Source organism: Antechinus flavipes, chromosome 1 (genome assembly GCF_016432865.1).
Source record: "Antechinus flavipes isolate AdamAnt ecotype Samford, QLD, Australia chromosome 1, AdamAnt_v2, whole genome shotgun sequence".
NCBI classification, from domain to species: domain Eukaryota; kingdom Metazoa; phylum Chordata; class Mammalia; order Dasyuromorphia; family Dasyuridae; genus Antechinus; species Antechinus flavipes.
This window is the reverse complement of record NC_067398.1, coordinates 550209201-550353379: the sequence shown is the minus strand read 5'-3', so window position 1 is coordinate 550353379 and position 144179 is coordinate 550209201. Positions and strand designations below refer to the sequence as shown.

The window sequence follows — 144179 nt, the reverse complement described above, 5'->3', positions numbered from 1 at the left end:
TTCTAAGGCAAGCAGAGAAAAAGCTCTGCTTTAGACACACCTTAGTAATTGTCCTGTTTTTTTTTTTTTTTTTTTTTTGTCAGACCATAGAGATTTAAGAACATTAATTGGCTGAGGCTCATGTGGCTGGGTTTGTGGACAGTCTTTTTTGGACCAATAATTTTGATCCAACAATAACTTGTCTTTCAGGGCAACTTGAACTTAACCCATTCAAGATCCTCCAAAGTCTCAGATGCAGATGGCTGTTAATGACAGGTTCTCATAATTATCCCAAGGACAACACATAGCTAGTGACCTTGGGATGGTTATGTCAGGTGGACATTCTGCCCAGTTTAGGTATGAAAATTCTTCTGAGGACATTGTCGAAGAAGACACTTTTATTTCTGTGATGAAAGAAGAGGAAAATCTCCTTAATTTCTTGTAGGAGTTAGAAAAAAATAAAAAAATAGTGGAACCTTTAATATATAAATGGAGGTTACATATGCTATGCATCAAAGAAACAAGTAGCTCTTTACAAGAAACAAAAAGTGATACATTGAACTATAATTAATATACATTTTTCTTCTATTTTGGAAAGTTCTTCCCAAAGGTAACATTTGTAGTTTTAGCATACAATAATATATTTGAAAACTTAATCTATCATTTCATTTATTCTATAAACATTTATTAAATACCTAAAATGTGCCAGGCATTGTGCTAAGCACTGGGGACACAAAAAGAGTTAAAAGACAAAAAATTATTTTGATAAAATATCTCTTCAAGGAGCTTGTTGTTGTTGATGTTGTTATTGTGGATCTTCCTGAAGAAAGGTTTGGTCCAAAAGATTGGTCACCGTCGTCTTTTTTTTTTTTTAAATAGCTTTTTTATTTACAAGTTATATGCATGAGTAATTTTACAACATTGACAATTGCCAAACTTTTTGTTCCAATTTTTCCCCTCCTTCCCCCCTCCCCTCCCAAGATGGCAGGATGACCAATACATGTTAAATATGTTAAAGTATAAATTAAATACAAAATAAGTATACATATCCAAATTGTTATTTTGCTGTACAAAAAGAATCGGACTCTGAAATAGTGTAAAATTAGCCTGTGAAAAAAAATCGAAAATGTAGGCAGGCAAAAATATAGGGATTGAGAATTCTATGTAATGGTTTTTAGTCATCTCCCAGAGTTCTTTCACTGGGTATAGCTAGTTCAGTTCATTCCTGCTCCATTGGAACTGACTTGGTTCATCTCATTGCTGAGGATGACCAGGTCCATCAGAATTGATCATCATGTAGTATTGTTGTCGAAGTGTATAATGATCTCCTGATCCTGCTCATTTCACTCAGCATCAGTTCATGTAAATCTCTCCAGGGATTGGTCTTCTTCTTGAAGAGGACTAATGACATCATAATGGTGATGTCTTGATTGCTTGTGAACTGAATTTTTGAGCGAGGTAGAGTTGCATGAAGTGATTGGCCTGAATTTCTGCTCCAGAGTCCAATGCAAGACATTGGACAAGACAACTGGTGATGGCTCAGGATGTGATGGATGACTTTGGCCTTTCTAAATTAAGATCTTTTCCACGTCTCAGTTTGTCTCAAGCTATGCCCATTCAATGCCTAAGGGCTAAGTAAGAATCGAGACAAAAGACAGTATAATTTACCATCACAAAGATATTAATCTGAAAGGGGAAGACCCCCAGAATTTCTGGCTTTCAATCTAATAGAAGAGATAACATGCAAATAAATGTATACAGAGCAAGCTATAAATGGGGTACATAGGAAATAATTTAAAGAAGGAAAGTATTTTGAACTGTGAGGTGGATCACAACAGTTAAGATAATGACTGATGAAAAAAAGCATCTGGAAACTGGGACAGTAATGTATATTGTTGGTGGAGATGTGAAATGATCCAACCATTTTGGAGAGCAATTTGGAACTAAGCCTAAAAGGCTAAAAAACTTTGATTCAACAGTGTCTACTGGATCAGTATCCCAAAGAGATCATAAAAGAGGGAAAAGGACCCATGTGTGCAAAAATGTTTGTAGTGTCAATGAACTGGAAACTGAGTGGATGCCCATCAGTTGGGGAATGGCTGAATAAATGATGACATATGAATGTATGGAATATTATTGTTCTAGAAGAAATAATGAGCAGGATAGTTTTAGAAAGGCCTGGAGAGACTTACATGAACTGATGCTAAGTGAAATGAGCAGAACTAAGATAAAACATTGTATATAGCAATAAGAAGATTATGTGATAATCAATTGTGATGGATTTGGCTCTTTTCAACAATGAGGTGATTCAAGGCAATTCCAATAGAGTTGGGATGGAAAGAATTATCTGCATCCAGAGAGAGAACCATGGAAACTAAATATGGGTCACAGTATAGTATTTTCACCTTTTTGTGGTTGCTGTTGTTTGTTTGCTTCTATTTTTTGTTTTTTGTATTTTTTTCCTTTTGGTCTGATTTTCTTGTGCAGTATGACAGATATGAAAATGTTTAGAAAAATTTCTTGTGTTTAACTTATATTGGATTACTTGCTGTCTAAGGGAGGAGAGAAAGAGGAAGAGGAAGAAAAATTTGGAACATAAGGTTCTACAAAGGTGAATGTTGAGAATTATCTTTGCTGTATTTGTAAAAATAAATTTTTTTTAAAGGACCATCTTGACTTTTTTTTAAAGACCACATTTGGATTTTTTTTTTCTGAATACTTTGTACTTTGTTTATGATTTTAATATGATCTCTTTTGGATTATAGTTGTCTAGTTTCTCATCTGTAAAATGGGGATAGGGATAGCACTTACTAGATATATGTGGTGTTCTCTTCTTTTTTATAATATGAAGGTTTTCTCTGGGAGCAGGTTTCTTGGAGAGGTTTTCTGGAGGCAGCCTTAGTTTCAGTTAAAAGTAATAATCACTCCAAATACAGCCAGCTGATAAAATGCAAATGTTTATTTCTTATTTCTTTCCAAGCCCGGTTAGCTTTCTTAGAGGCCTCTCTCTCTCTCCTTGATTCTAAGATCTTTTACATCTTTGTTCTTTGCTTCCTTTGTCCAGCACAAAGGTGGAGGATGGAATGAATCTCTTGTCTCCTTGCCTGGAGCTGGGCAGCTTTCTGGAGAACCTTTCAGATCAGCCTTGGTCTCAGTGGGGGAAGTGCAGGAAGCCAGCCACCACAGTGGTATGAGATGAAGTGAATCTGGTTGGGCCTCCGAGAGAAGGCTTCTCCTGAACTGATTTGACTGGCTCACTGAAGCTCTATTTATGCTCCTTCTCCAAGAGTGGGATTGTGGGATCTGAGAGTGGGATTCTGGGTTTCCTCCCAGAGTGCTCTCTGGCCCTAAGAGCTTCTTGCTTATATGAGCTCTCTAAAGGTGTGAACACAAGCATTGTTTCTATCAGTTCTACTTAGTACCTTTTTTCAAGTTCTGGCCCATAACATCTCCTTGTAAGATCAGATCAATCATACTGAACCATGCTAAATTAGATAATTATTGTCTCTAACAACTCTAATGACTTAACACTTTGTAAGGATTCCAACAGATACATAGATATGCTATATAGCTATATAGGATGAATTCAGGCAACATAGTGAAGAGATATTATAATGCCTCAGTTTCCCAGTTATTATGTCCTGAATAAAATTATTATGGCCATCCCCTCTCCTTGCCATTAGGACTGAGATAGTTAAAACCTGGAAGCCCTGGACACTTTACATTCCATCTTATCATGAAACTCCAGGTGACTTATCTCAAATGCCTGCTGGAATAATTCCTCCTCCTAGCTGTTTCCTGCCCTCTGACCTTCTTATCTTGACCCCATCTTGTCAGAACTAAGTTATGATCTTTTCCTGGAATTATGGCTTGCCACTCACCCAATATCCTCACCTCCCTACCTTTGTTTCCCCTATAGCTGGACCCTGTAAAAGTCTCCTGAATGAATCACTCACTAATGCTTTGAGATAAGAAGCTAGCTGGCTTTGGCTAGTCTAAATTCTCCACAATTAAAATATTAAAAACCAATCTCTGTCTTGCCTTATTTTCTCTGGCATTATAATAGATAGGAAGTAAAGTAAATTCCTTATTTAAGAATTTATTTCTTCAAGCACTTTTAAGTACCTATTTATGTGCTATTGCTGTACAGTTGGTTTTTAATCATGTCTGATTTTTTGTGACTCCGTTTGGAATTTTCTTGGCAAAGACACTGAATGGTTTGCCATTTCCTTCTTTAGCTCATTTTTACAGTTGAGGAAATTGAGGCAAACAGGATTAAGTGACTCCAGGCCTGGTCCTCTACCTCACTATCTTGCTGCCCCATTTACATGCTAGGTGTTGTGCTAAATGCTTTACAAATATTATTTTATTTAAGCCTCACAATGACTTAGTGAGGAAGATGCTTTTATGATCTCCATTTTACATTTGAGCTACCTGAGGTCAAGGTTAAGTAACTTGCCCAATTAAGTATGTAAGGATGGGTCTGAATTTAGATCTTCCTGACTTTAGGTTCAAACCTCTATCCACTGAACCACTTATAGCTGCCTCTAGGATAAGGTGTTCAATTCAGAGCCTAGAATCATATCTTATTTAACTTTCTCCCTTTCCTATGGTTTAGCCTTATGCTTTGGTTATTGACTGAATAAGCTGTATGATTTTGGCCAAATCATGTTCTCTAGACCTCAATTTCCTCATCTATAAAGTGGGGTATTTAGATGAGCTATTTCTACTGTTTCTTGATTTTATAATACTACACTAAGCTAAGATACAACTTATTGTGTATCTAATTTATACTTTAATATATTTAACATCTACTGGTCATCCTGCCATTTAGGGGAGGGGGTGGGGGAAGGAAGGGAAAATTGGAACAAAAGGTTTGGCAATTGTCAATGCTGTAAAATTACCCATATATATAATTTGTAAATAAAAAGCTATTAAAAAAAATAAACTAAGATACATTAAAGATGCCAATAAAATAGCTGTTTTGCCATTGGCAAGATTTGACTCAGTAGATCATGCCGACTGTTTCAAATGTACGTGGGCTATAGTAATTCTCCTATTTTTTTCTTGGTTGCCTGTTTAACAATTAGGCTATAGTTATAAATATATTCTTTATAACTTAATATATAATATTAATATTCTTTATAACTTAAAAATCATCTTTGTGGCTGAAAGCAAAAAGGTTTAAATCTGCTTAATAAAAATAATTTCTTCTTTCTCTTTAGAATATCTTTTTGTATATATATAATTTATTATTTCTTTCCAGAGTCACCATGTTGTCTTTTCCCTTCATGACTGAAAATCTTGTGTTCAACTCTTGGAAACAATACTTATTAGTATTATAATTTGTCTAGTTCCCTTCTCATCTTAATTGCTCTCTTTTGGATTTTTTCCAACATGTTAACATCTATCTCCAATGATATTGTGCCAGGAAACATGGCCATATTTCTTCTCCTAATTTGCAACTGAAAGTGCTGCATAATTGAGGAAGAGTCTTAATCTAAAATGAAAATGCAATCATCTCAGCGATAAAAGGAAAAAAAATCAGACCCTGAGGTTTAAGAAGGAAAAATTTTCTATTAACAGAGGTGTCCTTCTAAACTTGAGGAGCAAACTCCTACCTGTAAAATATAGAACCTTTATCACAATAACTGAAATGTACTAATTGCTGAAGAAGTGGAAATGTAGCTTAGTTAATGATTGGACGTCTTGGATTGGAATTTGTGGAAAAATTTAGTATTTTAATCATTATAGTAAAGTCCTTGCAAGGACTTTCACAATATATACTTTCCCATGTGGTATATTTCTACATTCATATCTCATCTGTGGATCAAACCTAAATTTTACTCATTTGCCCTCTCCCCCTTCCTCTGCTCCCTATACTTAGCATAATGCTGTGTGTATAGTAGGTACTGACAAAGAAGGGGGAAGATGGGCCTATAACATTTCTCTTTTCCTTTTTTACTTCCCCTCTTTTCTCTCTTCTTTCCCTTAGGTTTATCTGGGACAAGCCCAGAGAAATTTTAATGATCCCATGAAGTCACTGGCCAAGTTTTTTTATTAGAGAGAAATATGAAAATTTTAAACTAATTTCTCAAGTTGATTGATGTACTGAGGTATTCAAGGAGCAAAAAAATGGGATTTGGGAGTTATTGTGTCAAAACTCATGTTTGTGACAAAATTATACTGGAACATGGAGCAGAGAGTATGTCCTTGAATCTTGGCAAATTTTTGTGAGGTCACATATTTGCAAGAGTTCTGGAAGATGTTTTATCTGAATATTATAGGTAGTTTCCACATATGAATATGTGTGTGTGTGTGTGTGTGTGTGTGTGTGTGTGTGTGTAGGAGGGTGATGGTGAGAGGGATGGAAGAAGAGCTAGCATCAATGGAACCAAGTTTGTGACGTTTTTCTGATCGTTAATATAAGTGTTTAATGTAGCAGATGGCTTGCCTACTTCCTTTGCCTGTCATACATGTTCTTGATGAATGATTATCTTATATTTCATTTCTGGAATGTCATCACTGCTAATAGGTTGCAGCCTTAGTAATCCACCATGAGTTTTTCCAATACTTTTTGGTTCACCTACAATTTTGATTCTTTTGTAATAGTTATGTTTCATAACTTATAATTGCACAGCATCTCCAAGAGAACATTGATATTAAAATATATTATTTTGGATCCAGGAGAAGCTTGGGATAATTGAAGGTCTATAATTTCCCAAATGCAATTTAGCCATCTCTTTTGCTTCTCTTCATGCCCAATCATTATTTATCTACAGTGAATGTCTAAAATATGTAGGTATCAATTCAATAGACTTCGCATCAAATGGGCATATTATGTCCTGGACAATCTCCATTGGATTTCAACTGAGTGAATCACTAGGCCAATGTCTTTTGAAAGGTTGAGAATCTCTTTATATTCTAGGTCCTAATGCAGTCAGCACAATATTTTCTGACAACAGGACTATCTGAAACAACTTTGAAAGGCTTTAGAGCTCTGATCAATACGATGATAGACCATGAATCCAAAAGACTAAAGATGACACACTTCAGAAGTGAAGAACTTAAAATGCAGAGACATACATTTCCATCTGGGAATATGTTTTTGCCAGACTATACAGCTTTGTAGTGAAGACTTTCTTTTCTTTTCTCTTTTATTTTATCTTCAGCTTTCTTCTTTCTTTTTTTTTCTCTTTCCTTCCCTGTATTGAAGAAATTCTTTTCTTTTCTTTCTTTTGCTTTTTTCTCTCTTCTCTTCCCTTCCCTTTTTTTCTTCCCTTCCTCTTCTTTCTTTTCCTCTCTTAATTTAGGAAATACTAATATCTAATATGACGCAGAACTCAAGCCTCAGCTCCATATCTAACAGTCATCATGATATTTAAATATTTCATCTCACTTGAAGTGATATTTGCATAACTCTTATTGTTTATTATTAAAGCTTTTTATTTTCAAAACATATGCATAAATGATTTTTAGCATTCATCCTTACAAAACCTTTATATTCCAAATTTTTCTCCCTCCTTTCTTCTCCTCTTCCTTATGCAGCAAGTAATTCAATATATGTTAAACATGAGCAATTCTTCTACATATGTTTCCATAATTATAATGCCGCACAAGAAAAATACTATTAAAAAGGGAAAAAATGAAGAAAACCCCCCCAAATGCACACAAACAATAACAAAAAGAATGAAAATACTATGTTGTGATCCACACTTAGTTCCCACATCTTCTCTCTGGGTGCAGATGACTCTCTCCATCACAAGACCATTGAAACTGTCCTAAATCATCTCATTGTTGAAGAGAGATCAGAATTGATTATTGTATAATCTTGCTGTTGCTGTGTACAATGATCTCCTGGTTTTATTCACTTCACTTAGCATCAGTTCATGTAAGTCTCAGCAGGTCTTTTTGAAATCATCCTGCTGATTGTTTCTTATAGAACCATAATATTCCATAACATTTATGTACCATAACTTATTCAGCCATTCTCCAATTGATGGGCATCTACTCAGTTTCTTGTCACTACAAAAATGGCTGCTACAAACATTTTTGCACATGTGGGTCTCTTTTCCTCCTTTATGGTCTCTTAGAGATATAGGCTTAGTAGAGACATGGATCACATTATGCATAGTATAACTCTTGTTTGTAAAAAAAAAAAATATTGTAAGGAAAAATCTTAGATGGAGGTACAGTCAAAATATTACTTAGCAAATTAAATTTATATTCAAATCTATTTCCTTATTTATTCATACACTATTTGGCGTCACCATGTTACTAAGAACAAGTGTGGAATTTATTTTCACATTAGACTTTTCTGCAGACTGCCTGTTGTGTTGGCTCTTTGATTAAATCCAGACATGGTACATTGCTCATTAAGAGGAAAAATAAATATTTCCCATCACATTTGTACACTTCAGTTGCTATATGTTTTGGTTTGAGTCCATATTATCTTAGGTTACTTAGGCAGCTCTTACTGTATCCAATGAATATTTGTAATGTAATAACTCAGGACATTTTTAGGAAGTAGATTAATTGATTCAACCAGAGACATTTTTTTCTTCATTATTTAAAATGTTTTCCCAAAGTTTTTGTGAAGAATTTAGGTTTCTATTTGGAGGGGAAAAAAAAACACACCCAAATCTATATGACTTGTTCAAATAAGCCATGAATTCAGACATTTTGATTAGCCAGGTCAGGACTTTTAATTATTCTATAGTCCTTTATTCATTATTTTAGTCTTCAGCTGGAAATCTACCCTTTCTTTACTCTTCCACTCCAAATTATTTACATTTTAAATTTGCTTTCTCTAAATATTTCTGGGATTTTGTCATAAAAACTCCACATACCATCAGAGCAAGAACTAAAGAGAGTGACTAGGGCTTTGTTCCAAGACTCCAAAATTTAGAGCACCTGATTCAGGGTATATTTTCTCATCTGTCCCCCCGTCTCTTTGCCTGTCCCTGGCAGCAGCCAGACCTTTAGAAATACCCAAACTCAGGGTGTTTCAGGGAAGGATTCCTCCTCTCATGCATCCTAACTGCTCTTCCTTTTTCACATTCCTTGCCTTCCCCTTTCTGCCCAGCTTTTGACCTGCCTGCCCCACAATTGCATCCTTCAATACAAGCCTGATAGTGACTGACCCATAAAAGATGAGCTTCTGGCAAGACTGTTTTTTGAAACTCCAGTTGCCTTTCCCCTCTGTTTGGAGGGCTGGAGAATGAAGCAATAAACTGCTCTCAAAGATTTTTTTTTTTTCCCCCCAGAGGTTAGAAACTTTCAGAACTTCTCCAGTAACTCATTTTCTATTAGCTGTTCTGATGATTTTCGACTGCCAATGGCACTCCCCATCACCTTACACTTTTCAGCTTCTTTTTGTGTATTGTCTTCTCCCAGCTGGTAAGCTCTTTGAGGTTGGGAACAATTTTTTCTTATTTTTATCCCCAGCACTTAGCACAGAGGTAGGAAAATAGTAGGGATGTTTATTGAATTGTTAATTGATTTATTTGGTAATTGAAATGTTTATTGGATTGAATTACCTTTCCAGATTTTTTTTGAGGGGAGTACTCATTTCTTCACCAGCTCTGGATATTCATTTTGCTCCACTATTGTGTTAATCCACCAGGAGATATTTTTTACATTTTAATTAAGAATCTCTTAGAGATATAAATATGGAACTAATGGTAAGAGAAACACTTTTTAGCCTTTGGTGTGGTCCTTGCCCAGCATTCCTCATTGTTTTTCCTTTGTTCTGAAAGAGGACCAAGACATCAGGGAGGTGATACCATGACATGTAAGTGAATTGGATTTAAGTGAGGGAAGACTATGCAAGGTCACCTGCCTCTTTCCCCTCCAGAGCCATCTGGGCCCAGTGGCCAGATATAGATCAGATTGACTGCAGATGGCCCTGGATGAATGGGAGATTTTGCTCTAAGATCTTCAACAGGTCTGAGTTTGACTGAGGCTGCACCCATTTAGGGATTAAGCATTCCTCATAGTACATCAAACAAGTAGCCCCCAGTTGTCTCAGATTGCAAGGCTGGTGCTATCTCCATAGTATTATGAAAATTGGGGACTCTTAAACAATATTAATCTGAGACACCTACAAAACCACAGGGATGGGCTATCGTTAATTGAATCAACCAAATATTTTGGCCATATGTATTTATGCCATGGTCTGGAAACACAATTCCAGTGTCATTTGGGTAAAGAATGAGGAGTGAAACCTTGGTAATAAAAGCTGCCTTTAGAAACAGATCTTGAATAGATTACTTAAACATATGCTTTGTATTACATGATTAACTAGGTCAAAGGAGGAAGAATGTATTCTATCCACTTTGCTTAAGTTTCTTACATTTGAAAAAAAGATTCTATAGTTTTTTTCTTTGATTTCATTATTTACAGAATGTGATCATTTAGTTTTTAGGAGTTAAAAGTGAATTTTATATGGACTACTCTGGGTCCCTCCATTCTTGGGTGGAACATTTTAGGGTTTTTTGTTGTTTGTTTTTTGGTATGGTCCATATATGAAGTTTAATCTTTCATTAACATTTTTACTGTCACTTTCTTTAGACAATAAACAATCAAGCCTTAATCTGTAGCATATTGATTTTTTTAATCAATATTAGTTGATAAATTTTAAAAATTCAAATTTTTGGTTACATTTTGAATCTCTCAACGCCAAACTAAAGAAGGTCAGCATTTGACATGGAATTTATGTTATGAATCTCTGTAGGAAAAAATATGTTTCTGAGGTACCAGAAGATAGAAATAGGGTAAGAGGGAGAAATTTAGAAGGAAGAGGAATTGTGAAGGTTCCATGGAACCTTCCAAGGAAGGTCAAAGAAGACCAGATGTGGAGGAGAGATAGAGACAAGAAGTTGAGGCAAGTGAAAGGAATTTCTAACTTTAATCAGAATAGAAAGTAGAAGTTTGCTAGTTATTGGATTAAAGTAGTATAATTTGTTTGGATTACTTAGTTGATTGAGAAGAGTGACAGGAAGATTGGTAACAGTACAGTTTGTATAATGAAGAAGGCTACTAATTCTGGGCTGTATGTCTTAAAGTAGGGACAGCCATTTTATTTGTAATCTCCTAAAATCATAGATCATGTTTTAGAAGAGACAAGGAGAAATTAAATGACTTGCCAAAAGACAATAATAAGTGTCAGAAGTTCGATTTGATCGATCTGATCCCTGATTCCAGAGAAAGGGCTATTTCCATTGTACCACTTTTTTTTTTTTTTTTTTTAATCAAAAATCTTGTAAAGGACTGATGCTGGTAATGGTATAATAATGGTAATGGTGATGTAGAGGAATTGTGTGGTGGAAGAAGCCATTCTTCATTGTTCACTACTGTAATCCATATAGGGCCACGATGACTGAGGCCTCTTGGACCAGGTGATAATGGAGGGCTGACTGAGTTCCTTTTCTACAAATAGTACTATCAGATAGAATATTATCTGAGGCAGAGTGAATGACATCTATAGGATGAAATGATGTCCCAAAAGACTGTAAAAAGGAAGAATACCAATGGCAAAGACCATTTGGATGCTTCATAGGGTTTCTTTTCTTTACAAATTTTTTAGTTAATCAATCAACAAATATTAAGTGCATGTTACATATTAGGCTCTGGGAAAAATCTTGGGAATTCTTGCTTAGGTATTTTCAGTTGTGTCCAACTCCTCAGGACCCTTTTAGGTATTTTTTTGACAAAGATATAAGAGTGGCTTGCCATTTCTTTTTCCAGGTCATTCTACAGATGAGGAAACTGAAACAAACAGACTTAAGTGATTTGCCCAGGGTCACACAGTTAGTAAACATCTGAAGTCAGATTTGGACTCAGGAAGATAAGTCTTCTTGATTTCTGGTCTGGTACTCTATCTTCTGTATCTGCTAGCCGCCCATGCTGTAAATACAAGTGTAAAGAATAAAACGATCCTTATTCATAAAGCTTATATTGCAGTGGGGGAGATAATATGCAATATAAAAATATATACAGCATAAATACAAAGTTAATAAGTATGTCCATACAGCAATGAACTGCGAGATAGTATGGGTGAGAGAGCTCTAAAAATTGGGGGTAAGGAAGACTTGCGTGAATTCAAAAAATGCTTCTTTTCACTTCCAACTCCCAAGTCAAGTCGTGGCGCTGATGATAATAGCTCAAAGTTGCAAAATGTTCATCATGGACAGTAGGCAGGGCAGAAAAAAATACAGAGGCAGTTCTGACAAGATCCAGCAGATTAAGATATAGCTTTAGAGCTACAACATATCCTCCATCTATATTTAAAATACAGGAGAAGCAGAGATGCAGATGACAAAAATTCAAATTGATCACTTGACTTTGTAAATAATGGATCTCATGGGAACTGGATTAAACCAAATGAAGTGACAACTCATTTCTTCCTTCAATGACAAAGGATACTTTGTTTTTCTAGAGGATTAGATGATCCTTACAATCCTTATAATCAATATTCTATCATTTTGTTTTCTGGCATTTTATTACCTGACATTGCCTTCCCCTCCCTGACAATATTTGTTAAAATGCCATTTTTTATATTCAGAGATAATATTTCTATCCAGAAAGTTAAAATAAGAAATATTAAATTTAAATAAAAATGTTTATTAAAAGGTCTTAGTGATGGATTTACAGTAATTCATCTTGATTCTTTTATGAATTCTTTGTATATTCAGCAATATATTTTTTATAAGATGGCTGGCTGGGGGTTGGAATAAAGTTTGTAATTGTGGAACAGAACAAAGCTAATTGGAGCATTATGGAGATTACACTCATGACCTCATCTTCATTACCAAAATGCTCTGAACAACTGAGTTAACCAGCTAAACATTCTAACGAATATGTCTGTCTAGAGACTAGACTAGAGACTCATAGCACTGCCCTGGGCATCCTTGTGTTTAAATAGCTGGACTGACACAGTTTTCTTTGTCCCTAGTGCCTTTCTGTGTTCCAGGTGCTACACAAACCTTTTGATTTTGATTGTCTTTTGAAAATAGTATAATATAGAAAAAGCAATGGTTTGAAAATCAGGGTCCTAACTACAGCTCTATAGCTCACTGATCAGTCTTAGTGTCTTCTTTTATAAAATAAAAATATTGTATTACATGATTTTTAAGTTTCTTGCCCAGGCTTAATGTACGATGATTACCCTCTGATTATAGTATATCATTTACTTAATTTTCCTGCGGTTAGAGTTTCTCAAATTTGCATTGATCCAGTTTCTATTTTCCATTCATCTAATTTCTGTATAATATTGATTGTGCTGGGATAAAGTGTCTAATGATAACCTCAAGTATCATTCATCTCTCAAGGGAAAATGTTCTGTGCTAATTTATAATATGGTTCTTACATTGATTACTTGAGGAGAAAATATTTAATCAAAGAAAGTTCATTCTCATCAATCTCTATCCTTGACTACTTAGTTTGATCTATTCTCCAGTTAGAATTCAAATCTATTACTAAAAATAATGGTTTGGAAAACTTGAGATAGAAAAGATTCTCAGGTTCTCATTCTAATTATGAACACATTCTTGTTTTACTCCCATTCCTTCTTTTTCTACCATCTTTATTCTCTGCAATCAGAATATCTTTTAAAAAAAGAAAAAAGACTTTGTTAGGTTAGCTGTTTTATTGAACTTTTGTTTTTTATTACAATTTCAGACTACACTAGAGGTGTCTCAAAGTAAAACAATTAAGCAAAAATAATTATCTAGTGATTTCATCTGAAAATACATGTGACATTCAACATCTGTAGCACCAGCCAATCTCTCTATTTAAAATGTTTAAAAATGAACAGAAATCTATTTTTCTTCTTTCAATCTATGCCATTAAAAAAGAAAATAAAAACAAATTCTTCATAATGAATATGTATAGTCAAGCAAAACATGCTAACTCATTGACTTTATACAAAATTGTATGTGTATGTATATATGTAATTTTGAATCCTATATCCATTGCTTATCAGGAGATAGATAGAATATTTCATCACTGGTCTTCTGGAATCAGTAACAGATATTTTATAGATTATAAATCTTATAGGTTTCAAAATTGTCTCTACACAGTGTTCCTATTACTACATAAATTCTTCTCTGATTTTGCTCACTTCATTCTCCAACAGTTTAAAAAAGTCTTCAAAATTGTATGTTAATATAACATATGATGATATATATATAAAACATTATATTATATCTATGTTGTCATATTATATCATATACAATATAAAGTAGTACTATGTTATGTCATGTTATATCATACAATTATTTTCAATTCTATTCTATTGAATGTCTTCTATGAGGGCTCTGATATCACTAATTTAAAGAGTAAAGCTAGAGCTGTAGAGAATTTATTTACTGTCTTTATGAATTTGGTTTGAAGGACAAAGATTTTTTTTTAAAAAGGATTCTAAATTCATAAGAATTTAGCTTAAGGTTGAAGAGTTTGAGTGATCTTTTTTCTGTTGGTGTGGAAAGGAACATATTGGAGAAATGGTGCTATTTTCACAATTTTTTGTTCCTAAGCAGTCTTTTGTTGCTAAAAATGAATAAACAAGTCTTTTAGATAAAGAATAAAGAATGATGATGTGTCTTTTTCCATTCCTTTTCTATTGCCTTTCTGATCTTTTGCAATGAGCCATAGTTTAAGAAGAATTTTCTTCTGTAAAAATTTGACTTCAAAAGCTACGCATGGACCAGATTACTCCTAGTGCCTATGAACATGCATTTAAAAATGTGTTATCATCAAATTAAAATGGAGTCAGTTCCAACATAGCCAGATCTATTCTCATTATTTTCTAGTAGTTCTTGCCACAAGAATGAATCTACTTATTCCAGATGGAAAATAAAGCTCTCCAATTGGAATTATATGGAATACATGGACCTTGATGGAACTGAACAGATGGGAAAACAAGACTATTTATATGGTTACGTAAGTTTGTGATTTAATGGAAAATTTCAGATAGAATCCAGGAAAAGTAAAAAGAAAAATATATGGAAACAAAGGCATAGTCAAAATTTGAATTCACTATGTTTTTTTGTTTTCTTAGTGTCAGCAAGGTTAGTATATGAATAACATTGGTATATTGTTTAGAGTTCAGAGTTTAGAAATATAAAAATCTGGGATCTGATTGGATCCTGTTAAATGATCTTGAGATATTTGTCTTCAAAATGATTTTCTTATAACTATTAAATCAAGCATAAAAATAAAAGAGTATTGAACTAGTCTAGCTTTGCACAGAGACAGGCAAAAGTATGTGGGCACTAAGAAAGGATGTTTCTATAAAAGCCCGACCAAGGAGTACAGAAAGCCTTCCAGAACACATGATGGCAATGGGAGTGAATATAGAGATAGACAGATGGGACTCTGAATCAAGGTATAGCCAAGGACATTTGGAAACCTGAAGATCTATCATTCTGTCCCAGAACAGAGATTAGAAATCTGAAGTGCTAGGACTGGAGGATGGAGCAATAATAAGGATTTGTCTTGTCAGAATTTGATTCACCAGTGTAGACCACCTTTTGTAGATGTTTTATCCCTGTACTACTTACCAATTCTGGAATAATATTTCACTATCAGTTCTTTCACCTGAAAAAAGCACTCCAGTGCAATGGATTGACTGGGGTCCTTGAAGAACATAAGATTCATTATCTGGACCCTAGAAGATAGAGATCATTACCAAAAAAGTTTCTACTATTTCTTCTGCCATTTCTTCTAGTAGTATACAGAAATTCCCCTCTACACAAGGTCCCTAATTTATTAGAGACTGGGTGAAGAAAAGAGAAGAGTATTAGAAGGAAACAGATAGTATAACATGTAGATGATTGCTGTTGAGTATACTTCTCTCTCAACACCTTTTTCCTCCTTATTTCTAAAAGAGAGGCTAAAGGGACAAAGTGAAGGTAACATATAAAGGAACGTCTCAACAGAATATGAATAGAATGAATTCACTCATAAAATGAAGGGGAGTAGCAGAATGAATTAGAAAGTAGATCTAATAATATGTTATTACAAGGCATCCTCTTAAAAGACAGATTTTCACACATTTTAAAAATAAGGTGTTGGAGCAAAATTTATAATGTTTTAGGAGGCAGCTAAATGGTATAGTGGATGCTACACTGGTCCTGGAATCAGGGAAAAATGAGTTAAAAATTACTTCATACATTTATTAGTTGTGTGGACTTGACCAAATCAGTTGACCTCTGTCTCAATTTCCTCAACTGTAAAATGTAAAAAAGCCTTCCAAGGCTGTTATGAGGATCAAATGAAATAATATTTGCAAAGTGCTTAGCATAGTGTGCATATAGGAAGCATTTTTAAATAATTATTTATTTATGTTCCAAGGTGAATTAAAAAAGATAGGCAGTAGCAATTATATCCCAGACAAGACTATAAAAATAAAGTGGATTAAAAGAGATTAAACAGGGAAATTAAATTATGCTTAGAAATAGCCCAGATAATGAATTAATAGCAATATTTAATAAATCTGTGCCAAATACCATAGCATCTAAATTTTTAAATGAAAAGTTAGAAGGAGATATAAATAATAAAACTTTAATAATAGAAAACCTCAGTATGTCCATTTCAGACATAGACAATTCTAATAAAAAGATAATCTGGTGAGAAGGTAAAGTAGAATTAGGAGAGCAACTTATGCAATGAAGACATCATAGAGAAAAAAAATTTGAAAAAATTTGGAGACATATTTTTATCAATAAAAAAGAGAAAGAACAGATTATTGAATTAGGCATACAACTAAATGAATTGGGCAAATCATTAATTCTCTACTTACAGTCACCAAGGATTAATATGTGTGTGTGTGTGTGTGTGTGTGTGTGTGTATGTGTTTGATAAAAAAGAAAGAATGTTGTTAGTCTGTGATTTCCATTTCCATGCTTGCTGATAGATAGGAAAGATGCTAAACATTTTGGAGGTGAATGTATCTATTGCTCTCCATCTACATTTTTTACATGAACCAAGTGATACATAAGTTATAGGTTAGGTTATTCTGGCACAATCTAGGAAATATTCCTATTAGCTCATCAACCCTCAGAGAAAGGGCCAATGGTAATGCTCCTTCAGACTGTATTGATACATACTCCATGCTCACTACTGTGCGTAGTGTAAATACTCATTTCTAGATAATGAAAAATTTTTATGAAACAATGCTAGATATAAGATACAATTCAGTCCCCTTCTCTGGAAAACTGGAATTTATGATCTTTTTTTCTCAACTTGAATTAAGGTTAGTCCCAACTTTTTAATCTGAAATTCAAGATCTTCTGTTTCTGGTTCTAATCTGTCTTTCCTGGGGGTTTCAACTGACAAATAGTGGGTGGACTACTCTAAACAGGATGTAATGAACAAAGTAGTAGATAGAGGAAAACATAAGAATGGGGAATGGACACATGCCCCACTTGATAAGAGATAGAATAAGTAGATTGGGACCAGACAGAAAATCCTGAAAATCTAGCTAAGCAACAAGAACTACTGACATCAGTCTCATGCAACTTCAAATCCCTTTAGATCTCTCCTCAATAGTCTCACTTTCTTTCTCTCATTTATTAAATATTTAGTAAGCGCCCACTCTGATATGCCAGGCACTGGGCTAGTTGGGATTCAAAAAGAGGAAAAAGCCAGTTCCTTCCTTTGGGGAGCTTACATTCTAATGGGGGAGACAACATGCAAACAAATACATGCAAAGCAAGGATAATAGAAAATGATTAAAAGAGGGAAGACCCTGGAATTAAGACATGCAAACAAATAAATACAAAGCTAGCTATATACAAGGTAATTAGAAAATAATTAGCATAGGGAAGGGACTGGAATTAAGACATGAAAACAAATAAATACGAAGCTAGCTATATTCAGGATAAATGGGAAATAATTAACAGAGGAAAGATGCTAGAATTAAGAGGTTTAGGGGAAGCCTTCTAGTAAAAGATGGTATTTTAGTGAGGACTTAAAGGAAACCAGTGAAGTCAGTGGGTGGAGTTGAGGAGGGGAAGCATTCAAGGCCTGGGGACAGCTAAAGATAAAGCCCAGAGCAGACAGGTAAATGTTTTAGTGTTAGTGGAGGCCAGTGTGAAATATTGAGGAAAGTGTTAGAAGATTGAAAAGGTAGTAGGGGATGAAGTTATGAAGGGCTTTGACCTTCCATAGCTCACTTTATAGATGAAGAAACTGAGGCAAACAGAGTTAAGTGACTTGCCCAAGTTTACATAGCTACTAAGTGTTTGAGGCCAGATTTTAACTCAGGAAGATGAGCTCTCCTGGCTCCTGACCTGACATACTGCTCCCTGTGACACCTCACTGCCCAGTCATAGATATAGCAGAGATTAAATTAGGGAAAAGATTTCTTCTATGAGACCCTAGAGACCAGCTCTGTTTTCCTCTCTAAATTCATGGACTCCCAGAAATAAATCCATAGATTCCAGGTTATTAACCCTTGGATTACCTGGTCTCCAAAGTCCCTTCTAATTTCAGATTGGTGGTTCTTTAAAATAAATGAAAAGTTCTTATTTTAAACAAAACTTGATAATTTTTATTTTAAACCCCAACTCTAACCCTAACTCTAACTCTACTAATTTTATCTCTGCTTCTTAGACTAATTTCCACTTTAAATATTGTTATAAGAAAACCCAAAACAATTTTTTTTCTTCAGCACAACAGTTTTTCCCTTCCCAGGAGTTGTGATACTGATTCTTCAGTTCCAAATAGTCACTCCCAAAGTCCTCACTTTTTCTTCTAATATTTTAAAATGCAGTTAGTATTTGTTGTGTTTCTTTTGGAGAAATCTTTTCCTTAGTCTAATTCAATATTCCACCAATAGATGGCAGCAGCTGATTGCTATGCTCTAGAGCTGTTCTTGGAATCCAATTCCCATGGCAAGCTCTTATCAAGCTCATCTGTTTTAAAATGCATGCTTGAATGAAGACTATTGGAAACCATAGATCATAGTAATTGGAGAAAGCTTTAGTCAGCTGTCGGGGGATTGGCAGTATGTACATGTGAGAGATCCCAGAAGGCTTGGGACAGATCCTATGGAGAAATTCATTTCTATTTTGATTGGTCAGCTGTGAAGTCAGAAAACATTTATTAAGTGCCTACTATGTGTTGGGCACCATGTGTGCTGGGAATACAAAAGATAAGCAAGTCAAAGAGCTTACAATGTAATGAAGGATTTACATACAAATATATGCAAAGCAAGCTATATACAGTGGAGGTAGGGGAAAAAGTTGACAGAGGGAAGGGTTGTAGAAACTTTCCTGTTAAAGGTGAAATTTTAAATTCAGGAAGCTCAGGTGATGTGGCAAAAGTATATGGCAGAACACCTGCAGCCCAGGCTTTAGGCCTTTGTAAAGCTCCCTTCTCTGTTTCTCCCCTTTCAGTTCTTTGTACTGAGAATTACCTGACATTTCACATTTTATCAGTCAGGTCCCCTGGAATCCTGGAGCCTCTTTTTCTCACCTTCAAAAAAACATTAGGTTGAAAATTAGAATACTTGAGATCAAAGCCTAGCTGCATCATGATACCATGGAAAGAAAGAGGATTAGATTTGAAGTCAGAGTTCATTGCTAGGTTCAAATTCTGCCTTTGCCATTCAGCTGTGTCACCTTGAGTCCATCTTTGGAAAGAAAGGTAAAGTGTAGCATTGTGAGAATTTTTTTTTTTTTTTTGGTTAATAAGTAAGCCACTTTTATCGGGCATCTCTTATGTTCATATAATTGTGCCTTACTAGACACTGGGAGAAGGGAATAAGAATTTATATAGCATCTACTATGTGCCAGGCACTATACTATATGATTTTTACAAATATTATCTCATTTGAGTCTCATAGCATCCTGAGAGGTAGGTGCTATTTTTATTCCTATTTTATGGAAACCAAGGCAAAGAGAGATTTCATTTTGCATATCTATTTTAATAGTACCTATGATAGTTGAGAAAATGTGGAAGAATCAGCACCAATAATTGCTTAATTGGAATTCATTAGTTTTATAGAATTATAGACCATTAGAATTGGAGGTGCTAAACTTTGTCCAGACTTTTTGTTTTTATACAAGAAGAAACTGGGATCAAGAGAGATGAAGTGCTTTGTCCATTGTTGCATATCTAGCTAGTGAAGAGCCATAACTAGCAATTTTAGTCACCAAGGTGGTTGAGTTGTTTAGGGGTTTAAGGAGAGATTCTAGGACCTGCTTGATAGGAGAATAGGAGAAACTGAGATCTGAGAACACTTTGTGGCTGTTTCTAAGGAGAGGAGAATATGATATCATAGATTGGGGAGGGAGGATTTCAAAGGGTACTTGGCAGAGAGGGTAGTATATCCTAGTTATATGACCCAATCTGGGTCTCAGTTTCCTTATATGTAAATCAAAGGTATTGAACTTCATAGCCTTTAAAGTATATTCAAACTCTAAATCTATTATGAACATTTGGTAGCTTCTAATTTTAACTGATTATTCTTGACATCAAGGTGCTAAACTCAGTCATTTCTATGATGCCAGAATACATGTGCTATATTAGTGCCTTCTAAATTTCTATGCCCCTGAGGAAAGTCTTAGTCATCCCACCCTTCTTACAGTTCTGGGTAAGAAAACTAGATTCCCATCAACCAATATAGAATCTTTCCACCACGTCACCTTGCCTACGCTCTACTAAATGGGATAAGAAGAAAAGAAAAACAAGTAGTTATTTATTTGAAGTCTTCCTAATAGAATTTTTGTCATATAGATATATGTTTATATGTATGTATATACATATATACACTAATACAACCCATATATATGTTTATATTGTGTACAAGTATTCATATAACAAATCCTTTGGTGAGTTTGGAGTATGTCCATCCCAAGTATTGGAAGACTGACCTCTGTGGAATGGGCAGATAAGAACAATTTGTTCCATCAGCCATGAAGGCGGCTGAAGCCTTCTAAGCGCTATAGTGCACTTAGAGCTTGGTCAGACTTCTAAGATTCCAAGGTCATCCACTGCAAAAAAGACCATCATTGCTCATCTTACTTTGTTTTGTCACTGGACTTTGATGGCTCTGGAAGAGACAGGCTGGAGACTCTGTGTAACTGTCTCACTTAAATCCAAATTTAATTAAATGCCATTGGTCCTCTTTGGAATCGAAGGACAAATCCACTGGTATAATAAGATTGATTTAGCATTAGTTCATAAAGTTAAAAATGAAATTCATACATTGAAAAAAAAGTGGAGTTTTATCAAAAAAGGGAAGAAAACAAAACAGCTCCAGAGGCAATCCTTGAGAAAAAAATTAGTAATCCTCCAAAGAATATCATTCTCTTTGTAGTCATCCTTTAATCTATGTAAAATTTCAGTAATTTGTAATTCAGAAAGGTGAACTTCTCTCTGGGATCTGTAATATTGCTTATTTAAACTCCCAGTCATTAGGCATTTTATTTCCAAGAATCCTAATGTTCTTTGTTTTCCCTAATAGATAATGTCTTACAGTAAGAGTCTATCATGGTACTGTATTGCAAGCCCTAAAATGTAGATTTCTTCTAGGTATATCAGACTTTTTGTCTTGCAAGAAATCCAGTTCTACTTGCAAAAACATTTGAGCAAGAGCTTTTCCCCCTCTATAAAGACCACTTTCTCATCCCTGCTACACTTTGTCCTCATAGAAACCTATCTCCTCCAAATTCAGGAGTCCTTGTGGCTGACTTCAACGTTATATCTGATAATTTCCTTTCCTCTTCTTAATAAAAAATACTGTCTTCCCCCTGAGAGAACATTCTTCATTTGAAGAAGGTCCAATAAAACTTCTCTTCTTTTTCTTTTCTCCTTCTCTCCCTCTCTTTCTCTATCTTTTCCCTTCTTCCTCTCCTTTCCCATCCTTGAAAATAGTCTAAGGATGGGGTTGAAAAATGAGGGACAATTTGAAGTTGACTGAAAAGGGTAAAATACCTCTCTCACCCCAACTATTATCCTAAGAGTCCTTCTATATAGGCAGATGTTTAAATTTCCCATCCTTTCCCTTCATCTTCTTTACTCAACATTCTCTTCCTTAAATCTGTCTTCCAAGTCAGAAATCCAATAACTTTTCTAACTCATCTAGCAGCTTTACAGTCAAGTCATTCAGATTGCTCCACATAGCTGAGTTTCATTTTTCCTTTAGAAACAAGGTGAATTAGCCAATAACCCACTCTCACCTAGATCTCCTGCTATTTTTCTGTAGATCAGTGCCATTTTTCTGCTACCAAGTATTTTAGCCATCATACCTGAAATTACTCAATTGTTCTGTTCATTTTCCTTGATGTCTCCTGATTGACTCAAAATGGAGCATAGACATCAAAGAGCACTGTGACATTTACAGTCTCACATCTGATTTGTCACCTGGAAGGTTTCTCTAGGGAAAATGTATATCTTCATGTGCCATGAAATATTGCAACATGCTACAGAGAGCTCTTGCAATAAAGTGTTATGGGTAAGATGTTGGAAAGGAAGGTAACCCTATGCTAAAGACTGAAGATAAATACAGGCAGATAAAAGAAAAATAAAGGAGAATAAGAAAGCATTGTTATTGTTCAGTTGTGTCTGTGTCTTTGTGATCCCATTGGTATTATCTGATAAAGGCACAGGAATTGTTTGCCTTTCCTTTCCAGTGGATTAGGGAGACAGAGATTAAGTGATTTGCCCAGGGTCACATAGCTAGTCACATAACTAGAGGCTGAATTTAAACTCGGGTCTTTTTGATTTCAGGTCCGGTGTTCCCTGGACCCTCTCACCAAAACAAAAATCAAAACAAAACAACCTCCCCAAAATCCATAATCAATTGCAGATAGGCTAACAGTGATAACATTTGAGTGATTTGGTTTGAACAACAACAAACCCCTCCCCCAAAAAACTCATGGTAGGAAATATATTGAGAAGTATTACTATGAAAAGAAAAAAAAATTCTTCTTTTCTCTGATTATTACAAAGATAGGCTTGAATTCCAGCAAGCAATGTGTAAAGAATGGACATTCAGAATTTGTCTATGTGAGATCTACCAATAAACAAAATTAAATTGAATAGTCCTTTTCTAAGAATCTCATGTTCAAAGAATAACTAAGTGGTACAACTAGAATACAGCCTTGGGCCTGGAGTGAGAAAGTTGGTGTTCTAATCCAGCCTCACACTTTTCAGCTGTGTGAATCCAGGCAAGTCAATTTGCCTCAGTTTCCTCATCTGTAATGTCAGAGAAGGAACTAGCAAACCACTCTAATATAATTGCCAAGAAAGCCCCAAATGGGGTCAAGAAGAGTTGGAGACAATTGAAATGACTGAACACCACCACCATGCTAGAAGCGCTGTTTTGGGCATTGTGTAAGATAAAAGATAAAATGAAATAGGATATGTTTTCAAGGACATTTTATTCTACTGGCAGAATGAAGCAATAAATATATTAAATAATGTGTTCATATGTGTGTGATATATACACATATACATATTATTTAATATATTCATATACATACACATTATTTAATAGGATATGTTTTCAAGGACATTTTATTCTACTGGCAGAATGAAGCAATAAATATATTAAATAATGTGTTCATATGTGTGTGATATACACATATACATATTATTTAATATATTCATATACACACATATTATTTAATATATTGCTTCACTCTGCCATTACAATAGAACATATACACATTTATTGGGGGGATATATACATATATCCCCCCAATAAATGTATGGATGTATGTATTCAGTATATATGGTATATAGTATATGTGATATATACATATCTCCCCTAAATATATATATATATGTATATGTATATATAATTTTATCATAGGGGTCCACCCATTGTATTAAAGGTCTTCCTTATGATAAGTATATTAAGGGAGCATATGGTCTACCCACTGGCTTCCTCTCCCATTTTCTATGTTATCAATTAATCTTTTTTTTCTGATCGCATAGGTCTTTGTTGAAATCCCTTTTCCCTTTATGTTTTCTTAATTCCTTTTGCACTGTATTCTGTACATACTCACTATGTACCACTCTATTGCCCTATTATTAAAAATAATTTAAAATTTATTGGCAATAATAATCTTTCATGACTCATAGAGCTGTATAACACTGGTGGAATGTTCACATATTTGAATGTATCTACAATCTTAATGATTGGAATGCAACCCATCAATGCTTACTCATACTCTGCTACCTTCTTCCTCCTCCCATTAATTTGATAAAGGAGGTCCACCCAAGGTGCTGGAAACATTGTTCAGTTTCTCTTGATATTAAGAAGATCTAGTGGAGTACAATACTAATCAGCTGTCATCCATCACTCTCACTACCAGCCCATCTTTTTCTGTCACACGTAATCCCTAATGACCTCTTTTATTCCTATTCTGCTCTGTCATGTTAGAGCTATTCACACCCATTGTGTCTCACTGTGTAATATTCATTTTCAGTTCTTTAGAAACTTTAGAGTTTTGTTCCATATTTCACAGTTATTCAACAACACTAGTAAAATGTGAGTGGTAAAATGATTGGATTTTATTTCGAAGAGAAGCCTGAGATCATTAAAGGGATGTTACCATTTCCCGAAGGCAATAAAGCCTTCTCTTCTCTTCTTATTTAATTCTATATCCAACTTTATTATTTGTACTGTTTTGTCTCAGATTTACATATTGATGGACAAGCTATTTTGATTGTCCATTATTGCATAATCTGGGTAACAGACAATTATTATTCATTTAGCTTTTTTTTTTTTTTTTTTTTTTTGGTACATGATGAAGTCAAGCCTCCTGAATGTTTATCTAAAATAGATTTTTCAATATTGGATAATTTCTTTGCACTGGGATGAGATAATCTGTCATTAAATGTTGTTTGCTAAAATATCAAACTAGATCTTTTCAACTTTTCCATTTGTTCTTGCTTGTTTTCTCTTGTCACTTTTTCCTCCTCCTCTTTCTTCCTTTTTTTCTTCTCCTCCTCCAATTTCAGAATGCCCTGCAACTTCCTGGGGCTTTATATATAACTAGCACAATATTTTCTTTAAATAGAGCATAGGGAAGATTTCATCATTAATAGGGAATTCCTCTTCAACTTGGAGTCTGTGCTGGATTTCCTCTAAGAAGTATTAAAAAAATGAGTCTTCACTTCTGAGAAAAATTTTAAGTTTTTAAACAATTTTTCTATTTCCTGAATGCGATTTAGTTTATTCTTCTTTGTGACATTTAAAAGTTCGAGAGGAATAATTTATGGATAATCATTTTATTAATAATGTCTGCATGATTATTAATAAAAGAATGGTCATGTAACCCTCTCTGTCTTAGGACCTCCTCCCCACCTCTGCTCCCCAGTGGTGGTGGGTTTATGGTTTATATGTTCTTGGAAGATCAGTTGAGCCTAAGGGTGGCAATCATCTCTCTTTGGTTAACAATTAATGAGAAAATGAATATTACAATGAGAGGCTGCACTGTATTTTAATGCTCTCTCTTTCCTTCTCTCTTTCTCTTTTTTTCCATTCTTCTCTCCTTTTCCTTTTTTCCTTCCTTCCTTCCTTCCTTCCTTCCTTCCTTCCTTCCTTCCTTCCTTCCTTCCTTCCTTCCTTCCTTCCTTCCTTCCTTCCTTCCTTCCTTCCTTCCTTTTCTTTCTTCCTCCTACTGCATTCAAGGCTATCTCCAATCATCCTGATTTGTATCTTGCCACAGGACCCAGATAGAGGAGTATAGGGATTGTTGTTTGATCTTTGTTCTAGAAGAGAACTATGATATCAGAGAAGTAATGTCATGACATGCAAGTGAATTGGATTTAAATTACAGTAGACTCCTCATTGTCTCATACATAGTCATAAAATATCTCATTTAGTAACATAATAATAATAATAATCTTTATTGCTTACTACATGTCAGGCATTATGCTAAGTGCTTTACTATCATTATCTTATTGTGTTCTCACAACAATTTTGGAAGATAGGTGTTACTATTATCCCCATTCTACAGATGAGAAAGCTGAAGTCATCAGAATTTAAGTGATTTACCTAGGATCACAAAGACTAGTAAGTGCTGAGGCCAGAATTATTCTCAAATTTTCTCGACTCCAGCTTCAGTACTCTAGCCACTGTGCTATCTAGTTGCCCCTAATAATAATAGCTAGTATTTATATAGTACCTAATGTGTGTCAGACACTGTGCTATACACTTTGCAAATATTGTCTCATTTAATTCTCACAACAACCCTAGGAAGAAGGCAGTATCATTATTCCCATTTTACAGATTTAGAAATTGAGGCAGTTAACTTCCAAAGTCACATAGCTAGTAAGTGTCAGAAGCTTGTTTTGAATTCAGATCTTCCTGACTCCACTCCTGGCTAGCTACTACCTAGATGCCATGTGATCTTCACAACTATTTTGCAAGACTGGTGCAAGTATCATTGAACCCAATTTAAAAAAAGAGGCTTGGTGAGGTTAAGTGTCTTGCCTAGGATCCTACATTTAATTAAATTTCTGAAATGATGTTGAATCCAAGTCTCTCTTGGTGCCAAATATAGTGATCTTTCTATTATTTAAGATCAATTCTGTGATTTAAGACAATATTTAATTGATCTAGAAGCTTTCCCAATCTCAGATTAAGTCTACACCACTTTCTTAAAACATTGCTCACACTTTCTACATAGTGTTTTATTTGCATGAGCCTGAGGTAAAGGGCATAGGACAGGCACCTCATTTTTCACTTATTCAATTAATACCAATTGAATGCCTATAAGGTCTTCAGTTTTATAATAGGAAGGATATTGAATTCAATCATTTCTCAGTTGTGCTTGACTCTTTGTGGCCACATTTGGGGTTTTCTTGGCAAATATACTGGAGTGATTTGCCATTTCCTACTCCAGCCTATTTTGCAGATGAAAAAACTGAGACAAAAAAACATTAAATGACTTGCCCAGGTTGACACAGCTAAGACATGTCTGAGGCTAGATTTAAACTCAGGAATATGAGTCTTCCTGACTCTAAGTCCAGTGTCCTATCCATGGTGCCACCTAGCTTCCCAGAAAGAATTAAAGACACTTTAAATTGAATATTTTATCATTCAAATTTTGGAAGCAACACACATATATATATATATATTTTTTAATTTTTATTTAATAATTACTTTATATTGACACTCATTTCTGTTCCGATTTTTTTTCCCCTCCCTCCCTCCACCCCCTCCCCTAGATGGCAAGCAGTCCTTTATATGTTGGATATGTTGCAGTATATCCTAGATACAATATATGTTTGCAGAACCGAACAGTTCTCTTGTTGCATAGGGAGAATTGCATTCAGAAGGTATAAATAACCCGGGAAGAAAAACAAAAATGCAGATAGTTCACATTCGTTTCCCAGTGTTCTTTCTTTGGGTGTAGCTGCTTTTGTCCGTCATTTATCAATTGAAACTCAGGTCTCTTTGTCAAAGAAATCCACTTCCATCAAAATATGTCCTCATACAATATCGTTGTCGAAGTGTATAATGATCTCCTGGCTCTGCTCATTTCACTTAGCATCAGTTCATGTAAGTCTCGCCAGTCCTCTCTGTATTCATCCTGCTGGTCATTTCTTACAGAACAATAATATTCCATAACATTCATATACCACAATTTACCCAGCCATTCTCCAATTGATGGACATCCATTCATTTTCCAGTTTCTAGCCACTACAAACAGGGCTGCTACAAACATTTTGGCACATACAGGTCCCTTTCCCTTCTTTAGTATTTCTTTGGGATATAAGCCCAATAGAAACACTGCTGGATCAAAGGGTATGCACAATTTGATAATTTTTTGGGCATAATTCCAGATTGCTCTCCAGAATGGTTGGATTCGTTCACAACTCCACCAACAATGCATTAGTGTCCCAGTTTTCCCGCATCCCCTCCAACATTCATCATTATTTTTTCCTGTCATCTTAGCCAATCTGACAGGTGTGTAGTGGTATCTCAGAGTTGTCTTAATTTGCATTTCTCTGATCAATAATGATTTGGAACACTCTTTCATATGAGTGGTAATAGTTTCAATTTCATCCTCTGAAAATTGTCTGTTCATATCCTTTGACCATTTATCAATTGGAGAATGGCTTGATTTCTTATAAATTTGAGTCAGTTCTCTATATATTTTGGAAATGAGGCCTTTATCAGAACCTTTAACTGTGAAAATGTTTTCCCAGTTTGTTGCTTCCCTTCTAATCTTGTTTGCATTAGTTTTATTTGTACAAAGGCTTTTTAATTTGATGTAATCAAAATTTTCTATTTTGTGATCAGTAATGGTCTCTAGTTCATCTTTGGTCACAAATTTCTTTCTCCTCCATAAGTCTGAGAGATAAACTATTCTATGTTCCTCTAATTTATTTATAATCTCGTTCTTTATGCCTAGGTCATAGACCCATTTTGATCTTATCTTGGTATATGGTGTTAAGTGTGGGTCCATGCCTAATTTCTGCCATACTAATTTCCAATTATCCCAGCAGTTTTTATCAAATAATGAATTCTTTTCCCAGAAGTTAGGGGCTTTGGGTTTGTCAAACACTAGATGGAAGCAACACATATAAGTGTGTAGGTAGTAATGTATGGTATGTAATAATCACTAGTTTAGTTTATCTTATTTACTCATTAAATGATTTCAAACACACATTGTCTAAATGAAGCATCTGGAGAAAAACCAAAACCAAATGAAAAAGTCCCTTAGGTAGGCAAACTTTCCCAGCACCATTTAGGTAAAAGGCTGACTAAACAAATGTGCCTCTAGCAATAATGTGTTTAGGACTGTAAATCAGGCAGTGGACCAAGAAAAGTGACACACAACTATAGCAAAAGAAAACATATACACAAAAAAATCGAGTCCTCCAAAGGAAACTCAGGATGCCAACTTTAACACATTGCTTTCATACCAATGAAAGGAGGCTCTTGAGTTTTGGCATCAGCTCAAGTTCCTGGCTTAGTGGCCAAAGGGCAAATTATATCCCCATCTCTCTTCTCCCCAGCCCTTGCCAAAAAAAAAAAAAAAAAAAAAAAAAGCCTTTGCTGTGCACCTGGTACCCAGTCACTGAAAGGATGGATTGTCTAAGATTATCTTTGCTCTGAATCCTGGATACAATTGTATTCATTTGTAATATGAGGAGGAGAAGGAAGAGGTACAACTATGCATTTAGGTAGTATAATGCTGGCCCCAGACTTGGGAAGCTCTTTCTTCAAATTGTGCCTAAGATAGTAGCTTGTAAACACAAATAAGTTACTTAACCTCTTAACCTCAATTTACCCATGTATAAATTGGGGATGGTAATAGCAGTGCTTACCTCATGGGGTTGTTATGAAGCTAAGACGAGAGACTGGATGTGCAGTGTTTTTTGGACCTTAAAGTGCTATATATTTAAGGTGTTAGAAATTATTATTACTACTATTATTACATGATTTGTTGCATTAAAGTTGCATTAAAGTGTTTAGTGGTATGTCTGTAGAAGAAATAACTGCAAATCTTTAACAGTTCAAGACTTCCAGAATAGATTGCTTTTGAGGGGTAATGACTGGTTGTCCCCCTTTTTCATGCAGCTGCCATTGACAGTGTTGACGATGAATGGCCACTGGTTTGGTGCTATTGGAAGCTTATCCATGGGAATCTGGACTATGACCAGCAATTCTTTTAGCATTTCAATGCACTTAATTCTTAATTGCATCTAGCTTTGCCAAGTTCCCTCCAAGTCAGTCTATTAAGTAATATGAAAGAGTATCTGAGGAAGGATGTGGAGGAGGGGAAAGAGGCAGGGATGCAGAAAAAGGAATACTGATATATATAGTCTGAGTTCAGCTCTGGGTCTCTCTGACCACAGGGAAGAGACTAAGATTAGAACTGAGCAAATGGTTTTCAAAAGAACTATTGGTTACTTCAGTACTTCATTTTTTCCTACTGGTGCCAATTGCAGCCCCTCTCCACCTCTCAATAGGATGTTTTATAAGTTGTTATGACCAAAAACAATTCATTTCCTGGTGATCTGCCCTTTAGGGATGACCCTCTGACCTTAGCTAGGGAATTTTCAGAAGACAGTCTCTTACTTGGCCTACATGAAGCCATCCCATCATGGGAAGACCTACTAGGACTTGGCTTCATTGATATAGGTTTTTAGAATCCAGGGCCACTTTTATATTTTAATCAATCTATCAATAAGTTAATCAATCAATCAACAAGAATTTATTGAATATTTGCTACATGGCCAGCACTGAGCTAGGCACTGAAAAAATAAATATAAAGAAATTTACATTCTATTCAGGGATACAACATTTAAATATACAGAATATATACATACAGAATACAAAAAAATAAATACAAGGTAGCCTAATAAAAGATAATTTGGAAAGGAGGACACTGACAGTTGCAAAGATCAGGAAAGGCTTTATTATGTAGAAGATAGTGTTTGAAATGATTTTTTTAAGGAAGAAAAGGACTCCATGAAGAAGAAGTGAATGCATTCCAGGCATGGGAGATGACCAGTCCAAAGGGAGAAAGAGTGCCATATGTGAGGAGCTGCGAGAAAGCCAGTTTGTCTGGACCATAACGTGTGGGAAGGGAAGAAATATGCAATAAGTCTGGAAAATCAGGTTAGAGCCAGCTGTGAGGAGCTTTAAAAACTAAACAGAAGTTTGTTTTATTGTAAAGACAATAGGAAGCTGGGGGCTTTACTGAGTAATGAAGTGATATGGACAGATCTCTTAAGGAAATCTTTTTGGTAGCTCTGTGAAGGGTGGATTATGATGAGTCATCAAGATAGGACTTTTGTGAAGGAACTCTTGATTATCCTAGAAAATTAGAGGGTGGTAAAAGCTTCAGGGTATTTAGTTCCACCCTACTTCTTTCCAATATGAATTTCAACCTGGCTCTTTGCCAGGAGACAGCATGCTGTAGAGAAAATAATACTATATATGTTGTCCAAAGACCTAGATTTGACATCTGGCTCTGCCATTAGCCACCAACAATATGATTTTGGACAAATCAGTTAACCTCACTGACCTTAATTTCCTCCCATGAAAAGTGAATGTTTGGACCAGATGATTCTGAGATCCCTTCTGGCCCTAATAGTTAAAGAAAATGTCTAATTCTACTCTGAAATGAATGAAGCATGTGAAACTCACTAACTCTGCAATTAGTTGTGACCTTCCTTACTACATCAGGATGGAAGTCCATGGAAAGTATACAGAAAAATAAGATGAAATGTCTCCAAAAGTTTGTTTCCTAATTATTTTTCTCTTTTAATTCTACCTGAATGAGTATCAAGGCTAAATAAAGCCCTTGAGTTGGTTTATATCCATTAATAAACAGGGAATTTATAAGCACAGTGCCAGACACTTGGTAAATCAATCTCTCTCTTTCTTTCTCTCTCTTGTTCTCTCTTTTATCTCTTTCTGTCTCTCTCTTTCTGCCTCTGTCTTTGTCTCTGTCTCTGTCTCAGTCAGTCTCTCTCTCTCTCTCTCTCGTTCTCTCTTTTATCTCTTTCTGTCTCTCTCTTTCTGCCTCTGTCTTTGTCTCTGTCTCTCTCTGTCTCAGTCAGTCTCTCTCTCTCTCTCTCTCTCTCTCTCTCTCTCTCTCTCTCTCTCTTTCTATCTCTTACTCTCTTCCTCCCTCCCTCCATCTGCCTGCCTGCCTGTCTGTCTCATCTATGTATTACAGCTAAATGGCATAATTGATAGAGTGCTGGGCCTGGAGTCAGGATCACTCATCTTCTTGAGTTAAAATCTAGCCTCAGACATTAGCTGTATGACTCTGGGCAAGTCACTTAACCCTATTTACCTCAGTTTTCCTCATCTATAATATGAACCAGAGAAGGAAATAGGAAACCACTCCAGGATCTTTGTCAAGAAAGCAGCAAAAGGGTCATGAAGAATCAGGTACAAGTAAAATAACTTCAAAAACATTTATTTATCCATCCATCCATCCATCCATCTATCAAAGCATCCAAGCTTCCATTCATCCATGTATCTATCTGTCTATCTATCTATCTATCTATCTATCTATCTATCTATCTATCTATCTATCTTGTTTTTGCTGACATTTCTGTTCTAATTTAAACCCCCCTGCAAATTATCATCTTTATTAGAGATTATCAGATACATTCAAAGTAGTAAAATTTGTACCCTTGTCCAAACTCTGCTTCTTATCAAATTAGATTACAGAAAGAGTAGATAGATGTGACATTAATGAAAGATCACTAGATTTTAAAGTCTGAAGACACATTTTTCTTTTGTTCTCTGAATGATGCTATGTAAAGCATTAAACCACTCTGTAATTTAGTTTCCTTATCTTTAAAAAGAGAGGGTTGGACTTAATAACTTCTAAGGTTCCTTTAGCTACAAATGAGTGATCATCTGAACCTTTAATACCATGTGTAGAAGCATGACTCACTTGAAGCAAATCAGTTACATGACAATTTGGGTTTATAAACCAGATGTAGTGAGAGGTCATTATTTGCTCTTTAAAATCTTTACCACATGGGAATAGGTTAGGTTCACAGGACAAAATAGTCAATAACTATAGCAATCTAGTGTTTGACAAACCCCCAAACCTTAGCTTTTGGAATAAGAATTCACTATTTGACAAAAACTGCTGGGAAAATTGGAAACTAACACCGTACACCAAGATAAGGTCAAAATGGTTTCATAATCTAGGCATAAAGAATGAGATTATAAATAAATTAGAACATAGGATAGTTTACTTCTCAGACCTGTAAAGGAAAAAGGAATTTGTGACCAAAGAAGAACTAGAAATCATTATTGATCACAAAATAGATAATTTTATATTAAGATTATATTAAGTTAAAAAGTTTTTGTACAAACAAAACAAACAAAATGAATGCAGACAAGATTAGAAGAAAAGCAATAAACTGAGAAAACATTTTTACATTCCAAGGTTCTGATAAAGGACTCATTTTCAAAATATATAAGAAATCAAGCCATTCTCCAATTGATAAATAGTCAAAGGATATGAATAGACAATTTTCAGATGAAGAACTTGAACTTTCTAATCATATGAAAAAGTGCTCCAAATCACTATTAATCAGAGAAATGCTAATTAAGACATCTCTGTGATACCACTACACACCTCTCAGATTGGCTAAGATGACAGGAAAAGATAAAGATGAAAGTTGGAGGGGATGTGGGAAAACTGGGACACTGATACATTGCTGGTGGAACTGTGAACAAATCCAACCATTCAAAAAATTATCAAACTGTGCATACCTTTTGATCCAGCAGTGTTATTACTGGGCTTATATCCCAAAGAGATCTTAAAGGAGGGAAAGGGACCCACATGTGCAAAAATCTTTGTGGCAGCCCTTTTTGTAGTGACTAGAAACTGGAAACTGACTGGATGCCCATCGATTGGAGAATGACTGAATAAATTATGGCATATGAATATTATAGAATATTATTGTTCTGTAAAAAATGACCAACAGGATGATTTTAGAGAGGCCTGGAGAGACTTACATGAACTGATGCCAAGTGAAGTGAGCAGAACCAGGAGATCATTGTACATGGCAACAACAAAATTATATGATAAACAATTCTGATAGATGTGGCTTTCTTCAACAATGAATTGATTCAGACCAGTTCCAATTGTTCAGCAATGAAGAGAGCCTTCTACTCCCAGGGAGAGAACTGTGGGAACTGAGTGAGGACTACAATATAGTATTTTCACTCTTTCTGTTGTTCTTTGCTTGCATTTTTGCTTTCCTTCTCAGGTTTTTTTCCCCCCTAGATCCAACGTTTCTTGTGCAGCAAGATCACTATATGGATATGTATACATTATTGGATTTAACATATATTTTAGCATGCATTGGAATACCTGCCATCTAGGGGAGGGGGGGGAAGGAGGAGAACATTTGGAACAGAAAATTTTTCAAGGGTCAGTGTTGAAAATTACTCATGCATATGTTTTTTTTAAATTTTATTTTATTTAATAATAACTTTGTATTGACAGAATCCATGCCAGGGTAATTTTTTTACAACATTATCCCTTGCACTCGCTTATGTTTCATTTTTTCCCCTCCCTCCCTCCACCCCCCCCAAGATGGCAAGCAGTCCTATATATGTTAAATATGTTCATGCATATGTTTTGTAAATAAAAAGCTATAATAAAAAAAATCTTTACCACATGACTCATTTACTTTTTTTTTTTTTTTGCTGAAGCATTTGGGGTTAAGTGACTTGCCCAGGGTCACACAACTAGGAAGTGTTAAGTGTCTGAGACCAGATTTGAACTCAGGTCCTCCTGACTTCAGGGCTAGTGTGCTATCTACTGTGGCACCTAGCTGCCCCGATTCATTTACTATTGACCTCCCCTATGGTATTTATAATACAGTTCTATTTATAGAAATTCAATTTATAATTAGCTATTATTCAAAACAAGGCCTCTAGCCTATCAAGGTCCTTTCTAAACACATTATTCCAAATGTGTTCTGACTGGGGCACAGTTGATTGGAGCTATAGCCTCCTTTGTCTTGGTCACCCTAATTCCTTTAGTGCAATCAGAGGTTACTTTAAAATTTTGCGTGTGTGTATGGGCTGCTTTAACAAACTATTAACTTAACAAATTTAGAGTTCATTAATTCTGCCAAATAATTTTTACATAAAACACTTTCTAGCCAAGTCTTCCATCACCCTATACAAGTATTATCAATTTTAAAAATTCAAGAATATCACTTTATAGTCATTCCTTTCAAGTTCACCTTATTAGCATCAGTTCACCATTCCAGTCTGTTGAGATATTTTTAGGTTCTAATCTTCTTATTCAACTGTTGACTACCTCTTTCAACTTTGTTATCCACAAATTTGATAAGTCTGGTATCTTTGGGAAATCAATAAATGAACAATCATTAAGCACCTACAATGTTCTAGATAAGTCATCAATCCTGAATGAACCTCAGTTTTTTTCATTTTTTTTAAAAGTGGGATAACATTTGCAATACCTACCTGGTGGGACAGAGAGGATGCTGTGCCAGGAGTCAGGAAGACCTGAATTCCAATCCAATCATAGATACTTATTAGCTGTAAGACCCTGGGTTGTTCACTTAACCACTGTTTGCCTCAGTCTCTTCAGCTGTAAAATGAGGACAATAACAATGACTATCTTAAAAGGATGTTGTGAGGATCAAATGAGATAATAATTGTAAAGCACTTAACATTATTTCTGACACAAGTGCTGCATAAATGTTAACTATTATTATTGTTATTGTTATAATTGTCATCTCATAAGGTTATTATGAGGAAAACATATTAATATGACTCCTTGTCTATTTTCCATTATTAAAATCACTGATAAAAATGAATAGAATCAGAGGACACTCTATTTAATGTTCAAGTTGACATTGACCCATGTGTAATTCATAATAAACCCAATTCTCCAGCCTCTCTCTGTCTCTCTTATCTAGCCATTTATCTATCCATCCACCCATCCACCCATCACCCATCCACCTATCTATCTACCTATCTACTTTTTATCCATTTATCATGCTTTTGATGACATTTTTGTCCCCTTCTAATGGGACACATCATAATATTTAGTACATATTTATAAAATAAAAAGAGGTAGCATAGTGTAACAGATAGCATGCTGCCATTTTAGCCACTAGGAAATCCTAAGATTTTATCAAATATTTTATGAAATGTCTGATAGACTGTGTTTATGGCATTAGGGAAGCAGGACAGTTAGGTAGAGATATAAGGTTAGAGAAAAGGGCTTGGAGTACAATTTAATCTCAGACTCTTATCCTGGATCTGTGATTCTGGGCAAGCCACTTAACCATATTTGCCTCAGTTTCCTCATCTTTAAATGAGCTGAAGAAGGAAATGGCAAATCACTCCAGTATCTTTGCCAGGAGAACCCCAAATGGGGTCACAAAGAAATGACCAAACAACAACAACCTATTCTAATCATCCAATTACCCTGTCCTACAAGGAAATGAAGTCAGGCTGGCATAACTTGTTCTTAGTAATAGCTGACATTTATCAATAGCATTTGGAACAAAACACTCTGCATAGATTATCTCACCTGATTGTCATAAATGATACCCGTCTGTGAGGCCAAATAATTGGCTTAGATATGGAAACTGAGACTCTGACAAGCTGGGACTTGTTCAGATTTCTTTTTGAGTAGCTCTAATAGTTAAGAAGTTGTTTTTTCTTTTAAAACAACAAACTGAAATCTGCTTCTCTTCTATTTCTGATCATTGAGCTTACTTTTGCCTTTGACATTAGACAAAACAAATTGAGTCTCCCTTCTATATGAGAGTCCTTTCAAATACTTGAAGATAGCTATCATGCTCCTCTTAAATATTCCTTTTCCCCTGCTAAACACTCCAGTGCATTCATATTTGTATGGCAAAGAAGAAAACTAGTTGACCTTGGAATCACAAGATCTAATAAATATGATTCTGATCACCATACTTCCCACAATGTACCATCCTGGTATGAATTGATCACAATTTCTTTTTCTAGATATTTACAAGTAACTAAATGCTTTATAGTTGGGTTGAAATTTAGCTAAGGTTATTATTATTATTATTATTAATTTTGTGGATTGAATTCTCTGCTATATATTAATAAATATTATCAAATGGCATTTCTTGATATGGAAGCTAAGGTAAGCAAGAAAGGACCTTGTGGAGACTGTTAGGAACAAGATTTAGAATCCTCTTTTACAAGTAAAAAAGTAAAAAAGACTACTACTTGCTACATATATGTAAATAATGTAAATGAGCCCATTAGCTGTAGGCAGGCATCCTAGCAACTATCTTGGAAGGAGTATATAAGTATTTGTTCTTCTCCACTAACAACGCTGATGGAACAGAACATAATATTTAGTACATATTCATAAAATAAATAGAGGTAGAGTGCTGGAACAGAAAATATGCTGGGCTTGGAGTCTGGAAGATATATGTACAAATCTTGCAACTAACAATAGTTGTTAAAACAAGTTGCTTAGCATTTGTATATCCAAGGCAGCTCCCCAGGATCCAACAACCAAATCATAGACAAGTTGCAATCTGTGTCAGTGTTTCCCCAGTTTGGCAAATTGATCCTTAGTGTATTTGTGGATGTACCTTTGGCTTCCTTTCTTAGAACTTACTTTCCTGGTATCCCTCAGTGGATTATTGGTAGAATAGGAAATAGAATGTGACTCATGAATCCCCAGTCTGCATAAATTCATTTGGTTTATTGGCTCTCATGTTCTAGGGCAGTTGTACTCTCTCAGCTGGGTTTTGCAACCATCTTTTAAAAAAAAATCCAGTGAAAAAGGTTTTAAAGAGATAGGAAAAAGAAGTATCTTCTAATTTGTTTTGAGTTTCTTGTTATCACCTCATTAAACAGTGTCAGAACGTGGCTAAGAGGCAGGGGTCGATGGAATTGTGGTTTAATGAGGTTATAATGAAAGAATGTTGCAAAGTGCAATACCAGTCTAATCCAGCACACATTGCTTAGTAGGATAAAATGCACTTGAGGAGTTGATGTTTTCAAATAAATTTCAATAGATTTCTTGGGACTGCTCCTTTTTCTTTTTCATTGCTTACAGAATTGTCCTATTCCTTTTTCTGACTGAAGAACAAATGACTGAAGAGTTTTTATTAATTTTTTCAGTTTGTTTTTGAGATAAGAAACTTCCACCTTCTGACAACCAGAAATATCTCCAACAAAGAACACCAGACAGAGGTGTGATGAAGCCAGATACAACTGGCTTTCTAGAACTATTGTGAATTGTTTTGCACATTTATATCTCTAATTGGCAAAGGCCACAGATGGGGCTTGATTTTGTTTTGTTGATTGTCTAGACTTAATAATGCAGATTAAATTTAAAAGTGTGCTATGCATACATTTCCCTGCCTCAGCAAGTTCTTAAGCATTTACTAGCACAACCCTGGGTGTACTATCACTATAGCTCGCTGAGGGGAGTGTGAACTGCCTGAGGATACACTGAGAAAACATTTTATCAAGATGTTCTGATATTGAAGATAATAGCCACAGGAATCTTTTGACTTTTTGAACAACTGCATGACATGATGGATAGCTTGCTGGATGTGGATGAGGGGAAAACCTTGGTTTAAATCCTGTCTCTGATGCTTGGTAATTGTGTTAACTATAGGTAAGCCAATTAACCATAGAGCAACAATTTACTCATCTGCAAAATAGGAATGATAACACCTATAGAACTCATCTCACAGAGATATTATAGAATTCAAAGCAGACAACATATGCAAAGTGCTTTGCAATTTTTAACATGCTACATAAATATTGTTTATTATTTATTCATTGAATTAGGTAGAATTTTTCTTTAAATTTCATAATAATTTTATATTCAGCTGAATAGTTGTAAATTTTAACTGAAGAGGGTAATATCAGACAATGGGAATAGCACCAACTCTAGAATAAAAAGTCCTGGGTTCAAATCCAGTATGTGAAACTTCCTTAATTGCATAACTTCTATTAAGTCATTTCTGAACCTCAGTTTCTCATATGTAAAACGAGGGGACTGCACTGTGTGAACTCTGAGGGTACCTTTAAGATCTGGATTTATGTTGCAATTAGCCTTGAAGATTAAAACCAAATTTATCATGTGGCAGTGAGATCACAAGGGCAATCAGTCTTGAAGACTGCATTATAAATCCAGATCACATCACAAGTCCAATCCCTATTTCCTTAATAATAACAAATACTTTCCAATTATTATCTCATTTGATCTTCACAACAATCTTGGGAAATAGGTACTATTATTGTTTCCATTTTTATAGATGAAGAGATTGAGGCAAGCAGAAGATTTGTCCAGGGTCATACATTGCTAAGTGTCTGAGGTTAGATTTGAAATCAAGTCTTTCTGATTCCAAGCCTGGTACTCTATCCATTTCATTACCAATTTGCCTTATTGCATAAAGATTACCAGCAAGATTATGGATTAACTCAATAAATTTAATGACTTAAATTGCAACTGAAACTAGCCTGGCACAATATCCAGAATCTTCATTAAATATGGAGGAACTATGTTTGTATGTTTATATGAGACAACGAAAATGTGCTTTATATATTATTAATTGATAAAACACCAAATGAGATAGGTAGGTTCTTTTGTTACAATAAAAATATTTCTATTTTGGCTTTCTTTATGCTGTTTAACACAAATACTTCCCCCTTTCCTTATATCTGTCCCTCTCTTTGCTGTGTACTTCAGTCTGGAAGTCTAAGTAATATAAAATATGCAAAAGAAAATGTGAAAAAGTGTGGGCAGTTTAACAACTCATTGCTATAGACTTTAAAGGGGAGGGTTTCTCTCACCAGAGGCTCTTCTGAATATCAACCATCTAGCTGTCTAAGGTAACTACAAAACCTGGAGACCAATCAGGAGTTTCCTTTGCCCATTCAGTAAAAATGAGGCTGGGCACCTGTCTACCTTTTTGGGAGATAGCTTTCTGATAAAGGTCAAAGTAATCTCATCAAGCTCAGATTAATCAGGGTCAACCCACAATTACACTCTATGTAAAAACTTTAAATTTTTATCAGCTAGAAGACATCACTTCAATGAGCTAATAACAGAGAGGTAGAATGGTTCTATAGAAATAGTACTGAATTAAACATCAGAAAATCTCAGTTTGTATAACTCACTCTTACAAGCTGTAAATCACTTAATTTCCCAGAAGATTTTTGGTAGAATAGGAAATTTCTTATTCTATCTTTATATTCAACCCCTATAGAGTTGTTGTGAAGATCAAATGAGATAATTGTATGTAAACTTTGGAGGTTGTTTTAAGGGTTAATCCCAGAATCCCAGAATCCCAGAGTTGGAAGTCAATTTAGAAGCCAAGCAGTCTGACTAATTCCTAAGCAAAAATCTATTCTATAACATTCTTAATCAAAAGCCATCCAGCCTCCAAATGATAACCTCCAGCAATAGGAAAATGCTTCCTGAGGAAGTTCCTTTCACTTTTGGACAGCCTCTTGTTTCAAGTTTTGATTTTAATTACTTGCTAAAGGCTTTTTCTCTCAAAACTCTGAGACAAAAAATGAAGAAATGTTAGATTTAGATTTTAAATAATTACTTTGTTGTTGTTCAGTCCTGTTTCACTCTTCATGATCCCATTTGGAGTTTTCTTGGCAAAGATAGGATACTGGAGTGCTTTGCCATTTCCTTCTCAGCTCATTTTACAGATGAGGAAACTGAAACAGTTAAATGACTTATTCAGGGTCACAAAGCTACTAAGTGTCTGAAGCCATAGTTGACCTCAGGAAGAGGTCTTTGACTTCAGGCCAAGCATTCTATCCACTGTACCCCTGTAGCTGTAGTTTTTAATAACCGTAACTGATTATTATGTTGTTTGGGGCAGCTAGGTGGCACATTAGATAGATTGTTAAGTTGGGAGGTAAAAAGGTCTGAGTTCAAATCCACCTCAGTCACATACTAGCTATGTGTTTAGGCAAGTCATTTATCCTCTGTCTACCTCAATTTCCTTGTAAAATGGAGATAATTATAGTCCCTACCTCAAAGGATTGTTGTGAAGTTCAAATGAGATAATAATTATAAAGCACTCAGCATGGGACCTGGCACATAGTAAATGCTATATAAATATTAGCTATTATTATTAGTAAAAGTTTTTTTTAGTAAATGGGGATAAAATATCAAAGATAATGAAGTGTTGGATGAGCATGGTTTCTGATCAAAATGTAAAAAATTACATAATTCTTTCTTCACCCTGACCTATTTCAGAATGAAAATATCACTATAAGTGTATGGAGGGAGCTGGAGGCAAGAAAAAGGAGAGAGGGATTATTCATATATAGTGACTGATGCTACTAACCAAAATCTGATCCATCTTTAGATAAATTATTAATTTTGTTTATTTGGACCTTTATATATTATTTTCCCTACCAGGAAGTTAAACTTTACAAATGGATGATTGTTTCATTTGAAAATAGAAAATTTGAGTCTTTATTAAGTAGAGATTATTAAAGTGCCAAATTGTAAGGTGATGATATGAATCTTCCCTAGATCTTCTCTGGATTCATTCTAATTTATGCATATGTTAATAAATCTCTTCCTCTTCAAATACTCTTTTATTTAACTGTGTGAATCTTCCTAAAAGAATGGAATCTGTATGAAAGCAAGAACTATTTTTCCATGTATTTGTGTCCACAATATTTACCACAATGCTTTTTTTCATGTTGTCATATCTGACTCTTTATGACTGTATTTGAGGTTTTTCTTGGTGAATATACTGGAGTGGTTTTTCATTTCCTTCTTCAGCTGATTTTACAGATGAGAAAACTGAGGCAAACCAAGTTAAATAGCACATCTAGTCAGTGTCTGAGATCAGTTTCGAACTCCGGAAAGTAAGTCTTACTGATTCCAAGTCCAGTGTTCTACCCACTCCGTCATCTAGCTGTTTCTTTTCTTTGTAGGCTCCCTTTTGAAGACTTGTACAAATTTACTGTTATTCAAATCTTGCACACTTCCGGCATTAAGCTAAAATCCAGGGTAAAAGATAAAGATGCACAAATATATCATTAAAACTGCATTGCAGTGGGGAAAAAATTGGTTTTAGCATCAAAAAAATCTGCATTTGGAGCTACTGAACAACTCTAAGTAAGGGACAGAACTTCTAATCCTCAGCTACTTTATCTAAAAATCTATTGTGATGAAAGTATATATATATTTTAAAATAAATGTCACTGTTTCACCTATATTGGATTATTTGCTATCTAGGAGAGAGGATTAGGGAGAAGGGAGGGAGAAAAATTTGGAACACAAGGTTTTGGAAACATGAATGTTGAAAACTATCTTTGCATATATTTTGAAAATAAAAAGCTATTATTAAAAAACAAAAATTTGAAGGTAATATAATTATAAGTTATCAAGACAGATGTGATATAGTATATTAATATATTCAAACCGGAATGGCTTTAGTTAGCAAGGCAAACTATTATGAAAATGATATCATTTCACAAATTCTCAGATGGGCAGTAAAGTATCAAAAAAAAAATCAACTCTTCTGAGAGCTTTTTGCATGTTATTAATATTCCTTACTACCACCTTAGGGTGATTCATTGATGTTAGAAAAGAAATTCCATGCCACCCAGGGTCTAAATTGGAGTGAATTGATGACACATTGTAGATTTGGATTCAGGAACTGATCTCTTTCAAGAAAATATAGTTAGCATAGAGGCTGGATGACTCATTCACCCTAGAACTGCTGTCCTCAAAAGCTGCCCTTTTAGGATTATTTTATTGAGGATCTGATAGTTGTTTTCACTTACTAAGGATTTTTGTTTTGTTTTGTTTTGATACGGACGGAAGATGTCTGGCAAGTGCGGAGAGGCTAGCTCGTCCTTCTCTTCTCCTCTGAGCACTGTAGCTTGTTGCAGTACACGGTCAGTTCTTGGCAAGAGACCAGGGCAATGCTCAAGGCTGTTACTTAGTAGTCACAAACAGTAGCATAGCTGAAATATACAATATAGTCTCAAAGTTGTATCACAGTGAATGCGGTGACATGTGTTTCCTGTGCAAAATTAGAAATAAAGCTACCTTTTCTTCCTCTCCAGTCGGGGGGAAAGGGTGCCCACATCAAGGTCATTTGTTAATAGGGCGAAGATAAGACTTGGGTGAGAGTGAGAATATAGTCAAGGAGGGAACTATCAGTCCCCAAACAAAGTGAAGGCAAAGAGGGAGGAGGTGCTTTTTGGCAGCATCCTGACTTGTGGCGGTGGAAATAGGAGCGCTAAGCCAGCTTCTTAGCGTTTCTCCCTCAACCCCCAAGGACTCTGGCTCTCCGCAGAAATCAAGTGGATTGCCATTTGTTGCAGCTGGGGCGGAGGGCGGAGCCCATTGGCCCCTGCGATCTTTAGACAAGCGCCGCTGGTTGTGGGGTTGTATCTAGTTTGGGATAGCAAGGGATGAATTTCCAGGGATACAGAGAAAGTCCAGAGCTTTGGGGAAAGACTCTTTTTACACGGCATTCGGCGTGATGTCTTCTTGCACACTGCAGGCACTTAATAAGTACATTCGATTGAATTTCCAATCCTTAATTTTGGAGTGGGAGAAATGACTCCTGGGTCCCGGATGGGGGTCTCCACGGCCCTGACTTCGCTGCAGACAGACTCTATTCCAAAGGAGGCGGAAGAAGTGTAAAGCGGCCGTGGGACCCGAGGCCACTCGGGTGGGAGAAGGGAAGCGTGCTGGGGGGCGTGAGGGAGTACGGCCGGAGAGCGGGTGACGGCCGCACAGTGGGCCGCCGCGTCCCGGGCCCTCGAAGTCCCCCGGCAGCTTCAGCCAGCCGCCGGTTGTCATGGTGACGGCTGGATCGGCGGCTGCTCGCCGGAGTAACAAAGCCGCCTGCTTCTCCTCCTCTCCAGGGCTCCGCCTCCTGCCTCCACCTCCACCCCCCCAACCCCGGATTGTCGCGGCTGGAGCAGGCACCAGGCTTGTAGGGCTTTAGCCGCGGCGTCCCCACGGCCACGGCCACGGCCACGGCCGTCTGAGCAAGGTAAGGCTAAGCGCGCCCCGCACTGAAGCTGGGTATCAGGGAAAGGGCAGGGGCTTGTTGCGGGGCCACGGAGGGAGTGTGTGTATGTGTGTGTGTGCGTTCGCGCGCTCGCGTGGGGACGTGTGTGTTTGTATGCATCGCCGCCGCTTACGGTTTCTCGGGCTTTATGACTGCACCAAAGTGTACCCCAAAAGGAGCATCCCCGGCTGGAAACACTGGGGCGCCGGCTGCTTCCTCCTCCTCCTCTTTTTCCTTCTCCTCCTTCCTTGGCTCCAACAACCAACAAGCAAACAAGCTCCTCAGACTCAGACACTCAAATCACACACCCAAGTTACACACGCACGCATGCACACGCGCGCGCGCGCACACATACACATACACACATATTCCATGAGATGAGGGAGCTGAGTTCGGGTGGTTGGAAGAGATGCTGTGCTTTCCTTCCATATATCCCGCGGTATTCCCCGAAAGAAAGGAAGAAAGGAACAGTGAAAGGGAAAACGAGTGTGCGTGGGAGAGATCCAGGGAGAGGGAGACAAGGGAGACTGCGATTGATAAAGAGAGAGACACTCAAGGTGGGGAAGGGAGGAGGAAGAAGGAGAAAAAGAAGAGAAAGGAAAGAGAAAGAAAGAATGCATGGGAGGAAGGAGGGAGAGAGGGGAGAGAGGGGAGAGGAGGGAGAGAAGGGAGAGGGAGAAAGAGAGAGAGAGAGAGAGAGAGAGAGAGAGAGAGAGAGAGAGAGAGAGAGAGAGAGAGAGAGAGAGAGAGAGAGAGAGAGAGAGAGAGAGAGTTGTGTGACTGAGCTAGTTTTAGCATGAAAACAAATCTGGTATTTTGGTGAAAGTCAAAGCTAGTAAGTGTACGTCCATGAGTATCATTTAAAGGGGCATGCAAAGTTTGTATGGATTCGTCAGGTTTGTAAGAAGATACTGCAGGGTTTAGGCTCCATCTATTGAATGGAATTAATTCTCTTCCAGACTGGCATCTCCAGCTGCTTCCCGGCTCAGCCGGTGGCTCCTCCAGACTGACAGGTTATTCTGGCATCAACTTAGATGATATTGTTGTAAGGCAAATTAGCCTCAGTTGCACCTTCTTGATCAGTCAATGCGAGGATCATTTTGTTTTTACCAGTGAGATGGTGAATATTGTATTTCATTGTGACATTCAGCCTTGTTATTAGAGACCTAGCATGGATGAATTTACTTTTGTACTTTATTCTCTTAGTAGATTGAGAGGAAAAGGAATGGAAAGAAGAAGGATTATAGGATCTAAAACTGGAAAAGGCCTTAGAGACCATTTAGTCCATTGCTTCTTCATTTTTCAGTTGAGACAAGTGAGGCCCAGGGAGCTAAAATAACATGAGGGAATATGGGAAAACATATTTCTAAAATTGTATTGGATAAACAACCAACCTGTAATTTTCAATCTTAACTTATCTTGGTATTGCTTATGAAATCAATATGAATTTTGAGTTTAGTTCTTTCAATTTAAGGACTTAAGTTAAATAGAATTATTAGCTACAAGACTTGATCCATGCGCATATTAGAGAGATAGCTAGGATTTTTCTAAGAAGTGAGCAAATTGCCTTTATCACTTTTCATTACCAGAAAGAGGTGATGTAAAGGCAAGTGTGGTAAGGCAGTTGGAAAACTTGGTAATTATTACTGTGATCATCATCACTATTGCATAAAGTACCTTTTCTTTATGCAACTAAATGCTTTAATGGATTTTTTAAAAGACCTATTTCAAATAATCTCTTTGAGGTAGAGAGCTGTGTTCTATGTATTTAAATACTTGTGAGGGATGAGTGCTAAATGATACTGAATAGGTGATTAGCACGGGTGTCCCTCCTTTTTCATTATTCGGGATTGGATATTATTAATTACAAAATTGAAACTAAAGTGTAATGTGATGACTTTTTTTTTTGCTTTGTTCATAGGAATATTGCAATTGGAATTAGTTTTAAGCTATCATCAAAGATTTATATTAACAGTAATTTAGAACTAATAATATATATCATGCAATATATGAAAACGAAAAATTGTGTCTGGTTTCAGAGACAATAGATAATCTTTCCAGTCACAGGGGCATGATAGGCTAATTAATATAAATTTTATTTGATCAAGAGAAGCTTTACTGGGATAAATTATGTGACTAGCAAAATCAGGCATGTAACTGTAGTCTAAGAAAAAAATTTGAAAGTCAGAGCAGAGCTACTGAAAGCAAAATTAAATAGAAATACGAGAAGATGTATTTTTTCCACCCAGTAACACTCGGTAAAAAGAAGCCTGTGTCATAATAATCCTGATTGACAGTTAAATTTATCAGAATTATAGGTATTGCAACTCTAGACAATTTCAGGTATGAAGCAATTGCCTGATACTTTTTTTCTCTCTTCTGGGATTTTAATACCTGTTAGCTAGCTTACTGGCAACTGGGTTTTACAGACCTGTGAGATGACTCATACTGTTGGACAATTTAAGGGATATTACTTCTTCAGAAGCGAATATTGGAGAATAAAGAAATTAAGTCACAAGCCAAGTTAAAACAGTTCAGAATTGTAGTTAGGCTTAAGAAAAACCAACTTCAATTGTAGCTAGAACAGCAATATGCATACCCACAGGTGGTGTTCTAATAGATTCCTTTCAGTGATAGCAGTGAAATACTGTGTTGATCAAAATTAGGGAGATATATTTTTAGGAAGGTAATATAGGGTGAAAAATATTTTCTCATTTAAGCTTGACAGGCAATGAAAAGTGTTAGAATATCGAGGCTACAATCTTGATAAAATAATTTGCAGATACAGAACATGTAATCATATTTTGTGTATAAAAGTATTTGTGTTTTATTTCTCAAGGGATCTGAGAATATTTCCCTGTTGAAACCTTCTTAGTGTTACATAAAATCCAACTGCATATCGGCTAGACCTGATATTAAAGTTTTCAGGCAGCTCAAGCCTATTAATTCTGATGATGACATCTATTGCCTTAAAACAGTATGTTTAGGGCTGTAGTTTATATCCTTGAAATAGAGAGATATGATATTAACTTGGCACAACAAGATCTCATGTTTTTGTCTCAACCTCTAGATCATAAATAAGATCTAATCTAGTTGGGAGGGGAGTATCAATGCTGTTTCCCTATATACTGGAGGAAAAAACTGTGTCAATAAACATTAGAAATCAGTCATTATATAGTGAGCTGACTATTTTAAGTCTGTTTTAATGTTTTATTTATATATCTACTGAAGCATGAAATGTAGCTTGTGGCTGTGAAATGAAAAGCAATCTGTGTAAATTTGTTTGTGTAAGTAGAGCTCAAAAACAAGGATATGTGCATATCCAAAGTGAAGAAAAATTACTTTTATGTTTATATTAGCCTTGTAGCCTTGTATATGCAAGTAGAAATGAGCATCCTGGCTCTTGATTAAGAGAAGCTATGGTAGCCAATAGTATTGTGTAATCTTAGGTGTGAAATACCAGTTGTCACTGACATTGCTTCATAGGAGTTTAATCCTTTCACAGCTATCAAAATACATAAGACTTCCTATTGTGGAATAAAACTCCTCTCTTCATGATTTTTTATGGAATCAGCTAGACAGACAATATGATGCTCTGATCATCATGTTTCCAGCAGACGATTTTATAATTTAATTTTTTGTTAACTGAGTACCAAAAGATACAAAACTGTCCATAAAATCTTCTTAAGTAATGATTTATAATACAATCCTGTGGTTCATTGTCAGTTGTTTGTAATCATATGGGTAAGCTTGAGCTGTAGAAGGCCACTGTTGTCTTGATCAGCTGTTTGTGGGTCATTTATTTATTTATTTATTTTTGATTTCTAAATGCACAGTGTTTAAATGATGTCTGTCTGGTTAGTAATATAGCATGTAGCTTGGTATATGCTGTACTATTTATAAAAGCACTATTTAAAAAAGTGATAGTCTTTAAATAAATCTTTATTATCAGATTGATTTGGATTAATATCTATTTGTGGTCTGGAAACATAACATACCAGTGACATAAGATACTTTGATTCCTTGAGGAAAAATGCTCTAAATACTAGGTATTGTTAATTGACCTGCTGTGCACAGTGGATATTGATAAGTACCCTGTCTAGAAAAAGGCCCATAAGACACATGGGTGGTTATGACAGACAAAAAGTGGTTGGTGCTATGCTGATCCACTGCAGTGACTTAAAGACATTGTGTGTGTGTGTGTGTGTGTGTGTGTGTGTGTGTGTGTATGTATTTGTATTTTTACTTGGGTTTGTTTGAGAAAATATACCCTATTTTATAATTTGGCCAATATTATTTTCAATTTCTTTTTAACAAGACTTAAATGAAGTGGGTTGGCCATATTTAGCCCACATATATTAAGTTCTTACTTGTGTGTTTAACATTGTGCTAAGTCCTATGGAAGATAAATCTTTTTTTTTAATATATATATATATGGCCTTTGTGCTACTGTGCTTGAGAATGAGTCAGTTTTATAACACTGGTGTACATGAATCTCTGGGATGAATTTTCAGTATTCTCAAGAGATTACTATTTCTAATATTTTATATACAGTCTACTTATATAAGAGACTTAAATATGCTTTTTACTCATCAATATTCAGTCAGCCCATTTTCTCAATGTAATAGGAGTAGACTGCCTTTAATGGAAGATCTCCAATGCCAGTTTTAGACCTATAGTTATGGAACAAGAGTGCTGCTTTTCATTGGAGAAAGTCTAGGATATTATAATCCTTGTAGGTTGGTGCCAGGATGAAAAGTGATATCAGGTAGCATGAATAAGGGGGGGAAAAGAAGAGAAGGAAGAGGTTTGGAGACAGATAGTCATTGGAGAAGCAAACTATGATTAGAATGGGGGTCACATGGGAATTCATGGATTATGGCTACTCTTCTATCCCCTGCACTTGGGAGGTCTGGCAGAATTCTGATGCTTATTGGATTCAGCTGAAATGCATTGCAGATTGTCTCGTTGAGAAACTTGTTGAAAGGAGATAGGGGCCTGATTTACAGCTTTCTCACTTACTTTGCTTATGTGATAAGTTCCAATTTCTATATTCCCTTGATTGGTTTTCCTTGGTAGCTTTCTTATCTTATTTCTCCAAACTTAGGAGATCAAGCATATTTATGTGTTAAAAAGAGAATGATTTTACTTGTTTTTTGTTTGTTTTTTTACATTATAGATAGTATGTTTTTACTATGTGATTTATATGTTTCTTGCATGGTCAGATAATAACTATAGTATACTAGGTAGTACTTGAGCCATACCATGCAAACAATCCTCTGAGTGATTACATATATTAGAACTTGTCCTATTTGAAGTTATAATCATGTAAAATACAATAATTGGTTCCATACCAAAGGAAACATGCAGTGCTAATTCGAATAATGCAGCTCCCTTCATTATTCATTATTCACACTAATCAGGACCTACTTGTACTGAAAAGAGTAAAATGGCAAAAGGGTTCAAAACCTCATTCATCAGAGACTTCAAGAGCTAGTTGTCATGTAGGGAATAGATAACGAGTAGATTATTGAACTTAAATGATTGAAAGTTTTTTTTCCCTTTATCTTCTTTATAGGTGTACATTTGGTTAGTTTAGAACGAATATCTAGAATGATGCTATTATTCCATGCTTAAACGACTCGTTTTAGCATTTGATTTTTTCAAAATGTAAAAAATAGTGTCTAGCACAATGGGTTAAACTGTGCTATTGACCATTAGAGTTCAAAATATAAGGCAAATCTCATTCAAGGGGATTCATTCTAGATATTTTGTGAATATACCAACCTGAGAATACCCCTAACTAGTTATAACTGTAATATAGTTTTGTAAAAAAAAAAAAATTAGTGTTTTTTCCCAGTTATAGTTAAAGCCATTTTTTACATTTAAAAAAAATTTTGAGTTCCAGATTCTTCCTTTTATCCCCACCTCTGATTAAAAAACCACATGTAATATAATTTCTTGGTAATATAATTTTTAAGTAAGTTGTTTTGTTGATGTCTTCTGTTTCTTAAATTAGTATAGTTATCCCAAGTATCTTTCTTCTTCCAAGAGGGCCATTCCACAAAACAAATAGTATTTTAAAATATTAAAAAAAATTGAAAAAAAAAACCAGTCACTGATTGACACATTAAACAATATTTGAAAACATATGAAATATGTAACACTTGTGGGCCTTCTGCTTCCATAAAGTAGTGGGCTGGGATGTCTTCTCATATAATTTCATTCAAGTCCTTGATGTTTATAATTTTGTCACATTCACTTTTGATTTTTTGGTGTGTAATTGTTTTTCCCATTTATATTTGTTGTAGTTATTGTGAATATTATTTTCTTAGCTCTGTGAACTTTATTCTTATAATGTAGTAAATATTCCATTATGTTCATGTTATCACAGTTTTTTTTTTAGTTATTCCCCAATCACTGGGCATCTACTTTGTTTCCAATTTTTTGCTCTCACAAAGAGTACTGCTATAAATATTTTGATGTATATGAGGATTTTCTTCTTATTGAAATGAAAGTTTTTTTCTAATATCTCTTGAATCCCGTCTTTCTTTTATGCTTGACAGGCATAAGACATCCAATGGACTAGAGAAAAGGAGGCAGAGACTATAATGAACCACAAGGTTAATTATGCTTATCAATAGACATATTTTCTTTATTGTAGGTAGAAGGGGCTAGTAAAGTTAATCTCACTTTTAAACACCATGTGGAGCTCAGATCCTTGAAACAATTAACCAAAAAAGACATTTTACTACCTTATATTGATTGGTCCTTTCAAAGACTGGTACAATCTACACAATTTCCTTTCTACCTGGTCCTTTCAAAGACTGGTACAATCTACAATCCACACAATTTCCTTTCTACCTACACAAAAATATTTGAGCCATTTGAATCATGATGATTTTAATATGCACAACTAATATTTGAAGCCACAAATCATTCTCAATTAGAAGATTTCTTCAGTGAATATATGTTTAATTTTAATATGTCAAGTATCTATAACATATTTAACATGTATAAGACTGCTTGCCATCTAGGGGAGGAGGTGGAGGGAGGGAGGGGAAAATTCAGAACAGAAGTGAGTGCAAGGGATAATGTTGTAAAAAATTACCCAGGCATAGGTTCTGTCAATAAAAAGTTATAATAAAAAAATGTCAACTATTTGTGCCTCCATTGATGGGGTATTCCCTCTGTCAATGCAGACACATTCCCTTCTAACTTTCAAATTTCTATGGGTGAAAAGTTTTATTACATGGCAGTCTATCAGGTAATCTGGTTCTTAGAGTTTAGACATACACTCCATCAGCGTCTTCATGTTCGAAATCTTTCAAACCACTTGGCATGAGTATATTAAATATTCTAAAACAGATTAATAGAAATGTTAAACAAACTAATCTGTAATAGATTTTTAAATCAACTACTTAGTTGTCAGACATATTTGAAGTGAAAATTTAATTTGGAGTTGTATTTTATCCTTTGTGTTTCTTTTTCCTGCCAATATAGCCATAATTTTTCAAAGGAAACATGTAATTTCACACAATTTAATCACTAATGTGGTGTATATAATTGGGTACAGACATGTTGAAGTATAAATGTCTTTTCAGATTTTTAAATAGTAAATTTAAAATAAAAGCCATTACTCTGTATTGGCATCATCTACTTTCTCCTGTTGTATATTTTCTTTCCATGACCTAGATTTTTACACATTTAGTCAATGGAGACTTCCTTTCCTCCCCTTTTCTTTTTTGTAATGTCACTCTTTCTAATGTATTTTTCTGATTGGCTTGTTTTAAGATTATAGAATGTGGCTAAATTGTAGAATCTCAGTTTGAAGGGACCTTTGAGACCATTAATCCAACCTTATCCCTAGCATTTAGCAAAGGCTAGCACATACTAGATTCTTAATAAATACTTGTTGAATGATTAATTGATTAAAGCCAGGCTTACCCAAGAATCTGGGCTGTAATATCCCTGAAATGTGGTCATATATTCTCTCCCTTGTAATGTAAGTTCCCTGAGGAATGGTATTATTTTTATTATTAGCTTTTCTTTGTATCCCTATCCACTGCTTGTTGTAGTACTTGGCACATGGTAAATAAGCACTTAGTAAAAGCTTCTTGATGAATTAATTCATCCACCCAGTGCTTGAAGATCTGAGTCGAGGGGGGAATCTTCACTGTCCAAAAAAGTATTATTTGTATGATATTGCTCAGTTTCTTTTAAGATTAAGTCCATATCTGCCTCTCTGGAAGGTTCACCCATTATGTCTAGTTAGTTCTATTCTCTAGGGTCAAATAGAACAAGCCTGATCTCCTCTTTCACAACTATCTAAATACTTTAGGGTTTTATTATTTCTTTCTTATAACTAATTTTAATTCAAATACAATTAATGTATAATTTGTCTTTTTACCTCTCTCCCAATTCATTTAGTAATTCATTTGTGTCATATTTTCTATTGTTTGTTGTTTTGTCTTGTTTGATTCTTTGTGATCCCATTTTGGATTTTCCTTGCAAATATACTGGAATGGCTAGCTGTTTACTTCTCTAGCTCATTTCATAATTGAGGAAACTGAGGCAAACAAGATTAAGTGATTTGCCCAGATCACACAGCTGAGATATGTCTGAGACCAGATTTGAATTCAGGAAGAAGATGAATTTTCTTGATTCTAGAACCTATCCACTGAAGCACCTAGCTATCCCATGCTTTCTAGTTTTGATTAATATTTGGGTTACCTGTTACTAGATATTTTCTATTTCATTAATCTTTCCCAAAATATTGTGACCAGAATGGAATACAATACATCTGCTTTGTTTGATCAGGGCAGAATATAATGGGATTGTCTTCTCTCTTATTGTGGATATTGTTTCTTTGTAAGGCTTTTCAATAAGACTGCATTAATTTTTATGCCCACTATATCATACATTGTGGCCTTAGATTGAGAATGTAGTAGACTTAAGAGTCTTAGATTTCATAAGAATTATTTTCTATCCACACTTTCTCCTTCCTAGACTTGTACTATTGATGTTTTTGGATGCAAATGATGCACTTTACATTTATATTTATTATATATATATATATGTCAAAGCCATCATCCTGTTATCCAGATTTTGATATTCAGTTTGGATAGATGACACATAAAACAAGTCCATTAGTATTTATACCTTGGCTAGTCAACTATATAAGGACAATGAATATTGTCCAGAATTTAATAAGAAAAGAGATGTGGCTAATTTGCATTTGGAAAATTATGCAGTACTTTTAATGACTTCAAACTTCCTCTTGAAACAAGTCTGTTTAAAAGTTCTTTAAATATTGATATTATTCTGGTGATGCTATGTGACTGTGAAAAATGGAACACTACAGTTTCTGAAAAATTCAAGTCACTCCCAGGGCAATGAAGATAGAGATTCATGGGTGGGTGTGAACAGTTTGGAATATATTATCAATGGAATATTCCTCAGGGAAAGTGGTGTAAAAGATACTGAAGAAATGTGGGACCAGAATAAGAAATAAAAATGATGTATACTTGTCAGGAAATCTGTAGGAAGACCCCTGCATATTGGGTAGACCTCTTGTTTAGGATTCATGGAAACAAATGGATCAAAGTTATCTAGAGCTTAGTTTGGCTTTTGAAAATGGACATATCTGACTTCCCATCTTTTTAAAATTTTTTTAAACAGGTGGGTACTTTAGATGTGGAACATTATATATATATAGTTAAATTTGGTTGATGTATAGATTATTTTGCTGAAATAGTTTTTTGTCCTTTTGTTTTAATTCTTTATTTTCTCTAAATAAGGGAGGAAAAAGGGATATATTTAAAAATGAAGGTGATATAAAACAAAAGATGATAAAAATTAAAACATCTCAAATAATGCATTAAAGGAATGGACAGATTTGGGTCCAAATACATTACATACAAATACATTTTATTATGTATAAAAAACTTATTTTTTATTGTTACACACCAATAGTAGTAATAATAAAACTTTTAAAATTGTTATTCCTCTTTTATCCTTTTATTTTCTTCTTCCTGTTTAAGACACACACATATCTAAATTTTACTCAAAGTTAGAAAAATTGGTTCAAGGAGAAAAAGAGAAGTATTTGCCCTGGTGTGGCTGAATGTGAAAAGCATTATGGAATAGTGGATGGAGACTCATTCAGGATGAGTTAAGTTTAAGAATCACCCCTGAAATGTACTGACTGTGTAGTTCTGGGCAAATTACTTATTTTCTAGACATCCCAGGCAATTGTGAGGATGAGAATAATGACCACAATAATTATGTGGTAGATAATGAGTTAAGCACTTTACAAATAATATCTCATTTTATCCTCATAACTACCCTTACAATTGATGCTATTATTATCCTCATTTTAGGAATGAAGACACTGTGACAAAGCTTGTGACACAAACACACAGTCACACAACAAATGTTTGAGACTGGGTTTGAACTCGTCTTCCTCACTCCAGACCCAAGACTTTAACTCTCTAAGACTCTAAGTAGCAGGAGAAATGTTGATCTGCATTGGTGGAGGGAATTTCCTCACTGAAAATTCTCATCAATAAAATCACAAGTTAAGTAAAAATAAATTAAATAGAAATAAATTTAAAAGTCAAAGTGTAAAGTAAGTAAAGTAATGTAATGCTGGAGAAACTGAGGCAAGGTAGAGATTGGAGAGTTTTTAATACTTTATTTGAAAGGGAGAGATTTACTGGGACCAAATGGATCCATGGTTTGGTCCCAGGACTGAATGAGACTATCTTCTCCAAGAATCCAGTTTCCAGCCATCATCCAGCTGCCAATTCGAGTTCTTAATGACATATTTATACATAGTAGTTAAACAAAGGCAGGGGGATGGAGTCCGTGAGCAGGAATCTCCAGGTAGGAACCATCAATTTGGCTCTGACAGGTTGGGGGTAGGACCATAAATTCTAACAAACTGGGAGTTAAAAAAAGTGTCTGACTAGAGACAGAATGTCTGGATCCCGCCTTTCTGAGTTTACACACTGAAATTTATAAGCTCTGAATTAAACCAGTCTTAATGAACCAGAGGTGGGGGTTGCAACTAAGGGGATTGAGGCAGAACAATTAAGGAAACTGAGGCAGGACCAATTAGGGAAACTGAGGCAGAACAATTAGGGAAACAGGCAGAACAATTAGGGAAACTGAGGCAGGACCATTAGGGAAACTGAGGCAGAACAATTAAAAGAGAACTGTGGCACAATAGTAAAAATAAAATTTAAAGTAAAAAATAAAAATAAAAAAAATCCCGTATACACACTCTTATTATGAGGTGTTTTGGGTGGGGGTCTTTGAGATAAGAGTAACTCCCATGGTGGCCCAATGGCATGATTGTTTCGAGTATATAGCACCTTATTGCACCATCTTCCCCAGCTCCCCCATCAACTCAAAATGACTCCCTTGGTTATAGTTTCCTTTGAGCTCCCATGAATGTGTTTACCTTTCAGTTGTTAGCCAGACACAATTAGCTCAAAACAAAGATACTTACTGGAGAGTTGTCAGCAGATTTACAAATGAACATTTTCACCCATAAACTTATAGTAGACTCTCCTGCATCCAATGGGGAGAGTAACTAAGTGCAGAGAGATTTAGGAAGCAATGGAGATAGGCAGTTTATAATGCTGCAAGACCAGAGATGTCCTCTTGAGATTTCTCTGCACTGCTTCTCAGTGGCTGAGGTATCTTGGGTAGGTTTGTGTTTTTTGCTTTTTTGCTCTGCTCACTGAGCCTGCTTTTTGCAGGGCATATTGCTCAGCTGGTTGGTTATGGTTTCTGCAGCTTCCAGCTGACTAAACTGAAATTCCCTACAAAGACATTGCTAGTCTCTTTTGGACAGCAACAGAGCCCTTGCCAGAGGATGAATTGGAAATCTTCACATCTGTTCCCTCAGTATCTTAGCTCTGGGGCTTGCCATCTTTGGAGCGTTAGGATACTCATCAGGTGCCAAGTTCTTACTCTTTAAGTATTCTCAGGCTTAATTCCTTGTTATACCACCCTCCTTGTTCTTTCCTCTACTTCCCTACCCACTTTAACTCTCTCAAAGGTTATCCACACCCAGGGGCAAATCCATCGTTTCTACTAATAAGCTCTCTTCTGACCCTTTCATATGCAAATAGATCCCTGAAAGGCTCAAGTCCTTATAATTATAACATTTAAAAAGCTGAAATGTTTGTAAGTCTATTTTCTGAGTTTTTGGACTAAATGGTGGGTGATTGGCCAAATTTCTCACTAGTTAGTTATGTGAGATATACAGTAACATTGTTCTTAGTTTCCCAATTAGGATGACCAAAAAACAATTTAAATATATTTTATTTTTGGAGTGTGATTTTTTTTTTTCCCTGTACATTTAAATTTTTTAGAGCTGAGAAATTTAGTATTTGAACTTTTTTTCATGGCTTCCCTCAAGCAAGCTGCATGGAAAAATAAGAATAAGTAGGAAAGGGACAGCTGCTAATAAATAACTAAAGTCTTGTTTGTGAAGCTGAAAGCAATATTTTCCTTGGATAATCTATAAACCCAGTTGACTGTGGTAAATGGATTTGCAGAGGATACTCTTATATGTCTGCTTTGATATAGTGGAAAGGGTGCTAGTTTTGGAGGTAGAGGGGCTGAATTTGAAGCCACTGTGCTCTTAGACCAGTTATTTCATTTTTCTGAACTATAAAATGAGAGTTGGATTAAGCCTTTTCTAGCTTTAAATCTTGTTAATGTATGTTTTTAAGGCTTTATTTTTCCATCTGAGGATTGATTTAGCTGCATTCCAGACATTTTGGCATATTATTAACTACTTCTGTGATTTGTTCTTTAACATACTCATTGTTTAAAATTTTATTATTAAGTCTCCGTGTAGGTCTGCCTCTTTTGATTATGCTTCTTGTATTGATGATTATTTTTGTTACATTATAATCCATAAAAGATTTTTAGTATTTCTGCTTTTTTTTTTTTTTTTTAACATTTAATTGCTATCTATGTCCTAATAATGCTTTAGTTTTGTAAAAATGTCATGTGGGGCTAAGATATACATCTATATTTTTATGTCTATATGTCTATATACATGTCTATATCTTTATTTCTTCCTAAGTGGTCCCATTCAAAAAAAGGTACCATAAATCTTTTAGCTTTAAATTCAATAGTTTGTTAATTGTGTATTTTCCCTTTAAAAAAACCAAACAGTTAGATTTGTTCAGCTCAAAGGCAAGAACATTACAAGTCTCCTATTCTTATTGTGTTATTTTGTATATCTTTTTGTAATTTAATTTTTTCCCCAATGAATGTAGATGCTATGCTACATAATGTATATACATTTTATATTGACATTGGTTCATTGTTGATAGTTCCTTTAAGTATAATGTAATTTCTTTGTTTATTTCTAATGATATTATACATTTTTAAAATTTAATTTGTCTGATAACATGAATTCAACTCCTGTTTCTTTTATGATTATCCCAATTTTGTGCTGGCCTTTCATTTTGATTTCATATATGTCTTTGTTTTTTAGTTATGTTATGTTTCTTGTGAGCAATAAATTGTGGAGTTTTATTAGCGAGTCTGTCACTTTTTTGATGTGTTTTCCTCTATTTTTGTTTCTGGTATTTAACATTTAATTTTGTTTCTTTTAAATCAATACTTTGTTCCTATGATTTTCTTACATTATTCTGATGTCACGAAAGTTTCTCAAATTCTCCCTCATTCTCCACTCTCATTTGTCATCTTTTCCCCTAGTTTTATAAAATTTTCTTTCACTTGTTTACCTAATTCCTACTTATTTTTCCTCTCTCATTTCTATTGTTAGTTTAAATTCACCTGGCCTTTTCAGCTTTTTACATTTGTTAGTTTTCTTTTTTTTAAATGCCATTTTATAAAAAGATTTTATTGACTATTCTCTTTATTAATTTCCTTCCCTTGTCTTTTCTGAAAGCTTATTTCTTTACTCATGTTTTATATTCTTATTTGTTCCTGCTTTAATTTTTTTTTGTTCCTCATGGGATTAAAGATTTTGAAGTACTATATTTAAGGTTTCTCTTTTAATCAATTCCTTGGTTATTTCTGATATAAATTTTGCTCTTTGTGTCTCTTTTCTGTAGTTCTTGTCTTGTTAAAAGTATCAATTCATGAAGATAGGAATGTGGTTGGAAGTTGTACTGCATTGCAGAAAATTACCTGTCTTAAAGCACATGGTCTAATTCTTTACTCTGTTCATGACTATTCTTTGTTGCATTGGCTATGCCATTTCCTTCATGTCTCCACCCATCCATCCGGATGTCAGCTAGCTGTAGGAGCTTGCACATTTATCCTTTTGGGACAGAATATTATCCAGGGAAGGACAACATTTTCTCAGAGAAGGTAGTTTCCTATTTTACCAACTATCCCACCCCTTCTCTACCCTAGATAACTTTTCCCATCTCTCCAATTAAATTCAGGTTTATATGGTTTGTCATTTTGGATTTTAACTTGAATATCTTGCTCTTTAGATATATTATTCCATTTCCTTCTGCATTTATCAATGAGTATGGAATAATCTTATATTACTTGAATTTTCCTTCCTTTATAATTAAAGATCTTTTTATAAACCATTTGCAGGATTTGTTGGGGCTGTTTTCTTGTTTTCTTATTTATTGCCTTTAGGCGTTTTATATTTTTTGATGTTTCATGTTCTTCTGGATGATCTATGACCTTAAAGTGTCTTATGTATTCTTTTGTCTAAGTATTCTTTTGAAAAATAAATTTTTATTGCTATCTTTTTAAAATTTGACCTACATTTATTTTTAATTTTTAAAAATTAACAAAGTTTTGTTTTTTTCTCCCTTCCCTTCACTCCCTTCCTCTTCCTCCTCCCCACTCCCATACTATCAGGAAAAAAAGAAAAATAAAAGCTTGTAGCAAATATGCATAATCAGACAAAACACATTTCCATATTGGCCATGTTCAAAAATTTTTATTTCATTCCTATTTAGTCCATGACCTCCTTGTCGGAAGATAGCCATGTGTTATCATGATTCTGGAATCAAGATTGATGAGGCTACTGAAGATTTCCTTTCAGATTGGCATTGAACCATTAATGACTCTTTGGATTTATTCTTCAAACCAATTCTTCAATTTCTTGAATCTTTGCTTTGATCAGGAACAACTCCAATGTAATTAAAACACTCATCAAGTCTTATAAGTTGCAAGCAGTGGAAAACCTCTGACCAGCCTTGTCTCCTGTTCAAAAGCTCACAGGAGAATGAAGATGGTGCTAGCAAGGGAGCATAGAGATTTGCTGTATCCCAGTTCTACCAGATTGTTTCTTAGACCCTCAACTTCAGGAATGTGTCTGAGAGATTTAGAGGTTAGAGATTATCTGATGCCTGAGGAATATAAGGATCATGTGAGGAAGAAGCTCAGTACTAGGGCTGGGATATTTTTATGTCCATTACTCCTGACCCTTTTAAGAGTTCTTTCTACCAAAGGTAGAAAACTTAAGCAATCACTGAAAAAAACATTTTTTGTCTATAGCATTTTTATTGGGTCTCATTATCCATAACCGTGGTAAGAAAAAAGGACTGGGAAAATTAGGATATGTGTGGATTCTTGAACCTTGAATAAAGAACTAAAGTAGATCAGTATGGAAAGCCATTATTTTAGGATAAATGAATGAAGTTATGAATTAAAAAGCAATTATTAAGTATTTACTATTTGTCAGGCACTATGTTGAGTGCTGGGGATATAGATATAAAAAAAGAGTCAGACCTCAAAAAGCTTAAATCCTAAGGTATAAAATAAAGACTCAACCTTTTTGTGTTATGGACCCCTTTGAAGAATTTATAATTTGATTGACCCTGAATTTTGTTCCACATAAAATCCATAAATTTCTCTTGTTTCAAACGTCCAAAATAATTGTGGAAGACTTTTACTAGTAAGGATGGGTTAGCTTTGGGTGAGCACCTCACAAGGGATCTTGTACTGTACAATACTATTTTCCTAACAATGGTATGACTAGCCCTGTTTGGTGATCAGATGCCTTTTTCTTGATCAGCATCACAACTTGTATGCCCTCATCCTGCATCTGGGCTCAGTGTCAGTCATTGTCTTTCAAAAAGTCTGGCAAAGGATTATAGAGTTTGCCTCCATCTTTCAACACATTCTCTTGAGGAAGACTCAAACATCTTCTACTACCTTCTGCTGACTCCCTTTGAGTTGCAGATCCCCTTTTCTGTTTTTCCTCTCCTAATGTGCCCACCTTGACAAAGAAATCACCTTGGTCTCTGCTTGGCAATACTTTCATCACTTTCTCATCCTAATGTCTCTAAAGGATACCAAAGAGGAAGTCCAGACTATTCCTTCTTTATGTTTTATTGTCTCTGAAATTTCCTTTTTGCCCTTTGATTTATAATGAAGAAGTGTGAGATATGTGTCAGGACCACATTGCCATTGGGAATTGTTTATTTAAAAATTACAAGCACTAGCAAAGCCCTGGTGTGCATACACCTTTTTTTCTGCTTCAAGTTGGAGAGAATTTGGAAGAGTGGTCAGAAGCTTACTGGTGACTGACTACTTGTGACCCAGAATGGGTAGGTCTATTCACTGTTTATTTGGTGACCATGGTGTTTTAGGCAAAATATTCCTTGTATATAGTTTCCCTTTTTTAGTATTCATTCTTTTTTTTTTAATAATTTTTTATTGATAGAACGCATGCCAGGGTAATTTTTTACAGCATTATCCCTTGCATTCATTTCTGTTCCGATTTTTCCCCTCCCTCCCTCCACCCCTTCCCCCAGATGGCAAGAGTCCTTTACATGTTGAATGGGTTGCAGTATATCCTAGATACAATATATGTGTGCAGAACCAAACAGTTTTCTTGTTGCACAGGGAGAATTGAATTCAGAAGGTATAAATAACGCAGGAGGAAAAACATAAGTGCAAGCAGTTTATATTCATTTCCAGTGTTCTTTCTCTGGGTGTAGCTGCTTCTGTCCATCTTTGATCAATTAAGGCTCTCTTTATCAAAGAGGTCCACTTCCATCAGAATACATCCTCAAACAGTATCATTGTTGAGGTATATAATGATCTCCTGGTTCTGCTCATTTCACTCAGCATCAGTTCATGTAAGTCTCGCCAGTCCTCTCTGTATTCATCCTGCTGGTCGTTCCTTACAGAACAATAATATTCCATAACGTTCATATACCACAATTTACTCAACCATTCTCCAATTGATGGACATCCTTTCATTTTCCAGCTTCTAGCCACTACAAACAGGGCTGCCACAAACATTTTGGCACAAACAGGTCCCTTTCCTTTCTTTAGTATCTCTTTGGGGTATAAGCCCAGTAGAAACACTGCTGGATCAAAGGGTATGCACAGCTTGATATTTAGTATTCATTCTTAACAGGATTGAGATCTTGAAAACAAGTTATTTAAGGAGGTTTTTGGCCTAATAGGAATTATGAAGTCTAGAATGTTGCCTTCCCTTTCCTAAGAAAATCCATAGCCAGAACATTTTAATTGGGCCCTATTTAATGTGCTAAGGATGGTCTAACTCTGAACTTTGAAATTTTGTGGTTCTGATGCTGGGACAATAGCAAAAACCTAAGTAGATCTGCTTCTAATGTGCTAAGTGCTTCTAATGCTAGTGGGAATAATATTATAGGCTTTACAGAGTTTGGATAAGAGCCCAACTACTCATTGATCTGTACTTTGGAATATCAGAGGATAGAAGTATTACAGAAATCCAGGGAGGAAGTTGGAAGTAGGTGACATTGCTACATAGGGCACCAGAGGATTTAGTTCTTGTTCTGATTGTGACTTCAGGAAACATTGCTCCTAAACCTAAACACAACCCTTTGAGAGAAAGATCCATTAAGTTTACAAATATTTGAAGTACTAACATTATCTCTGAATATTGAATTTGAAATCTGGGAAAATATTTAGCAGATAGAGGTCTATCTTTTCTCTTCTTTTTATTAATATATATCTGCTACATCCCTGGCCCCATTCCTGTATTCTCATCTTGCAATCCTTACCTGAACTTTATTTCTTTGTAACTTCGTCTTGTACTCTGCTTTGTACTGTTCACACTTTCTTTAAAGAGTTACACTTTGTCTGTAGAAGACCCATTTATTGAAATTTTATTGTACCATTCAGGAGAGCAATCTGGAACTATGCCCAAAGAGCTATTAAACTATGCATATCTTTTGATCCATCAGTATTTCTACTGAGTCTTTATCCCAAAGAGATCATAAAAAAGGGAAAAGGACCCACATATGCAAAACTGTTTGTGGCAGTTTTTTTTGTAGAGGCAAGGAAACTGCAAACAGAGTGGATGCCCCATCAGTTGGAGAATGGCTGAATAAGCTGAATAATGGTGTATGAATTTTATCAAATATTATTGTTCTATAATAAATGACCAGCAGGATGATTTCAGAAAGGCCTGGAGAGACTTACATGAACTGAGGCTAAGTGAAGTGAGTAGAACCAAGAGAACATTATACACAGCAACAATAAGATTTTGTGATGATCAATTCTGGTGAATGTGATTCTTTTCAATAGTGAAGTGATTGAGGCCAGTTTCAATGGTCTTGTGACAGAGAGAGCCATCTACACCCAGAGAGCAGACTGTGGGGACTGATTGTGGATTTTCACTTTTTTTGTTGTTGTTTGCTTAAATTTTGTTTTCTTTCTTGTTTCTTTCCTTTTTGATCTGATTTTTTTTATGGGCAGAAAATTTCTATATTGTGGAACTATGTGGAAAATTAACACATGTTTAACACATATTGGAGGGGGTGGGGAAAGGGAGGAAGAAAACAAAATTGGGAGCACAAGGTTTTGCAAGGGTGAATGTTAAAGACAATGCATGTGTTTTGAAAATAAAAAGCTTTATATATATAAAAAAAGGAAATTTGGTTGTACCTCATATATAAAAACCACGATGTCTTCCTTATTATTATACCTGGGTAGTTAATATCTAAGTCTGACCTCCATAGCTAAAGTGACATAGAAAATTTTATAATTTCCCTCTGAATATTCTTCTCAATTATTTACAAGAAATAGGAACTATTATAGCAAATTCTGGGAGAATGACAGAGTGGGGTCAGAAAACTTTTTGCTCTCCAAATTTCCTCAACAAAAAAAGACAGAGCATCAACTCAAAGGGAATATAGAGTAGTTGAAATAAACAAAAGTTAGGGAGAAGGCTCAGGAAAAATGCGATCTCCAGGGGCTGGTTTAGCCTGAGTGAAGTGTGAACATCTCCACATCTGCAGAATTAACAAATAAGTCCTGAATGCAGCTGGATTCTGAGAAAGCCTCTGCCTTAGAAACTAACATCTTATGGACAGTGTGTGGGTGTCCGGCAGCTGAGTAGGAGAATAAGAAGGACCTTCAATTACTGAGGGATGCAAAGCACAGCTGTGCTGACCAGATGCATCCCGGGATGCTTCTGTGGGGGAGAAGGAGCTAGCCAGATCTGATGAATGCAGTAGCAGTAGTTGCTGGCAACCAGCATTTGCAGGGGAGCAGAATCCCTGCTTTCAATTCTGGGGCAAAGAGGACAGTTGTAGTCCTCTAAGGGACTTTGTGGTCAAGGGCCCTAGCTGTGGCTTACAAGTGAAGAGGAGAGCCCAACATTGATCTCTGAGACACACTTCAAAAAATAATAATAATAAGGACCTGAGACTTAGGGTATCATTCCCCGTACTTTGAGACAATAACTTGATTGCACTAATAGCTGCTAAAAACAACAACAAAAAAAGAGTAAGAAAGGAGAAAGAAACAAACTATAAATAGTTACTATGAGGATAGAGAAGATCAGGATTCATATTCAAAAGATGATGGATGGAGCAAAATAAAGCTACCTTTTTTTCAGTGAGAAATGTTAAATGGTTCCAGGCACAAAAAGAGTTCTTGGAATATCTTAACAAAAAATTTTAATAATCAAGTGAGAGAGATAGAAGGAAAATTAGGAAAAAAAAATAAGAACAATCCAAGAAAATTATGAAAAAGAAAACCAGTCAATTTGAAATAGAGAATCAAAAACTTAAGGAATTAAATAATTTCTTAAAAATTAGAAATGGGTAAAAGAAAGCTAATGACAGTCTGGGCCACCCAGAAATACTAAAACAAAATCAAAGGAATGGAAAAATAGAGGAGACTGTAGTAGCTGGTAGGTTTTGTGTAATCCTTATTGTGGATCCATAATATTTAAGTTTTTTTTTCAGTTGGGTCTAATGTTTTCTTCTTAAGCTTGATGAGGTGGGGAAGTTAAGGAGAAGGAGGACAAGGTAGTGAGTAAAAGTAAAACAGAGGAATGAGGAGGGGAGGGATAGGGATAGGGTGAGAGGGATACTGAGGAATTCTGGCTTAGTATGTGAATGGGATGAATTTACCCATAAAAAAAGAAAGAGAGCAGATTAGACATTTGAATTCAATAGTATGTTGCTTTCAGAACTATATAAAAATAAAAGATATACACAAAGATAAAATAGAGCTCAGAGTAGAATTTACTATGTAAAAAAAATAGGGATAGTAATCATGACTTCAACAAAAATAAAGCTTAAATAGATTTAATCAAAAGAGAAAAATAGGGAAACAACACTTTCAGAAATGTGTTAAATATTATTTAATATTGCTTTAAATTAATTAAAATAACTAGGCAGTTCAAAATACCTGAAAATATACCTGCCAAAACAGACACAGGAATTATTTGAATGGCAACCAGCCATAAATTATTTTTAAAATTATGTTGGATTTTGTTTTCTTTCTCATTTCTTAATATAAAAACATAAACATAGTCGATTTTACCTAAGTCATCTATTTACTTAATGTCATTCCAATTAGATTACTAAAAATTATTTTACAGAGTTAGAAAAGAATATTAGAGTTCATATGGAAGAATAAAAGGTGAGGGACTTCAAAGAAACCAGGGGAAAATCTGTAAAGGAAGCAGATTCAACAGCATCTGATCTTGTATTAAATTATAAGATAAGAGCACCGCTGAAGTATAAAAATGGATAATTTCAATTACTTTAAATTAAAAAGTAATTTGCATAAATAAATGTATGCATTATAAATGCATAAATAAAATGTATGCAAGAAGAAAAAAAATTGAGGAAAAACTTTCATAGGCAGTATCTCAGATAGGATGTGATTGGGATAAGATATTCCTATGGTATAGGGTAGGATAAGCTGGTTGATTCTGAAAAACATGGAAAGACCATGAAGGGAGATGCTATTAACCTTCAGAGAAACAGATGATTAGAGGAAATAAACATAATATGGTCTTATATATGTGTGCATGAGTATGTGTGTGTGTGTGTGTGTGTGTGTGTGTGTGTGTGTGTGTATGTATAATGTTTATAGATAGTCTTCAAGGCAGGGGTAAGGTGGAAGGAGGGGAAAAATAAAATAAGTACATAGCAGAAAAGAAAACATACATGGAAGCAAAGAAAAGCTGGGCAGTTTTGAAAACAATGTGTACTATTTATTATATAGAGTTTTTAAAAGTGGAAATGTATTGTTTTATATTGAATCCTCTCATGTTTTACTGTGTAGCTGATGATTTTTTTCTTTCTCATTTTGTATTTGTTTAAAATAAATAATGAAATTTACCAAAAAACCCATCACATTTAATCCTCATTTTTTGTCCTATTTTGTGTATGTTAATGTAATTTTTTTTTAGTGTTCATTAAATTAAAAAGTAAAATTTGTTCCCCTTCCACTCCTTTCCTTCTCCCTTCATCCCCCCAAAAAAGAAATAGAAGCCATGCTGAAAGGTTAAAAGACTGGTATTATTTAGCCAGAGGCAAAATAGGATAAGGAATGATAGTAGGTTTTTTTTTTTTTTTTTTTGGTAGAAGTCTACTTAATTTTATGGAATAGATGTTTTCCTGAAAAGTTATATATCAATTAAATTTCATAAATTGAATCATATTTCAGAATCACTAGGGATATTTACTAGTTAAAAGAAAGCTCCTTGAGGTTTATTATTTTGCAATGCAAATAGTCACTCACTGAATTATATCTTTTGCAGATTTGAATTTTTGCCTAGTGAGTTTTCTTAATGTGAAGGAAATAACAGAAGATAATAGTATTTACTATTGTGGAAGATTAAACAAGATGAAAAATGGTATTTAAGCTAGATATCAGGAAGGAAAAAATTATTTTCTCACAGTATACATTTAGATGGATCATTTAAAATAGTTATAGAAGGGCCTCAAGAATCTTTAAGATTAGAATAATTTCTTATCTTATTGGTGTTGTCATATGACAGTCCCCCACTATGAATTTATGAAAATGAAATGTTCCTAGATTTTTCTTAGCCTTACCATAGCATTGAGATTTCGAGGAGTTATTCACTTGATTTGTACATTAATTTGACATTGTTCAATAGTCAAAGAAGCTGTTCTAGTTATCAGTGGGAAAATTTCAAAGCCCAAGAATCAAAGCCTCCATTCACATACTTGGCATTTGATTTGGAAGTCCCTTTGCACTTGATGCACTGCCAGCACAACTACAACAAGTCACACATTCATAAATAGAAGATGTTTCCACAGAATACTTGTTGGAACATTTAGGTATCCCATGCTGTTCTAACAGGGATAGCACATTAGGTGTGGGGGCCTTGCAGCCATATGATATCAATGAAACTGTTGAAAGCTTTTTAGTCTGTTAATGATGATGGTGATGTGGGTAGAAGGTTACTCAGTATAACTGTTTATTATGTACAAAATATGGTTTAAAATTTAAGTTTTTAAATAGTAGAGTTCTTGTAACCCATTTAAGACATGCTTCATTTATTAAAATGAGTCACCTCACCCTTTATGTTTATAAATTTTTTTTTTTTTGGCAAAGATCTGAAAAAATTATAAACAGATTTTTTTCCTGTCACCCCCTTTATATATCAAAGAAAAGTTTAAAACTTTCACAATTTTTTTCTTGAAGAGATGAAATATGTAATTTGAAAAAGATTAAAAGATTTCAGAAAAAAGAATGCATGCACAAGAAAATGTTTTTGTAGGAGGAAAAATAACACAGTCCAACTAGATTATTGCCAAAGCTTGGGGTTATACTTAAACAAAGTAAGATAAAGTGATTGCTCAAACATTTCTCTATCTACCCTGGTGAAACCCAGGTCCGCATGCTAATCAGTTATAGAGATAACTACTTGCAGTTCCATTTATTTTTATTTATTTCCCAGATTCTTCTCCTTCCTGTTTTCTCTATCATTAAGTCATCAACTCAATATTCCTTATACATCTTTTGTGAGAATTTAAGCCTAGAAAAATTATTTTCAGTCCCTCTGGCTTTGGACAATCTCAACCATTTCCATCACATAGCTAGTACTAAGTTCAGCATTAAAACACTCCCCCAGAGTAGTGTCAGTGGAGGCCGAACATTGAGAAGAGATGGTGTCTGCTTCCAGAAGATTGGCTTGATAACAGCTAGACTATTAACAGAAAGAAATAGCCTCTTTCCTACAGTTTTGCTATTTTGGGGGCTAAAATTAATTAAAATACTTAATTATTAACTCCAGATCATGATTTTTTGAAAGTTCTGTCAGCTGCAGCATATGATCTTTAAAAGTTAACAATTGTGTGCTCACATACAGAGACAGCTAATATAAAAATATTTTTTGTGTGGAAGAGGAGGTATGCTTTGAACTAATGATATTTTAAAGTTTCTACTGAGTAAATAGCATACCATTTCAAAAAGTAAATAACATCTTTACCTGATTGCTGTGTCATATTTATCATGTAAAATTTATGGTATAAAATTTGAATCATAAATTTTGTTGGCAGTAGCCTTCTTTAGTGTTTCTAACTTTATCTTGCCTAACTGGAAAAGACAAGAAAAGCCTTATAGATAGCATAAAATATTCTATTCTAAAATGTACTCTCTTCTTGATATAAATCAAGAGCTCTTTATAATTAGGATGACTATATACTCATAATTAAAAAGATGATCAGTATGTGTGATTATATTTTTAAATGTGTGTGTGGATACTTTGTGTAAGCAGGGTGACTTAATCATGAACTCTTAAAATTGTCCTGACTGAAATATTTTTCAGTCCAAAAATATCTTTAAAAGTATGATTGGCTTGTGCTAATATTAAGATAATTGAGTACTTAAACTTTTTTTACATAATTCATCATTATGAGCATAGCACATATTTATATAGAGTTATAAGGCTTACAAATTTTTTGGGGAGAGAGGGTAGATTATCTAATAGGATTAGGGGAATAGCTTGTATATTCAAGTTTTCATCACAATTATTAGGGTTAGAGAAATCATTTACACAAAAGTAATATTTATCTTTTGAGTCTTCCCAGTAGGTTTTGTTCATTTCTTATATTAGAAGTCTTTTAAAATAATCTCATTATATTTTTGTTGTATTCCTTCATTGCTTATTCTTAGAATATTTTAAAATTTGTGGCTTTATTAATGTCTTTTATAGAAGAAACAACACTTTAAAAATCATTAAATATGTAGTCATTTTCTTAAATTTATATTAAAATAGCATGGAATAATTAAGCTTTTGTACAAGTATAAAATCTTTTTAACTTAATGTAATTGAAATTATCCATTTTATACCTCAGTAACTCTCTTTTGTTTATTATAAACAATATTCAAATTCATAAACATATCCATAAGTCTGATAGGTAATGTGTTCTAGTGTTCTTGTTTAATCTTGAAAATATAGTGTTACATAACTAATGTGAAAATGTGTTTAATATAATTGTACATGTGTAACCTATATCAGATTGATTATCATCTTGGGGAGGGAGGGAAAAAATGAAAATCAAAATCTTATAAAAGTAAATGTCAGAAATTAATAAACAAATTAAAAACTAAGCTAATGATTTTAAGTAAGAAAAAAGAAAATAAGTGTCCTTAAAATTTAAAAATTATTTTATTTATTTTAAAAAAAATCATTAAACCTACTGACAATTTTGTTGATTCATTTTCATTAATCATAGCTACTGAAAAAAATTTTTTTCTTGGAAAAACAAAATCAAAGTCCTTAGTTAACATTCTTAGGATGTGTTAAATTTATAGATATCACAAGGAAGGTAAATTCCTTGTTTTTTGATTTTTAAATTCTGTCTCTAATAATTATTTTTATCCTGTCTCTAATAATTAACTACTTCTGTGACCTTGGGCAAGTTAATTACCTAGTATCTCAGGTTCCTTATCTGTGTAATCAGACAGTCTCCTATCAAGATTTATACTTCGATGATCCCATGTTTTATGACTTAAAAGTGAATCTTCAACAAGTATTAGTTTGTATAATTTGCATTGCCATTATGAAACAAGCTGAGCTCATGACTGTTGTAAGGAAGGAATTATAATACTGGAGAGATTTAATTTATAGTCTGCTAGTGGGTAAGAAAGCAAAAGGAAACTGAATAGCCGCTTCTTGGAACACATGAATGAAAACTTGTCTCGTAATTTGTTTTTGCAGGAGTGCATATTTACTAGCTAATACAAATAAACTATTTATTTAATGAATATTTAATATTTAATGAAATTAATATGTGATCCTCATACACAGATACATTTACCATGATTTCTATAGTCTTTGTAAAATGTAATAAAATTACTATCATTATGAAGAAGCATTTGTTAGTAAGTGCCTAAATGTATGTTGTATTGTTCTGGACATTGCCTATAAAGGTGATGCATCTTTGAGGTTTAAGACAGAACCATTGATGTAGGCATAAATGCAAAGGTCAGAGCAAAGGAAAAAATGTGCCACGATAAGAATTGGAGAAGAAGTGATTGATATCACATAAAAATGAAGACTAAATGTACTTCCCACAGGAAGAATGATCAATTCTGAAGTAAGGTAGATAACAGAGAGAATAGTTGTAGAAGTCTTAAGTTTAGACTGTTATATAATATAAGAAGAAAATCATCAATACGGTTTTCTCAATTGTTCTATCAGTTTGACATATTTAATATCTATTTAATTCTTAAATCAGATAATAGGAAACTGGGATTTGCTTTAAAGAAATGAATGAATCAGTGAAGTATTTGTTGAGCACTTAATATACCCAAAATACTAGGCTAAGTGCTAAGGATACAATAAGAAAAATAAAACCATCTCTGCTTTCATAGAGCTCACATTCTTTTTATTTTTTTCCCTACAAAATCATTATTTATTTGTTTTTAACATTGATTTTTCAAAAAATTTTGAAATTTTAAAAATGTTCTATATTCTCTCCTTCCTTCCCCTCCCTTATTCATCAAGAAGACAACCAATATGATATTAATTATACATGTGAAATCATGCAAAACATGTTTCCATCTTAGCCATATTGCAAAAAAAAAGAAAAAGCAAGGAAAATTAAAAAAAAACTATACTTCAGTATATTCTTTGAGTTCATTGCTTCTTTTTCTAGAGGTGGAAAGCAATTTTGACATGAAAAGGTTACATTCAAATGGAGGAAGTAACCTAACTAGAAGGTTTTAACAGCAAGTCAGATAAATTCCATGAATGACCAGTATTGTTCATTATCTTTGATCTTCCATAAGATTTTCCAAATAAGTTTATATTCTGAACTAAAGCTGCTTTTGCCTCCCAGGTCTCTATGCTTGACAGATTTGCTCATTGATATAGTCATTAACTACTTTTTGTTTCTTTATTGTGGCAACTATTTTACTTTATTAAATTTTGTTTGTTTTAATAGAAAGATACTGTTTAAGAGGTGAATTGTAACTACAAACCCATTTCATATATAGGAATGGAAAGCTAATTGTCAAGTTAATCTTGGCTAAATTCGAACTGAACTAAGTGTTTAATGTGTTATTTTCAAAGTCTTTAGGATCTTTATGAGAATAATCTATGCATATTGGGAGCTTACTTGATGCTTATATGATAAGGCAAGAGGCAGGCTTTCATAAATGATACTCAGTAGCCAATTGTCTATTTACCATAGTTGATAGAAAGATGCAGAAAATACAAAATCCTACTATGTTTGTTAAGTACAAAAAAAGCATTTAATTAGTCATGGTGGTGCATGCCTGTACTTACTGCTTTTGAGGTGTTGCCACTGACATGTTATTTGAATTTTAAGAATTCTGAGCTGCAATAGGACTAAAGCTGATCCTTAACTATTTGGCAACAATATGGGGACTCCACAGGAACCAAGGATCCTTAAGGCTTGGTAACCTGCTTCAGCCCCATCCATGGCCATAGAACAAATTATTCTCATCATTCAGCTATTCCATTGGGGGCAGTAAACATATTCCTAATTCATTGACAGAATTGATGTCTATCAGTTACCCTTAACCAAGTTTTAACTTGTCTGCCAACATGGTTTACTGGATATGGCTGCTATGTATGCTATAGCTTCTTGGAGTCACAGGTGGAAAAACAAATGGATGAAAAATATCTTTTGTCCAGATCAAAACATGAAGTTGGATGCTTGTTAATAACAGAGAATTATGTGAATCCATCTATGCATCATAGCAGTTTATATGGAAAAAGTCTGAATTTAAATCCTAGCCCTGTCCGTAATTATCTACTGCTAACTGATTAATCAGTTGAATACTTGAATGTTCCATGATTTCCTCAGCTTAGGGAATTTTTTGACTGGAAAATTCTTCTATTTTTGCAGATTCAAATTGTCAATGACTCAGTAAATCAGTTAATCAAAAATCAACCATTTTTAGTGAGTCAGATAACCTGCCAGGACTGGAGATGCAATGAAAGAGACAAAACTATTTCTGTCCACTTTTAAGGGGTAAAGGGTAGAAAAAAAATTTATATAGATAAATATCAATGTGCAAAAATATGAAGATTGGGAAAAATCAACAATTTTAGTGAGTCAGATAACCTGCCAGGTACTGGAGATGCAATGAAAAAGACAAAACTATTTCTGTCCACTTTTAAGGGGTAAAGGGTAGAAAAAAACATTTATATAGATAAATATCAATGTGCAAAAACATGAAGATTGGGAAAAATTAAGAAAGACGTTGGGTAGAAAGTAGTGTTGAATTACACCTTGAAGAGAATTAGTGAATCCAAGAGGTGGAGGTAAAGAAGAGAAACTTTCCAAATGGAATATAGAAGATGGAGTATCTGGTGCAGGTAAAATAATTAGACTGATTTGATTAGAATGTAGAATGCTGATGTGGGAAATCAATATGGAAAGATAGATTGGAACCAAATTGTGAAGGGCTTAAATGTCAAGCAGAATTGGTATTTGATTCTGGAAGCTATAAGAAACCTCTGAAATTTCTGAAGTAGGGGAGTGAAATAGTAAAGCTTGTGGTTTAGGAATATTAATTTCATAATTATCTGGAGAGACTGGCAAGAGATTATGAGAGTCTGAATGAGGGTGGAGAGAAGCAGATAGATGGGAGAAATGTGCAAGTAGAAACAACAAGGCTTAGTAATTTATTGGCTATGAGGTTTGAGAGAGGGAAGTGTTTAAGATGATGTGGAAACTGTGAGCCTGGGTGACTGTAAAGATGATGGTAGATCCCTCTGCAGAAATTGGAAAGTTTGAAAGAGGATGGGGTTGCAAGTGCTGTTTTGGACATGCTGAAATTGATATAGTTTTTGGACATTTAGATGAAGATGTCTGGCTGGAAGTTTACAATATAGGGCTTGGGTTATGAAGGGGAGGTGAAGGCTGAATAGAGATTGATAAAATGAACAAAAGAGAGTGCAAAGAGAAGAAGAAAAGACCCTAGAATACACTTTCGCATTAAAGGCAGTACATGACTCAGAAAAAGAGATAGATAGATAGAGGGAAGGAGGGAGGGAGGGAGGGAGAGAGAGAGAGAGAGAGAGAGAGAGAGAGAGACAGAGACAGACACAGAGACAGAGATAGAATGATTGATGGAGCAAGATTCTAGAGTGGGAGGTAGGATTGGATAGAATTGAGGGCACAATTGTGTTTTTTTTTTTTTTTTACATCTTCAGGTTATTAGCAATCTTCATAGGAATTATTGTTATGATAATAAATATGGAAAACATTTATAATTTAGCAGAAAATTTTGTGTGCTAATTTTGAGACTCACCTTCAAACTTTATTATCATCAATACTATTTATCTGTATCATCATCAGTAACAGCAATGATTATTATACAGACCTCGAAATATCCTTGAGAATTCAACCAGTAAACCAAAACATTATCTCACAGACTTTCAAAATTTTGCTCACAGTTACCAAAATACAACATATCTACATAAAAAAGTAAAAGAACAATATTTTGAAACTGATATCTCCTTATCAGATATTCTTAATCTCCAATTTACATGATGAAAAACTTCGAAAATAAAGAGTTCCAGCAGAGAAAATTAAAATCATGAAGGAACAGGCAAGGTACATATCAGTTCTGTTGTCCTTTCTGTTGCTACAGTTGTACTGAGGATTTTAGTGAACCTACCAAAGATGAACTTAGATCTTAATATTTTTATTTAACAAGACATCAGTTATTTTATCTGTCTATACAATAATCTACAAAGTATTAAGTAAAAAAGAAAATGGATATGAATTATTGAGTCATTCCACTTATTTCTATCAGAATTTTACTTAAAAGATAAGAATTTTTAGATTAAAAATAATAGTTAATAGTAATCTCTGTATCAGGTCATCAGGTCAGGCCATTTCTGAGTTCTACATATATAAAACAAGGCAAGGACAGCTCAGTGGTACAGTGTATCTGGGCTTAGAGTCAGAAAGAAAGTCCTGAGTTCAAATTTGGACTCTGACACTTACTAGTTATATGACCCTGGGCACTTAACCCAATTTGCCTCAGTTTCCTCATCTGTAAAATGAATTGAAGAAGGAAATGGCAAACCATTCCAGTATGTTTGCCAAGAAAACCCCAAAAGGGGCCATGAAGAGTCGGATATGACTAAAATGACTGAACAAAACAAAGCAAGCTTGCAGTATTAAACTTCCATAGAGAAACAAGAAGTATAATCATTTCAGGCATACTGATAGGGTTGATGGTACATCCCAGAGCATCTGTTTAACTTCCCTGGAGGGAAAGGAGAAGACTAGTAACAATTCATATTCACTGTACCCTCTAGGTACATCTATGATATGTATCATAATCATTATCAAAAAGCATATTTTAAAGCACTCTCTAAAAGTATATGACACAGTACCAGATCCCTGTATCCCATTGCTGGTAGGCCCAAATGTATAGGAAATCTCTAGATTTCCAAAGTTCCAAATCATTCTGTTGGTCATTTCTTACAGAACAAAAATATTCCATAATATTCATATACCATAACTTATTCAGCCATTCTCCAATTGATGGGCTTGCATTCACTTTCCAGTTTCTAGCTACTACTTAAAGGGCTGCCACATACATTCTTGCACATACAGGTTTCTTTCCCTACTTTAAGATCTCTTTGGGATATAAACCCAGTAGTAACACTGCTGGGTCAAAGTTTGATAATTTTTTGAGTATCATTCCAAATTGCTCTCTAGAATGGTTGTATTCATTCACAACTCTACAATACAATAATGTATCAGCGTCCCAGTTTTCCCACAACGTCCATTCGTTGTTTTCTTTTCCTGTCATCTTAGCCACGATGTATGTAGGTGTGTGGTGGCAATTTGTATTTCTCTGATCAATCGTGATTTGGAATACCCTTTCATATGACTAGAAATAGTTTCAATTTCTTCATCTGAAAATTGTCCATATTCGTTGACCATTTATCAACTGGAGAATGGCTTGGTTTCTTATAAATTAGAGTCAATTCTCTATATGTTTTGGAAATGAGGTCTTTATCAGAACCTTTAACTGTAAAAATGTTTTCCCAGTTTATTGCTTCCCTTCTAATCTTGTCTGCATTAGTTTTGTTTGTACAATTTTTTTAACTTAATATAATCAAAATTATCTATTTTGTGGTCAATAATGATCTCTAGTTCTTCTTTGGTCACAAATTCCTTCCTCCTCCACAAGTTTGAGAGGTAAACTATCCTATGTACTTCTAATTTATTTATAATCTAATTCATTTAGATCATGGACCCATTTTGACCTTATCTTGGTATACGGTGTTAAGTATGGGTCCATGCCTAGTTTCTACCATACTAGTTTCCAATTTTCCCAATAGTTTTTGTCAAATAGTGAATTCTTATTCCAAAAGCTGGGGTCTTTGGGTTTGTTAAACACTAGATTGCTATAGTTATTGACTATTTTGTCCTGTGAACCTAAGCTATTCCACTGATCAATTAGCTAGTTTCTATTTCTTATTTCTTATCCAGTACCAAATGGTTTTGATGACTGCTGCTTTATAATATAGTTTTAGATCTGGTACAGCTAGGCCACTTGCATTTGATTTTTCTTTTCATTAGTTCCCTTAGAATTCTTGATCTTTTGTTCTTCCAGGTGAATTTTGTTGTTATTTTTTCTAGGTCATTAAAATAATTTCTTGGGAGTTTGGTACAGCACTAAATAAGTACATTAGTTTAGGTAGTATTGTCATCTTTATTATTTTCGCTCAACCTATCCAAGAGCACTTAATATTTTTCCAATTGTTTAGATCTGACTTTATTTGTGTGGAAAGTGTTTTGTAGTTTTGCTCATATAGTTCCTGACTTTCCCTTGGCAGATAGATTCCCAAATATTTTATACTATCAACAGTTATTTTGAATGGAATTTCTTTTTGTATCTCTTGCTGTTGGATTTTATTATGATGTATAAAAATACTGATGATTTATTTGGATTTATTGTGTATCCTGCAACTTTGCTTAAATTACCACAAAGGCTCTTAAGGAAGTCATTATAAGCATGCAGGCTGAGCAGGTACTTTGTGGAGATTATAAAAAATATTTTTCCAGAGTGGAGGGAACCACTGAGGGATGAAGTTGGCAGATGAAAGGAGCACAATTAATTGACTGTTAAGTTACCTTCAATCATACTCTGTAAAGTTACCTTCTTTATTACTCCTGCCATGCTGGTCCTTATTCCCCACCATTACTTTTAGCCTTTCCCTTTCCCTTCATTACTCAGCATTCTCTTCTCTTTTTTTTCCCTAATAAATTTATTTATTGTTAACACACATTGCTTTATGAATCATGTTGGGAAAGAAAAATCAAAGTAAAAGGGAAAATCCATGGGAGAGATTTAAAAAAACAAAAAAAGAAGTGAACATAGTACATGTTGATTTACATTCAGTTTCTTAGTTCTTTTTTCGGATGCAGATGGCATTTTCTGCCCAAAGTCTATTGGGATTGCTTGGGATCATTGAACTACTGAGAAGAATCAAGTTTTTCATAGTTGATCATGGCACATTCATCCTATTGTGCAAAATATATTCCTCGTTCTGCTTGTTTCATTCAGCATCAGTTTGTGTAACTCTTTCCAGGCCTTTAAAAAAATTAACTTGTTCATCATTTTTTATAGAACAATAATATTCCATTACCTTAATGTATCACAACTTATTCAGCCATTCCCTAAGTGATGGGCATCTATTCATTTTCCAATTCTTTACTACCACAAAAATAGCTGCTACAAACATTTTTGCACATGTTGTCCTTTCCCCTCCTTTATGATTTCCTTGGGTTACAGACCCAGCTACAGTTTTATAGCTCTTTGGGCATAGTTCTAAATTGTTCTCCAAAATGGTTAAATCATTTCATAACTCTACCAACAATGCATCAGTATCCCAGTTTTCCCATAGCCTTTCCAATATTTATCATTATCTTTTCCTATTATCTTAGCCAATCTGGTAATTGGCTAAGGTGATACCTCAGAATTGTTTTTAATTTGCATTTCTCTAATCAATAGTGCTTTAGAGCATTTTCATATAATTATAAGTATCTTTAATTTTCTCATTTGAAAATTGTCTGTTCTTATCCTTTGACCATTTTTCAATTGGGGAACGACTTGTTTCTTTTAAATTTGACATAGTTCTTTATATATTTTAGAAATGAGACCTTTATCAAAAACAGTGATTTTAAATTTTTTCAAGCTTTGTGCTTCACTTTTAATCTTATTTCTGTTGGTTTTATTTGTGCAAAACCTTTTAAATTTAATGTAATCAAATTTGTCTATTTTGCCTTTCATAATGTTCTTTAGTTCTTCTTTGGTCCCTCTTCTCTTTTGAAGTACACTTAATTGAAATTTTCCATTCATTCCAAATTATTGTGACTGTAGAAACCCTCAAATCATTCATGTTCTTTTTTTCTTTTTCTCTATCCTTAACACTGACTTGATTTTTTGTTTATATAGATATATATTTACATATACATATATAAATTAATATTTTCCAGTTACATGTAAAAAAAAAAAAACTTTGTGAGTTCCATGTTCTCTCACTTCCTCTCTCTTTCCCCTCCTCCTTCCTTCCCACATTTAGAAGGCTCTTGTTCATTTTTCAAAAAGTTCATCACCTGGCTTCCTATCTTCCTTTTCTCCCTAACTCCTATCCTTATAATAGGAAACTTTAATATTCACATATATGCTCCCTCAAATTCCCTATCTTCCAATTTCTCATCCTTCTTAAATCCCATGACCTACTCCTTCATTCTATTCCATCTACACATAAGGTAGTTATACATTGAATCTCGCCATTTTTCAGAAGTGTTCCTTGCTTAGAAACTGACATTCAGGGGCAAGTAGATGGCAGTGAATAAAGCACCAGCCATGAAGTCAGGAGGACTTGAATTCAAATCTGGCCTCAGACACTTAACACTACCTAGCTATGTGACCCTAGGCAAGTCACTTAACCCCAATTGCCTCAGGAAAAAACAAAAACAACAAACTGACATTCATCTAGCTGCCCATATTACCTCTTTTATGACTTTACTTTTTTCCTCCTCAAACATTAATTATACAGTAATTAGATGTTGTAACTATTTCCTCTGCTTTTGAATTCCTTGCCTTCTTGTTCTCTGCTATAACTCTTCACATACTATACCACAACTCTGTTTTATTCCCCCTACCCATTTCCTTTCATCCTACTAATTAACTGCTGAATGTGATCCGACAAAGTCTTAGACCACCTCTGATTTACTTAAAGTTGCAGTTCAAGCTCCATCTTGTATGCGAAAACTTTTCTGATTTCTTCAACTGCTAGTGCCATTCATCCCAAATTGTTTCATATTCTTGACTCCACTAGGCATGGAGTTGAGAACACCTGAGTTCAAATCCTATTTCAGATATTTACTAGCTGTGTGACCTTGGAGAAGTCACTTAACCTATTTTCCTCAATATCCCTTTCATCAGTCATCTTTCCATTTAAAAAATATTTTTATTTCTTTTACTTCCCTGTATTTTGAGAGCCCTTTCTGCTTTTCCAACTGTGTAGTGTTCTTTTCTTCCCAAGAACTTGGGAAAAAGTCAAGAGGTAGAGAGTTTATAGTTGCCAGATATATTTCTGGGATCCAGACATTCTGTTTTATTGTGTCTGAAACCTACATTAAAGTAACATCAATGGAAATGAAGACTGTTAGCGATATGTAATTCTCAGCCAAAAAATGACAAATTAAAAGTGTAAAGTTTTGATTTGAGATAGCAAAAATTCTCCCAGTGGCATGTTCTACACACTCACACACAAATTAAGTGTCTATTTAATTCCCTTGCAGAGTAGATGATTCAGTCTAATAAAACATTTAACAAAATGCCTAGTCATTATGCATCCAACTGTGTACCAAAATTTTTGCTCTGATTGCTCACTCTTGCATATAACTTTAGTCCCAAAGCCCATTGGTATGAGACTCTATCCCCATTGGTGGATATTGATGCCATGAGCCTTCATGAAAGGCATCATAGAGTTGGCAAGAGCAAGAGAGAAGAAATGGTCTCTTCCATTTTTGTGGGCTCTTGACATTTTTGTACTTTGCTGTTGCTTCTACAGCTTCTGACTTCCAGCTTTGGGAGGAATGCATTTCAGATTGCTGAAGGGAGAATAAGACTCTGGAAGAAGTTGACATAAGAAGAACTGGTAGTCTCCATCTTATCCCTATCTTTACCTTGTCATGTTCTTCCTTTCTCTTTCCTTATCTCTTCTCTTTTCTCTTTCCCTTCCCTTTCAGGGAATTTTCCTTGGATGTAATAGGGCACTCTCTTGCTTGAGCTGAGTTACCTTGCTCCCAAAGGAAGAGCTACTTTACTCTATATGATCTGATGTGTGTGTGTGTGTGTGTGTGTGTGTGTGTGTGTGTGTGTGTGTGTGTATTCTCCTATAGATACTTTCTCTAATTTGTTTTGCTATTGACTTGAATAAATGGATTTCTTTGCTACTTCCTGCATGTGTTCATTGTGGAATTTGTATTTGGTAGAATTGGAATCAAGCCTTAGATGTAAAGCTTGGATATAGTTGCCATTACTGGATAGCAATCATGAAAATGACATCCCATAGACTAGTCATATTTTAGGAAGCAGATAGATATAATTCTATCCCGGTACCTTCTCTTTGAGGAAAATAGAGTTGTCAAACTTCTGGCTCCAAACTCTTTTCCCTTCTTGGCAAGAAATGAAATTTCCCTTGAAGAAGGGTGGGAGGAAAAAAAGCTAGAGATGTCTTTTCTGTCTTCTTTGAGCCACACAATGACACCCTCGTACCATATGTGGGGAACAGTTTTTATGACATGTAACTGATTGCCAAGGAAGGAGACCCTCTAAAACAAAGTAACAAAGAACCATGATGGTAGTAATAATATTTCAGTTTAGGTTTTGGCGTTACCACTAGTTAACTCTGTGGTCATGGATAAGTAACAACTTTTATGGGTCATTTCCTCATTTCTCAAATGAAAATATTGGATTAGGTAGATTGTAAAGGCAGAGGGGAACTAGAATAGAGGAGATACACTTTTATTCCATGTAATGTTATAGTGAGTGTGTTTTCTTTCCCCCTGTTAAATGCTGATGACCCAAACAGCATGGAATTCACCTACACCTTTCAGGTTATATGCATGAGCCAAGATTTTTCATCCCTTCCTTGGGTCCTGCCTAAGGGAGACTGCCCACTTGTGGCATCTAACCTGGGGACTCCAACCACGCTGGATCCCCAGGAAATATCAGTAATGATGGCATTGAATACTGGCCACCATTGTCCTCTCCAGCAGCTATACCCTATCTCCCGAGAGTAAACTCAGTCCTGGTATCTTTTCTCCTTTACTTTCTCTTTCCCAAGTGACTATGGGACCTTACTTCTATAATTAAATTTCCTTCTTCCTTATGCTTTTCCTTATATTTTTTGATGTTCGCTGAATCCTGACTTCATTCTACATCATATCTCTTGACATCCTCTTCAAGGCTGATGATTCTTGCTATTGTATTGTGTGGCTCAGAATAATGAGTGGTCACCATTTAATAAAAAGCTGGAGAGATCTCTAGGAGATAAGCAAAAGTTTATTGTATGTTCTCATGAGAAGTGGGTGTCCCTCCTATCAAGCAAGCAATTGAAAGGGGGAGGCACCTTTTGGAACAAGTTTTACACTTTAAATAGTTCCTAATGTAAATACTCCTCTCACCACTGACCATCATCCTCATTGGCTTAGGGTCTTACATTCTAAATTCAGGAACTACCCAAGAAATTGAAGTTGGCCAATAAGTATATAGTTGCCCATATTTGATTGAAATAAGGAGAAAATTATATTGTGGGAAGATAGTAGGAAGGGGACTTAGATATGCTCTTGAGTCAATGCTCAAGGACCTTCAGGCCTACTCCAACTCTGAAGTAGATGAAACCTTACTCGATTTTCACAACTGTCTTGAGAGATCTCACCTCATCTCGTTCAGTATCCCCTAATAGAGTTCCAGAGAAGGAATTTTCAAATCCTTCTTTTGCCACTATCACTCAGCAAATGCCTCTCTTTTAAATTTCATTCCATTCTATTCACATACTTTAGATATTTTATATTGTCCTCTATGGTCCAACAGGTCACTTTATATTTTTTCTAAATTCACTATCTGGCTCACAAATTTCTTTTCCTTGTTCTCCCATTTTCCCAACTGCCCTTATTCTTATGATTTTTATCTCCCTTCTTCCTTAGCTGTTCCTTAGACTGCTCATATTTTAGAATTATTCTCATGTAAGTGAGCTCAATTGTCCCAGATCTTGGAATTCTCTCGTTAAAGCTCTGTCTAGCTGTAAAATTCTTTGATTCTTTTTCCTATTTCTCTCTAGAGAGACTGTGTATTCTCTATGCAAGTCTATTGGCACCAGTTCTCAAGGTGAATTAAACTGTTAAGCAATGAATTTGCTTGCTATTTTGATGTGAGAACAATCTAATCATTGATCCCTAGATGGAAGGAGTCATTGACTTCACACCAGAACTCTGCTATAATGGATATTGTTTTTCTAAGTTCTCTTTTGTAGCAACTATTTCTGTTGCAGTCTCCTGATCAATAAATAATGGTGCATAATGTTTTCTTACTTGGAGATGTAAAGTTTCATATATACTTAGTCTCCTTATTTCATCAAATATTTTTGTTGTTCCTTACTTTTCTTTTCATTTTTATGATGTCTTTTTTATGTCTTTCCTTCTCTTCTGATATGACTAAGGCTAACATTGATTTTGTACTATAGTCACATAAAATCTCTTGTGATAAAATGAGTAAGATGAAAAAGCAGGAGAAGAAACCATATATTCTGCTTTGTCAGAATACAAGTGTCTCTCTCTGTGTACCAGTCTCTTTAAAAAGAGTGATTTGATAAAAGATGCATATAAGCAAATTGTTAGCTAAGCCATATTTTAAACATACAAGGAAAGCCAGCTATTTAAAGTCAGTTATTAATATAAAATATTTTCCCTTGATTTAATGTTTTATTTATTGGAATTTTTGTCTACTGGATTAAAAAAGTGTAATAAATGCTTTACTTCTTATGCCTGGAAAAGAGTACAGAATATTCCCACTTAGGCATGCATTGAGTGTTTGCAGGGGTATACATATATCCTCCCACTAGAATGTATATTCTTTGTGATCCTAGGCCTATTTCATTCATATATGGCTCATATTTTTTGCATGCTTGTGCTTCTAGAACAAAAACAACAATAATAACAGACTAGTTGGGAGGCTATTACTTCTTATTTAAGCCATTGTAACAGTTTCTTACCTGGCATTTATGCCCAGGCTCTTTTTTTCCCTCCAGTTTCTTCTATACAATACCAATTAAATGAATATTTTTTAAATAACTTTTTATTGATAGAACCCACGCCAGGGTCATTTTTTTACAGCATTATCCCTTGTACTCACTTCTGTTCCGATTTTTCCCCTCCCTCTCTCCATCCCCTCCCCCAGATGGCAAGCAGTCCTTTACATGTTGAATAGGTTACAGTATATCCTAGATACAGTATATGTGTGCAGAACCGAACAGTTTTCTTGTTGCACAGGGAGAATTGGATTCAGAAGGTATAAATCACCCGGGAAGAAAAACAAAAATGCAAGCAGTTTATATTCATTTCCCAGTGTTCTTTCCTTGGGTGTAGCTGCTTCTGTCCATCCTTCATCAATTGAAACTGAATTAGCTCTCTTTATCGAAGAGATCCACTTCCATCAGAATACATCCTCAAACAGTATCGTTGTTGAAGTATATAATGATCTCCTGGTTCTGCTCATTTCACTTAGCATCAGTTCATGTAAGTCTCTCCAGTCCTCTCTGTATTCATCCTGCTGGTCATTCCTTATAAACAAATCTTTTAAGTCATGACTCTGTTCAGATTTTTTTGTGCTAATAAAACCCTTAATGATTCTCCATGGCTTACTGATTTTTTTTTCAATTTGTAATGAGCTTTATCTTAAAGCTTAATTTATTTTAATGATTTCTCTTTACTACATTCTTCCTGCTATTAAAACAAAACAAAACAAAACAAAATTCTTATAACAACTATGCATTGTTGAGCATTGCTTCCTGACCTAACACTAAATGGAATGGTATGTTCTGGCCAGAATTTGGAGGAATTTATATATCACTATAAGAAATTTTAACTTATCTCCTGTAGTTTCCTAATGTGTATACTATACTCCAGACAAACAACTATTTCCTGTTTTTCAAACACATTCTACTTTTGGTGGGGAGATAGAGGAGGCAATCAAGGGTTAAGTGAGTTGTCACACAACTAATCAGCATCCAAGGCCAATTTTGAACTTGGTTCTCTTGACTCCATTGTGTCACTTAGCTGCCCTTACATTTCACTTTTTTGTCCATGCTAAGTGAGCATACATTGTTTCTTCTATTGGAATATCCTTCTCTTTTCAACTCTTCCTATTTAAATACCACTTTTCCATTAAAATTCAGCTCAGCTGCTAACTCCTTTATTAATTCTTCTTTTGATTTTGTTTCTCATTGCCTAGACATGATTATTTTTTCACCAAATGTTTATTTTTTAGCTTTTTATGTATAATATTCTCTCTCTCTCTCTCTCTCTCTCTCTCTCTCTCTCTCTCTCTCTCTCTCTCTCTCTCTCTCTCTCTCTCTCTCTGTGTGTGTGTGTGTGTGTGTGTGTGTGTGTGTGTACTGAAAATTGGTGCCAAAGGGCTGGCATTGTTGAATGAATACAAAAATGTGACAAATAGTCCCATAAGAATAATATCAGAAGAGCTAAATATCAGAATTGACTGAAGCTGGTCAGGAAAACAAAACAAAAAATGTTTTTTTCATTTTTAAAAAAACCTTTATTGGGAAAAGAGGAAAAGAATAAAAGGAATAGGACAGGACTGCGATTCAGAGTAGATGGATGAAAACTGATAATCCTTTTCTTCACATTAACTAAGTCTCTTAATTTTCAACTTTCATGATCTTTATTTATTCAAACTTTTTGACCTCTTAGTAGTATTTTTCACAGTTGACCAATCTTCTAAACATTTTTTCCTCTTGGTGATGTCATCAGATCTCATGGGTTTAATTATCTCTCTGCATATGATTCCTCTATTTATATATCCAGCCATGAGCTCCAGTCCTTCATCACCTTTCCATTGGTCATTTTAAGAATGAAGGACAAACAACAACTGGACATTTCAAACTACATTTCTGTAAACATTGAGAACTCAATACATCTTAAAAAAAACCCCAGAACCCAATATTTTTCCCTATAGATACTTCTAAACTATACTGTTTTTCTCAAGGGCATCATAATCATTTCAGTCACTTAGTTCGCATTGAGAACTCAATATATTTAAAAACAGAATCCAATATCTTTCCCCACAGATATACCTTCCAAGTAACATTGTTTCTCTCCAGGGCACCATCATCATTTCAGTCAATTAGATTCAGGAGCCATCTCAATCCCAGTAACCTGTTATACACAGTTGTCAAATATTACCAATTCTATGTCTGTACCATCTGGTTCCAAGACTGGCTGTGTCTTCTGTTGTGCCCCTCAGTTGTCCTTTCAGGGCATAAGGAGGAGTTTACTTTTCTCCTTGCTCTTCAGTGCCACTTTATTCAATGGCACCTCTACTCCCTATACATCTGTGCCCTTCTCTCCACTGAAATACTCAAAACCCTCGCTTAAACTTTCATTGCCAGTGGTCTGTACTATTACTATAGCCTCCAAATTGACCCCCGTGTCTTAAATCCCTTCATGTTCCATTCCATCCTCCATTTTTTAAAAGCATAGGTTTGACCAGGTCACTTTCCCTGTTTGCAGACAATATTTCTTTTTTTTTTGTATCATTTCCCGCCCTTGAAACATTCTCTTCTTAAAGGTCCTTTGCTTCAAATAATATGTAAAAGCTCAGGTCAAGTTCCCTCTTCTCTAAGAAGCCCTTCCTTAGCCTTATTTGTTTCCTAAATATTACATTATATAAATATTATGTTTATATTTGTGTGTTCATTCCCTAAGTAGGTCTCTGATCTTGGAGACAGATTTATTTTTTCTTTTGTAACTATAATACCTAGAACATGATGATTATTTGATAAATGCTTATTGATTGGTTGATTTAGGTAGTCCAGAACTGTTCAACTCTTATTTCACCTCTGTTTTCTCTTGGTCTTTGGTCTATAAGAGACAGAACAAAAATATTTGAAGGAATATGCTAAAAGTAGATAAAAAGAAAATCAGACTGCTCACTTAGCCTTTATAAGACCAAGTAATTTGGCCCCCATGAACTTGCAATCTTAAGTAAAACTGATGAAGTTGGCTGCTATACCTGTCAATGATTTATTTTTTAATTCAAGTAGAAGGAATATAGAAATACAAAATAAAAAGTAAAAATATTTTTAAAAATCCCATTTTATATATATCTTGAGAGACACTATGGAATAGTGACTCAAGAGGTGGCCTTTGAGGCAGGAATACTGAGTTCAAGTCCCACTTATCAATGTTCTTTGAAATAGAGTGAAAAATGGGAGAAGTATTGGAGAAATGAAAACTAGGAAATATCTTACCAATTTTCAAAAAAAAGAAAAGAGAATGGAGACTAGATTTTGAGTTCTTGCAAAATTATAGCGCATATGATGACAAAATATGGCTTTATCAAGAACTTATCATACTATATTAATCTTTTTTCTGGTAGATTTTAGCAAAGCAGTTCTTATGGTCGAGATGAAGAGATATTGTTCCCACCAATTAGGTGGATTCAAGAGTGTTTATTAATGATTTTATTTGGAAGAGAGCTCTAGAAGAATGCCCCAGAGCCCTGTACTTTGCCTTGTGCTGTTTAATATTTTTTAATGAATGATTTGTAAAAAGGCACAGGTGGAATAATTGTTAAATCTGAAGTTGACACAAAACTGGAAGAAAATAATTAGCATAATGGATGCCAGAGTTAAGATTTTAAAAAATTGAGAAGATATATCATTGAGCCTAATCTAATAAGAGGAATTTCAAAAGAGACAAACAAATTCTTGCACTTGGATTAAAAATAATCCTGACCATTACATTTAAGGAAAGACATCATTAACCTTGAGTGTCCACAGGAAGACAAGCCAAATTGGTGATGGATCTTTGATTCTGTGCTATATAAGGGTCACTTTAAGAGGGGATGATCACTGAACAAGTATTTGAAGAACTCTCACCTGTTGATCAATTCTTTCAGCCTTAACTGATTCTTTGTGACACCATTTAGGTTTGTTTGTCTGTCTGTTTTTTTGGCAGAGATGCCGGAGTTGTTTGCCATTTCCTTCTCCAGTTTATTTTACAGATGAGAGACTGAGGCAAATAGGGTTAAGTGTCTTGTTCAGGGTCACACAGCTAACAGATTTGTACTCAGGTCCTCCTGATTTCAGGTTCATCTATCCATTGCACCACCTAGATGATAAGCTAGTTAAGAATAATGACTCTAATTTATTGATCTCTCAATCCCCCAAAATGCCTTACATATAGTAGCTATGTAGTAAGTACTTGAATCAAAGAAAGTGACTTGCTGAAGATCACATAGCTTGTTTCTAGCATGGTAATGATGAACTAAAAAATAAAGTTTTTCTGATTTTTAGTCTAGTGCTCTTCTTTTAAAGGGGTTCTTTAAGGATGTCCTTTGCTGTTAACTTTTCAATATTGTTCTAGCAGTTTTAACAAGAGTTCCGAGACAGTTTGGGATTTCTTTTCCCTCACATTCATTCTCAGGGGGGTGGGGTGGGAGAAGGCAGGGGATCTTTTGATAGTGGCACAGGTTCTGTCAATAGAGGTTGAAGTTATCTATGTTTGTTTATCAAAAATATATTAGGGCAATTTAGTCACAGTCAAAACAGTTTTGTTTCATTTCCCAAAAGTATATTTGATTATATGATTCCAACAAGTTTAGTTACATTATATTTTTGAAAAGAAAAATCTGAATCACCAAATGTGGAAATTTTTTTCTCTCTCTTGAAAGTCTTTATGAATTTTTATTGTTAAACAAAACATCTTTCTTAGCTCATTGCCTTTGGTACAGATATTTTGTTAGGCAAAATTGGCAGGTTGAATTACTACATCCTCATATTATTAAATTGGGGGAGGGTGTCATTGCTTGTTAAAATGGGAGGCAGAGTATATGGGAAGCTAGCTTCAGATTCAGGAAGATGTACTCAACACCCTTTGCTTATACACACCAACTCTGAGATCTAGTACTTAGGAATCTCTCCAGACCTGCAGAGAAGGTGCTGATCTGCATTAATAAGAGGGTGTTACCTCATACTGGAATTTCCAGTACTAATGAAGTCATAGGTCCAGCTCCAGTCCTATTTGCTTAAAACAAATGATTAATAATATTTGTGGAGCCTGTAATTAAAAGTGAGCATTCAAAACTGAAAGGTCCTTCTCTTATCATTGCGATTACTTGACTTCACTGACCATTCTTGTTTCTCTTTCTTTTTCCTTCCTTTTAAATTCAAACCATCATGATCTCTTTCTATTCATTGCCACCATTTCTTTTCTGTCTGTTACAGTTTGATTTATATCCTCATGATAGCTTCAATTATGTTTACCAAGGAGTTCCTTTGGGCCAAATCTAGAAACTCTCTATCATGTTTATCCTTCTTGACATGCCTACTGTTTTGTAAAGTGTTGACTATCTCCTTTTTTTGTTTCCCTTGGAGATTTTTTTTTTTCTGATCTTGTATTCAGAGACAAGTTGGTTTACTCTCCTTGTTCTCTTCCCATTTCTTAAATTACTCTTTTCTTGTTGACTTCTTTTTTCCCTTCTTTTTTTGCATCACTTAAGTTATTTTTCAGGTGGGTATTTCATTCTTTGTGTCCTGCCCCTCAAATCTTATTTCTACATATCTGGTATTCCTCCCTAAATTCTTGTCTTGGGAAGCTTTCCTATTTTATTTTCATAATAAATACATAATAAGTACATCTCTTCTTCAGTTCCATATTTCTTATCAACTAGAAGAAAACCCTTTCCTTGAGATGTTGTTGTTCCCTAAAATAAAACTTGCTAAAAATAGAGTGAAATGCACCTTAACCTCCTACCAACTGATTTCCAAGTATTTATCTCCTCTTATTTTTTAAATTATGCTTCTAGTTGCTTTAGGCAAAAAGAACTTTTTGCTTTCTAGATTTGGAATCTAGGTGATATGACTTTTAATCGGTGACTTCTAAAAATGTTCTTAAATATATTCTTTTTTCACTTTAGTTAAGAATAAAAAATTAGCCCTTGCATATTAGAAGCAGTGTATACTATTTTCTTTTGTATACAGTGCTTATTAGATAACCACAGAAGACCTTGAAGAGTAACTTGCATCTATCTTCCCTAGCATTTAATATCCTTTCTTCCTAACAAATAACCTTTTTAAAGTCACATTAAGAATATATTGAGAATTTTTACTTCAGTTCTAGCCCACACAGTTGAATATATGTAAGTCAATATATCACATCCTATAACTTTGTTTCAAAGTAAAAAGGGGATTAAAAATTGACATCAATATGTCCATTAAAAAAAGCTTCCCATATGGTAGATTTTTCCCCTGAAGTTGGGACATTTGTATATAAGTTTGAAAGACTTATTAGCACAACAAATTTATTATTTATTCTATTTTCTCTCCTTCCCCAGGTCTATGTGTTACTAGTTGGAATAATTCATTAGCAGAATTACTCATTACTTGACAAATCAGAGCACAGTTGGATTTTGGTAAGTATAAATCTACCATTGTTTGGGAGCTATGTTGATGAACACCAATGATTTGCACACACACATATACACACAATACACACATGTCTGTGTATAGACACAGACACATTATATATAATATATACATATATGTATATACATATATGCATATATAAAGAAAGTAAAAATTGACCAAAATATTTTTTAAGCATTTGAGATAAGAATATTTTGATTTGTTTTTTATTTTGTTTTAGTGCATTGATGTGTCTTTTCTTTACTAAATGATTTTGCAAAGTGCATCTGCATATGTTTTTGTTATAGATATTATGGATAGCGATTTTCCTCCAGTTACATTTGACACATTTTTTTACATTGTTTTTAAAACTTTGGATAGTGATTTTTAAAATACAGATTTATGAAACTGACATCCAAGAAAATCAAGACATGGCTTTTTTTCCCCTTATATGTGAAAGACTATAGAATGCACAGAGGAAAATAATGGAATCTGAATTAGAGTTGGAAGTGTTGTCATAGATCATTTAATCCAGATTCCACAAAATCACTTTTATTGGAGGGCACGTCAGGGGCTCTGTAGTTACCATAGCATAACAGGTATATTCTTTTTAACATCCATAAACAAGTACCCATCCAGTTTCCATTTGAAGATATCCAATGATAGAAAACTTACTGATACCTCAGGCATTTGTTGATAGATTTGATTGATAGGAAATTTTCCTCTATAATGAACTATAATCTTCCCCATTGCAGTTGATACTAGATGTTTCTGGTTCTGCTTTCTGGGGTTGAGCAGAAATATTGAATCCCTTTTCTTCATAATTGCTCTTTGGAAACTTGAAAACAATTATCATATTTAAGTCTAAGGAGTCTTTTATTCAGATTATATATTCCCTAATCCTTTAACCAGGGTTTATCCCAGTATGTTTTTAAGTCTTGTTCTGTTTACCCTTCAATGTGCTACTTTGTCAATACTCTTGAAATGTGCTGTTCACTTCTGAACAAAATGCTGATGAGATGTGACTAGGGTGGAGTACCATGAAACTCTGTCATTATGGGTATCTTTTCTTAATTTAACCTAAAAACATGCTAGCTCTTTTGGCTGCCAAGTTATGTTGTTAATATAGTGATCTTGCAGTCCTTTAAAAAATCCCACATGTTTTCTTCATGAATTCTTTTTTAACCATTACTTTCCAATTCAGTTTTAGACAGTTGGTTTTTAAACCAAAATGAAGGACTTGCTATTGTTTAACTTTTGTTAATTCAATCTGTTTTTTATTAACCCTGAAGCATTTTCTCATATCTGATTTGGATCATTTATTAGGAAACCTTCCTTACTTTGTGCTGTTCACAGCTTTGAAAAGCCTGCCATCTATGCCTTCATTTAATTCATTGATAAAGCTCTTGGCTTAAATTGGGTCAAGGTTGGATTATTAATATATGATGATCACTTTTTGAGTTAGCTTACAAATTCAGTTCCCAAACTACTTATGTTTATAATAATATAGTATAAAGCTCTCCAGCTTGTCCATAATTATCAATATCAGTTCCCATTCTGGTATGCCCCCCAATGTTCACTGTTAATTGCCATTTAAAAAAATTTATAATAGTTTTTCCATTTCAAAATACATGCAAAGATAGTCTTCATTCACCCTAGTAAAACTCCATGTTTCAAATCTTTCTCTTTCCCTTGCCCCTCTCCTCTCTCAGATAGTAAGCAATCCAATATAGGTTAAATATGTGCATAAAATAAAATCTAAACATATTTCCACATTTATCATGTTGCACAAGAAAAATCAGATCAAAAAGGAAAAAAATAAGAAAAAAGCAAGCAAACAACAAAAAAGATGAAAATACTATGTTGTGATCCATATTCAGTCCCCATGGTCCTCTTTCTGGATGCAGATGGCTCTCTCTATCACAAGTCTATTGGAATTGGCCTGAATCACCTCATTGTTGAAAAGAGCTAAATCCATCCCAATTGATTATCACATAATCTTGTTGTTGCCGTGTATAATATTCTCACTTCATTCAGCATCAGTTCATGTGAGTTTCTCCAGGCCTCTCTGAAATCATCTGTTGATTGTTTCTTATATATGGTATACATGGTATATACCATAACATATTCAGGCATTCCCCAACTGATGGGCATCCACACAATTTTCAGTTCTTTGCCACTACAAAAAGAGCTGCTACAAATATTTATGCACATGTGGCTCCTTTTCCCTTTTTTATGATCTCTTTGGATACAGACTCAATAGTGACACTCCTGGATCAAAGAGTGTGCACAGTTTGATAGCCCTTTGAGTATTAACTGCCATTGTTTAATTTCCCAATTCCATTTAGCTAATTCATATCGATTAGCTTTTACAAAAGGGTATTCACCACTTTGCAAGAGCAGATGTATAATCATTTCCTTTCAATACCTTTGGACACACACTTATAAGATACTACCTTGATCTCTGGGGAAGTAGGGCTCAGGCTTAATGCAGTGTCTACATAACATGATCCTACCAAGCTCATGTTCATATAATAAGAGGCAAAGAATCGAGGCCCCAACTGTCTCCTTTTATAATATTAGGCCAAATGACTGGTCCTTGCTGATGAGCCCTTGTGGAATGCTCCTCAGTTTTGTCCAGAAACTATTTAGTTGTCCATCTCTTCATTATTAGCAGACCCAAATCATATACAGAATATCTAATTGAACTCAGTCAACAAGATACCTCCATTAGACATCATCATGTCTCTCTACATGGGGTATTGAATTACATTAGAATGCTGATACCTGTTCAACAGCCCTCTGTTACACTCCTATATACTGCAGCTTTCTCAGCTATTCTCTTATTGATGGGCATTTGCTATATTCAATCAGCCAATCAAGATATATTTATTAATATATCAAGATATGTTTATTAAGTGCCTGGCACTTAATATCACTTTTATCACAATTAATATCACAGGCACTGTGATAGGTGCTGAGGATACAAAGGAGATAATTCCTATTAGACTTAAGTTTATATTCTAATGATAGAGATATCAAGTGTGTGTGTATCTATGTGTGTATAAATATGAAGACTATATATAATATTAATGTATAGAAAATCACTAAATATAAGGTAATTTGGGAGGGAGGGCACTAGCATTTAGGGAGAATCAGGCAAACATTCATGAAGAGGATGGTATCTGAACTGCAATGTGAAGGAGGAGAGACTGTGAGGTAGAAGTAAGGGGATGGCCAATGCAAAGGGACAGAGAAGGGAGATATAACATTACATATGAAGATTAGAGAGACCGCAACTTTGGCTCAGAGTGTAGGAGGGGGGGAGTAAGATGCAGTGAGTCTAAAGAAATACATTAGTGCTAGGCTGTGTAAGGCTTTAAAAGCTAAAAAGTAAAGTTTATATTTTATCCTAGAGGCAATAAGTATCTACTGGAATTAGAGAAGTCACATGGTAAGGTCTGCACTTATGAAAAATTACTTTGGCAGAAGTATATAGGAAAGAATGGAATGGGGAGAGACTTGAGAGGCTAAGTAGGAGGAAGCTGTTGCAATAATCTAGGCAAGAAGTGATGAGGGCCTGAAATAAGCTATGTGAGTGGAGAGAAAGAATCTGATGCAAGATATGGTCATGAAGGTAGAAATGGAGAGATTCAGCAACCAGTTGGGTTGGGACGAGAGACAATGAAGAGTCTAAGATGATTCCAAGATTTCAGATTAGTGGGACATGAAAGGATGGTGATCCTATTGACAGAGATAGAAAAGTTTGGAAGAGGGACATGTTTTAGGGAAAGAGAATGAGTTAAGTTTTGAATATATTGTTTTAAGGTCATCTGGTCTGAAATATCAGATAGTAATTAGTGATGTAGACTGAAACTCAAAGTAGAAATGGGCTAGAAATATGTGTATACACACACACATATGTATATGTATATACATACACACACATATAGGAAGAACATTCCCACATTTAGGAGGAGAACTAGGAGACAGTATTGTTAGTGAAATCTAGAGAGGAAAGAGGTTTCAGGTATAGTCAATGGTGTGAAATGCAGAAATTAGTTCAAAATGAATAACATTGAAAAAAATAGCTTGGCAATTAAAAGAGAGCAGTTTTAATTGACATTTAAATGGTGAGGTTGAATGTCAGATTGTGAAAGATGAAAGGAGTGAGAGAAGAGGGAATAGAAGCAATGAGTATAAACAACTTTTTAAAAATAGTATTTTATTTTTCCAATTTTATGGAAAGGCAATTTTTAATGTTAATTAAAAATTGGGGGGGATTCCAAATTTTCTCCCTCATTCTCTCCTCTCCACCTCCCAAAAAGGTAAGAATTTTAAATAGTTTTTTATATGTGTGCAATCATGTAGAACATATTTCCATATTAATTGTGTTGTATAAGAAGAAACAGATCAAAGGGAAAAAATCATGAAAAATTAAAGAAAGTAAAAAATATATGCTTCATTCTGCATTCAAACTCGGTCAGTTTTTTCTCTGGATGTGGATAGCATTTTTTATTGTGAATCTTTGGAATTGTGAAGATAACTTTGTAAAGGAATTTGCCTGAGATAGGAAGAAGAGACTTTGGATGATAGCTTAAGGGTATGGTAGGGCCTAAATGAAGCTTTTATAAGGATAAGAAGACTTGGCTGAATTTGAAAAATAACTGGGGAAGGTCTCAATAAGGAAACATTGAGAATTTGAGAAAGAAGGAGGGACTGCTTAAAGAAAAAGTTTGCTGGAGAAGATGGAAGGGCATGAATCAAGTACATAGGTAAAGCTTTGGCAAAAAGAAAGGCCACCACTTTGTCAAAGACAGGGTTTAAGGAGGAGAAAGTGAGAGATGATGTTAATGAGGTTTTAAGATTAAGAAAATGGATAGAGAGAGAGCTCTGGTCAAAGGGCCTCAGTTCAATAATGTAAGAATCATGGTCCTTAGCTGAGGTTAGGGAAGAGATGTGGGGTATTGAGAATGAAAGAGAAAGTTTGGAACACCTCTTCTGGATTATCAAATAGAGACAAATCAAAGGACTGCCTTGTTGTAACAAGAATCTAATTGAGATTATCTAACATGAATTTGTAATATACCTACTCAGCAAAGTTGTGGGAGCTTTTCTAGCCTCATGCATCTGAGTGAAGGATGTGAATAGTGGCTAATCTGGATCTGAAGTTTGGCAAGAAAAGAGTGGCAATATGATAAGAAACCAAAGGATTTAAGAGGAGAGGACTGTGAAGAATTGAAGGGAAAGAGAAAGTGGTGGCAAAGGAAGGGAAAAGGAATAAGCATTTATATCTCATCTTCCATGAGCCAAATATTGAGCTAAGCACTTTTACAGGTTATCATCATCATCATCATCATCATCATCATCATCATTATTATTATTATTATTATTATTATTATTATCACCTTATTTGATCCTCACAATAATCCTCTGAGGATAACCCTAAGTGTGAGTATTACCCCTTTTTACAATTGAAGAATCTGAGACAGAAATCAAATTTCTTGCCCAGGATTACACAAATACTAAGTATCTGAGAATGGATTTGAATTTAGCTTTTCCTTACTCCAGGTTCACTAGGTAAAATAGATAATTACTAGGGTTGAGATTAGAAAGGGAGGAAAGAGAAATTTAAGCAGGGATAAAAGCTTGAGAAAGTGTTATAGGCATAGAGGGATTAGAGACTATATGAGGATAAAGAATATATGTAAAAAGGGTGAAGGATAGGGAAAGGTGAAATGAATAGGACATTATGGCTAGATAGGAGAATGTCAGTTTCTAATTAGGGAAGTGGAATACTTGTGAACAAGGACAAAATCCATTGTTTGATCATCCCTATATTTGGTTGAATGGGAGTGAAAGTAGGATCACTGGACTTAAGGAACATGAGGAAACGTTTTCCGTTCCTTACAAGCACAAAGAGTGAACGCAGTTCTGACTATGTTGGTATATATTGGGCCTTTGCTTCTGTCTGATCTCATATTGATATATGTCTACCAGTTGAGTGCTGAGGTTGAAAGCCATTTTGGGAAGGTTCATTTTTCCAGGTCAACAAATGTGGAAAGCTTAGTTACTTATGTAATTTTAAAGTGGTATCTAAAACTGTGGGGAAAATTTGGTCATGGTTCTACCAAGAGTTTTTTTGTTTTGAGTGTTTTTCTTCAGCCCAACCTTTATTAACTCTTCCTATTTGTTGTCATATTTGTTTGCCCATTTACCTAATGTGCAGTGAAACCTCAAAATTGCTTTAATTATCGTTTGCTTATTGTGATTTGTAGCCTGTTTGCAAATGGGTCATTTATATCATGCAAATCTTTTGAACACTTTATATTATTTTATGATATATTGAATAATGGTTCTTTGAAATTTTGTATTAATTTTGTATATATCTCAGATCTCTGACTTTTTTTGTTGATTTTTTTGGATAAATTTTTGCTCATGGGGCAAATTTTTCACATTTTCTTTTAAATGGTCTGTTTTTGATTCATCTATGTTTGTTTTTTAATCTTGTGTTTTGTTGTTAAGTGCTCACAAATCCCTTTAGTTTTATTTCAAGAACCACGGGATTAGAAGGAACCTCAGGACTTTTAAAAACTAATCTATGCCTATATGGGAATGTTGTCTACAACATTCTGTATTTTTGTCAAGAATCCATGTAAAATTCATTGGATTATTAATAGCTGAATCATTGATTTGTAGCTGAAAGGAATCTTAGAGGCTATCTAGTTCTACCTTTTCATTTTCAGATGAGGAAACTGAGCCCGAGAGAGGTTAAAGGACTTGTTTAGGGATACATGGCTCACAAATATTCAAGGAAGGCTTTAAATTTAGTTCTTCCCAATTCCCAATCCAAATTTCAGTATGCTACTTCATATGCTTATATTTGTAGACTCCCCTTTTTTCTTTTTTTGAAAATAAGGACTTTTGCCCTACTCCAATTCTATGGCAATTCTTCCTCTCTCCCCCACTTTTCAAAGGTTATTTACAGTGGTTTAGTAATCACACCTATCAGTTCTATCAATTTCATAGGATGTCATTTGGCTGTGTTTGATGTCATGGACCATTGGAGGATAGTTAGCTAGGTGCCATTTCCTCATTTATTTTGGTTTGCAATACTTTGCTCTAGTTCTTTTCAATTCTATTCTTCCCATTCTGAAGACCATGCTTCTTGGTAGAGAAATGAAGCAAAGTAAGAATTCAATTGTTTTCACTTCTTTCTGTTCATCCTCAGTCACCTTCATTTGCTTCTATCTCCTATATATGGCTTTAAAAATCTAAGTTGGTTAATGAGTTTTCTGTGTATCCACATTGGTCTCTTTGGACTATTCTCTCTCTTCTTCCTTATTGGAGTCATTTGTATCTTCAAAATTTCACTCTTGAGAGCTCTTCATTCTTTTTGGGTGGAATCCCTTATAGAATTTAAGGCCATACCTATTCCTTTTTTAACCCCTTGAAATCCTCTTTTACATTGTAATCATCATACTCCTTCATTATTCTCCAGGCTCAGATTCAAATTCTTCAGATTTTTTTTCTGCTCCATGATCCAGCACTCTTAGCTGATGAGACCCTTCTTCAGACTGATCCATTTCTTCTAGAAATTCCATTTTAAGGGACATGCATATTCATTTCATTCCACAGAGTTCCACTCCTGATGCTGAATTTCATTGTTCACCATGATCCAGCAGGCTTCTTATTTTATAAGATTATTCTGCCCTAACAAACTTAAACCCTTGAAATTTAAGAACCCCTTCAGCTTTTGTGGGTTGCCCTCCCTTTACAACATCAGCTCCTAGTGGTTGTATTCCTAGTGCTTTGCTTAGCACAGTGCTTTCTCCTCTTCCTCCTTATTTCTCTCTCTGCCCATCTCCCTGTCCCCATCCCAATCCTAATTCGGGTGATCTTTACTGAGTTTACTTTATCCAATTTTTGAAATTTTTTCACATTAGTGTGTACTCTTAATATACAGTGCTTCTTCTATCTCATGTGAAAACCCCTCTGCAACATTCAAGAAAAGTGGTCATGTTATTTCTGCTTAAACACTTATTGATAAAATAGTGGTAAATGAGAGATGAGTTATTGACATAAGAAGCAAGATGCCAATTGTTATAATTTTAAATTAGTTTGGTGGAACATGTCACTAAAACTGTGATGGAATGTTACTTCTAGTCTAGAGTGTGACAGTTTCCATTTGTGACTAGAAAGTCACTCTCTTTGCCAAAGTAGAAACTCTCATGCTGCTTTTGAGGAAAGCGTGCATTGTTGGTTGTTTTTATTCATTGTAAGAGTTAATCATCTTCATGGTTACATTTAAAATTTAGAAATCATTCTTAGAGATTGTATTAATTAACTTGGAAACTTTATTTGTATGGTTGGAGAATTTTGTTTAATGAAAATCCAAGAGAACAGTATAGAAAGAAAAATAGATATTACAAGAAGGAGTTAAATTGAAGTGGGAGTAGTTGGATGGTAATTTTCAATAGTGAAGTTACTGGAGTTTGGGGGTAGATAATTGGATGAGGGATTGTGACTATATTAAGTTCCCTACTGCCACCTTAGAACATTGTCAAATAACAACAACAACAAAAAACAAACACAACAACAAAAACAATGGGAAAAAGAAATTTTCATAGTAATTCCTTATAGGAAAATTAATAAAAGGACTGAAGAAAAGAATAAACAAAAAGAGGTTCCAATTTGATAAATGAGCATTATTTGATTAAGAAAAAAGGCAAGGCAAAATCTCTAGAAAGAACAAGACATCAAAAAGTTTAATTTTGCAACTCTTAATTTGAGACAAATATGATCCTGATTCTGAAATCAGATGGGAATAAAGTTAAAAAATCATAGACCATTATTACTTAATGAACATTGACCCAATAATATTACATAAATTATTGGGAAAGTATTATCTTAAAATTATTCATTTTGACAAAGTTAGATTTGTATCAGAGATCGTTCAACATTAAGAAAAGAATTAAGATAATTACTTATGCTAATAAAAAACAGAAAAGGCTTTACAATTATATCAATAGATATAAGAAAGTTTTTGCTAAAATATATTAGTTATGCAATCTAATGTAAACACTAAAAGATTTTGTGATGGAAGGACCATTAGTGTGATCAAATGACCCTACATAAAACCAAGACCTAGAATTATTAATAATTAAGAAATGCTGAAAGTTTTTGTAATAAGATCAGGAATGAAATAGAGACACCTATTGTTACCGTTATTATTTAGCACAATCCAAAAAACCTCCAGTAGTATAGCAATAAGTCAACAATAAGAAATTAAATGAATGAACAATGGCAAAACAAGCTAAAAGTATTATTATTTGTTTCAGCTCAAATAGACCCTTAAAAAAAAAAAACCATCACACAATTGCCTGAAAGACATAGAGAACACAAAGTCTCACTAGGCTTATCGTTTGTTAAAATATTTGATTCAGTAGAACAAAATAATACTTAAATAGCTTCCTTCAGCATGGTGTCTCCAGTGCATATGTTAAAATTAGATAAGACATCTCAATCAATAATCTTTTCTTCAACACCCACTATGAAGAAAGAATGATGGTGATGATAATAATAATAATAATAATAATACTAAAAATTATCCTGATCAGGCATAGCCCACCACACCCATTTTAAAATTTACATAGAATTTTTATGTGATTTGCCTACAAGTCATTGAGGGATTTCTTGAATGAAAATGTGAGAAAAGAACAGATAAGTTTTCTCAAATGATATTCTAAAGCAGACCATATCTTAGTAATGGAAAATTTACTAAAAAGGTAAAGAATATAAGATTCCATTGTACTTAAAGTTTGTTGACTATACAAGAATTTGATTTGGTAGAGCAAAATACTGCCATATAAACTTTTCTTCAAAAGTGTCTCCTATCCACAACAGAGGCATCCAAGATTATGTGAAAAATGTAATAAAACAGAGGTAACTTTATTTAATCAATTATTGATATTATTAATATCAAGCAAAACATGAAATAGATTGATTTATCTGTCTCTTGGTCTATCTATATATCTATCTATATCTGTCACTATCATGGACCATGGATTGTGACTGATACTGAGTCCAAATGGAAAGGAATGACCTGCATTCTGTTTGTATATGATATTGTATTGACTGCATCAGTCCATAAGTACTTATTAAGCATCAGTGCTAGCTGTTAGGGATTCTAAGAGAAAATAATTTTAAAGTAATTCTGGCTCTCATGAAGATTGGTGTCTATAGGGGGAAAAAAACAACTTGTGTTCATTTAAGTCTGTAAAAATGAGCATATGCATGTGTTATCCTTGCAAGAAAAAGTCTTTTTCCTACTAGGAGCTCCAACTTTGGGCACAATTGGGGGAGTTTAATCCCCAAAGAAGGGATTCCCCCCCCACATTCTTCACCCCAGAATTCTGGACAAAATAATAAAGCTTTGGAATTGTTAATGTTCAGAGTTTCTTCTAAAAGTGACTAAGAGGGTCTTTTGTAGAAGAAGTAGCCAATATACAAAATAAATACCATCACAGGACAGTGATTTATTTCCTCCACCACAAAAGAAATGCAAAATACAAAGATTCATAAGTATATATTAACAAAGACACGATACATTAAAAATAACTTATAGCAACTATTATACTCTGCTGGCAGGTAAAGACAACTTTATTGGATTGCTGAATAGATATTTCACATTCATGACAGGTTGTACTTTCACAGCAACTCACAAAGTCCAGATCTTTTGCCAACAAGCCCTAGAACATTGCAGAGCTTTTTAAATAAACTCTATAATCATTCAAAAGAACTTGGCTTAACCACCCAAATTGTAAAAACCAACAGTATAAAGAATTTATCTTGTATGAACTGTAATATGCAGTCAGAGCGAAAGCCCATAGAAATGGTCTATCTACATGTATGTTTATTTTTATGCATGTATATACGTGTGCATATATATGATTGTTAATTGTTTGCCATGTCCACCTTTTCTTTTTTCCTTTATTTATTTTAAACATAAATACAAAACAGGAAAAGAAAGAAAAACAATTCTATGTGCATGAGAGAACATGAGAGGATTCAAAATATTTCCATTTCAAGAAGCTTATATTATAAATACCACACATTGTGTTTAGAACTGTCCATCTTTTCTCTGCTTCCTTATAAGTTTTCTTTGTTTTTTGCTGTGCATTTTCTACTTTATTCTTTTTTTTTTTTACCCTTCCTCCTCCTCCCTGTCCCCAAAGCAGGCCACAATTAAGTGTAGATATGCATACACATACATATATATCTATAATCATACACACATATATATATATATGTCCAACTTTTCATAACACTATTTGGGGTTTTCATGACAAAGATACTGGAGTGGTTTTTTATTTTCTTCCCTGGATCATTTTACAGATGAAGAAACTGAGACAATTAAATGATAATAAATAAAAATAATAATAATAATAATAATAAAAATTATCCTGATCAGGCATAGCCCACCACACCCATTTTAAAATTTACATAGAATTTTTATGTGATTTGCCTACAAGTCATTGAGGGATTTCTTGAATGAAAATGTGAGAAAAGAACAGATAAGTTTTCTCAAATGATATTCTAAAGCAGACCATATCTTAGTAATGGAAAATTTACTAAAAAGGTAAAGAATATAAGATTCCATTGTACTTAAAGTTTGTTGACTATACAAGAATTTGATTTGGTAGAGCAAAATACTGCCATATAAACTTTTCTTCAAAAGTGTCTCCTATCCACAACAGAGGCATCCAAGATTATGTGAAAAATGTAATAAAACAGAGGTAACTTTATTTAATCAATTATTGATATTATTAATATCAAGCAAAACATGAAATAGATTGATTTATCTGTCTCTTGGTCTATCTATATATCTATCTATATCTGTCACTATCATGGACCATGGATTGTGACTGATACTGAGTCCAAATGGAAAGGAATGACCTGCATTCTGTTTGTATATGATATTGTATTGACTGCATCAGTCCATAAGTACTTATTAAGCATCAGTGCTAGCTGTTAGGGATTCTAAGAGAAAATAATTTTAAAGTAATTCTGGCTCTCATGAAGATTGGTGTCTATAGGGGGAAAAAAACAACTTGTGTTCATTTAAGTCTGTAAAAATGAGCATATGCATGTGTTATCCTTGCAAGAAAAAGTCTTTTTCCTACTAGGAGCTCCAACTTTGGGCACAATTGGGGGAGTTTAATCCCCAAAGAAGGGATTCCCCCCCCACATTCTTCACCCCAGAATTCTGGACAAAATAATAAAGCTTTGGAATTGTTAATGTTCAGAGTTTCTTCTAAAAGTGACTAAGAGGGTCTTTTGTAGAAGAAGTAGCCAATATACAAAATAAATACCATCACAGGACAGTGATTTATTTCCTCCACCACAAAAGAAATGCAAAATACAAAGATTCATAAGTATATATTAACAAAGACACGATACATTAAAAATAACTTATAGCAACTATTATACTCTGCTGGCAGGTAAAGACAACTTTATTGGATTGCTGAATAGATATTTCACATTCATGACAGGTTGTACTTTCACAGCAACTCACAAAGTCCAGATCTTTTGCCAACAAGCCCTAGAACATTGCAGAGCTTTTTAAATAAACTCTATAATCATTCAAAAGAACTTGGCTTAACCACCCAAATTGTAAAAACCAACAGTATAAAGAATTTATCTTGTATGAACTGTAATATGCAGTCAGAGCGAAAGCCCATAGAAATGGTCTATCTACATGTATGTTTATTTTTATGCATGTATATACGTGTGCATATATATGATTGTTAATTGTTTGCCATGTCCACCTTTTCTTTTTTCCTTTATTTATTTTAAACATAAATACAAAACAGGAAAAGAAAGAAAAACAATTCTATGTGCATGAGAGAACATGAAAGAATTCAAAATATTTCCATTTCAAGAAGCTTATATTATAAATACCACACATTGTGTTTAGAACTGTCCATCTTTTCTCTGCTTCCTTATAAGTTTTCTTTGTTTTTTGCTGTGCATTTTCTACTTTATTCTTTTTTTTTTTTACCCTTCCTCCTCCTCCCTGTCCCCAAAGCAGGCCACAATTAAGTGTAGATATGCATACACATACATATATATCTATAATCATACACACATATATATATATATGTCCAACTTTTCATAACACTATTTGGGGTTTTCATGACAAAGATACTGGAGTGGTTTTTTATTTTCTTCCCTGGATCATTTTACAGATGAAGAAACTGAGACAATTAAATGATAATAAATAAAAATAAATAAATAATAATAAATAAATAAAAATAATAAATAAATAAAAATAAGGTCTGATTTGAACTCACATCCTCTCTAGACCCTATACTCTATCCACTGTGCCATCTAGAAATTATAAAAAAATTAAAATAAAAATTATAAAATTTAAAATAAAAATAATCCTAGGTTTCTCCTTGATGTGGTTGCATGCTGATTTTGTATGTATGTATGTGTGATGAGTCAAAAGAAAATGGATCAATTTTAGGAAATAAAGCCATTACTGTCTATCATCTTCTTTTATATAACCTGTATTTTGTTTTTGTTTCATGGTGGAAGTAAAGAAGGGTTCTGAACAAACAACCCAAAAACCTTTTGTATGTTGTGCATTATTTCTTATCTAACTGGGATGAATTAAAATTATGGTGCCTAATCTGGGGTCTGTGAATTTGTTTTTTTCAAAAATGACAATTTGATAACTGTTTCAATATAATCAATTTTCCTTTTAATCTCATGTATTTAATTTTATGCATCTAGAAACATTATTCTGAGAATAATTTGGCAATACAGACTTTCAGTGGGGTCCATGAGACAAAGGATATTAACCATTGAATTAGAGGAAAGTTATAGTTTTCCCTTCAGTGTTCAAGAAATTAGTTCCTAGTGTCAGGAATAAAGCAATATTTTTAGATTTTACTTTACATGATAAAAGGTCATAAGTTAATATAAATGCTTTAGTCTGATCTACTGCAACTCAAAATCTTCTTGTGTTTAGCTATTTTACACTCATATGTCATAGAATGCTTAGATACTTGTTTTGATGATCTCTACCTGTTTTGGTCCTAAACTATGGCATATTTTTTATTGGAAGGAAGAAGTATGGGATATTGGTATGTAGATTGTACAATTCCAGCAACCAACTCTAGGACTACATCTAGTTGACCCCCTCAGTGTTTCTCTGCTATTAAATTGTAGCTTTAAATCTTAAGCTAATCAGTGTGAGACTTTTGATGAATACAATCTAACAGTAATTGTTCCTGGCTTTATATCCAGATTTAACAAACTAAATCTCTAGGGCATTTCTTTGGCTATAGCCTAATGCATAGATTATGATTTTCCACCAAATTGGATTGATTGGCCAAGTGAAGGGTTGTTTATAAGAATGTGTCTCTCTGAGGGAAGCAGTCCTGGAATTGGTCCTTCTGCTGCCAGGCAACCAGTCGATTTGATTGGTGATGCAGGGTGAATTCCTTTAGAGTCTGCTGTCGATCTCTTAAGGACAAATGTTTGACATCCCGTTGAGCTTATTCTCATCTTTGTTACTAAGCAGGGACCTGCTGCTACAATACTAAGCATCTGCTTTAATGAGAAGTCACAGCAGAAACCTTGGTCCTGGAACCATGTATCACAATATGCTGAAGTTCAATTATTGCTAATAATGCCTAACAAATTTTGCATCTGATTATGTGATCTGCATGATGATCAGCATATTAATGATGACTTAGTGATCTCTCAAAACCTCTTAGGCTTTCATATCTCATTTGTGAATCTCATATTGAGAAAATAGGACCTCCCTTGCAAGAAAATGCTGTGTCTTTCTTCAAACCTTTGTTTAAGACCCACGTTCTGTAAATAATTTTTTAAAATGCCGAGTGCAGGAACAACATAAGATCCATGAGGGGTTGGTAGGGTATCTGAAAGTTGGCAAATGGTTGTAATTTATGGAAAGAAAGAGTGAATGGCTAGAAAGGAGAGATTGTTCTGCCTTGATGTTCACAAAGAAGGATGGTGTTACAAATGGCAACTATTCTCATAAATTTCTTTTTGGAGACAGAATTATTAGTCAAGGAATTTAGAATGTCACGTAGAACTGATGACTAAGAAATGAAAATGTTTAAAGACTGGAAATCCAGGTTTGCACAAAAAGAAGTTTAAAGAGAGAAGTGAATCTTAGGTAATCTTTCTAAAAACAGGAACCACCGATAAATATACTAGAGGATAGCTGATATAATGGCCATTTTCCAGAGTGAAAACTAAAGATGAATCTATGAAATAAGAGGATAAATTTGAGTTTGACAGTCACTGTTACTAAGAAAGTCACATTAATAAGAAATATTACTTCTCATATTAATAACATTAAAACAGCTGATGGACTTTATAATGGTGACTTGGGCTAATTGAAGTCTACACACAAGCTGTTCTGAAGAATTCCTCAGGAAAGTAAAATCCTCAGAAGACATTTAAATATGAAATCATAAAGGAAATGAGCGCTCCAGTTTGGAGAATGGAATACTGAACTGGATATCTGGTTCATGATGACAATAGGTGTTTTATAATTTAACCAATATCCTTGACCTGGATCTCACCACTCACTATATAATCTCCAGTGGGCCACTTTGTTTTTGTGTCAGTTTTTTCATTAATGAATTGGAGTAACAATTCCCTTTACTTCGCTTTTTTGGAGATTATGAAATGTCTTCTTATGTGCCTTGCTTTCAGTTGAGAGACTTTCTAAGCAATAGAATAGTAATACTGAAAGCACTGAAATTTTTACAGAAAATAAAACACTTGCATTTTAGGAGCTGGAAATTCAATGAGCTGCCGGCTTTATATTTAATTAGAATATATTGACTACATGCTGGACCACATATGCAAAAAACTTGGAAATGTCTATGAAAATAGCTGAGTAGGGATGATTCTCCCATAAAAAATTAAGGGAAAGCATCTTCAGATAATGTCTTATCCATAAAGAGCCAGAATAAAAAAATTCTGGGACAAATGCTTTATTAAGAAGTTTTAGGTTCCAAGATATTATGATCAAAATTGTTCTGCCTTGTTATTCATAAAGAAGAATGGAGTTGCATATGGTGAGTGCCCTCATGAATTTCCTTTTGGAAATAAAATTATTAATGCAGGAGTGTCACCCCTGCCCCACAAAACATTCAAAAATTATAAAAATTGTGTCATATATAGATTGACTCTTTGAGATAAAAATAAGAGAATAGGTAAACAGTGAATTCTTCTTTGGCTAATCTAGGTTTTTTTTTCTTTTTCTTTTTCTTTTATGTACTTGTTGCTCATCAAAAAAGTTACTGGATAATCTTACTTGATGACAGATTTGAAATAAATGACATATGTTGGTTGACTGATTATTGATTTGGAAATAATTCTTCCAATTGAAGAAAGGAAAGATTTTTTTTTCTTTAACTTGGGAGAATAATCAAGAAAAAAAAGATTTGGTCCTCGTATTTGAAATGTATATTGATTTCCAGATTGGGGAAAGGAAGACTATAAACAAATTATTAAGTCACCTATTTGATTTTAAGTACTTTACAAATATTATCTAATTTTATCCTTACATTCTTTGATGTAGAAGCAAATGGAAGAATAAGGGAAAAGTCAACTAGGCTGAATTTTTTTGAGGAAATCATATGAACTTAGCTATGTATCTAATTGATGGATGACTACATACTAGCTACTGAACATAATTGTATCTGTAATTGCCTCCACCCCACTAGCCGCCTCCATGTTTTAAAGTTGTTATAAAATTACTACCTTTTCTTTCTGGATAAACATTAAGAAACTCAGAAAATTATTGGATATGACAGCATTATAGAAATAAGGAATCATAGTTTTCAATAAATGCAACCCAGAAAATTTGATCATGTGGGTAGTGAAACAGAGACATTAGGAAATGAAAACAGTAATTAAAGCAGATTCGAGTTATTTAAAATAGTTTAAATGTTTAAAATGACATTTTAAAATTACCTGTTACATTTGCAATCAAAAAATAAATGCCAGAACAATTCAGGGCAAAAGAAATGACCACTTTGTCAATTATCCAGGGGAATAGCTCGACAAGTGACATAACTTACACAAATGTTTTTCTATCCTTTGAAAGTGAAGATCTTTTTTGTAAGAGGGTCAACTTTTTGTGTTTGATTGCGGCATGACTTTAATATTACTTGGTGCTTTTTTAAAATAGTGAATTCTTTATCTGTCATGTTAGGAACATTTTCAGTATTCCTTGTACTTAAGAGGAAGTTATTAGATAAGAGATTTGGAGGTATTCCATTCAATTTAAATATTGATTTGCAACAATGCCAGCATTATTAATGAGCTATATTGAAGGTTAAACAGTAAGAGACAAATAAAAGAGTTACATTAGAATCTTGAAAAACAACTTAGGTTACAAAGAAAATAAAATGATGAAATTGTTTCAGAATGTTAACTGATGCTTTGGGGGAAGTTTAGGACAATAATAGAGATTCTTGATTATGGCACTTAGAGAGAGAGGGAGAAGGAAACACACACACATATATCTATATAAAAATTTTTTTATTTTGTTAAATATTTCTCAATTACATATAATTTTTTCATGTTTATTTTTAAAAATTTTGAGTTCCAAATTCTCTCTTTCCTGTTCTTCCTTTACCCATTGAGAAAGCAAGTAATATGATATTATTATTTATAATGACTTATATAAAGTCATTTGTGAAGTCATATAAAACATGTTTACATACTTAACCATGTTGCAAAAACAGCACACATAAAACAAGAAAAATAAGCATGCTTCATTTTTCAATCATAATTTATCAGATTGTCTTCTGGAGATGGATAGCATTTTTCAGCACAGATCCTTTTGTATCATTGGCTTTTTCATTTGATCATTACAAGATTGCTGTTGCTATGTACAGCATTCTGGTTCTGCTCACTTCACTTTGCTTCATTTAATATGTCTTCTCAGTTTTTTCTGAAACCATCCATGTTCAGCTACTCCCCACTTGATTCCCATGTTGAGCCATCCCTTCAATTTCTAATTGTTTGCTACCACACAAAGAACTGTCTGCTACAAATATTTTTGAATAAGTTTTCCCTTTTTTCTTTGATCTTTTTTTGGGATACAGACCCAGTAGTGATAGCCCTTTGGGCAGTCTTTCAAATTGTTTTCCAAAAACAGTTGGACCAGTTCACAATTCCACCAACAATCATTAGTATCCCGAATTTTTCCACATTCCCTCCAGCATGTTATATTCCTTTTCTGTCTTCATTTTAGTGAATCTGATAGGGTGAGGTAGTACTCTAGAGTCATTTAATTTCCATTTCTCTACTCAATAGTGACACAAAGCATTTTCTCATGTGACTATGATAGCTCTGATTTTATGCTATTGACAGTTATTTTGAATGGGATTTTTCTTTGTATCTCTTGCTATTGAATTTTGTTGATGATGTATAAAAGTGCTAATGATTTATGTGGATATATTTTGTTTCCTGCAACTTTGCTATTTCTAATAGCTTTTTAGTAGAATCTCTGGGGTTCTCTAAGTATACCATAATATAATCTGCAAAGAGTGATTTGATTTCCTCATTACCTATTCTAATTCCTTTAATCTCTTTCTCAACTCTTATTGCCAAAGCTAACATTTCTAATGCAATATTGAATAGTAATGGTGATAGTGGAAAACCTTGTTTCACTCCTTATCTTATTGAAAATGGTTCCAGTTTATCCCCATTAAATATCCCTACTGATGGATTTAAGTAGATGCTCCTGACTATTTTAAGGAGAAGTCCATTTATTCCTATATTCTCAAGTGTTTTTTTTATTAGGAATGGATGTTGAATTTTATCAAATGCTTTTTCTGCGTCTACTGAGATGATCATATGGTTTTTGTTAATTTGGTTATTGATATAGTCAATTATGCTAATAGTTTTCCTAATATTGAACCAGCCCTGCATTCCTGGTATAAATCCTACTTGGTCATAGTGTATTATGTAAAGTGTATTATGTATTTTCCATTTCTCTTTCTATCTCTTCCTATTGGCTTGTGTGTATAACATTTAGATGTTTTATAAGGATTTATTTTATATCAACTACAACTTTGCTAAAGTTGTTAATTGTTTCAAATAGTTTTTTAGATTCTCTAGGGCTCTATAAGTATACTATAATATCATTTACAAAGAGTGATAATTTTATTTCCTCATTGCCTATTTTTATTCCTCCTATTCTTTTTCTAGCTAATAGCTAATATTCCATTTTCTTTTATTTTATTCTATTTCCAATTATATGTAAAAATTTCTAATGTTCTTTTTATTAAAAATGAGTTTCAAATTTGATTCTTCCTTCCTGCCCTTTGCCCTTTCTTGAGAAAACAAGCAAATTGATATAGATTAAACATGTGAAATCATACAAAACATATTTTTTCCAAATTAGCATATTCCAAAAAACCAACATGGAACCCCCACCCCCTCAAAAAAAACTTACAAGAAAAAGAAAATAAGTAAATGGTGTACTTCAATCTGCACTCAGACTCCATCAGTTCTTTCTCTAACGGTGTATAACTTTCTTCATCATTAGTAGTTATGGTTGAGCCATTTTTCAGTCTTGTCTGACTGTGATTTTCTTGGCAGAGATACTAGACTGACCCAGAATCATCGAGCTAGTATCTGATGCTAGATTTGAACTCATGGCACCCTCTATCCACTGCACTGCTAAACTGCCCATTTTTCATCATAAATCCTTCAGAATTGTTTCAGATTATTGTCTTGATCAGAATAGCTAGATCATTCACAATTGATCATTATACATTATTGCTGTGACTGTGTACAATGTTATCCTAATGCTGTTCACTTATTTAACATCTGTTCATATAAGTCTTTCCATGTTTTTCTAAAAAACATCTTGCTTATCATTTCTTTTTTTTATTTTAATTTTTTCTAGTTATACATATACCTTCACTTAAAAAAAGCAGATTTCCTTATGAATCATGTTGGGAGAGAAATATCAGAACAAAAGGGAAAAACTACGAGAGAAAATAAAACAGAAGAAAAAGAAAAAAAGTGAACATAGCATGTGCTGTTTTACATTCAGTTTTCACATGTCTCTCTCTTGATGCAGATGGCATTTTCTATCCAAAGTATAATGGGATTGCCTTGAACTACTGAAAAGAAAAATCTTTCATAGCACAATCTTGCTGTTACTTTGTACAATGTATTCCCAGTTCTTCTTGTTTTGCTTAGTATCAGTTCATGTAAATTCTTCCAGGCCTTTCTAAAATTAGCTTGTTCATCTTTTTAATAGAACAATAACATTTAATTATTTTCATATACCATAATTTATTTAGCTATTCCCTAATTAATGGATATTCCCTCAATTTTCAATTCTTTGCTCTCACAAAGAAAGCCATCATAAATATTTATGTATATATAGTCCCTCTCACTTGCCTTAAATTTTTTTTTGGGGGGATACAGACCTAGTGGTAGTATTGCTGGGTCAAAGGGTATGCATAGTTTTAAAATTTTGGGGGCATAGTTCCAAGTTTTTCTTCAAATGGTTGAAACATTTCACAACTCCACATGGTTATAGCTAGCATTTCTTTTTTATTATTCGAAAAATTACACATTTTAAAATATTTCATTTTTTTTCAAGTACATGTGAAAACAATTTTTAACATTTTTTTTTAAAAATTGAATTCCAAATTTCCTTTCTTCTTTTCTTTTCCCCTTCCTTGAGATGGAAAATAATTTGATATGGGTTGTACATAGGCAGTTGTGCAAAAAATGTTTCCATATTAGTTATGTTGTGAAAAAAAGCATAGACTCCCAAAATTTTTGAAAAAAAAAAGAGCAAAAAATAATCTGCACATAGACTCCATTATTTCTTTTTACAGAAAGCATTTTTCATAATTTGTCTTTTGGAATTGTTTTGTATCCTATTACTGAGAATAACTGAGTCATTTACAGTTGATCATTGTACAATATTGCTATTACTGTGTACAATGTTCTCCTATAGAGTTAGCATTTCTAATGCAATGTTGAATAAAGAGTCATGATAATGGACAGTCTTGTTTCATCGTAGATTTTATTGGACAGGCTTCAAGTTAATTCCCATTACAGATAATGCATATTTTTGGTTTTAGATAGATAATACTTATTTGAACAAAAGCTCCACTGATTTTTATACTTTCTAGTGGTTTTAATAGAAATGAGTGTTGTAGTTTTACTAAAAGCTTTTTATGCATTTATTGATATAATTGTATGATTTTTGTTGATTTTGATATTAATATGATCAATTTTGCTTATAATTTTCCAAATACTGAACCATTTTGGGTTCTAGATTCTGGGTATCAATCCTCCCTAGTTTTAGTGTATGATTTTTGTAATGCATTGCTATAATTTTCTTTCTAGTATTTTATTTAAAATTTTTGCATCAATATTCATTAAAGAAATTGATATATAATTTTCTTTATTTGTTTTTGCTCTCCCTGGTTTAGATCTCAAAACACATTTGTTTCATAAAAGAAATTTGTTAGGGATCCTTTACCTATTTCTTCAAATAGTTTATGTAAAATTGTGATTAATTGTTCCTTAAATGCTTGGCAGCATTCACTTGTAAATCTATCTGTATTTTTTCCCAGGAAGTTCATTAATTGTTTGTGCATTTTTTTCCCTCTAAGGTAAAGTTTTTAATTATTCTATTTCTTATTTTAATATGGGCCCTCTAATAAGAGGCCATTTGCATTTTTGTAAATATTCATCCCTTTCTCTTAAATTGCCAGTTTTAATGAACATATAATTAGGCAAAATGACAATTAATAATTGCTTTAATTTTACTTACATTGAGGGTCCATTTACCTTTTCATTTTTGATACTGGTAATTTGATTTTCTTCTTTTAAAAAATCAAATTAACTAATGATTTGTATATCTTCCCCCGTCCCCCAATAAAACCAGCTCCTACTTTTATTTTTTAATTCAATTTTTTTGTTTTTTTGTTTGTTTTTTAATTTCAACTTTATTAACCTCTCCTTTGATTTTTCAGGATTTCCATTTTAGTTTTCAAATGGGTATTTAAATTCTTTTTCCTGTGATTCCCCTCACCACAATTATATGCCCGATTCATTGACCTGCTCTTTCTCTCTTTTATTAACGTAAGTGTCTAGAAATATAATTTTCCCCCTACGTACTGTTTTGATAATGTATCACAAATTTTGGCATGTTTTCTCATTATCGTCATATTCTTTAATGAAATTATCAATTCTTTCTTTGATTTGTTCTTTGACCTATTCATTCTTTAGATTAGTTTATATAATTCCTAATTAATACTTAATCTATGATTCCATACATAGTCCTTTATTAAATGTAAATTTTAATTGTATTATGGTTTCCAAAGGGCACATTTAACACTTCTGCTTTTCCATATTTGATTGTGAGATTTTTACATAATCAGTTTTTGTGAAGTGGTGTACCAAGTACAGCTGAGACAAAAGTACACTCCTTTCTACCTTTTCCAAGATTCTATTCATTTTCTTGACTTCTTTCTTATTTATTTTATGGTTGTATTATCAAGCTCTGAGAAGGAAAGTTCAGGTCCTCCATTAGGTGGAAATTTAGCTTATATCTTCTTATATCTTTTAATTAGGACTATTTTTTTTTAGATCTTGACTACTTCTGTCTTTTATACTTCAGTGGAAGCATAATGGATTCTATTTCAGATCCCTAATTTAATTCTCTGTGTATGTTTCAAGTACATTTCTCGTAAACAACCTATTGTTGGAATTTAGTTTCTAAGACATTCTGCTATCTACTTCTGTTTTTATGGGTGAGTTTATCCTGTTCACATTAACAGTTATGACTACTAACTATATATTTCCCTCCATCCCATTTTCTTTCTTTCTCTCTCTTTTTTATCCTCTCCCTCTTCTCAAATCTTGACTACTTTCTTCCTTTATATTCTTTTTGTTGTACTTTTCTACCCACTTTCTCTTATTCTCTTCCCCACCTTCTTTCCTATTGAGTAAGATAGATTTTTATAGCTAATTGAATATGTGTATATATTTTGTCTCTGAGCCAATTTTGATGAGAGTGAAGTTTAAATATTCCCCTCTATCCTTTCATCCATCCACTGTAAAAGCTCTTCCTTTTTTATGTGAGATAATTTCCACCATTCTTCCTTTCCCTTTTTTCTTTTTCACTAGTCCATTTTTTTTACATTATCCCAATATAATCAACTCACTCCCATACTTTCTGTTCCTGTAAGTGCTTCTGACTTCCCTAATAATGACAAGGAGATAACATATATCATCTTTCCAAATAGAAATGTAAACAATTTAATCTTATTGAGTCCCCTTATGATTTCTTTTCATGTTTATTTTCTTTTTGCTTTTCCTGAGTCTTGTATTTGAAAGTTAAACTTTCTTTTCAGCTCTGGTCTTTTCATCAGGAATGCCTGGAAGCCCATTTCATTAAATATTCTTTTTTTCCCTTGAAGGATCACATTTGGTTTTATTTTTTTAAAATAATAATAGACTTTTATTTTTCAAAATACATGCAAAAATAATTTTCAACATTCATCCTTGCAAAACCTTGTTTTCCAGATTTTTCTCCCTCCCTCTTCCCTCCCTGCTCCTATCTGCAATTCTTCTAAACATATTTCTACATTTATCATGCACAATTGCATCTAGTTTTGCTGGGTATGTTATTCTTGGTTGTTATCCTAAATCATTTGCCTCATCGAATATCATATTCCAAGCCCTCTACTTCTTTAAAGTGGAAGCTGCTAAACCTTTTGTGATCCCCAGTGTGGCTCCACAATATTTGAATTGTTTCTCTCTGGCGGCTTGAATTTTTTTCTTTTACCTAGAAGTAATTGACTTCTAGGATTGGATTGTAATGTTATAATGTTCCTGAGAATTTTCATTTTTAGGATCTATTCAGAAAGTGATGAGTGGATTCTTTTAATTTCTATTTTATCATCTGGTTCTAAAATATAGAGATAGTTTTCCTTTATAATTTCTCGATATGATGTCTGTATTCTTTCTTTGATCATGGCTTTCAGATATTCCAGTAATTCTTAAATTACTCCCCTTGAACTATTTTACAAGTCAGTTTTTTCAAAGGGACATTTAATATTTTCTTATATTCTTTCATTGGTTTGACTTTGTTTTATTGTTTCTTGATCTTTTATGGAATCATTAGCTTCCACTATCCCAAATTTAGTTTTTAAGGAATTATTTTTTCCAGTGAACTTTTGCATCTCTTTTACCATTTGGTCAATTCTGTTTTTTAGGGTATTATATCACCAGTATTTTTTGTGCTTTTTTATTAAGTAGTTAAATTTTTTTTTTCAGAATTTATTTACTTCACTCTCATTTCTTTAATTTTTTCTATTGCTTTTATTTAACTTTTTTTAAAATTTTTTCAGGAATTTTTGTTCTGCTTGTGTCTAATACACATTTTTCTTTTAGGCTTAGCTATTTTGACTTCATCGTCTTTTTCAAAAATTGTATCTTGATCTATTCCATGTCACCATAGTAGCTTTTTATGGTCAAGTTTCTTTCTTGTTTGCTGAGCCTGGGCCCAGTGCTAGCTCAGGGATCCTTTGTAATCTCTTTCTGATCAGTTACCAGGTTCCCTTACCACCTCTGGTTTCAGAGCTCCTGCAGCAGCTGCTGCTTATATTCCTACCACCTGATCCCACCACTGGTATTCATCTATGTAGATGCTGGGCCAGCCTCCACTCCTTGTGTTACACATTGCTCCTTCCAACCTCTTAAGTTGTCTTAGGCTCAAATGATGTCTCACACTGACCTTCTTGGCTCTGCCATTCCACAATTTGGTTTAAGGGATTTAATTTTAAACTTGTTTAGAGGAGAACATTGGGAGAGCTCAGCTGCTTCTCCTCCACTATCTTGGCTCTGCCCATGGAACTAAAAAATTATATTTTGTAGGCATAAATTAACTTTCTGACTATACCTGTCTCTGGTGAAATAAGTGTGAGACCATGAAAAATTTATTTTATTATTTTTAATTAACAAAATTTTACTTCCTCCTCCTCTTCTCAACTACTAAAAAAGGGGGAGAGGACCCTAAAATCATTTTGATAAATATGCATAGTTAAGCAAAATTCCAACATTGACCATTTCTCTCTGTCTCTCTCGATTTTCTCACACACACACACACACACACACACACACACACACATACACGGTGTGTGTGTCTCTTTCCCTCTCTCTCCTCTCTCGGTGTATGTGTGTCTCTCTCCTGTTTCTATTTTTTCTCTCTTATGTACACACAAGCATATATGTATGTATGTGTGTATATACATTACATGTATATACACACATACATATATACACATCCCTTTGAATCTTGGCTTCTATCACTTTTCTGTCAGTAGTGAGTATCATGCTTAATATTCTGTCCTTTAGACTTTTAGTTAAGTCATTGCATTGATTAGAGTTTTTAAGTCTTTCAGAGCTGTTTGTCTTTATAATGCTGATGTTAATTGTAATATTAACTATTCTGGGTTTGTTCACTTAACTCGATCAGTTCATACAGATGTTTCCATGTTTCTGGAACCATTCCTTTCATTGTATCTTACAGTACAATTACGTACCACAATTCCTTCAATCGTTTCTCAATTTTTGGGCACACGCCCTCTAATTCTTTGGAAAAATCTATTTTTAAAAAAACCCATCTGTGTGGCCAACCTTCACAAAAGAAACGTCCTGTTTCCTTCTGTGCTGGTTAGGCCACATCTGGCATGTTTTGCTCAGTTGTGGATGCCAGATTTTAAGGAGGAAGACAATCAGGGTTGTGAAGGATATTGAGATCACTGAGTGAACATCAGTTGAAGAAAATGGGAATATTTAGACTGGATAAGGGGAGATTTAAGTGGGAAAATGAGAGCTGTTTCCAGTATTTGAAAGACTTTTATGTGGAAGAATGTTCTGTTTGCCCAAGAAGGCAGAATTCAGAGCAGTTGTAATAATAACTGACATTTATAGAACTCTCTGTGATTGTTATTTCCTGTCAGCCTCACAACAATCCTGGGTGGTCAGTGCAACAGACAGCATTATTTTCATTTTACAAATGAAGAAACTGAGTCACAAATAAGTTAAGTGTCTTGTTAATGGTCATACAAAAAGGATTAGAGGAAGGATTTGATTTCATATCCTCCAGGTTAAAAAATGATGCTGTTCTTCCATGTGGCTTTTCAGAGCTTGGAAGTTGTTCAGAGGTAGATTTAGCTTAATTGAAGGAAGAGCTTCCTAAAGCTTTAAAAAAGTGGAATGGAGTGATATCTCTTCTTCCCCTCCCTAGACATTGTTAAAAAAAAGGTTCCTTTCAACCCAGAATTTTTCTGATTCCAGTTTTTTTTTTCTTTGCAGAAGGGGTGACTTGTAAAAGGCTACATTTTCGGGCATGCCATTGAAGCACTGGTCAAACAAGGCCCTTGGTCATTCACTGCTGGAAGTAGCAGTTTCAGGGACTCTTCTCCATGGAGTGTTTCAAAATATCAGAGTGAGTATTTTAGTAGATACTGATCTGCTAACTAAATTAGATAATTTATATTGGGTATTTGAATATTGTAAAACATCTTCCCAACTTATTAATGGTTCCTTTCTGGAATGTTTTGGATACACAAAACTATAATAAGTATTACTACCCTATATACCATAGCAATATTTCTATTTCAGTAAAAAAAAAAAATGGTAGGCTTACTTGAAACAAAGCTAATCACTAATAGTAGCAGTTCTTTAGGCAAGAAAATAGGGGTAATCTAATTCAAGATATTACCAGTGCCAGTAGGCCAGCCCTTTTTGGTGGTAGAAAGTTTAAGGCAAAAAGAGTAATGTTACCAGCAGTTAGTCACATAATGGGTAAAATTTTGGGCCTAGAGTTAAGGACGACTTGAGTTCAAATTCAGATCAGACACATACTGATAGTATGACCATGGGCAATTCATTTAATTACTTTCTGTCTTGTTTTCCTCATCTGTAAAATGGTCATAATAATAGTGCCTACTTCTCAGGGTTATTGTGAGGAAAGAATGATAGGATATTTGTAAATCACTAAGCAAACCTTAGAGCACTCTAGAAGATTAGTAATATTATTAATATAATGGTGACTATTCTGGGGTCAACTTATTTCATATACAAATATGTAGTATATGTGTATGTATGTCTATAGAGGGTGTCCTCCAAAGTTTTCAAGATCTTCTAGTTGTTACATCTTGTAATTGAAATAAGACTTTTAGGCAGTCTTTATATATTTACCAGTCTCTGTCTCTGCCAATTTTTCTTTGTCAAAATATCTCTGTCTCTCTGACTCTCTATGTCTCTGTCTCTGTCTCTTTCTCTCACATACACACATATACAATCAGTTGACTACACATTGAGACATTCTCTCTTGTGCCTTTAGACCTATGTGTCCACACATTTTTATCATTCTCCCACAAAGATCTACTTTTCCTCTGACTCAATCTTGAGTCAGTCTTGATGATAACACTGGGAACTGTTGCTCTTGTATATTGAACTGTTGCTCTTGTATATTCTGCAATACCAGGTCTGATAAAAGGGAGAATTTAAGCTTTTGGAGGAAAACTCAGGTCAGAAGCAGCAGGATTATGTAGTAGATTAAAATCAGCGTTCATTCTCTTTGAGAAGTATAACCAGCAGCCAGTAACCTTTTATTAAGCATAATAGACTATGTTCCTGGTACTGTGCTAAAGTAAGCATGGGGTATATACAAAAAAAGGCAAAGGGCAGTCCCCACTCCAATGAGCTCAGAATCTAATGAGGGAGACAACAAAAGATAAATTATTATGCAAATATGCTTTGTACAGGATAAATAGGGAATAATAAACAGAGGGAAGATACCAAACTTAAGAAGGGTTGGGTAAACCTTCTTGAGAAAGTAATTTAATTGGGGATTTAAAGGAAATGAGGGAGAGCATTCCAGGCATGTGGAAAAGCAGGAATCTGAGACAGATGGAATGCCTTGTTTGTAGAAAAGAAAGCCAGTGTCACGTATAGAACAGTATGTGACAGGGAATAAGATATAAGAAGATTTTAAAGGTAGAAGGGGGACTGTGATATGAAGGGCTTGGAACTTGAAATGGAGAATTTTGTATTTGATCTTAAGGTACCAAGTAGTTTACTGAGTAAGGGAGAGACACAGTCAGACTTTGGCGAATGCATTGGAGTGGGGTGAGACTTGGGGCAAGCACTCCCCCAAGCAGGCTATGGCAAGAGTCAAGGCTATGGCAAGATGTGGACTTGCACTAGAGTGGCGACAGTGTCAGAAGGGGAAAGGGAGAGAGGAGGTGCTTGGCTATCCGTACTAAGAGCTAATTCTGTAGTATCCTGAACCCTGGGAAACCAACTCCACCTCGAATGCAGTGAGAATGGATACTAGTATTTGGCATCCATCTGCCAGGTGCTGATATCTTGTAGGATGGGAATTGATGGTGGTCTCCTAGATCAAGAGAGAGGGTCAACATATGATCAGTGATTCATTTAATTCATGAAGTTATTATTTGCATAGCAATAAATTAGTATATATAAATTACATAGATACACATGTGTGTATGTACACACACACACAAATTACATATATGTGTATACATATATACACACAAACACAATCATTCCTCAATTTTCTTTGTTTGCGTGTATCCTTTTTCTTTTAATGAGCAGAAAATTTAAAAATTCTGGAGTGACTTAATTCTCCTGAGCACATTTCCAGCCAGCCATCTGTTACATGCTTAGCGAATATAATCTCTATTTTAATATCAGCCTGAGACAAAAGTAACTAGGAAGGTTCTATAAAAATAAGGTCTTGTATTACAGAGCCAAACATACGTGACTTTTGGATCATACAGTTGTTTTGAATTAGCTCCTTTCCAGTAATAGCCCATCGTGGCGATTGTTGACATGAAGCTCAAGGAACCATTTAGTCCAACCTTGTCATTTTACAGACCAAGAAACTAAGACCCACAGGGGCCTTGAATGAGTTGCTCATGGTCACTAAGGTATTAGAGAAAAGATCTGACACCAGGAACACTGATTTCCAGGGCCAGAACTCTTTCTACTGGACTTTTCAACCTCCTTAATGATCCATGGAAAGCTTTTAATTCCACACTGACAGCCCAATGCCATCCAGCAGGATTCTGGCAGCCCTTCACAATTATCGCTTGGTGTAATCTCAGAAATACAAATGAATTGTTATATTTGCCTAAGCAACACATAATTAAAAGGCTAAATCTGCTGCCAAAATAAATCGAATATTCCAAGGTCAGATATAAATTACTTTGTTCCCACCTCCTCTCCTCATCTCACATCTTTGTACCCATCTATTATTAAAGATAATTGGGAGTTGAATATTTATTTGAACTTATGCACATAACCATATATCCAAGGTCAGTAAGGATAATAGAGGACCAATAGGGAACATTTTTATTTTATATATATATATATATGGAGCATTTTTATTTTATTCATATATACATATATATAGCTGCCTAACTAGGAAAAAATACAGGATTTAGAACAGAAGAAACCATAGATATCATGTAATTTAGCTTCCTCTTTTTACAAAAAATAAAACTAAGAACCAGAAAATTTCAGTAATTATCCCAGTGTCTCATAGTTAGTAAATGGCAGGATCAAGGCTCACATGTAGGTCCATATTTTTTTCAACAATGTTGTGTGCCTAAATAACAAATACTTAGGAGAGAATGAAAATAGGTCTGTGATGTCACTAGGAAATTGGATTTCCTCATTTTTTATTATTGTAAATAAATATTAAGCACAAATGAATATTTATTACATTGGACCTGAATTCTAAAGACCAGTGTGCAATTGTGATCTTACATGCTTATTAGCTTTGTGATCCTGGCCAAGTCACTTAATTAACTCTATCTGCATAAAACTAGAGAAGGAAATAGTAAACTACCCCAGTATCTTTGTCAAGAAAAGTTGATTCATGGGGTCTTAAAAATGTGTCTTTTTTTTTGCAAGTATTTGGTTCTCAAGACTTACGCCCTCCTTATTTATAATAGGGATATCTTACTGTTCCATTTTTGACTAAGTGAATGAGTATATAGCCAATTAGGTATTAAAGAATGTTTCATCAAGTGTCAGAGCAAAAAGAGAAAAGAAATGCCCAATGACTTTATATTGATATAGAAGAACATTCTATTTATAGAGTGTTCTGGTCCTGAATAATATCTTAGGCTTGATTTTTCCTTCTATTCTATACTGTTGTTGTTGAACTGTTCAGCCATTTTTTAGTTGTGTCCAGCTTTTCACAATCGTATTTGGGATTTTTCTGGTAAAGTGACTGGAGTAATTTGCCATTTGTTTCTCTGGCTCATTTTTACATATGAGAAAACAGAGGCAAAAAGGATTAAGTGAAAATGGCACAGTGGATAGAGCACCAGCCCTGAAATCAGGAGGAGGTGAGTTCAAATTTGTCCTCAGACACTTAACACTTCCTAGTGTGTGACCCTGGTCAAGTCACTTAACCCCAATTACCTCAGGGGGGAAAAAGGGAAAAAAAAAAAAAAACAGATCACACATTTAGTAAGTGTCTGAGGTCAAATTTGAACTCAACTCCTCCTGACTCCAAGTCAGATACTTTGGTCACTGCTTTACTTAACTGCCCCTCCTTTTCATACTAACTCTTTAAATTTCTTTATTTATCTGAAAGAGCCCTTTCTTTTATGGGCTGTCAAGCCCTGTAAGAGGCTATTTGAATCACAACAAATCAATTAATATTGAATTTAAGCTTTTATTATGTGTACCCCTGGCTCTTGAATAATTAGAATGATGCCATATCATACTAAGTAAACTATGTCTGATTCAAGTCCCTTGACTTTTATTTTAAGAAAGCCAGAGTTGTTGTTTTAACTTCTTGGAACAATTTCTTCTCTTGTCTCTCTCTTCTTTTTTGTAGTTATAGGGCATTGTCTAGAGTGTTTAACTGTTATACCCCCAGCATGTCGTCACTGATTGGAAGGCATCTGAGCTTGCTCTGAAGAGGGCTTTTCAAATGTAGCATTTTTGCTCTCCTGGGGCTGGGGATGTATATTGTACAACCATTTTTAGTTGTGTTCAGCTTTTCACAATCCCATTTGGGGTTTTTCTGGTAAAAGACTGAAGTAGTTTTGAAGAAAATTGCTCACATATCAAAGAGTATAAAGCATCCTTTTATTTTTTATTTATTTTTTCCGTAATAAATGTACTTATTTTTAATACACATTGCTTTATGAATCATGTTGGGAGAGAAAAAATCAGAGCAAAAGGGAAAAAAAAACATGGGAGAGATAAAAAAAAACCCAGAAAAAAAGAAGTGAATATAGCATGTGTTGATTTTCATTCAGTCTCTTTAGTTCTTTTTCTGGATGCCGATGGCATTTTCTGTCCAAAGTTGGGATCCTGTTGGGATTGCTTTGTATCACCGAACCACTGAGAAGAACTAAGTTTTTCATAATTGATCATCACACATCCTTGTTGTTACTGTGTACAATGTATTCCTGGTTCTGTTTGTTTCACTCAACATCAATTCATATAAATTTTTCCAGGCCTTTTATAATCAGCTTGTTCATCATTTTTTATAGAACAATAATATTCCATTACCTTCAGGTACCACAGCTTGTTCAGCTATTCCCCAATTGATGGGCATCTACTCATTTTCCAATTTCTTGTTACCACAAAAAAGAGCTGGAGAGCATCCTTTTGAAGCCCTTTGTTGTTATTGTTTAGTTACTTTTCATTCATGTCCAACTTCATTTGAGGTTTTCTTGGCAAAAATACAGGAGTGTTTTGCCATTTGCTTCTTTGATTCATTTTACAGATGAGGAAACTGAGGCAATAAGTGACTTGACTAGGGTCACACTGCTAGTGTCTGAAGCCACATCTGAATTCAGGAAGATGGTTTTTTTGGACTCCAGGATTGGCACTCTATTGACTGGGCCCACCTAGTTGTCCCTTTAAGTAAATAAATTTAAGAAATTGAAGCACCTGCTTTATATATCAACTTGGGGGAAAAAAACTATCCAAACTTCTTTGTTAATATTCTGTTCACTGACAGAATCTTTCTTTTCTTCACAGAATCTTCACATTGCCTTTTTCCACCTAAGTCTGGGCAACAAAGACGTATGCAGAAGCTGAGAATGAACGTGCAAACCCAGTTCGATTTGAATGGTGTGATGCTCTCAGGGATCCCCTAAGTATCCCTTAGAAAAGCCCTGCTGGTGGAGAAGACCACTGAAGACAGCCCAACGATGACCAGCCAGCCTCCAGAGGATGTTGCCGAGTCCCCCGTCTCTGACGAGCTCGAGTGCAAGATCTGCTACAATCGCTACAACCTGAGGCAGAGGAAACCCAAAGTCCTCGAATGCTGTCACCGCGTTTGTGCCAAATGCCTTTACAAGATCATCGACTTCGGAGATTCCCCCCAGGGCGTCATCGTGTGTCCTTTCTGCAGGTTTGAGACCTGCCTGCCTGACGACGAGGTTAACAGCCTCCCCGACGACAACAACATCCTGGTGAACTTGACTTGTGGCGCAAAGGGGAAGAAATGCCTGCCAGACAATCCCACGGAGCTCTTGCTGACCCCCAAAAGGCTGGCCTCCCTGGTCAGTCCCTCCCACACTTCCTCCAACTGCCTGGTGATCACCATCATGGAGGTCCAGAGAGAGAGCCCCCAGTCTCTGAGCTCGACCCCCGTGGTGGAGTTTTACAGACCCACCAGCTTTGACTCTGTGGCTACCGTGTCCCACAACTGGACAGTGTGGAACTGTACCTCTCTGCTCTTCCAGACATCAATCCGAGTCTTAGTTTGGTTGCTAGGGTTGCTATATTTCAGTTCCTTGCCCTTAGGGATCTACTTACTGGTCTCAAAAAAAGTCACTCTTGGAGTTGTCTTTGTCAGCCTCGTCCCTTCGAGCCTTGTTATTCTTATGGTATATGGTTTTTGCCAGTGTGTATGCCATGAATTTTTAGACTGTATGTCATCACCTTCCTAAGAGATGCTACAAAAATGAGCAATTTGATATGCTTTGCCATGTTTGTAGTTTAGATCATTTAAATTTTATTTTATTTTATTTTTAGTGTTCTTATTTATGATGTTTCTAATATTAATTGGCACGTTAATTACATTTTTAATGGTCTGTTTTCCTCATCAATCTGTAGCCTTTGTTTTACTTGGTTTTTTTTTTTTTTTGGACACTGATAATACCATTTGATACTTCACCTTGGGGGTTAGGCTTTAGGAAAGAAGCAGATGTGCTCAAGTTAAGCCTTCTTGGAGCTTCAAGGAACGGAGGAGTACATTGTGTAGCAGCAGAGATTTTACTATAAAAGTTGTTACAGGACACCTAATAGAAGTGGAATAGCAGTAGAGATTTTTTGCTATAAGTTAGTGATGAACTGGCTTCCCTTTGCATAATCTTCACTGTGATGTTTATGTAACGAGGGCATAAGTTAGTCTGCTTTTAAGGTGTACATTCCCCATTGACATTTCTGTGGCTGCCTTCCTTTGACTCACCCATTCTCCTTGTATTTCTTTTCTCTTAATATCACCCTCTATTATTTAATGTGCAATTCGAGGCATCTGTCTGCTCTGCACATTTTTCCTGTTCCTAAAAGCCCCCAGCTTCATTTTGCTGACCTGCTCTCTGCTATTGCAGAATTCTTTTTGAAAACAGTGAGAAATTTGAACCATAGGAGAATTGGTCATTTGTTCTGAAGGCACTATTAGTCCCCGGATTTTGTGAACCTCCACTCTTTTGTGAGAAGTACTAGAGGCTGTTTTGTTTGTTTGTTTTTTGCTTCGGTATGTTTGATCTCTTATCCCATTACTCCTTCAACCTCTACTCCCCTTCATGAGAAAAATAGGTCTCCTTTTCTATTGATTCCTATAAGGTAAGGAGAAAGGGTGATTTATCAAACAAAATTTGGATCTTCTTGCCTTCCTTTCCTCATGCCCTACCATTCTCATTTCACAAGACACTGACTTAATTGATTTAATTTTCAGCCTTTGGAGATGGAGGATGAAAAGATCCTTCTCATAGTAAAGAGTTGAGAACATGTATGTTTGTTTTGCTATACTGAATAGCAATAAAAATATGAAGGCTTTAGGTTTCTGTCCACAAATGCTGTGTCATCTGTGGGTAGGTAGGGGGGAAGGAGCAAACAATATGCAGAGCTAAAGCCTTTGCTAGTGATACACCCAAAGGAACTCAAGCAATGCTCATGAAGCTGAAGGAAATTGTCTGTGACTGCATTGATTGCTGTCTCTGATGGTCTAAAATTAGAGCAGTCTAATTTATAAAGTGGGGTCGAGTTCTTATGCACATTATTTCAGTGAAAGACAGGGTTAATATGACTTGATTGAAGGGACCATTTTCCTTAAGGTAGGGGAAGCTGATTTTATATTTCTGAGAAGAATTCTTTAGCTGATTTTAGGTTTTAAAGTGTACTATGTCAACTGGAACTAGGTGTACCCAATGGAAAAAAGAAACCTTTTTAAAACCCCTTGATTAGTATATAACCATGTTTTTGGTTTTTATTTTATTTGAAGGAGTATTATTAAGATACTAGTTATTCTAGTTTGTGATGAAATATTTGTTGTGAGGTGGTAGCTAGAGTGGGCCCTATTTCGATTTCTATAGTCAACAAAAATGGTTATTTCCAGAATAGCTGTATCATTTAATTATATAATTGTTAACTTTCAGAATATTTATGCCAAGCTCAATTTGGCCAGAAAGAACATGTGGAATCTGGCCTAATGAATTTATCATGAGGTATATATATAGCTAAATAAATTTATGAATCCATAAAATCTAGTTTAGATAAGAGTTCAATGTGAGTGCAACTCCCCAGAAAACTATCTGTTCCTGAAGTGAATGTTATGTTTAGAAGATGTTACATTGGGGTTTGCATATTTGTAAGGGTTTTAAAAAAAATGTTTATTGGTCTGAAGTGTAACATCTAGTAGTTAGGTGGCGTAATACATTGATGAGATTTTAGAAAGTTTGGAAATTTGAATTATGTGTTTAGCTTCTTTGTGTAAATAATGTGTCTGTAGTGCTCAATTTATGTATCCTTATGCAAAATGGTGGTCTTTTTTTTTTTAAGTTACCAGTGAATTAACTTTGGTTCAGAAATAAATCTTACCAATACCTTTAAAATCTGTTAAATGGATAACAATAATAACTTTTCCATGTTGTTAAATGAAAAAGAAAGGACAATGCTTCAATATTACGATCACTGTGATACAGTTTTGTTTTGTCATTAAATCATTATTATTCCCAAATTGGATGCTTTTTTTTATGCAAATCAAAGATGAAGTTCTGTGTTTATTTGAAACTCCATAAAATGTTAGATTGATTCAAGCTTGTGCATTTTCAGAACATAAAGTCCTCCTTTAAGTAAGGATTTGTTGAATATGATTTGTTAGAAATTCTAGTTCTTTTTTTGTGGAAGGAAACAAAGGAAGAGAGGACAGAAGAAATAGTTCTTTTGTTGCTTAGTTATTTGCCTAACTTTGCTGAGAAGCCAAAAGGCTTCTCATTTCAGTTGGGGCTGCAGGTCAGTAGCTAAAATCCTCACTCAGCAAAATAGGACCACACACAGAAAACAGACAGCTAGGGAGTAGATAATTAGTGTACCCTTTATGTAAATTAGGCTAGGAACATATGTTAATCAATAGCTAATGATTACAAATACTGACAGTGATATCATATTTCTTGGCATAAAAGAGGAAAAGAGTCAATTAGTTACTTTACTTTTAATTGTTTTTAAAGTGCTGAGGTGATAAATTATGGTAGACCCTTAATTGTTAGTGGAAACCCTCTCTTAAGAAAACCTCCATTTTAAGACTGAGAAGCAGGGATCATTTGTGTGAGACAAAAAGTCTGAATTTCAGTTATCTTTTAAGTAAGATTTGAGAAGAATGCTAAAAAAAAAATAGTCTGTCCCTCCCTTCATCTTCCCCCTCCCCCGTCTCTTGTCACTTGGTATCTTTCTGTCTTTGTCTTGTCTGTCTCTGTCTGTCCTCTCCCTCTATCTCTGTTTCTCTGTCCTTTTGGTCTGCCTATGCCTCACTCTTTTTGATTCTTTCTCTGTCTCTGTCTTTTTTCTTTCTCTCTCTTTTTCCTTACCCTTCTTTTCCTCTGTCTGTCTCTCCCTGTCTTTGTCTCTTTTTTCCCTCTGTCTGTCTCTGTCTTGCTCTCTTTCTGTCTTGTCATTTGTCTCTGTCTCTATCTCTCTGTCTCTCTGTCCCTGTCTCTCCCTATCTCTCTACCTCTCTCTGTCTCTCTGTCTCTGTCTCTCTCTTTCCTCCTCTTCCCTCTCCCCCTTTCTTCCTCTCTCCCTCATCCCTTCCTTCTTTCTCTCTCCCTCCCTCCCTCCCTTTCTCAATAAGAATGATTTTTCAGTCTAAGAATAGAAAAAAATATGATTAAGCATCAATGGATCCTCAAGATAGTCAAGAAGTTTTCAAGACAGTTCCTAACCCCAGTGTTGCCAATGTGTTTTTCAGTCCTGTCTGACTCTATGTGATCCCATTTTTTTTTTTTTTTGGCAAAGATACTAGAACGGTTTGCCATTTCCTTTTCTAGCTCATTTTTGCATATGAGGAAACTGAGGCAAACAGGTTTAAGTGACTTGCACACAATCAAACATTTAGTAAGTATCTGAGGCCATATTTGAACTCAGCTCCTCTGACTCCAAGCCAGGTGCTTTCTCCCACTGTGCCACCTACCTTAACCCTGTAATCCCAATATGATTGTCCAATAAAAGTTCCTCAAGGGTGTTAGAAAATACTGTTGAATTTAGCTTCAAATGCTTCATCTTCTGGCCCAAATAAACTAAACTGAGCTGCTAAAAAAAATCCAATGAAACATGATTGATAATCTTTGAGAAATCATGGTAAACAGAGGAATTAGGAAACTACAGACAAGCAAATCTCCCTAAGTGAATTCTAGAATAGTTGGTAAGCATCTAGAAAAAGATAATGTATGTTAACCTCATTTACTTCTCACTGGACTGGATTTCAGCAAGAGATTATTTTTAATTTTTATTTTCCCCAGTTACATGTAAAAAACATTTTTAGTTATACATACATTTTTTTACATATTTCCTTATGAATCATGTTGGGAGAGAAAAATCAGAACAAAAGGGAAGAACCATGAGAGGAAAAAAAAAACATAAGAAAAAGAAAAAGAGTGAACATATAATGTGTTGATTTACATTTAGTTTCCATAGTTCTCTCTCTGGATGGATTTGGTGTTTTCCATCCAAAGTTTATTGGAATTGCCTTGGATCACTGAACGCTGAGGAAGTCTGTCATAGCTGATCATCAAACAATCTTGCTGTTGCTGTGTCCAATGTTTTCCTGATTCTGTTTGTTTTGTTTGTTTTGCTCAGCATCAGTTCATGTAAATCTTTCCAGGCCTGTCTGAAATCAGCCTGTTCATCATTTTTCATCGAATAATGATATTCCATGACTTTCCTACACCATAACTTATTCAGCCATTCCTCAATTGATGGGGATCTACCATTTTCCAGTTCTTTGCCATCACAAAAAGAGCTGCTATAAACATTTATCTACAGGTGGGTTCTTTTCACTCTTTTATCATTTCTTTGGAATACATACCTGGTACTGATACCTTTTGCAAGAAATTTGACAAAGTTTCTTACGATACTCTTGCAGACAAGACGGGGGGAATTCTCTAGGATAGTGGTTTTTAAATTTCTGTTCCCAGAAAATGATTGAGAATCTGTCCAAAGAGTTTTAATTGATGTGATTCATATTCATAGATATTAATCATTTTAGAAATAAAAACTAATTCTGAATTTGTAGATAAGCTGAAATGGTTTCAGAGACTTCCACGATTCTCTGGACCATACTTCGAGAATTGCTGCTCTCTTCGAGAGCCCTGTCAAGTCTAGAGCTATGATAAGGAATCTTAGGCTAGACTTGGGAATTAAACTTTTATTATTTCTCCTTTTAATTATAACAATAATAATAGCTAGAATGTATAGTACTTTGAGATTTTAAAAGAACTTTATATATGGATCTCATTTTATTCTCAACAACCCTGTGAAGTAACTGCTATTATTATCCCCAGGAAATTGAGAAAGAGGGTAGTCACTTGCCTACGGTCACATAGCTGGATTTGAACTCAGATCTTCCTGACTTCAAGTCCAACACTAACCACTGGCCAACCTCGCTGAGAAAGGTCAAGTCCTTTCTCCATAATCCATGGGATTTATCATAAAAGAATGATTTATGTTTTATAAAGATTTCTAGATTAAGATGTGTTTATAAAGTGTAATATTAAAAGGATTCTTGCATTATTCTCTATATCACTCTGGCAGTGATCTATCTTGTCTAGTCCTGTTCTTCCTCAGGTCAACTTTATTATCAGTGATTTAGACCAAAGCTTCTTAATATAAGCTCATGACCCTATATGGGGTCTCATTATTTATATGAAGGTTGTGAAATTATGATTTTTAAAAATATACCTGGAATTGTGTAAAAGTTTCTTGGGCAAAAAAAGGTCACTAGTGAAAAATTTTAAGAAGCCCTTGTTTTAGACTAGATTGTAAGTGACACGTTTATCATATTTGCAGATAAAACAAAGTTAAGAGAAGCCTCAAACTTCATTATTTCCTTCCTTCTGGTCACAGGAGAGATGTTCCCACCCCTCACTAAAGTTATTCCTCTTTCTGTGTTGTTGATCTTATTTCTTTGTGTGAATAAATGAATGAATAAGTGAAAATAAGCACCATGTACCAAGCATTGTGCCAAGTGCTGGGGATTAAAATTTAAAACGTAATGGTCCCCATATTCAGAGAGTTTCATTCTGATAGGGGAGACCATACATATAGGGAGTGGTAACCAGGGAAGGGAATTATAGTCTGGAGAATCACTGAAAATGACGAAAGGAAGAATATGGCAATTTTGGGGTATCCCCTTTCCAGAGGCAATGATGATATTGATTTGATTACAGAGCAAGAGATAGAAAAGAAAGGAGTGGGGTGAAGATGAGGATGACTGTCCCAGGGAATGTAGAACCTAATGACTTACTCTAGAAGTCATCTCTTTTGCAGAAATTAATTTTTTCCTTCTTTGATTGCCCTTGACTCTGCTACTAATCTCTTTCTTTTCCATCACTGATTAATTTCTTGAAAACTTTCTTTATTTGATACTTCCACTTCTTAATTATTCACTATTTCTTTCCTTGCAATGACATGAATTTAAAAATCATTCTATATATGCTGATTAGTGCAAATAGAAAAGAAAGTTTCTGTTCTCAAGAGGCTCACATTGTAATGGGGTAGATAGACAATATATATATGTAGAATTTGGCTATTAGTCAGATGGCAAGGTCCAGGGATACAGAGATAAGGCAAATGGGTGCTAGGGTTCCCCATTACTAAAACCACATCTCTTTCTGGTATTTTAACTAATAATTTAATAAGAAGGACTTTGGTCAGGAGAAGTATTTTGTATCTTCATAGGAGCTGAGGAAGCAGGATTGCAGCCCTTTTCAGAGGCAATTGCTGGGTCCCATCTCAGTATGATTTGCTTCTCTAGACCAAAGCTTCTTAAATTGTGGGTTGAGATGCTATCTGGGGCCACCTAACTGAATGTGGGCATTATAAAAATATAACTTATTGTCAGTAAATACATTGATTTGTATACCGATTTTATATACCTACATACCCAGAGTTGTGTAAAAATTTCCTAGGTGAAAAAGGGTCACAAATAGAAAAAGTTTAAGAAGTCCTGCCTTACACAATGGTCACTGGGATGAGGCTGGAGGCAGGGCTAAGTGTCTGGGGTAGGATGCTGTTGTTCTACCTGTCAATACCTTCTCCCCCTTTTTGGCTTCAGAGACAATCATACTCATGCTTCTTTTTCCTGTTCTTTAATAGATCCTTCTCTGACTTGTCCTTTTGCCAGTTAACTTAGTTGTTTATCAACCACATTACCTTTTTGTCTTTACTTCCATCTGATAATCTTAATTATTTTCATTGTGTCAGTGAAGCAGATGACTCTTAATTCTATATCTTATGTTCTGAGCTCCAGGACCATATCTCCAGTTCCCTATGGGAATCTACTTAGATCTCTCACTAGTACATCTAACTCATTGTCTTTGATGAAAAGGTGATCTTGACTCCTGAATTTATTCTTCCTTCTGACTTCACTATTCCCATTAGTCTCCCTTTCAGTCTCCAATATTCAAGGTTTTTTTTTTTTTTTTTTTTGACTCTTTTCTTTCCCTTCTCATATCAATCAATCAGCATTTTAAAAGTGTTGTCAGGTGCTGTGCTAAATACTGGGTATATAAGAAGGAGCCAAAGGCAATTTCTGCACTCAAGGAACTTGCACTTTAATGGAAGAAGGCAATATGCAAACAAATATATACAAAGCAAACTATATCCAGGATAAATTGGAAATAATTAGCAGAGGAAAGGTTCAACAATCCTTAAACATATTTCCATATTTATCATGTTGTGCAAGAAAAATCAGACCAAAAGGGGGAAAAAACACAAGAAAACAAACAAAAAAGTGAATACTATGCTTTGATAGACATCCAGTCTCTATCATTCTCTCTTCATACAAATGACATTTTCCATCCCGAGTCTATTGGAATTGCCTTGAATCACCACATTTCTGAGAAGAGCCAAGTCCATCACAATTGACCATCACATAATCTTGTTACTATGTACAATATTTTCTTGGCTCTGCTTACTTCACTCAGCATCAGTTCATGTAGCTCTTCTCAGACTTTTCTGAAATCAGCCAAGCTGATGATCATTTCATATAGAACAATAATATTCCATTACCTTCATATGCCATAACTGGGAAGGCACTAGAATTAAGAGGGATTAGGGAAGGCTTCTTGTAGAAGGTGGAATTTTAGCACTGTCTCCTTTTCCTATTCCCATTTCTACCAAACTCATTATCACCTACAGGGACTATTATAGTTGCCTCATAACAAATTTTCTATCTCTTCCCTTTCCAGTTCAATTTTTACAACAATGGCAAAATAGATCTGCTTTTGTCTTTATATCAGGAATCTTCAGCACCTTTCTATTATCTACTGAGTAAAGTTCAATCTCCATTACTTGGCATTCAATCTGATGCCAGTCCTAATAATGTAGCCTTATCTCATATTCTTTCCAGGAATTCTATGATCCAGTAAAATTCAACCACTTTCTGTGTTCCAAATAAACCTGACATTGTAGCTGTCTCTCTACCTTGGCTCCTGCAATTCTCAAAAGGTCTTTTTTCACTTTGACTGTCTACCATATTGTAAAGCTTAATTCAAATATAGTCTCTGCCTCCACCCCCAACTTCTGTCAGTAAGGACTCTCTTCTTTATGTTTTACATAGCGTATGTTTTGCCTCTATGTAATGTGTTTATCACAAAACATAGTTATATTGTAGTTATCTATGTTTGTGTCTTATCTGTCTACTATAAAGTAGGAAATATGTTTTAGTTAAAACTTATAGTTTACCCCCTTCCCTCAAAATGGTACACTGCATTGAGAAGGCCACTAATATTTGTTTGAGAAATGAAAGAATGAATGAAAGGAGCTTAAACATTTGAGTCAGGGTAGATAATTCTGAGATCTGGTTTTATTTTTGACAAATTCTACTACAGAAGTTTGGCATAAGTCAATTAACCTTTCTGTTTCCCTAGTTTAGTCCTTTGTCTCATAAACTGGAGATAATAAATCTTATCTTCTCCCAAGGGGGTATTAAAGGAATTAAAATAACTTGTTTGTCAATGAAAATGTCATGTTAATGCCAAGCAACATCATTAGTCAATAGCTGAGCAGCTGGCTTTGTTAAAGACTTAGCCAAAATAACACAATATTCCTTTCTTTCTATTCTCTCTGAATTTTCTGATGTTGTTTACTGATAATTTCCCCTAAAAAGCCAATATAATGTTTTTATGAAAGACATATTTGGAAAATAGATCCCCTATATTTCTCAGTAAAGTGGCAATTGCTGATTAGAGCACCATCTAAGAAATATTGTAATTCCCCCTGCTCCTCCTCCTCCTCTCCCTCCTTCTCTACTTTTCTTCTTCTTCTTCTTCTTCTTCTTCTTCTTCTTCTTCTTCTTCTTCTTCTTCTTCTCATAAAATAACTGCTTCAGCCACTAATTTCATCAGGAATCTATTAACTTTTGTAGTAAACCATATCATTAAGCAATTAGAGATGATTTCCTAAAAAGAAATAAGCTACTTAATAATTTGATTTGCTGACATCACTTTCATTTTGCATGATTTTTTATTTATTTCATCTTTTTATGCTGTTCTACAGTCCAATTGATTTTTCAGTATAGATTTTTTTTTGCTTGTATAAGCAAGAGTAAAAAGAAAAGCAACAATAAAATTTAAAGTTATTTTCCAGAACCAACTTTAGTCAACCCACTTAAAGGCACAGATAATGAACCATGAGTCCATGAAATGGTTCTATTTTCTGTATATGGGAATAGGATGGGGGTGGGACCATTTCCCCCTGTTAAAATTTTGTCTTTAAAGATAGATAGTCAGGCTTTCATATTAATACTGCCAAGCACGAAGTGTGAGAACAGTGGAAAGCAGATTTAGGACAAAACAACATACACAGAGTTCTGCTGTTCAAAGATTTATTAATCATAAAATTTAACCTACTCTAAAACTCACACATACACTCTGTCTCTTTCCTCGTCCCCAATTCACCGCTCCTCTACTCCTCCACATGTTTCTGTACATTCCCACACAATCCAGATTTACCTATGGTTAGCTAAGACATGCAGGGGTAGTCAAGTTCCTGATGGCATCACAAAGAATTGAGTTATTGCTATTTTTACACAATGCTTCTTATTTCTTTGCTTCCTTACAGCAATTCAAAGGAGATTTGAATAGCCCCCTCCCCTTTTGAGCAAACATTTTCTATATAGGCATGCCTTGGAGGTATTGTGAGTTCAGTTCCTAATCAATGAAATAAAGTGAATATTTCAATAAAGCAAGTCACACTTTTTTTTTTTTGGTTACCCAGTACATATAAAAGTTATTTCTCTATATTGCTACACTATTTTTACTACAGTGTATAGAGTTCATAATAATATGTCTAAGAAAATAATGTATGTACCTTAACTAAAATACTTTATTGCTAAAAAAAAAAGGCTAATCATTTCCTGAGCTTTTAGTGAGTTATAATCTTTTTGATGGCAAAGGGTCTTGCCTCAGTGCTGATGGCTGCTGATCAAGCTGGTCATTGCTGAATGTTAGGATGGCTATGGCAATTTCTTTTAAAAAGACAATGACATTTGCTGCATCAATGAAATCTTCCTTTCATTTAAACACTTAGAGACCATTGTAGGGTTATTAATTGGTCTAATTTCAACATTGTTGTGTTTCAGGGAATAGGGAAGTCCAAAGAGAGTAATTAAGACAGAATGACTGGTTGGTAGAGCAGTGAGAATGCACAAGATTTATTGATTAATTTTGCCATCATCCATCCATCTATCTATCTATCTATGTGTGTGATTTGTGACACCCCAAAATAGTTACAATAGTAACTTCAAAGATCACTGATTACAGATCAGTATAGTAGATATAATAATGATGAAAAAATTTGAACTATAGTGAGAATTAGCAAAATATAGCATAGACATGATATGAACACAGGCTGTTGGAAAAATGGCACAAATAGATTTGTTTGATGTAGGTTACCATAAATCTTCAATTTTCAAAAAAGAAAAAAAGCAATATTTACAATATCAATACAATGAGGTAAGTTTGTATTATTTTAAGGTCTCTTTCTTCTTAGTTTGGTACAACTATTTAGGCTTAATTATTGATTGGATATTGCCATTGTCTCCCATTAAATCCATGACCATCTCTGGTCCTCTTGATCTACTTTGCCATTGGACTCAGATGGCTCTAAAGGAAAAAGAGAGGCTGGCAACTTTGCACAGCCATCCCTTAATAAATCCAATTCACGTCATGATACCACTTCCCTGACATCATAGTCCCCTTTGAGAATGAAGGACAAACAACAACAACAGTCACTATTTGGCTCAACTCCATCACTGTTCTCTTGATAATCTAGTCAGGACTGAACAATGTTTCAGCCTAGATAGTCTGCCTTTGATGATTAATTGTTATCTCTTCAATAAGGCTTTTCTAGGGTCATTTTAATAGTATCCCATAAACTGACAAGTATAAATGATGTAATCCAGAGACACAAATGCATTCACAAGAGACTTCATTTAGAATCTACATATTAAATCACAAAATCAGAATAATTCTGATTTTTCTGATTCACTCTGATCATCAATTTTTCACTGTTACAATTACTATCAATGGATCACAATTATTGATAAATCAGAAGTCCATAGCAAACCCTTCCCCCTTTTTAAATATTATACTTATTTATGAACTTATCTTCCCCTACATATGCCAAGGTAAGAATTTTTCATCTTAGCAGTACATAGCACACAATGTACTGTACATACACTTAAAACATTTTTTTAATGAATCCCTGAACTGGGAGTACTCTTGCTTTTGTCTGGAGTTTTTTCTGTCCTTGGAATTCTAGCAGGTAGAAGACACTTTCACTGTGTTCACCCTATTCTTACACAGTAATTGAATACTCCAGAGAATAGTGTTGGTAGGGACCTGGCCACTGCAATTTCCAAACCTTGGTAATGAGTCATATACAGGTAACTCAATCATTTGTGATAATGGAAAACAGGAATCTAGTTAGTTCCTGCTTTCCATCCACAGTACTTTCTCAAAAATTGTGTTGTAAAGGAAATTGCTATAATATCATGTTTTCTCTTAGGAATATTGTTGTAATTGGAGGCTGCAATGCTTATCAATAACTTGATATCAAATAAATCATATATACATAGATGTATATGTTCGTGTGTATGTGTACCTAATAATAGTATAATAATCATTTATGTCTTATAAAATAGACTAAAATAAATTTAGTTAACACATTATATATATATGTGTGTGTGTGTCTATATACACACACACACACATATATATATTTTTTGGTGAGACAGTTAGGGTTAAGTGACTTGCTCAGGGTCAGTCAACATTGAAAAGTGTTAAGTGTCTGAGGCCACATTTGAACTTAGGTCCTCCTGACTTCAAGGCCAGTGTTCCATCCAAGGGTCTGATATATTTTAAAGTTACTTTGCATATATATTTTTATCCACTTATTGCTGTGAATGCCTTTCTCCTGTTCCACCACTAGAATGTATGAGATTCTTGAGAGCAAGTTCTATATTCATTTTTTTTCCTTTGTTCTCTGGATCTAGTATCACTTGGCATATATGAGGTGCTTCATAAATGCTTACTGAGTGGAGTTGTTAAAACTGGCTTTAGACTGAATCTTACTATATGTTCATTATTGTCTTTGCTTTTCATTGTATGAAGGTAATGAGAAATGAGCTTTGAATTTTAATTAAGAATGAATAGAGTAGTGTTTTGGCAAACTAAATTTGTCATAGATAGGGATCGCCTAAATTATGGATAATGAAACTTTCAGCGATGATACAAAAATCTAAATTTAGTCAGTAGTTTGAACCATCTTTCTTTATTAAGTCATCCCTAAAATTTCTGGTTTCTGGGGCAAGTATATAGAGTTTAGAGGGGAAAAATCTTTAGGTCATGAATCCTTGGAAGGGAAAGTATGTGAGGATTAGCAGAGCACTCAGAGCACCTGGAGTCGTTGCTAATCTCTGAGAAGTCATTTCTTGGCCACTGGAAGACCAAATTGGAGTCAACTAGGCAGAAGTTTACTTGTGGAATGTAAAGGTCCCAGGATCCTGCCTTAACTAACCCTCAAAATGGAACTTCTGAATTTTCATTGAGGTCAGTCTTTTCTGTTGGGGTGTAATTGTATTGGGTTGTGGAGAAGAGAAGGCTTGTCCACAGAGAGTCTGGCCTAAATCATTACCATTCCCCAGAAGTTCCAGGAGGAAGAACATCTTTACAGAAAACAAACATAGCAAGCCAGTTATGAGAGGAACATAAAGATATGAGATCATTGAGGCGGTGATGATGGTCCAGAGGTAAGTGAAGAAGGGAGAGGGCTGGCTGTGGATGTGAAGGACCAAGCCTTTGGAGGCTTGAGGAATGTAGGAGGATCGTAGAGTTGGGATCATGTTTCTTGGATGCTAGTCTTATTGTCTTGTTCTAATTCATTTCTCACTCCATGACGCTTAGAAAAATTGAAAGGGGCTGACTTCAGTCTCAACTTTCCAAACAGCCACTCATTGTGTGCAACAAATAAGCAGTGAAATGTCCAAATTGTAAGCAGATGGATGCACAAAATATTATTCATCTATTGTCTTGTTCCTCTTCCCTACTCTCCTCCTCTTTTCTCTTTGTCTGCATGGGGAGTTATGCACTTATATATAGATGCTCTATCCAAAGAAATATAAATTTTGGTTGATTATACTTCAAAAGGTATCTTGTGACTTGGGGACTATATTTTTTCTCCTTTGTTTATTCTATCATTGCTTTGTTTTTCTCAAAAAACTGGAACAATTAACTCTTGTCTCATGTAGTTTTCATTTATGATTCTTGAAAAACTAGATTTTATTAAAGCCTATTTTGATTCAAATAGAGCTAGTGGACTATGACTAACTCAAATCACTCTGACTTTCACTGACTGACTGATACCTAGTCCAAGCCTCACTTCCCCACTGTTTGGGTTTTGATGATTAAGAAAGAGCATAAATAGCCATTGTTTCTTTTCTGGACAGAAATTCTGAGGGTCTTCTCTTCCCAGAGTGATTTTTTTTTAATGAAAATAAATTAGGTTATCTTTTGCTTCAGTTCTTACCTAGCCCCTAATTACTAGCCTAAGACAAACTGATTTCTGGGAAAGACCTTCTTTTAAAAAGGTCAATCTTGGGCTATTGCCAGTCTTCCTAAACTATGTCTTGACATTGGACCCCAATGACCCTGGAGGAGAAGGTGAGGTTGATGATTTTTCTCCACCTCACTTAAATCCAATTCACTTGCAAATCAAGACATCACCCTCTTGATATCAAAGAATAAACAACAATAATAAGAATTTGAGATAGAAATTTCCATAGAATTCAAATAGGAGAGTACCCATTGATCTGAGTCATAAAAATGGGTTCATTGATTTTAATGAAGTACATTTTTAGTAGCTCGAGCAAATGGAAGTTCACATCTAGATTAACTGCAGGTAGGAGAAAGCACATTGGACTTGGTGTTAGGAAATATGATTTTAACTGGCTTTGAAACTTACTGTAATGTATGGCCATCGCTAATTCACTTTTTATTCATCCTTAATCTTTAAAAAGAACCATTGACATCATGCATGATGTCTTGTGCATAAGTTGTCAGCCTTACTCTTTCTCCAGGTAGATTGAAGTCCAGCAGCAGGACTGACGCCAAAACAACTGGCATCGGCCTGGGATGCAGCAGATGACCTTAGTGTCTTTGGCCACTTGTCTGCTTTAGGCCCCTCTAGGGCTGTTGGATCAACTTGTTCTCATCTTCCCCTTCTGCTGGGGAAAGTCTTTACATGCTTGGAATAGGCTTCTCCTTTGCTCACCAACAGATTTGATGCCTGCTGGTCACCATGAACCTGGTTTGGGTTGCCTTTGGAGATGGTTTTAGTAAGATATGGCTGCTGTCCATGCTAGCATCTTAGAACCATAGGTGAGAATGGGTGAAGATGGACACCAGAGATGGAGAAGTGCCCTGCAAAGGGCTCAGCAAGTCCCAAAACCAGAAGTACAGGTCCTTCCTGGGCATCCCGTACACAACCTGGCCTATAAAATGAAAATAATTGCACCTTGAAGGAATGTGATGATAAAGTGCTTTGGGAATGTTAAAGTGCTAAATAAGCTATTGTTACTATTTGCTCCATACTTTTTTTTTTTAATTTAAAGGTTGAATTTGTAATTTCAACAGTGACAAGAATTCCCTGAATAAAAATTCCTCTACAAGTGTACATGGGCAATCTAGAACCTTAAAAGTTGCCAGGGATGCTGAGAAGCTGTCCTTTGACAAGGCTTATCCAGCTAGAGTGAAAAGTAGGGTAGGAACTCAAGTTTTCCTGACTAGGTCGGTGCTGTCCTGCCCCTCCCAATCATAATGAAGAACACTCTTTATTGGCTTGGCTATTTACATGAAGATAAACATTTGTACCCTACAACAAAATATATGGAGGTCATTTTAAATCTGCTATTGCATGAACCCCAAAACTTTATTTTGAAGATATTGTGTTACAAAATTCATCAGATTATCATTTACTTTTTTTGTTTTCATGATTTTATCAGTGCAGGTCTCTTTATCTCTTTCTTCTTTCCTCCCTCCCTCCCTCCCTCCCTCCCTCTCTCTCTCCCTTCATTCTTCCCTCCCTTCATTCTTTCCTCCCTCCTTCCCTCCTTTCTTCTTTCCCTTCTTTCCTCTCTCCTTCCCTCCCTCCCTTCCTTGTTTTTCTCTCTTTCTTTTTAAAGCTTTCATATTATTTTTACATTATTGCTAAAAAATTTGCCAATATTTGCTTTTAATTTAGTTTTCATGCATCTCTGATTGCACAGATCTGGGAATGCTGAGAGTATAGCTGAGGTCAGTGTATCTCTAATATGCTTCCATGGTCATGAGGAGGTTGAGTGGGCTTGCCTGGTCAACAACAACAAAGCAGGCATAACTGCTAAGTTATATATGGTCAGTAACTATATCAAAACATTCTAATGCATTGTTAAATGGGGACCTAGGACCCTCCTGACTCCATGTTCAGAATTCTTTTCTCTATCCCATGTTTATTCTCATTTTCTCATGAAGCTTATGCTTTTAACACAAAAGAGCTGCAGTTTTATGAATCAATGTCCTTGCAGAACTGCCCATAATGCTTGTTTGGTTGTTGATTTTCATTTTTCAGTCTTATGTTTCTTTAAAGACTGAAATGTTTTTTCCCCACCACTTTAGTATTATAGCAAAGAATTCAAAACAAGTGGGTGCTCACTTGTTGGGGAATGGATGCACAAATTATGGTTTTATTAACATAATGATATACTATTACATGGCAAAAAATGATGAAGACAATGGATCCAGAGGATTCATTCCTATAAATTTTTCTTTAGGTCTATAGGGTTCTGGGAAAAATTTTTTTCAAATTAAATTTTATTAAATTTATTTAAATATTAAATCATAATTTATGACATTAAATTTATTCTTTAGGCTCTTCTTTGGGTGACATCAGATTTATAATCATTGTGACATTGATAAGCTTAATGAAGAAATTTTTTCATGTAATATAGGTCAAAAGGATTTTTTCTAAGCCCTAAAAGAATTAAAAAACAAACAAACAGAGGATCTCTTCCAAAGTTACAGTTAAGTAACAAGTTGATGCACTAGTTTTTCTTGAAAAGTTGGGTGAATTTTTAAAAAGAGAAGTGATACATGTAGCATTTTAAAGATTCAAGAAACCTTAATTCAAGTCAATAAATTCTTATCAAGGCACTATGTGGAGCACTAATGCAAAGCACAATATACAGATTACTGGCTTTATTTTCACCGAGTATATAAATGAATACAGTTAAAATGCCTTTAACACTGCATAGGAGCATGAGATTCTAGATTTAGTGTTAGAACATATCAAATCCAACTCCCTCATTTTATAGATAAGGTAACTGTGGAATATAAATGCCAAGGGACTTGCCAAGTGCCCCACAATTTGCAAGCAGTTAAGATGATATTTGAACCAAGATCTTTCTGACTTCAGCTCGAGTGTCCCATTAATGTGGGTGCTTCTCATTGATAAAAATTACAACCCATAAATGCTTTTTCATCCTGTTCAACTCTTGGCCATGATCTCTTAAAGATCTTAGAAGGTGAAAGAAGGTAACAAGTTAACAGATTTAGAGAGAATTCAGTAGAACTCTCTCAACGTTTCCTTCCAAACAACTTTAAAACAATGCTCCAAATCACACTTTGGAGTGGTAGAGCCAATAAAAGGTCAGAGTGAGACATTTTCTTGGCCTAAAGAAATTTTGGAGGTCTTCAGAAGAGGTTTGGAATGCAGGGTGGAAACCACATGGTAACAGAAATAGCAGCCACAGTAGCCACAGTAACTTTAGGAACTCTCAGCCTACAGATGGTAAAGGGACTGGACAATTAGTTGGAAAGAAATTACAAGGGACCTTTTGCTGGCAGTGGGTCAGCTGGCACTGTTTGGCAACTCTACTGCCCATACACAGTTTTGGATTGCAGTTCCAGAGCAGAGAGAAGCACTGGGAGTTGGCCACAATTAGAAACTGGTTGTAATTCCAAGGCAAAGAGAATGCTAGTGCTTGTGACTACAAGAACCACAAACCCTTTCTGGGTAAAGACTAGAGCCCAGAGCTAGAAAGCAGTGATCACCTATCTCCCAGGATCACACCACTTTGGAAACACCAAAAACTTGCAAAACTAGTTCTGAAAACAGCATCACAAAAAAGCCTGAAGCTTGCAATCTCAGGTGATCAGAGTCCAACTTTAACATAAAGTTCAATGTCAAGAAATAGGCTGGAAAAATGAGAAAAAAACCTCAATCATAAGAAATTACTTTGATGGAAGGGAAGATCAAGATAAAAATTCAGAAGGCAAAAATATGAAAACCAAAGTCTTAAAGAAAAATAAGAATTATTGGAGGAGCTAAAGAAAAAGATAAAGTGTGGCAGAGGAAAAATTGGGGAAAGAAATTACAATGATGCAAGAAAATTAATAAAAGATAACAGCTTGGTAAAAAAAAGGCATCAAAATACTGAAGAAAATAAAATCTTAAAAAACAAAATTGGTCAATTAGAAAAAGAGGCACAATATATCACTGAAGGAAAAATTCCTTAAAAATTAGAATCAGGAGAAGATAAGAGAGGGATCCATGAATGGGGAGGAGGTTTTTTTTTTTTTTTTAGTCCATCTTTAGTGCCTGTCTTGGAGAGGTGTACTGAAGAACCAGCTCAATAGACTGCTCACCTTTATGAACAATAGATATTCTTTATTTCTTTGGCTTATCTCTAGAGGATTTCTGGGACTGCTGAATAGCCATGGATCTCCATAATATCTAGGGCTTGATGCAGTCAACACAATGCAGTCTCCAATAATCTCTTCATGAAGAGTGCAGGTTATTCTTTTATTCTCTACTGAGCACTTTTTACTTTATTTTATTTTTTTGGAGAGTGCATTTCCCTTCCATTTGATATTTGATCGAGCAGTCTTCCTGACTATCCTACATCTTTATATATGTGCATCCTTTGATATACTTCACTTGATACTAACAACTTCATTCAGTGATCCACTGATTAGCCCTCAGATTATATCTATCAGAGAATTTTGTGCTGTCTTATGCATGAGTGAAAACATAGTCCTCTGTGAACTGTGAGGAACTAACTACATATGTAGAAGTATAGTGAAGTTAATAATAATGATAATAGCTGGCATTTATATAGTGCTTACTATGTTCTAATTTCTCTAAAAATACAACAACTTTGAGAAGGGTAGGTGCTCTTATTATTCCCGATTTATAGTTGTGGAGACTGAGACAAATAGAGGTCAAATAACTTGCCCAATGTCACAGAACTTGTAAATTAGGGATGTTGGATTTTAACTCAGATCTTCTTGACTCCTATCAAGCTCAGGAAAGACTCAAGTTCAGTGCTGGATGCATTTTACCACTTGCCTGCCTCTATGTTGAATTGACCTATGGAGCCCTTGGAATGGAACCAGAAATGGCAACTCTGAACATGTTTCCTGGGATGGCTTTGGTTGACCCATTCAAATTCATTCTGCTTTGCTATATAAATGACGTACGGAAGCTGTGATAATTACAGGATGTGAGTTAGCTAAAATGCTACTGGATATTTGAGGAGCAAGAGCTTCCACAAGAGTTTCCTGTTTCTATGGCTCTTGATTGATCTGAGTGGCCAATCAGTACACCTATACTTCAAACACTACAAAAGATCAATGACTATTGCTATCCCATTGTTCTATATGTCAATTAATGCCAAGAAAGTAAAAAGTGAGTAAAAAGTGTAGAGAAGCCAATGTTGACTTTTCACCTCAAGGATATCTATTGAAATAATGCCTATTTTAAAGAGACTTTAATGCCCATTAATAGGGGAATGATTAAATAAATTGCAGTACTGGGAGAGTGGATAGAGCATTTATTTTCAGACACAAGCTGCATGAACTGGGACAAGTCATTTCCTCCTTTTTGCCTCAGTTACTCATCTGCAAAATGAACTAGAGAAAGAAAATACAAACCACTCCAGTGTCTTTGCCAAGAAAACCCCAAATGGGGTTGTGGAGAATTGGACAAGACGAAAAACAACTCAACAACAATAATATAATAGAATTCTATAATGAAGTTAAGACCAATAAGTATGAGAAATGCAAAGAAATCAGAAAGGGTCTTCATAAAATAAAGCAACAAAAGCTGAAACTGAAAAGTAGAGTTTGCTATGTTGTTTAAGAGGAAAAATAGATGAGACAATGGATTTTTGTGCTGTTTTTAACAAAACATTCAGTTTCTAAAAATGTAAAATGTTTCCTGATATTTTAAAATTATGTAAAAATGTAAATTATAATATATAATGTAATATCTTTTTTCTGATTAAGGTTTAAGAGACATGCCATGAACATGAGAGAAAAACTCCTTCCAGCTGAGATATGACACTAACACACAGGAATGATTAATGATCCTATAATCTGCAGATCTCAGAGTTTCAGAGCCAGTATTTTTCTTTTAAAGGGTTCATTGTGGCCGAGTTATTTATCAAACTGCTTTCATAATGATATACTGAACATGGTTCTGATATAAAATTCAGAAATAATTGAACATCTACCAGGCTTCATTTGTTTCCAATTATGCAGGTAAAATTGAGACAGAAGAAGTCTGCTGGCTGCACAGGTATTTGACATGTCTCCATTAACCAATTAGTGCAGAAGACTGCATTGAAAAAGCCCAGACGATGCACATTGAAAGCGTGACAAAATGTAAGACAGGCAATTCTGTCTGGTAGCAAACAGACTGCCTGTATATTCAGGTTACTTAGGGTTCATGAATTACAATGAATCACAGAAAGACCAGTTTAGTCCCTTCTATTTTTCAGGATGAAAAACTCTCCTGCTCCAGTACTGACTGAGGAGTCTCATGTACAGATTAAAGGAAGGAAGGGATGGAGATGAAAAATACAGAATTGTGGAGGGCTTCCTCCTGGTTCCCCTACAATACTCATTCAACATTCCATTGGCTGCTGTATAAATCGAGGGGAGGCAGATTTTCAGAGGTCCCCCTAGCTTAGATCTAGGTGGAAGTGAAGAGTCACTTTTCTCTTCTTTCTCCCTATACCCATCTTGAAAACACCCCGTGTCTTGAGTATAAAGTTTATCCTATCATAATATTTCAAAGGAAACAAAGTCTACTGAAATTAATGATACAATTTTCTTTTCATCCAAGCTTTTTAACCTCTTAAAATCTATCCAGAACCTTTGGGTTCTTAGGTTAAGAACTCCTGATCACCAGTCAATGCCTTTTTCATTGAGGCATATCAGGGGATAAATAATTTCTGTGACTATTCTTTATGGATCCTTCTTAAACACTGATGATCTCAATTTGCTTAAGCTGATTGCACATCATCTCAATTTTCAGTTAGCACCTATTATGTCCTGGACATTGCTACACTGACTCCTTTTCAGCTGAACCACAGCTATCAACTTCAAAAGATTATCTTGAGTATAAAAAAGTGTCTTTGTTCAACATGACTAGAAGCTTATGTCCTATATTTATTTAAAATATGACCAATTTTATGTGGCCATATTTTAGGTTTTTTTTTCCTTATAAGCTTTGCAATGATTAAGAGAGTAATGAGACTAACGAAAATTGTGGATACTTCAATCCTAGACCACTTAGTTTCCTAAGAAGTAGAAAATGTTTCTGCTCACTCCATAAAGGCATTGCAATCCCCAGTAAGCTGGCCAGCTAGTTGCGTCCCTTTTGAAGATGATAACTGTGGTTTAGCTGAGGAAGAGTCAATGTAACAATATCCTGCACATAGTAGGTGCTAATAGAAAATTGATATGACTAGCAATCATATTAAGCAACCAGAGTTCAGCAGTGTTTTAGAAGGATACATCAAGAATGCAGTTACAGAAACCATTTATCCCCTGATATGTCGCAATGGAAAATGCATTGGATGGTGATCAGGAATTCTTAATCTAAGAACCCAAAGGTTCTGGATAGATTTTAGGAGGTTCCAAAGCTTGGAGGGAAAGAAAATTATATCACTGATTTCACTCGACTTTGTTTCCTTTGAAATACTACATCTTTTTGGCATTTTTCAGCCAGGTGATACAGTAGAGAGCCAGACCTGGAGTTGGGAAGAGCTTAGTTAAAATGAAGTTTGATATTTGTTAGCTGAGGACCATGAAGCAAGTCATTTGACCTCTGTCTGCCTCAGTTTGCTCATTTGTAAAATAGGAATAATAACAGCACTTACCTTTCAGGGTTGTTATGAAGATCAAACAAGATAAAAGTTTTAAAGCAAGTATCTGGCACATTACAAGTGCCATATAAATGTCACTTAATTTTTTCATTGTAAAACAATATTCTGAGAAGGGGTCCATAAGTTTTACCAAACTGCCAAAGAAGTCTATGAGATAAAAGAGCTCAAGAACCATTGCTAGAATCAAAGAATTTGGGTTCATATCCCATGTTGACATTTACTAACTTAATTACCCTGATCAAGTCAATAACAAGTCAAAAACAGTATGTCTCAGGCACTATGCTAAAGATATAAAGAAAGACACAAATAGTCTCTGTTCTTAAAGGATTCACATTCTAATATCAAATCTTAATCTTCTTGATCTCAGTTTTTCCATCTGTAAAACAAAAGGGTTGCATGTTCTCTGGAGTCTGTTTCTGCTATGATCATCTTGAGGTCTTGGATTAATAAACAAAATGCAAGGAAGATCATATTCACTTAAATGCATAAAACACTTAGCTTAGTAGGTGCTTAATAAATGCTTGTTAATAATAGACGTATCTACCTAGTGACTTTTATCCTTTCTTTCCCAGTTCTTTAGAATAACAATAACAGCAAAGTGCTTGTCTGGCTACCACTAGATTTTAGATCTTTGGTTTGGAAAAAAAAAAGAATGGAAAAAACCAACCACAAAATAAAACCGTCAATCATAATTGTTTACCAATTTTCCTTTTCATTTCTACTCATATCTATCTTTCCCTTTTCATTCCCATTTTCATCACTATCTTAGTTCATCTCAGGCCTTGTTCAGGCTCCTGTCAATTCATATTTTGACTATCATTCTCCCTGACTATATCTCCCCAGTCCAGCCCAGCTTTCACAGTAATTGTGCTTAGAAAAGAGAAAGAAGGTGTAGTTCCAGCAAGGACCAGTCCATCTAGGCAAACAAGGCAACTCACCATGAGCCTCTTCTGCTTTGGCTTTTTTCTGTTCCTTGGCTACAGAGGGAAGGGAGAAATCTTCTCCCCAGGTCCATTGCTCCCATCCAACTCTTCCAAACACAATTTGAAAACATCTGTCTTGCATGAATTGAAATCTCATGGAAGCCACAGGGTGGTTCATCCCCTTTGTATGTCCACTGAGTCATCAGGTCCTCTGGTTCAGCAGTTTATTATGGGACTCTCATCTGGGAGATTAAAGTTCTTAGCCCCAAATCATTCTTACTGCTGCTTGTTGTAACTGTGAGATGCACTATGGAATGATCTCTATAGAACAATTCAAATTTCTCTCTTTCTTCTTCCCTCTCTCTCTGTTCCTGTCTCTATCTTTCTGGTCTTTTTGTCCCTTTTCTCTTTGTTTTTGTCTCTGTTTCTGTCTTTTTTACACATGTATATGCATACACAGCAGGTTCACATGATGCTGATACCAGCTACTTTTTAGTGTCCTCAAGAAATGAAGTTGAAAATGAGTCACTCATCTGCTTGATGGTGAGGGTGAGAGTTCTTTCTCTATGTTGATGAAATCATAGTTCTAGATATAAACGCCCATACACATACAAACATACAATCCTCCTCCTCTAAGTCAATTGTCAGCTTCATGCATGGGAAAATCTTGTCT

General features: G+C 34.6%; 1 protein-coding gene across 1 annotated transcript; it reads left to right on the top strand.

The window, feature by feature from the left end:
* Window positions 1–43049: 43049 nt before the first annotated feature.
* Window positions 43050–123338, top strand: RNF182 (ring finger protein 182). The gene is made up of 4 exons (XM_051970658.1): window positions 43050–43491; window positions 87904–87981; window positions 114404–114536; window positions 120131–123338. The coding sequence occupies exon 4, from the start codon at window positions 120304–120306 to the stop codon at window positions 121045–121047; it is 744 nt and encodes a 247-aa protein (XP_051826618.1). The 5' UTR covers window positions 43050–43491; window positions 87904–87981; window positions 114404–114536; window positions 120131–120303; the 3' UTR covers window positions 121048–123338.
* Window positions 123339–144179: the final 20841 nt, after the last annotated feature.

Coding starts and splice junctions, on each gene's coding strand:
- RNF182 (XM_051970658.1), top strand. CDS start 120,304: ATGACCAGCCAGCCTCCAGAGGATGTTGCCGAGTCCCCCGTCTCTGAC.